At 58.0% G+C, this 133,041-nt stretch overlaps 6 protein-coding genes across 7 annotated transcripts in view; 3 read left to right on the plus strand and 3 right to left on the minus strand.

The window, feature by feature from the left end:
- Positions 1-13,758, minus strand: part of LTBP4 (latent transforming growth factor beta binding protein 4) — an 18,025-nt gene extending 4,267 nt beyond the window's left edge. The window contains exons 1-23 of the mRNA XM_040976604.1: positions 13,509-13,758; positions 10,641-10,832; positions 10,254-10,501; positions 10,063-10,165; positions 9,647-9,721; positions 9,426-9,548; positions 9,031-9,195; positions 8,395-8,544; positions 8,221-8,263; positions 7,916-7,989; positions 6,950-7,081; positions 6,747-6,872; positions 6,085-6,210; positions 5,518-5,760; positions 5,080-5,205; positions 4,865-4,984; positions 4,164-4,292; positions 3,870-3,995; positions 3,566-3,688; positions 3,345-3,476; positions 2,199-2,330; positions 1,978-2,103; positions 915-1,061 (exon numbers count right to left, since the gene is read on the minus strand). Of these exons, the coding sequence (XP_040832538.1) occupies positions 915-1,061; positions 1,978-2,103; positions 2,199-2,330; positions 3,345-3,476; positions 3,566-3,688; positions 3,870-3,995; positions 4,164-4,292; positions 4,865-4,984; positions 5,080-5,205; positions 5,518-5,760; positions 6,085-6,210; positions 6,747-6,872; positions 6,950-7,081; positions 7,916-7,989; positions 8,221-8,263; positions 8,395-8,544; positions 9,031-9,195; positions 9,426-9,548; positions 9,647-9,721; positions 10,063-10,165; positions 10,254-10,501; positions 10,641-10,832; positions 13,509-13,758 (3,211 nt within the window). The remainder of the gene's footprint in view (positions 1-914; positions 1,062-1,977; positions 2,104-2,198; positions 2,331-3,344; positions 3,477-3,565; positions 3,689-3,869; positions 3,996-4,163; positions 4,293-4,864; positions 4,985-5,079; positions 5,206-5,517; positions 5,761-6,084; positions 6,211-6,746; positions 6,873-6,949; positions 7,082-7,915; positions 7,990-8,220; positions 8,264-8,394; positions 8,545-9,030; positions 9,196-9,425; positions 9,549-9,646; positions 9,722-10,062; positions 10,166-10,253; positions 10,502-10,640; positions 10,833-13,508) is intronic.
- Positions 13,759-21,150: 7,392 nt separating this feature from the next.
- On the minus strand, positions 21,151-28,525 carry SHKBP1 (SH3KBP1 binding protein 1). Its single transcript, XM_040976294.1, has 18 exons — positions 28,397-28,525; positions 28,136-28,189; positions 27,969-28,014; positions 27,776-27,849; positions 27,470-27,528; positions 27,202-27,282; positions 26,570-26,731; positions 26,393-26,483; positions 26,103-26,293; positions 25,640-25,755; positions 25,035-25,122; positions 24,798-24,914; positions 23,364-23,534; positions 22,869-23,024; positions 22,429-22,525; positions 21,943-22,121; positions 21,643-21,760; positions 21,151-21,531 (listed from the first exon to the last, which is right to left on the minus strand). Exons 1-18 carry the CDS (start codon positions 28,480-28,482, stop codon positions 21,306-21,308), a joined length of 2,112 nt encoding a protein of 703 aa, XP_040832228.1. The 5' UTR covers positions 28,483-28,525; the 3' UTR covers positions 21,151-21,305.
- A 250-nt stretch (positions 28,526-28,775) lies between these two features.
- SPTBN4 (spectrin beta, non-erythrocytic 4) lies at positions 28,776-93,194 on the minus strand. The gene is made up of 35 exons (XM_040976605.1): positions 93,005-93,194; positions 82,243-82,394; positions 81,411-81,584; positions 77,635-77,726; positions 76,735-76,815; positions 75,022-75,137; positions 72,600-72,712; positions 72,305-72,492; positions 72,096-72,213; positions 71,699-71,857; positions 70,514-70,816; positions 69,621-69,771; positions 65,465-66,398; positions 64,241-64,378; positions 61,311-62,061; positions 59,961-60,163; positions 56,621-56,711; positions 53,427-53,573; positions 52,136-52,399; positions 41,458-41,682; positions 40,704-40,793; positions 39,590-39,868; positions 39,381-39,511; positions 38,792-38,996; positions 37,516-37,896; positions 36,375-36,619; positions 34,765-34,903; positions 34,569-34,653; positions 34,228-34,424; positions 33,168-33,814; positions 32,414-32,483; positions 31,820-32,112; positions 30,753-30,926; positions 30,551-30,593; positions 28,776-29,959 (listed from the first exon to the last, which is right to left on the minus strand). Exons 1-35 carry the CDS (start codon positions 93,177-93,179, stop codon positions 29,795-29,797), a joined length of 7,719 nt encoding a protein of 2,572 aa, XP_040832539.1. The 5' UTR covers positions 93,180-93,194; the 3' UTR covers positions 28,776-29,794.
- Positions 93,195-96,155: 2,961 nt separating this feature from the next.
- Positions 96,156-108,056, plus strand: BLVRB (biliverdin reductase B). Its single transcript, XM_040976295.1, has 5 exons — positions 96,156-96,315; positions 102,825-102,989; positions 103,153-103,242; positions 106,558-106,686; positions 107,825-108,056. Exons 1-5 carry the CDS (start codon positions 96,237-96,239, stop codon positions 107,980-107,982), a joined length of 621 nt encoding a protein of 206 aa, XP_040832229.1. The 5' UTR covers positions 96,156-96,236; the 3' UTR covers positions 107,983-108,056.
- Positions 108,057-110,295: 2,239 nt separating this feature from the next.
- On the plus strand, positions 110,296-113,245 carry SERTAD3 (SERTA domain containing 3). The gene is made up of 2 exons (XM_040976296.1): positions 110,296-110,537; positions 111,783-113,245. Exon 2 carries the CDS (start codon positions 111,792-111,794, stop codon positions 112,386-112,388), a length of 597 nt encoding a protein of 198 aa, XP_040832230.1. The 5' UTR covers positions 110,296-110,537; positions 111,783-111,791; the 3' UTR covers positions 112,389-113,245.
- Positions 113,246-121,885: 8,640 nt separating this feature from the next.
- On the plus strand, positions 121,886-124,573 carry SERTAD1 (SERTA domain containing 1). Of its 2 annotated transcripts, none has more exons than XM_040976297.1 (2): positions 121,886-122,012; positions 123,387-124,573. In XM_040976297.1, the coding sequence occupies exon 2, from the start codon at positions 123,536-123,538 to the stop codon at positions 124,253-124,255; it is 720 nt and encodes a 239-aa protein (XP_040832231.1). In that variant the 5' UTR covers positions 121,886-122,012; positions 123,387-123,535; the 3' UTR covers positions 124,256-124,573. The 2 variants fall into 2 exon arrangements, with proteins under 2 accessions (XP_040832231.1, XP_040832232.1); XM_040976298.1 differs by having other exon boundaries at positions 123,533-124,573.
- Positions 124,574-133,041: the final 8,468 nt, after the last annotated feature.

Genomic DNA, 133,041 nt, shown 5'->3' on the forward strand with positions numbered 1-133,041 from the left:
GCTCACCGTCTTTCCCTGTCACTCTGCCTTTCCAATAAACAAAGCTTTTATAAGCCTTGATTAGGGCTGTGGCATAGCAAGTTAGGCCACTGTCTTCTGCACCTGCATATCATGTGGGTACAAGTTCAAGTCTTGGCTGCTCTATTTCCAATCCAGTTCCCTGCTAATGACCCGACAAAGTACTGGGAGAATGGCTCAAGTGCTTGGGACCCTGTACCTGCGTGGGAGACTCGGAAGAGGCTCCTGGCTCCTGGCTTCAGATAGGCTCGGCTCTGGCTTTTATGGCCGTTTGGGAAGTGAACCAGTGACTGGAAGATTCTGTCTCCCCCGCCCCCCTAAAGCTCTGCTTTCCAAATAGATAAAATAAATAAATCCTATATTTTAAAAAATGTGATTATCCTACTTTCCTGCTCAAAACCCTCATGGTGCCCATGAGCAGGGCTGCCCTGGCGGCCACAGGCAACACTCTCACTGCCGCCAGCCGTGCCCCTCTCATCCCGCCAGGCGCTCTGCCTCCGGCCCTGCCCGGGCCTCTCCTGCCTCGCTGGACCCTGGCCGTGCCTGGGAACTCCGCACCCTCTGCCTTTCCTACAGGAAGCGCCCCGTCTCCCCCAGGGCTAGGCCAGGCATCGCATTCCCTCTGGCCAGTGCTTCCTCATGCCCCACTCTGGTGTCTCCAATTCGTCATTGTCTGGTGACATCTCCATTTGCCCCATCAGACTGTGAGCCCCTTGAGCACAGAGTGGCATCTCCTGGTCACCGTGGGTGCCCCAGGAAGGGCCCAGGCCAGGCTGCAGTTCTCCGGACACCCATGCTAACCCATGTGTTCTGAAGAGTTTAAAACAACAGCATTTCACTGATGGCAGCTGTCCACATCAGGAAGCCCTCAGTTAAACAGATAACGCCCGCCTTACCGGCAGCGGTCCGTGGGGGAACACAGCGTCCAGTCATGGGGTCGAACTCCTCAGGACTGTTGGGGCACACGCAGAGGAAGGAGCCTTCCACGTTCTCACATTGGGCGGATCCACACACCCCCTGCAGCGTCTCACACTCATTCACGTCTGTGAGCAGGTAACAAGCGTGGAGATAGTTACGGCTTAAGCGGTCCTGACCCCCAACACCACATGGGTGTTTTCTCTCTGACATCTTCATGTTAATGGCGGGAGGCATGTAGGTACAGACTTTACCCCTACGATGGCATCAGAGAGGCGGGCCTGGTGTGTGTGTGTGTGTGCTGGGGGAGCTGGCATTCTCCGAGTCCCTGTAGGGAGACTGGGGTTCAAGGTCTACCTAGCTGCTCTCTTTGTCTCCCGGCTCACAGGGTGATCACACATGAGGTGACACGCTGCTGTCAGGATGAAGCCACCCGATCCTAAACTCTCATCCCCACACTGCAGGCCGAATGACAGCTCCCACTGTAATACAGGAGTCGGGGTTCACGAAGTTCTGTGGTTGCCAAGCGCTGAAGTTCAGCTTTCAAATAGAATAGGAAGGGGCCGGTGTTGCAGTACAGCACAGTGAGCTAAGCTATCACCTGCCACACCAGCATCCTTGATGGTTGCTGGTTCGAGTCCTGGCTGCTCCACTTCTCATCCAGCTCCCTGCTAAAGTGCCTGGGAAAGCAGAAGAGGATGGAACAAGTGCTTGGGCCCCCTGTACCCATGTGATAGACCCAGAGGAGGCTCCTGGTTCCTGGCTTTGCACTGACCCAGCTGTGTCCGTGGCCTTGTTAGGGGAGTGAACCACCAGATGGAAGATCTCTCTCTTTCTCTTTGTGTCACTCTGACTTTGAAATAAGTCCATCAATGCTTCAGCACTAAGAGAGCTCGAATGGGGATTTGGAGATGAATTCCAACAACTCTCAAGTTCACAATGTTTTGGACACAACGAGAGGAGGAGAGAGCCTGACTCCAAGGCACCGCCCAGCACCTGGAGCGCGCACCTGTGCAATGACACCTGTCACCCTGGAGCCCGTACCCACGCAGTGGCGCCTGTCCCGCGCGCCTTCATAGCCCTGGTCGCAGAGGCACTGGAAGGAGCCCGGCAGGTTCTGGCACACGGCGTGTGCACCGCAGAAGGACCGGTTCCGGCATTCGTCCACATCTGCAAGCAGCACACGGTCAGGCCACGCAATTTTGGGTCTTGTAGCTCCCTTCTCCCTCCGCCGGCCCCTCGCGCAGGACTCGGCTGCCACGCACCCTGACATCCGCCTCCTGGTGTGGGCTGATAGCCGGGGTCACAGGCTGGGGTGCAGCGGTAGGACCCTGGGGTGTTCTCACAGCGCTGGGCTCCACAGATGGCAGGGCCGTACTCCTGGCACTCGTCCACATCTGTGGGGGAGGTGGGGAAGCGGGCAGGAGACTCTAAAGCCTGATTCGCAAGCTCCTAATGCCACTTCCGTCTTTCTGTCACCTCCTTACAGGGCACACCACGACAGCTGGCGCCTCTCCTTGTTGTATCCCAGGGCACAGAGCCTGACCCATGGCTGGTGCCCCCAGAAGACTTCCAGAATGAATCCTGTCTCTGGTCCCACGTTCATTATCCATCTTCCTTTCCTCACCCCACACTGCTTGGATTCATTTCCTACTGTTTCTCCAGGGCCCGGCGCACAGTAGGAGCTTCGTGGATTCTCGTGCTTAATGTGTAAAACCAGAGTTGGGCAAGTCACAGGCATCGCCACCAGAGAGCCAAGGGTGTATTTTGTCTCACGTGTTCCTGCAACACTGACCTCACCCCATCCACTGCAGCCCCCAGATCTGCATGGTTCCCCTGCAGAGGAGAAGGCAGGGACCGGCACTAGGGACAACCTGGAAAATCAAGACTGGGCAGAGGGCGCGTCGGAAGGTGGAGCAAAGACAAGAAGGGGCGGGGCTGTGTGCCCCCCCGGGGGCTGGAGCCTGGGAGAGGACCTGCCAGGGGAGACAGTGAGGGGGTGGGGCCTTTACAGTCAGTGCCAGCACTCAGAGAAAATTCGGAAAATTGCCTGGTGGAAATAGACGGGCCCCAGGGCAGCCAGGGCTGGGTCTCTTTGGAGAGACAGCTGGAAGGAATGAGTGGTGGGGAGGGCAAGCAAGGCGAGGGCAGACCCAAACAGCAAAAGACACATGGACCCTTGGCCTCAAGCTACTAAGGGGTCTGAGTGGCCTCCACAAGAGAGGCATGGCCTGGCTCCTGGCTGGAGTGTGTCCGGTACAGGGGAGGCATGTGGTGGCTGGTGTCCTGGACACCCCAGAGGCCTGATGGTAGGAGCGAGGGTGCAACATATGGAGATCTCCCCTTAGTCCAAGTGTGGCCCCTTCCTGAGTCCCCATGGTAGGAGCTGCGGGCGGGGAGGGGTGCCTCACCATCACAGGTACCCTCTGGGCCCGCGTGGTAGCCAGGGTCGCAGTCCCGGACACAGCGGTAGGAGCCGGGAGAGTTCTCACAGCGCTGCGAGCCGCACAAGGCCGGGCCTCGCTCGCGACATTCGTCCACGTCTGTGAGGGCAGGACGTGCGAAGCAGGTGGTCAAGTGGAGGACCACCTCCTGGGAGCAGGAGGGCGAGGGTGCGAGCGGGGTGTCTCACCGAGGCAGGAGGCGAGGTCCGGGCTGGCACGGTGTCCCGGCGGGCAGAGGCATTCGAAGGAACCATCGGTGTTGGTGCAGATGCCGCTCTGGCAAAGGTCTTCCTCGCTGCACTCGTCCACGTCTGCGGGACAGCCCATCGGACACCCAGGGGGCTCCTCCTCCCCAGACACGCCTCTCCGGGACCCCACTCACCCAGCAGGTCCCGTCCTCCCCGGGGACCGCCCACCTGGCACCCTAAGACACCTGCCTAACACCCACTAAGGTCCACCCACTCTGGGTCCAGGCCCAGCCTGGGTACAGACCAAGGCAAGAAGCTCCACGGGGTCCAGGTCGGTAGCCAGGGGCGCAGGTGCAGGTGAAGGAGCCGTCGGTGTTGAGGCACTCGCCATGAGGGAAGCAGAAGTCTCCTTCTAGACACTCGTTTATATCTAGGATGTGTGAGAGGTGTGTGAGAGGTGGAGAGTCCGGCCACCTGACTTACCCTCCAACCTGAGCCCCACTCACAAAGCCACAACCTTGCCCACAGCGCTTCCCACACGCCCCCCAGCCGCTACCCAGCTGCCCAGGAGCACAGCCTCCGGTCCCAGGTTACCCACCTGCACACGGCCCGGGCCGACCCGCCGGTGCCCGGTAGCCTGGCGCACAGCTGCAGCGGTAGGAGCCTTCAGTGTTAGTGCAGTGGCCGTGGGGACCGCACGGGGCGCCAGAACTGCATTCATCTATGTCTGTGGTAGCAGGGTTCCAGTCAAGGCCACATCACAGGATGCAGCCCCTGGGGCGGAGGGGTCATGGGGGGGAGGAGATGGAGGAAGCTCTTCCCTGATTCTGGGAATCCTGTGGGACTATCTGGGATTAGTAAGGATCAAAGCTGGTGGTCAGGGGCTGGAATTCTGCTGTGAGTCAGGAATCATGAACCCAAACAGGTCCCAGGAAAGGAATTCTAAAGAGTGGGGACAGTGAGATGCAAGCAAGAACTACAGTCAGAGTTGTTGGGGTTATGGCTGCGTTTACGATTGGGGTCAAATTCAGGGGTCACAGCTGCCATTCAAGGGTTGTAGTCTGAGGGTGCAACAAGGGTCAGATGTCACAGCCAAGGTCACATGAAACATCCATGAGTCACACCGTGTATTGTCACATTCAGAGTCAAAAGTCACAGGCTTGCAGTCTGGGCCCAGGAATCCCACAGTGTGGGCCAGGCGCTCCATCAGGTCCAGAGGTTGTGGTCTGGATAAGCCTCGGTCAGGAGGTTAGGGGCCAGGTTGTGACCAAGGTCCAGCCATGGTCTGGTCTGTCTTACCTGTGCACCTGCCACGGTGCAGCTGGTGGCCAGCAGGACAGGCCCTGCACTGGAAGGAGCCAGGTGTGTTCACACACTCCTGCCCGGGACATGCCAGGTGGTTCTCACACTCATCCACATCTGGGGAGCATCAGGGGACACGGTGGCCTTGGAGGAGAAGCCCCATGCCCCCTCCCCTGGCCCCTGCACGCTCCTCCCTCCCTCCCCAGCCTCACCTTCGCACGCAGAGCCAGCAGCGTTGGCCTGGAAGCCTGTGGGGCAGACGCACTGGAAACTGCCGTGTGTATTCTCGCATCGACCGTAGGCACAGGGCGAGGGGCTGCGGGCACACTCATCCACGTCTTAGGAAGAAGAGGGGACCCCTCGGGATGAGGAGGCGGCCCAGGTCTGCGCCCACTGCCATCACCAGCCACAGTGCCCCCAGCCCTACCCTGTCCCCTCCCTCCCTTCCCCAGTAAACACCTCCCCAGCTCTGGCGTCCTCATTCCCCTTTCTGCTCCTTATCTTCCTCCGGGTTCCCATAACACAACACTCAGTGTCAAGGCGGTGGGAGCGCAGGCTTCTTTTGAAGACTCTGGAACCCCTTAGCACCTCCCCCACACACTGTCCCCCAAGCAGATAGTGGCACATAGGTCTGGTCTTGGCACCCTCACCTTGGCAGGGGGCCCCGGGGCCACGGGAGCGGAAGCCGGCAGGGCAGGCACAGTGGTAGGATCCCGCCGTGTTGTCGCAGCGGCCCGGCCCACAGGGCGGAGGTTCCTGAGCGCACTCGTCCACATCCTCCTCGCATGCCGAGCCCCGGAAGCCAGCCGGGCACACACAGCGGAAAGAGCCAGGCAGGTTGGTGCAGGCGCCTCGGCCACACAGGCCTGGGTTCTGGGTGCATTCGTCCACATCTGTATGGGGCCAGGAGCCGGGGCAGGGGTCGGGGGAGTGGTCCTCCTCTGGTCCCTCACCTCCCCCTGGCCCAGCCTCTCACCTGTTCTCACTCTTCATTACAGCCTCCCAGAACCACACACTGTCTCATGCCCCACTGTTGACCCTCCCCTCCTCACCCTGCCTCTGCGTTCTCCATGACTCAGCCTTCCTACTCCCAGCCCAGGGCCGGACCATGTCCAGGGCCCTCTTTGGCTCCAAGAAGCCCTGTCCTCTGTCCCTGACCAGCCAGCTCCCCCTTTTGCCCATGTACCCCACCCCACATCCCCTTCCCGGCCCCTCACCCTGGCAGCCGGCTCCGTGTGGGGCCGCCTGGTATCCGGCAGGGCACACGCACAGGAAGCTGCCTGGCGTGTTCTCGCAGCGCCCACCGTCACACGGCGGCGGCACGCGGTGGCATTCGTCCACGTCTGTTGGCACAGAGTGGGCGGCTGCGACTGGAGCAGCTGGGCTAGGGAGGTGCCAACGGGACCCAGGCCAGACTGAGCGGGGCCTCGGGCAGGAAGGTGGGGCTTGGAGTGTGGGGGCGGGGCTGGAGAGAGCAGCTTAGGACCAAGGCTGGGGGGAACCGGTGGGACCCAAGCTGAGAGTGAGGGGCTGCTGGAGGACTGTCCAGGGAAGGCAGGGCAAGGGTGAGAAGGGCAGTTTTGGAAACCCAGCAAGAGCAAGGAAGGGCTAGAGATGGAAGGGGGCAGTTTGGGGCTCTGGTTTGGAAGGGATGAAATCAGAGGTTGTGATCAGAATCATTGCAGAAGACAGAAACAAGCTGGAGGCTTACTTAGCAGAGTGGGGCCAGGGTGGGGAGGCGGGACAAAGGCAGGGGTGGGGTCCCAGCCTTTTGGGGCACCTGCCAGCCCAGAGGGCAGCGGGGCACAGAGGGCTGCAATGGCGGGTGAGGACGGGGTAAGCAGATCCCAGGCCTGGGTGGGCCGTCACCATCTCTCACCCAGGCACTCAGCACCCCTGGGACCAGCTCGGAAACCGGGGCCACACACGCAGTGGAAGCTGCCCGGTGTGTTCTCACAGCGCCCGGGGGCACATGGCGGGGGCACACGGCGACATTCATCCACGTCTGAGGGCACAGAGGAGCCTGGTCACAGGGGGCAAGGAACACCCCTTCACCCCCACCACCGCCTCCATCAGGCTCACCCAAGCAGTGGGTGCCCTGGGGGCTGAGCCGGAAGCCTGGGTCGCAGGCGCAGGTGTAGCCGCTGGGCCTGGGTATGCAGCGTCCTGGGCCACAGACTTGGGGATTGCGCTGACACATTCCCAGGGCAGCACCTGGGAGAGGTGGACAGCCCGTTAGAATTTCCTCCACCGTTGAACCCCCATACAATCCTCACAGTCCCCCGAGCGTAAACGCTTCTCCATCTGACAAATGAACATCTTGTCACGTCCCCTCCGTTTGTGACATCCTTATCTGCTCCAGCCCAGAATCTTCACCTTGCAGCCTCTTCTAGAGCAATTCCGGCAATATCTCCACCAAGTCTCCCTATTGGGCCCAGTGCCATTGGTGCAGCAGGCTAAGTGCCACCTGCCACAGCAGCATCCCAGACGGACGGCACTTCGAGCCCTAGCTGCTCTATTTCCCATCCAGCTCCTTGCTAATGTGCCTGGGAAAGTAGCACAGGTTGACCCACGAGCTTGGGCCCCTGCACCCACATGGGAAAAGCTCTGGGCTCCTGGCTTCAGCCTGGCCCCGTCCTGGCTGTGGTGACTACTTAGAGTGAACCAGTGGATAGCTCTTTCTCCCATCTCTGTAAATCTGCCTTTCAAAAAAAAAGGGGGGGAGGCGGAGCGACAGCTTTGTGGTTAAAGTCCTCGCCTTGCACACGCCGGGATCCCATATGGGCACCGGTTCTAATCCCGGCAGCCCCGCTTCCCATCCAGCTCCCCACTTGTGGCCTGGGAAAGCAGTCGAGGATGGCCTAAAGCCTTGGGACCTTGCATCAGCGTGGGAGACCTGAAAGAGATCCTGGCTCCTGGTTTCGGATCAGCGCAGCTCCAGCCATTGCGGCCGTTTGGATCCTCCTCTCTGTCTCTCCTCCTCTCTGTATATCTGACTTTCCAATAAAAATAAATAAATCTTTTAAAAAAAATCTCCCCATACTGCACCTGAATCCGTTATCTCAGGACCAGTCCAGGCAGGGATGCTAGGCAAGGGCCGTTCATGGCTGGGCTGCTCAGGGCTGACACGCTCATAGCTGGGCCGCTCAGGGGCAGGATGTTCATAGCTGGGCCGCTCAGGGCTGGGCCGCTCATGGCTGGGCCGTTCATAGCTGGGCCTCTCATGGCTGGGTCGTTCATGGCTGGGCCGCTCAGGGCTGGGTCGTTCATAGCTGGGCCTCTCATGGCTGGGTCGTTCATGGCTGGGCCGCTCAGGGCTGGGTCGTTCATAGCTGGGCCTCTCATGGCTGGGCTGAGGCTCTGGCCGGAGTTCTGGACGGTAGGTGGGTAGTACCCCTAATAAGCAAAGGGTGCTGATTAGTGGGCAGCTGGACTTGGGTGTCCCCACGTGTCTCCTTTGCCTGGGAGTGGAGTGGGGAGCTCAGTCAGTGTCTGGAGTACGGCCCCCTCCCCCGGGGGGAGCTCACCTGTGGATGGCCGAGCAGTGGCAGGTGGGACACGTGGCCGGCTGACGGCCACGCGAGGGAGCTCCTGGCTCAGGGGTCTGGTGTTGTAGCGGAGGTCAGAGGCAGAGTAGTGGTAGCCAGGGCCAGCTGGGCAGATCTCCCGAAAGCCCTCTGGGAACATGAGAGGGCGGAGGGCCGGAGAGGAACACGGTGAGTGGCTAAGAGCCTCGTGGCGGGGTGGGGTGGTGACCTTATCAGAGAAGGGGACCTCCTGAAGGGTGAAGGTGGGGCCAAGATCCTCCCCCACCCCACAGTCACAGGGACCCAGGTGGGCAGCAGGGCCTGCTGTGCCTACAGCGGCCTGATCTGGAGGACAACAAACTGCAGGTTTTGTCTAGGTAGGGAGGTAAGGGGGTGAGGGGTCATATGTGGGTTAGGGTCTATGCTGAATGTAGTGGGGACTCGGGAGCTGCAGAGCTGCTCCAACCGCAGGGAAGGGGGCCTGTCTCTGGGGCGGGGGTGATCTTGGTTGACTTCTACTTGTAGGCAGGGTGGGTTCAGGCTCAGGTGAGCAGGTGTCAGAGGTGGAGGGGGGACTGGGCCAAGGTGCAGTCGGGTTTGAGGGTGATGGGCCTCGGGCTCCTGGGCCACGCTTACCAGAGCCAAAGGGTGGGCAGAGCTGGCAGTCGCGACCCCAGGCCTTGCCCACACGGCTGCAGCAGCAGATCTGTTTGGTAATGTTGCGCAGGATGGGCAGTGAGCAGCCCCCCTCGCGAAGCACGCGGAAACAGGGTCCCTTGGCCTCTGAGATCACGTGCTGGGCTGGGGGACGGGGAGGGAATTTTTCAGGGTTGAGCTGCAGGATGGGGAAGGGGGGTGCGGGGTCTGAAGGAGAGCCGAGGGACCCGACAGCGGGAGTCTGAGGGGTTCAGGGAGGCCCCGGGAAGAGGGTGGTGAGAAGCCGCGGGGGTCCTGGTGGGGGCTGGGGCGTCTGGGACGGGGCTGGGTGGGAGTCAGTCTCGGCCCTTCGCGCACGCGTGCATGCAACTCACAAATGCAGCTGCTGCGGGAGGAGTCGAGCAGGAAGCCGTCGGGGCACACGCACGTGTACCCGCCGCGCGTGTTGGCACACTCCCCGTGCTGGCAGCGCCCTCCGGTCGCGCACTCGTCCACATCTGCAAGGAGTGAGGTCACCACGGGGTCGGACCCTGGCCATTCCTGGCTGCTCGAAGCCAAGTCCTCCCTGTCCACCACCCTCCCTGTCCCAAGTCACCTTCGCAGGACCCGTTCACTCTTTCAAAGCCCGTTGGGCAAGGTCCATCTGGGGTGCCCATTCGGTGGGCGTTCCCTATGGAGAGAGGAGTCAGGTGGTCCAGGAACAGATAGGTGGAATCAGAAGGGAGTGGGTGTGGCCTACGCCCTCCGTGGGAGGAACCAGAAGATGGCTTTTAGCAGGCTTCAGAAGAGCGTGGGTGGCGCCAAGGCCAGGGTCGAGGTGAGCACAGAGGGACCCAAGTCCAAACACGAGGGGTGGGATGGTCCCAGAGCGCTATGGCCAGATTCAGACAGGAAATGAGACAACCGGGCGAGCGTGGCTAGCAACCCGGGACCAGGTTACACCTGCGTGCTGGCTCGGAGGAGAGGCAGGGTACCCTCGCTACCCGCGGCGCCCTGCAGCTCGGGGCTTACCCACGTGCTGGGAGCACGGCTGACAGTCGTGAACGCCCCAGGCCGCGCCGTCCCCTCCGCAACACACCTCCTGCGTCCGGAGCCCGGGCAGCGGCGACGCGCACTGTGTGGGCGAAAGTGCGTGAGCGCGCTGCTGCTGCTGGGAGGAGGCACGCTGCTCCGGGTCCTTCCCCGCCCGCCGCGCTTCTCACTTCGCCTCCGCGCAGCTCCCGAAAGCAGTAACCGTAGCCGGAGGCGTCCGAGTAGCCGTCCTCGCGCGGCGCGCTCTGGGCCAGCACCGTGTAGGGCGCCGCCGCCTCCGCCCTCGCCGCCGCCTCCGCCCGCGCCACGGCCTCGGCGTCCGCCTCATCCCAAGGGCCGGACACACGCTCCACTTGATGCACCACCACCGACGCCTCCTGCGGATGCTCCACGTGCACGCTCACCATGGACGCCACGCCTGGAGGGGCGGGGGGCACGGGCGCACAAAGGCATGACTACTTGGGTCTCCCACGGCTGGTACTGCCCATTGTGGGGGAGTGGCGGCAAGGGCGAGCAGCGCAAAGGGAATCGCGAGGTCTGGCTACACCCCGCCTCACCGTGCTGGTCGTCGCGGTGGTTGGCCAGTGGCATCGTGTACACGGAGCGGGTGAGGCCTGGCATGGCCGGGGCTGGAGGCCGGGCACCCGACGAGTGCAACTGGCAGAACTTGCCAGCGAAGTCGGGCGGGCAGAGGCAGCGGTCGGGCTTCACGCACACACCACCGTTGTGACAGATCAAAGGACACAGGTCTGGGGGAGCATGAATGGAGGGGCGGGGAACGAAGACTCAGAGTCTGCACACACCTGCTATGTAACACCTGCCACTAGCTCAGCACTGAGTATTGCAACTGCGCTCCGGTCTGCACCGCTCGCCCCACCTGCGGCCGCCATGCCTCAGTCCTCCGTGGTCTGCAGCCTCAACCAGCTCCAGTCCCACCATCCCGAGGCCGGCGGATCCCACCGAGTCCACTTGTCCAGGCCCCGGCCCCGCCCCTGCATCTCGGCCTTAGCACTCAGCCCTTCCCGTGCCCTTGTCTGGCGCGGGGTCCTTGGCTGTTCGCGCCCCTCCCTTCCATTGACTCCAACAATTGCGTTTTAGCTGCTCCTGGGCCCAAGTCCCCACTCCCAGTCGGCCCCCTCAGCCCCTGTACCCGCCCACACTTCCTCCCGGCCCGGCCGCCCCAGCTCCGCCCACTGGCCATGCGTTCCCTTCAGGCCCCGCTCACATCACCTCTCTCTCTCTCTCTCTCTCTCTCTCTCCATCCCCCAACCCCGCCGTGTCCCCGCCCTCCCCCCCACTCCGAGCTCGGCCTTCCCGCCCTCCGGTAGCTCGGGGAGGGGCGCGGGCGGGAGCGCGCGTCTCCTCTCCGCCCGGCGCGCCCTCGCTGGGCCACCGGCCACCTCTGGGCGGGGCGCTGCCAGCTGTGCGGCAGGGGTAAACAAAGAGTGGGGTGCGGCGGGGGGCAGGGCGGCGGCTCCGCATTCCGGACCCTCGGGGAGCCCCGGGCACGCCGAGCCTACTGGGGGGACCGGTCGTCTCCTCCGAGGGCACCTCCTCCCTGTCTCCCCTGGGGAGAGAACAGCTGGAGGCAGCTGTGCCGCGGGGAGGCGGGGAGCGGGCGACTGGGGCCACGGGGAGGCACCGCTGCCCAGTCGGAGGCCTCAGTTCAGAAGGGTTGCTCCCTCCTGACGGGTCGTCCCCAAGTCCTCGTGGCCAGTTACCTCACACACTGAGGGTCTGCGGCCCTCTAGGAAACCCCCAGTTAGAGAGGACGGAGAATAGGGAAGATGTGGACGTCCTGAGTTCAGAAGTAAGAGCCTCCACTGACTGGGGAGCCGCTCCCCTCCCCGTCACCATTTCACGGGGGAGATGCACCTCCCAGCACCTGCAAACCCCTTGGGAGGCGCAGCTCTCAAGTCCCCCTGAAGATGCACGGACTGGGCGAGCAGCGTTGAGAGAGGCAGGAGGCAGAGCTGCCTGCAAGTGGGAACTTTGTGGGGGAAACGGAGGGGCAGCGGTGCTGGGCAGGGCTTTCTCCTAGGGTGGGCATAGCATGGCCCAGGGCAACGCAAGGGAGGTCTATGGTGTGGGGTGTCCTATGAACCTTGAGGCTGGAGATGGGGTAGGGAGGGGACTCAGCCTCTGGGCTTGAGGGTCAGACCAGGACTGACCTTGAGTGAGTGGCAGGGCCTGGGTCAGGCTTAGGGGAGGGATTGAGATCCCAGGGCGAGAAGGGTCTGCAAGTGGCTGGGCAGGGCGAAACTAACCCTGCCTGGATACACTGCCCAGGCTCCAGGGGTGTTGTGCTGCCTTTTCTTGGCCGGCCTGCAGGCCCCCTGCGCAGCTCCCTGAGGGCGCCCACACCCCCCCGGGGCTGGCGGCTGCACAGGCAGGGCCCCACGCCCCCCAGTCCGGAGACCAGCGGCGAGCTCAGGACATTGGGGTCCTGCTGAGGTCAGCTCCCTCTTCGCATGCCCCTTTTTCGTGCCTCCAGGGGCTTGGCACCCGCCTGGGCACGGCGCCTGGCACGGGCGCGTTGGGGCCCGGCTGGGAGGGAGGAAGGGGAGGAGAGAAGGCGTGGCCACGGGCGGGGCTCCGGCGGGAGATGAGCTCACGCCGACCCGGGCTGGGCTGGCTGGGGGCCAGGCTGGGCGAGTTCTCGGCGCCAGGGGCCCCCTCTCCCCCACTCCGGAGGGCCCGAGAGGCGGGGGGTGCTGGACGCCGCGGACCTGCAAAGCCCTGGCCACCCCGGCCCTCTGGGACAACAGGTGGCTCGGCCTCTGCACTTCACCTGAGCACCCCCGCCCCAGCTGCTCAACTCGAGGGGTGCCGGTTGCGCACACTCCCGGCTCCCTCGCTCCCCAGGGGGCCCCTCTTTCAGGGGCCTCCACACGTGGGACCCAGGTCTGCAGGGACACCCCACCCCCACCTGTGGGCCCTCCAGAGCAGCCTCCCTTACCACAATTCTCGCGGGCAACTGCGTGCCAGACTCTTAACACCCACAAACCGAGACATCTTCCCCTGCGGCCCTGCAGCTCGTTCTCTCCAGGTCCCCAGGAAGATACCTCACTCGGGGTCCCAGAATTCAGGCCACGTTCCCCAAAGTTCTGAGATCTCCACTTTGACTAAAGCCAGGAGAGCGGGGCCCCATCCTCTCACGTGGGGACACCATGGGTCCCCAGGAGCACTTTCGGCTTGCAAATTCTGGGCTCTCAGGCACAAAACCCCAAAGCTAGAAATTTGGGGGTTCCTTTCCCTAACTAGCCCGGAGGTTCCCCAGCGAAAAGTGCACACATCTGGGCTCTCTCTCCCCACGGGAGGTGGGAGGGATTGCCTACCGCATCCCAGTGGGTCCTCCCCCCCCCACTCTAACCCACCGCACCCCACCCGGGCACCCTCCCTCGGGACCACCACCCCGCACTCACAGGCGCGGAAGCCGGGTCCCCCGGGGGCCGCCCCGCCGGGCGCGCCGCTGTCCACGCTGGTGGCGTTGCGGGGCGCGCAGGTCGGGGTACAGCGGGAGCCGGTGGGCCCATGGATGCAGCGCAGGCCGCACACGGCCGGGGTGAAACGCACGCGGAGTCGCTCTCGCGGCCGCCCCAGGCCGGGTTGCGGCCCGAGCTGCGCCAGCAGCACCAATAGCGACACCCCGAGCAGCCGCGCGCCGCCCGCCATGGCTGCAGCGCCGCGCTCCGCCGCGCCGCCGCCCCAGCCCGCCCGAGGGGCCCGGCCGCGCCCGCCCGCCCGCCCGCGGGGGAGGACGGCCGCGCCCCCGCTCGGCCCCCCCGGCCCGGCCCCGCTCCCCACCACTCCCTGCCGGGCGGCCGCGCGGGGGCGCGTGGGGCCGGGCGCCCAGCCAGAGGCGCGAAGGCTGAGCGCTGGGCTCACCGCGGGGAGGGGGCGCCCCGACGGCCCCCCACCCGCGCACCAGCAAGTCGCAGGGGAGCGGCGGAGCAGAGAACAGGTGGGGGGCGAGCGGCTTGCCCTCCTGGCGGAGCCGAATCCGTAAAGAGGGGGTGCGCTGCACTTGGGAGTTGGGGGGTGTTGCAAGCTCATCTTCCCGGCCAGGCGCGGGGAAGGAACCTCATATATACAGGGGTCGCCGTAGTGGCACACCTGGCGGAGGGAAGGGCGGGTGGGCGGTGCACCTGGGTACAGGAAGTAATACAGGAAGGGTACAGGGGTCTGGAGCCTGAGCTGCAGTGGGTGGCAGGACGTTTGAAGATGCAGCCACATCTGGCCAGCCCCCCCACACACCTGGTGGGAGGGAGTCAGTATGGATGAGAGGAAGTGATGGATTGAGGCTGTGGGCGGGGGTCCTCACATCTGGCCCCAGTCTTACATCTGGAAGACTTTAGGGTGGAGGGGACACATATGGGCGGAAGGCCAGGGCAAGCAGGGGGTTCAGAGGGTGGCTGAGACTCCTGGTGGGAGGGGGCTGTCACAAAACACAGGGGTAGCGGCAGGGTCTGGGAGGGTGGGGAGGTCTCTGCCCCCTAGCCGCCCCGCACAGCCCTGGGTGCCCGGGGCAGGCGCCAACCCGCACAATCGCTTTTGTTGTCTGAGTTGGTCAGGCTGAGTTCCACCGGGCCAGGGCTCCCCTGGGCGACTGCGGGAGCCTGGACGGCCGGACGCCTGGCTTCCCGGCCCCACCCCCGCGGGTCAGCGCCTCTGGCCTGCCTCTGGGCCTGTCCCGGGCTCACCTCGTGGGGCCGGACGCTGGGGTCCCAGGAGGTGGCCGCTGTGTCCTGAGGGAGGTTGGGCCACAATGGGGGGGGGGGGAACGGTAGGCGGCGGCTGGGGCTGGACCGTGGGAACCAGACAGCTTTATCTGGCCCGGAACACGCCCCCCCCAACTCCCGGGGCTGGGGCGGGGAGGAAGGGGCGGGCATGCTTACCGCGGGCCTGGCTGGCTGGGGTGCGCTGTGGGGGCCGCCTGCGCAGCAGCAGTGCCCGGCCGCCCGGCCCCCAGGGCCGCCGGAGCCTCAGCAGAGCTTGGGCCTCCTGGAGCCTGGGCAGGAGGGGGCAGCGGGGCAGTTGTCACGGTAGAGGAGCTGAGTCCCCATTGCTGCCTGGCCACCCAGGGCACCTGTCCAGATCTCCCAGTAGTGGCTCTGCTCTCCCTCCACCTCCCCACTTCCCAGACTGTTTTTGGAGACCAAGTTGTAAGGGTTCTTTAAGGCTTGAAAAGAAGTAAAGGCTGTGGGAGATGAGGAAGGGCGAGAGAGGAAGGGGAGAGGAAAGATTAGAGGCCCAGACAGGCAAGGAGAGGCCAGCAGAGGTGGGAGGGGGGAGGTCGGTCTGGAGAAACAGACGGAGCTGGCAGGACACAGAGAAGGCCATGGAGGCAGAGACAGAGCGAGGGGCAAGGCAGAGGAGGAGACAGGCTGGCAAGGCTGGGGTAGGGGAGGAGGGACCCCCAGGCAGGAGGGGGAGAGAGGGGTGGCGGTAAGGGTGGCCCAGCTAGGGGTTCCTGGGGGAGGGCCTGGCGAGGGGGGGGGGCATGCTTACTTACGTCAGTGGCTGCCAGCTGAGAGACACCTGTTTCTTGCTCACGCTGGGGCTGAGGCTGGGGCTGGGGCTGAGGCCAGGGCTGAGGCTGGGGCTGGGACTGGGGCTGAGGCCAGGGTTGAGGCTGGGGCTGGGGCTGGGCCCAGGAGGCCCTGGAGTCTGGCACTGCTGGTGGCCTGTGCACTTTTCAGGCCGACATCTTTGGACCCTGCAGGAAGCTTCGGGAACAGGCCAGTGGCTGAGTGGGGAAGGACACCAAAGTCTCTGTCCCCCCTCTGTAGTCAGGATGAAGGCCCAGGGTGGAATGGGGGAGAGAGCCAAGCATGCATGTTCCCCCAAAGCCCACCTCCCACCCTGGGGTTGGGGGAACACACCTCGAGTGCAGCGAGTCCTTTTAGGTGTCTGACCCGGACAGCAGCGACAGGCGACGATGCTGCAACGAATGAAAGTGGAATGAGTGGAAATCGCTCAGGTCCACCGACACCCCTGTCCTCCCGAAAGGGGAGCAGCTGCGGGGCAGGGGAACCGATTCGCGGCTCCAGGGAGCTGGAAACAGATGTGTGATTAGCGTGCCTCAGTTTGCCCATGTGTCCCCATGGGAGGCAAAGGGCCTTCAAGTCCCCAGGGTTGGTGGCCACAGAAATCCGCATTCTTACACGTCTTATAAAGTGGCTGCAACGGTAAAGTGTTAATAGAAAATGTATTTGCAAAGGCTTTGTTGTTTAAAAAATATATATATATTTTTAAAGAGCCAATTCTAAGTGCAGCTCCGCGCCCAACTCTAGGACTTGGTCCTCCCACGCGTCCCTGTCCCAGCCACCCCGGGCCTGGCCGGCAGGTGGCGCCACGTGCACAGACCTCCGCGGCCGGGGTGGACAGTCTGGGCTCGGACCGCGGGGTCCCGCGAGGTGCTGAGCTGGAGGGGCGGCCGGGAGCGGCGGCCCGGGCCCGAGCATCCCGGAGCCCGCATGCTCAGGCCCACTCGTGCCCTTGCAGGCTGAGGGCCCTGCGGCCGGCGCCTCCCTCTCTCTGGGCCGGAGGAAAGGGGTCGCTCTGCCAGGCAGCTGGGCGCGCACAGGGGTCTCGCAGCAGCTCCGGTGCAGCAGCCACCCCGGCCCCCCATCCCCCGCCGTCAGACAAGTCCATTATCCGCAGGCCGAGGGGGGACAGGGGCCGAGGACGCGCGCGCGGGCGGCCAGCGAGCGGCGCTGGAGGAGGCTGGGAGGGGCGACACTCCGAGGCGGGTACCCCCTTTCTCACGCGGGACGGGGGGCGCACGCAGAGTGGGGCGAGCCTGGGGGACCCCCGCGCCCGCTGCCGTCCCCTCCCGCCCTGCCTGCGGCTTCACCCCTGCCCGGCCCCGCCCCCGGCGCGGCTCGGGTTACTAAACGCATTCGCAGAGCCGAGTCCGCGGCCTTTGTCACGCCGCGCGGGGTGCGGGGCAGCGGGCGCCCCTCGGGGTCGTCCGGCGGGTGCGGGGGTCGGCCCTGGCCCCCCAGCCGAGCCTGGACCTCCGGCCGCGAAGTCACCCGTGCAATCCTGCCGTCCTCTCCTAGGAATCACAGCCAGTCCTGGTGGGACCAGACAGGCTTGCCGCCACACGTACACACCCACACTCGCCCCTACACGTACACACACACACACACACTCCCTCACACTCCCTCACACACACACACTCCCTCACACACACATTCTCACACCCGCCCACACATACACACTCGTCTCTACACGCACACATTTCCTCACACACACACTCACCCCTACACCTACACACACACAATTGCCCCCACACAGTCTCACATATGCCCCCCACTCTCTCTCATACACACTCGTGCCTACACGCACACAGTCCCTCACACACACACACACACACATTCTCACACCCGCCCACACATACACACTCGACACATTCACCTTGCACACACATAAATATGCACAATCCCCCACACCCACACTCCACATCTTCCTGCACACAGTCCACGTCTTCCTCCCCCTTCCAGGTCACTTTGAACTAACCCAGCTCCCCTAAACACGGGAACCCCAGGACCTCTCAGCGGCACAAGGCCCCTCCAGCTCTTCCTAATTCCCGAGAAACCTGGGGGAGCCCCATCCTAACGGGGGGATTCATCCGTCTACTCTTCCAGAAGGACTCTCAGCCTCATCTTGAGACAAATGGGGGGGATGTCCCCCTAAACAAGCCCCAGCACTGCCCGGAGCCTTCCCCATCGCCGCCACACCCCAAGGAACCCCCTCTTCTCAGAATCTCCCGACAAAGTAGGGGCTCCACCACCAACGCCAGCCACCTGGGGGAGGGGGTGGGTGGGAGACTTTTCCAACCACGGTGGAGAAGTGAGCTCGCAGAGTCCTGGTCCTCCGCGACCCCCCAGTCAGGACGGAGCAGGGGTGCGGGCGGCGGGGGGCTTACCCGGCCGGGCGGCCCGGGATGACCGTGGCCTCGACGGCGGGCCCGGCGCTGGCGGCGGCGGTGGCCGCGGCTGCGAGGAGCGGCAGCAGCAGCAGCGGCAGCAGCAGCAGCAGCGGCAGCAGCCGGGCCCGGCGCATCGTGTCCCGCGCCGAGTGGCGCTCCGGGCGGGCCGTCCGGCCAGCGGGTCCCGCGCGCGCCCCGCCCCCGCCCCGGGCCGACTCACTTTCTCCACTGTCCCCGCCGCGGGCCGCGAACTTGCCGCCAATCAGAGCCCGGCGTCCCGGGCCAATCGCGAGGCGGCAGGGGAGGGGCGAGGCGGACAGGTGCGGGGCGGGGGGCTCGCGCGGGTTGGGGTTGTAGGGGCGGGCAGGTGTGGGGTCCGGTGCTGGCTCGGCGCGCCGTCTCGGGGAGCAGAGACCCCCGGGCGTGATGGGGGTGGGGTGGGGGGAGAGGCGGAGGTGCAGGCCTCACCCCTGCACACACACAGCGCTGCGGGCATTTAGCGCCCTCGCTGGTGCAGAAGTTGGAACACCAGCCCCCCCACCCGCCGAGAATTGCACAGTCCAGTCAGCTTCCTTTCTTTAAGACCCTCCGCGGTGCGGAGGCCAAGCCGCAGTGGGCATCCATTTGTGTGGGCTCCAGGTGCCCAGCCTGCAAAGTGCCCCTCAAGCCAGCTTCCTCCCTTCCTCAGAGTCCAAACCCCTGGCCCTGGGGGTGCAGACCCCACACATGGCTCAAGGCCTGCATCCCACGTGCGACCCACGAGCCCCCGGCTGGGCTACTCCGCTTCCCACCGGCTCCCTGTTCGTGCACCTGCGAGGCCACACAAGATAGCTCAGGCCCCGAGTCCCTGCCATGCATGTGGGGGAGGCCGGGGGTAGCTCCTGGCTCCTGAGTTCCCTGGTCCAGTGCTGCATTTGGGGAGTGAACCAGCAGGTGGAAGGTGTGTGAGAGACCCTGCCTCTTTTCTCCTATAGGCCCCGCTCCTGGAGCTTCAGGCCCCGCCGCTTCTCTCCTGCTCCCCTATGAGTTGCAGGCCACACTGACCCCACGGAGAACGAGACCGCGGGCCCAGCACTCAGGATCCCCGGTTCTACCCATCCAGGCCCCATCTCTCCTAACGGTTTGGTCTCTTAAGTTTCCCACTGGGTAGCGCTGGACCCGCCCCCTGGCGACTCAGGCTCCGCCCACGCGGGGAGATCGCGGGGGGCTGGGGGACCCCCCTCGGAAGCTGAACACCCAGGCCCATCTCAGACTGCGACCAGCCGGTGCCCATCCCCCAGGCACGCTGGTCCCCCTCCCCGCAGGTGCCCAGGCTGGGCATGCAGTCCCACGCGCAGCGCACCGTCCTGCACGGAGACCTGGAAGTCGGGGTGCCCCAGGCTCCGGGGACACGCAGCCTTCTCCGGGGAGCAGCGACCCCCGCGCCGAGATGCAGGGGTGAGGGGAGACTCTGTCCCTGGGTGTGCTTTGAGGCCCTGCCTTTCTGGGGTCCCCGAAATCCCCGTGGTTCCCTCGCCCCCCTCCCGCCCCATCTCCCCTCTCCCTGTCGCCTACCCTGTGGCTGCAGCAGACGGCTGGGGGCGCTGCCCAAATGTCTCCCTCTGCCTGGGATGCGGGGCAGCGGAATGCTCGTTGCTAGGCAACAGCCTCTGGTTCACCACTGCGACTTCCGGGGGCCGGCAGCGGCTTCCCCGCCCCCCACAGTGAAGTGTCCCCGGCTACAATCCCTGCCCTCCTCTACCAACCCCGGAGCCGTCATCTTTTGGGGTCTCTCAGATCCAGATCTGAGGACGAACCTCCAGCATCCCTCCAGCGGTCCACAAGCTCGACATTCCAGAAGCTTCCCCCATTGTGTCCTACTCTCTCCCACACAGCTTTATCCTTGCTCTGCAAAACAAACTCCTGTGTCTTCTAGATGTGCAGCCACCCCAGAGCTTTCTTCTTCTTGGTTCTAGAATAAACGGCCCAGAAACAAAAACGTTCTGGATCCCTGGGGTGGCAAACTACCCCAAACCCCTCTCAGCCCTGCCTGCCCCCCAGAACCCCTCTGCTCAGAATGTGCAGGCTTGCAGTCACGGGCACCCCCGGCTTGTAGGGTTGCCCTTCCAGAGCTAGGTTCTCTGGCAATCCTGCATGTCAGCAGATCCCACTAGGGCCCCAGCAGGGCCTGCAACCTCCTGGTAGCATCTCTAAGACAGCTGGGGAAGGCACACCCTTCCCCATATCCCGTGAGTCTCAGCAGACCAGAAATCCAGGCATGTAAAACAATTGTACAGTTTCTTTGATTCTCAATCAGCAATTTCCCACATGCTTTTGCCAGAAACTTCCAGCACGTGGGTCCCTCGATAGGCAAGGCGAGAATCCTAAGAGTGTTTGCCCAGAAGCACCAGGGACTGTCCATGTTCCCCACTGTGCCCTGGGGGCTATCCGTGTCCCCCGCTGCTCTCCATGTCTCAGAACCGCTGGAGCCCTGCCCTCAGCACCCCCCCAGGTTCCTGCCGCTCCTGATCTGGCCCACTCTCCAGTCTCTTTGCTGGCTCATGGGAAAAGGGCAGGGAATCCCCTCTGTTGGATGTGACATAGCAACAGGCAAGATTTTAAGGAGAGGAAAAAAATCCCAAGATGTCAGGTTGGGGTGCAGGGCCACAGTCCCACATGGGGGTGTGTTTGCAATAATGAGATTTGGGTTCAAGTGGGCTCCTGAGTGCCTGCCTGCCATTGCCAGGCACCCCTGTGGGATGCAAAGCACCCTACTCCCTACTCTCTTTTAGGGGTCACCTGCACCCACGTGGGGCCGACCTCACCTCCCCACAGGTGAAGGCACATGACCCCCCGCCTGCCCCGGTTGCACTAGGCTGGCCAGTAAGAACTGATACTGTGATTGTCACTGCAGAGAGCTGCCTTGAGTCAGAGGGCGGAACCTGATAGGACACAGGGCATCCCAGAGGGAGCAGAACCACACCCTGGGGGAGCAGCTGAACCCCTGGATCCAGCCATGCCTGAAGCCAACTGCTGAGCCGATGCATTCCTGCTCTGTGCATAAACTGGAAGTGGAGTTTCCAGAACCCTGCATCTTCCCACCTTCCCTGGAGGTCCCCCGAAGCCTACTGAGAAAGGCAGACAAGACATTGGCAGTGAGGACTTTATTAGGGAGGTAACAGTGGCTTCCAGAAAGGGGGAAATGGGGAAGGGGGTCTAGTAACAGGATCCAGCTCTGGGAGACCCCGTCCCTGACCACAGGGCTCCGGGAGGGGCCCCCAAAGGCACGGACAGGTGGCTATATTCAAAACGAGGTCTCGTTGAGCTGCTTCTTGGGGGACGCAAGGGGCGCTCCAAGACTTGTGGAGGGCCGAGGGGCGGGGGTTGGTGGCCGGCGGGGCTCTGGCGCGCTCCGTACCAGTTCCTGGCACCGCTCCACGAAGCTGCCTGTGCCCCGTCGCCGGGCCTCGGCCTGTGGGGGACTGCCCCGGCGGCAGCTCAGGGAGGTGTTGCTGGAAGCTGAATGTAGACTGCGAGAGCAGGGAGGGCCAGAGTGAGGTGTCATGGTGGGAGGAGGCTGGGACCCCCCATCCCCACCTCTACCCCCAGGTCACCATTCCTGGTCTCCCCAGGGCAGCTACCTGGTGAGTGAGGTCCGAGGCGAGGGGCTGGGGTGAGGGCCCCGCGAGGAGGAGGCCGGCGAGGCCAGCTCACACTGCTCCAGCTGCTCCATCAGCTCTTCCTCTGTGAGGCCGCTGGCTGCAGGGCACAGATGCACGTGGGGTCAGGAGGCACAGGGCGAAAGGCAGCAGTGCCACATGTCAGAGGGTCGGGAAAGGTGACAGGACATGGAGGGGCAGGAACCGAGGACAGATGTTCTGGGAGAGGCAGTGGGAGGGCAGAGGGCAAGCAGGGGTCAGAGGGTAAGCTGGGGGGAGTACCAGGGGCCTGGCCGAGCCCGTCCATGGCAGTGGTCAGGTCCCACATGGCCAGGCTGCCGTTGGCCTGGCCCGTGAGCAGGTAGCGCCTGGGCCGTGAGCCGAGCCGCCGTGAGCCCTCACACTCCAGCACGGTGAAGGCGGTGGTGGGCGAGCCATCCACAGAGCGCACGGAGCACACCCTGGAGGCGGCAGGAGAGGGTAGGGTGGGGGGTCATACTGCCGGCACCCAGCCCTCCCTGTCCTGTCTGCCACCCCACTGCCACCACCATGGCTTCGGTCCCTGCCTCTCCACTGCCCATTCAAGACGGCCAGAGTCGCAGGGCCTCCAGCATCACCCCACCCACCCACCCACCATGTGTCCCAAACAGGCCTGGGGCCTGTCCTACACCACAGCTCCTTGCTGGTATCCGTGAAGGCACACCCATCGGCTCATCCCTCCTTCCCTCTGGGCCTCTGCCCTGGGTGCCCTCTGGCTGTGCCCCTCACCGCTGGCCCGTGGATGAGAGGCGCACGAAGAGCTGGCTGGCACTTGGTACTACTTTCTGCACAAACACCTGCTGGTCATCGCGCTCGCCGTAGGGGCCTGGGGTGGGCGAGGTGCAGGTCAGGGCCTGCTGGGGGACCTTGAGCCCCCTGGCCCAGCAGCAGACATCCTCCCAGACATTGGTCTCATCCCTGGGGTGCTGAAGCCCAGGAGTGGAAGGTTTGGGGGGCCAGGGTCCTGGGGCGGCAGCAGAGATGGGGGAAGGTGTGTGTGGCAGGTTCCCCAGGGCCAGCTGGGAGGAAGTGGAGATCACTGGAGGGCAGCAGGGGTCAGCAGGCATGGGGGTAGAGCGGGTGCAGGTTGAGGGGCGTTCAACAGGTTAGCCAGTTGGGAGGACAGGGGTTTACGGGGGTCAGTCAGGTGGGGGCAGGGCCTGAGGCACCAATGTCATTGCCGGCGCTACAGCCTCCGTGTCCGTCAGCCGCCTCCAGCGCCAGGATCTTGAAGGAGGCGAGCGGGGTGGAACCGGGCTGGGTGGAAATCATGCCTCGGAAGCGGGTCACAGACCATGTCCGCACGTGGTTGTTGTCGGCGCAGACTGAGGGGTGCGGACGATGGAGGGTCAGGGCTGGCCCAGTGGACCCTGGAAATCCCGCCCCTTCAAGGAACCCTCTGCCCCAGAACCCACAAGGCCTGGAATCCTATGAGCTCTGCCTGCTCACCACAGCTGCTGCCCACACCCTGGGCTAGAACCTCAGCGCCATCCCCAGGCGCGAGCTCCATCACGTTCTCCCACAGGTGCCTGGGGCACGGTAGGCACTCAATCCCTGCTTGCTGAATTGATGAACCTTCCCTCCACCGACTCACTGTCACTTCTGCCATGACATCACAGCTCCGCCCCACCCTCTGCCCCTCCCACACCCCGCCGCCCACCCACCAGAGATGAGGTGCTTCTCAGACAGCATGATCTTGGTCACCGGGCTGCGATGAACTGTGAAGGTCTGGAAGAGCTGGGGCCCCGAACCCACTGTCTCGGGGTGCTGCACGATCACCCGCACGCCCCCTGAGCTCGTGCCATAAGCGATCTCGATCCAGTTCCCGCTGTCACCTGGGGAGAGGTCCTGGCTTACAGAGAGGCCAAGGAGACCCCGGGGACGGGAAAGCCACATGGCCATGCACAGCAGAGGGAGGGAGGCTGGAGATGTGGAAGCCAGAGGAGGAGTGTCCAAGGCACAGCTCTGAGCACAGAGAAGGAATCGCAGAGACAGAACCAAGATGGGAGCTGGGGTGCCTGACGGACTCCCAGTTTTGCACAGTTTTCTACATACAAGTCTGAGCAGTTTGCAGAATGTGGGTGGATAATAGGAAGGTGGCAACCCTGTACGCAGTGTGCGCACACATAGGTGAGGGCCACACACAGTAGCGTGGACACAGAGCAAGCCCAGGGCAGAAGGACAGAAGCAGAGGACAACTGAGCGATGGAGCCACTCATGTGAACCCCAAAACTGGTCCACCATGACCGCTTCACAAGGACACATCTGAGTAAAAAACTGATGGGACAATCCCATGGGAACAGTGGTATGGGGAGAGGAAGAAGAAGGGGGCAAGGAATAAACATGTGAAATTACAATGGCACCTTACACAGGAGATGGGCAATGACAAGCTAGGCAGATGTGGCTATCGTTAACTTATTCCCACTGGGGGCAAAACATTGAGCCAGAACCCCTACCTCACACCATACGTTCAAGCTGATAAAAGATGGAAGCTAAAACCATAAAGGTTCTAGAAGAAAACACTACTGGGTGCAGGTATATCCTGCAGCTCGAGGGTAGGCAAGGACAGCTGCAAGGAACAGCAGGGTGGGGACTTGGCCTCATGGCTGTCACTGGCCCCCAGCTGCCTCCCACATGGGAGTGCCTGGGCTTGCTTCCCGGTTCAGGCAGTTGACTCCAACTTCCTGCTGATGCACGCCCTAGAAGGCGACAGTGATGGCTCAAGCAGCTGGGCCTCTGCTGCCCCCGGGGGAGACCCGGCTCCTGGAGCTAGGCCCCAGGTGGGCCACTCAGGACATGTCAGGGAGTGAATCAGATGAGCGCTCTCTCTTCCCACATGTACAACTACTGTGCTAAGCAAAACCCAGCACACACAATAGGCCATGGACCATGATTCCATTTACATGAAACTTTCAGAACAGTTAAGTCCACAGACAACGGGGACAGAGTGATAAGAATGTTCTGGAATTCAACAGTGGTGATGGCTGTACACACAACCTTATGAATACACAACACACACACACACAAAACCCCACTGAATGGCAACATCTGGGGTTGGTGAGGGTAAGCTGGCAGGTGAGGTAGGGGTCCCGGCTTACTGGTTTTGGGAGTGAGGTAGACGCTGAGGGCGGTGACCCCGTCTTCTGCTGGGTCACGGTAGAGCTCGCTGACCAGGAGGTCATTGTCTTTCATGCGCAAGGGGAACTTCTGCACATCTGAGTGGAGGAGGGGTGGGCAGGCTTGCTCACAGTGCCACCTCCTGCCTGTTCCCCTGCCCTGCCCTCCTCCCTGGGGCCGGGGTGGGGTAGGGCAGGGGCAGGCTGCCACTTGCTCACCCACATAGTAGATGGAGCCATTGTTACAGCCAAGGAGGAGGAAGGAGCCAGCGGCATCATAGCTGGTGATGGGCTGAACCTCCTGGACCTGTAGGGGTGAGGAGCGAACAGGGCCCCTCTGGCGTAAGCTCTCCTTCCCCCACCCATCCTATCCCCCTTGGGCGCCACCCAGCCCAGCCTCGTCCACTGCCGGGTTCTCTCTGCCCCCACGAGTCTCCAGTGTCCCCTCTGCTCTGTTGCCCAACTCGCTCTCTCTGTGCCCTGTGCCAGTCCTGACTTCTCTCTGTCCGCCCTCCTCCATCACTTCTCTCTGCTTCCCTCTGCCTGTCCCTCTCCATTTTCTCATTAGGAGGAAAACAGCACAGGACATCTCTCTTTCTTTTTGTACCTTTTCTCTTGGGGCCCTGGGCGTGAGGGACATGTGTAGGATTTGGGGTTCCTGCCTCTTGTCCTCCTACCTTGTCCCCCACCACTCTAGCTGTCGCGTCTGCTCCAGGAAGGTGACCCTGATGTTTGGGCCTTGATCACACATACACCCCTTCCCCGGGGGGGGGGGCACAGAAAGGAACACCCCCCACACCCAGAAGGGGGTGGCAGAGACAAACCTGCCAATGCTTGGTGACGGCATTCCATACCCCGATGCGCCCCGTGTGGCTCGTGGCGATGAGCTGGTTCCCCACAAAGAACAAGGCCTCCACAGGCACCCCGAGATGGAAGACTCCTGTGGGGAGCATGGAGGGCTTGGGCAGGGAGCGGGGGGAGCGGGACAGGATGAACACAGAGTCCTGTGCTGGGGCTTGGGGCTCCAACCAGCAGGTGTTCCCAGTTTCTCAGGGGCCCTCAGAGCCATTCTGCCAACTCAGAGCCTTGTGGCCAAGGAGGGGAATGGCACATGGGTGGCTGGAATTCCAGAGCCTTCCGGAGGGGGAAGAGGAGGGAGTAGGTACAGCAGCGATCCCATAGACCAGAGAATTCTCTGGAGCTTGAGAACTGTGGGAAGGAACAGGTTACAAAGCTCTGGGAGTTCCACAGGAAGAAGGTTCTGGAAAAGCTCCAGAAAAGCCATACCTATCTCAGAGCCTCCGCCTTCCACCTGCAGTGCCCACAGCAGGATCTCACTGCCCGTGGCTGCCGCCACCATCTTGTCATGCTCGCCCAGGGCACCGCCGGGTACCCGGGCTGTGAGCGCCAGGCGCTCAATGGGCCAGTCTAGGCGGGGGCTGGAAAACACCAGCTGCCATCCAGAAGCTTCCTTCAGCCTACAGGATAGGGTGGGGGTGAAGGAGACACGTCATCAACACTCACCCCAAGCCACCTGCTCTCAACGGGGCTCAGACCGCCCGTCCCTCCCACAGTACCTGTAGCAGACAAGGAATTGGGTGTAGGCTACGGCGATCCAGTTGTGGTGTCCACAGACCAGGCGAACCATTCCTGGCTCCTCTGGCTGCCCTGGGTGGGTCGGGGGGACGGCAGGGGTCAGGACAGGGGTCCACAGGACACCACTGACCACCCTGATGTCCAAGTCAGGCAGTTACCTGACGGTGAGGGAGGAGCTTTCTCATCCAGCATCCTGCCCAGCAGCCCCGCGTTGCCCAAATTTGGGGGCATCGTGTTGCTCCGTCGAACGGGGGCTGGGCGCCCTCCAACCTGCTGTGGCGCCACCAGGCTGTGCCGGTTCCTCCGTTTCACTGGGAACACTGGCAGGAGGGAAGCAGGAGCAGGTCACCATTGTGGGGAATTGCGGCTGTCTCTTGGTAGACACTTAACGGGACACATGCTGATTTCTGACAGGCAATGACAAGTCCCCTAGAGCCCCTCACAGAGAAGGCAATCAGCAACGCCTTTAGTCCCCCATTTCCCTTGGGTAGCTTGGCTTGTGGAGAGTAACATCCATAACTTCCCTTTAATACTCTCCAAGCAAAGGACCCAGCCTCCTCCCTGGACTACAACTCCCAGTGAGTACTCAGGAAAGCTTCCAAGCCCCCAAGGAGACCCTACTGGCCCACAGCAGAAAATGCCGTTTTCCCCACTTTCCTCCCAAGCAGCTCACATGGAACTACAACTCCCATCGTGTCTTTGGGCTCACAGCACAGGCACCCAGGGGCTGCAGCCTTGTGGGAAATGTAGTTTTAACCATCTCCCTCTTTTCCCCCACGGGGGTACGCACCTGGTGGGGGCAGGTAACCATTGAAGAGGACGTTCCCACAGGAAGAGCGATCCAACTCCTCCCGCAGCTGCAGGCGGCGGACTGTGACAGAAGGACTAGGACTGAAAGCGACTTTGGGGAGACTCCCTTCCGCCTCCCAACATCCCCCAGACTCAGGGCTCTTGGTCTTTGGGGGTGGAGTGGGGTGAGGGCAGGGAGAATTCAGGGACAGTAGCAGAAAGCTGGCTTTCCAGGCTGGAGGATGTAAATGAGGGGGGGTCCCCCTTACCCAAAGGAGTGAGCCCATAGAACTGGGCTTCATGCAGGAGGCTGGAGCCGTGGACACCCCTAGGCAGAGAATTGACCTGCGGTCAGGGCTGGTGCACCGGAGTGGGCAGAGAGCTGTTCTGACTGGATCACAATTATCAGTGGAATGGTGATACACATGGGCAAAATGGGTACTGAAGGCAATTCTGTAGACCTATAGTTTTTAAATTGCCAAGGGTGTGGGTGGCGCTAACAGAATGGAGCGCCAGTGTACATCTGAGGGAGCCAGATGTGGGGGACAAATAAATGCCCCCTCACCCAAGCCAACCTGGGGTCCAGCTCTTTGGTGCGCAGGAAGTTGAGAATGGGGGCGAAGACGGTGGGGTCCCTGTCGATGAAGATCTGCGAGAAAGCAGGGGCATGGGGTGGCGGATGGAGGGGGAACAGGGGCTCGGCTGCGTGGGACTGGCACCCCTCCTCCCGCCCTTCTGCCGCCCCCTCTCAGCTCTGGCCCCACTCACGGCTCCGGTCTCATCTTTCAGCGTGGAGATGCGGCCGCTCAGAAGGCTGCAGGGGAAAGGGGTCCACAGCAGGTGTCCCGGGGGGCCGCGGTAGGAGGGTGGGTGGTGGGAGTGACCCCCAAACCCCACCATCCCAGCCCTGCCCCTACCCCCGCTGTCCTCAGCACCTGGAGAAGAATGAGTCTGGGATCCAGGTCAGGGTCTGGCGAGAGGTGCTGAACCTGCACGGTCAGGGTAAAGGGACGCGGGAGATCAGGGGAGAGGCTGAGGAACGCGGGGTCCCCTTCGGTCCCCGCTTCTCCCGCCTCTCCTGGGGTGTGCGGGGCGGAGCAGCCTTGATGGACAGGGAATTCCTCCGAGGAGAGGGCGGGGCCTCCCACGCGCTCCCCGCCCCCTAGGCTGGGGTCTCCGGAATCTTCCACACTCACCTCTTGCCGCCTACATTCAGATGAATCACTTCCCCGGGTGGACCCCGACCCGGGATCCCCTCAGCTGCAGCCGCGGCCGCAGCCATGGTCCCCGGGACAAGCCCAGCCGGTCCGCACTCACTTCCGGGTAGGCACGGACGCCCCGCCTCCGCAACTTGCTCATTGGGCCGGAGACTCTGAGCGCCACCAAGGATTGGGCAGAACTCTCCGCCCATCAAAGCCCAACACTCGGCCTCCTTCAAAGAGGTGCGTCTTTCATGTCCTGGACGGGGCGGGACCCCGCGGCGCCTTTGTAGGGGAAGTCAGACCAAGTGGCCTCGTCGCTGCTAGGATTCTCCTTTTAGGAACGGCGTTGACGGGCGTGTGAGCCCACATCTGACGGTACCCCTGGATGTTCTCTGGAGCCACGCGCTCCCCCTCTCCGGCCCCCCCCACATCCACCCCTCCAGGGAGGAACCCAGAAAACGCGAAACAAACCAGCACGACCTGTGAAAGCCAAAGGGTTTATTGTAGGTACATAGTGTGCGCCCGCCACACTGTCCCACCCTTCCCGGAGCCCCGGCGGCTTCTCGCCCTTGGGGGGCGAGGGAGGCTGCCCACAGCCGGCTCCCCCTCTCCCCCAGGAAGGTGCACCAGCCAGAAGCATGCAGGGGGCGGGGGAGGGCTGTCCCTCCCCCCCTTCCCCTGGGGAAGTGGCATTTACAGCTGGAGGAGGGAAGGAGAGAGAGAGGGCGGGGGATGTCGAGCTGGGACGTCCCTTCGCGGATGCGGGGGTGGGAGGTGGACATTTTGCAAAAATAAACTAAGTCAGGAGTGAACCGCATGGCTCTGCGGCACAGGAGTGCAGGGGCTGGGGGAGGGGGTGCCTTCACTCCCCCATCCCAGCCAGAGAGGTCAAGGCAGCATTGGAAGTGAGGTAAAGGCAGGCAGGAGGGGTCCCCTCTCCACCCCCTAGCACCCTGGATGGTCCAGGGGCCCTCACCAGCGCCCCCGTGCCCATCCCTAGGACGGAGAGGGGACAGGAATGGTCGCCGCCCCCACCACTACCGCCACCCCGACTTCTTGGGGCAGGATCTACGGCAGATCGGGGCAGGGGGCTCGGCTCAGCAGGCCTCCTGCCCACCCCCAGCAAGCTCAGTTATTGCATAAAAATCACTGCGCCCCAGCACCTGGGGTGGAGGGGAAGTTGGCGAGCAGGAAGGGGCCGGTATATGGCTATGGGGGCAGTCGTCCCCTACCACTTCTTGGGGTGCGGGAGAAGGCCCCTCCTTCCCAGTGCCCATCATGGCACGTCCGCAGTGGTGGAACTGGGGGGCTCCGGCCCCTGCGGAGGAGAAAGTGTCTTTGTGCCCACAGTGCAGAGAGGACGGGCGAGGGTGTGGCCCCCCGGCTAGGCTGTCACTTCCTGCGCCCACTGGCCCTGCGCTCCCGCTCCCCGCCCTCCCGCTTGGGGTTGCCCTCATCCGTGGACGACGTGGTAGGCAGCGTCTGGCTCCAGCGGGCAATCTCCGCGTGCTCTGCCACAGAGTTGGCTACGGCCTCCAACCAGCCATTCATCTCCTCCTGTGGGAAGGAAGGGGGCGTGGAGTCGGAACCTCCAAAATGTGCCACCCTGTGCACCTGTTCTAGGAAGTCAGAGAGGAGGCTGCCACACAGCCACATGGCACCTCCCATGCCAGGCTCTGTCCTAGACATTCCTGTGTGCTGATGTGTGGAAACCCATGCCACAACCACATGCTACAGCAGATGGAGTTATGGGTGCCCATGGAGCACTGCTGGGTGTTGGCTGCCAACGCCTGCCTCTTCTCCCTCTCCACAAGCCCCGGGCTCCCCCACCTCTGCCATCCTGCACATGGTAGCCAAACAGATCTTTCTTCTATGTTGCCATCACCCTCCCTTGGCCCCAAACGCCGCCCTGACTTCCTCATGTCTCTGGGACAAAACCCAACCTTCTCCAAGTGGGAGACCAGCTTCCTTCCACCCCATCCTCAGCTAAGCCTTGGTGTCCCTCCCCTCACCAGGAGGCCAGCCCTGGTCAGCGCCTCCAGGCAGCACTCCTAGACCCACCACCCCCATTCCTTCCTACAGCCTCGTCCCTTGGAGCCAGGAGTTGGCCAACCAGCTGGTCAGCACAGGGATGGGACCAGATCTCACCTCATCTTTAGCTTGCAGCAAAAACTCGCTGCCGTCCTGGGTCCTGCAGGAGAGGGACACAGGACTTGGGGGATCTGGGTGAGAGGCCCAGCCCACCTGCCCCCATTCCCTGCCTCCCCCCCCCGCCACCAAGTCCTCCAAGAGCCAGCCGGTTGAGAGAGAGGGAGGCTGGGGCTGTGACGGGGCGGGGAAGGGGGCTCACTGGAGCTTGAAGACGTGCTTTTTCTTCTTATAGTCACTAGCCACCTCGCTGGTGGCCTTGTGCAGGCTGAGCAGGGGCTCTCCGCCGTGGGTGCCCCCCGAGGCTGGCCCTTTGGAGTCTTTGTAGAAGCCCAGTTCCCCTTTGCTGAGCACGCAGTACAGGCTCACCCACGACCTGGGGTGACGAGAGGAGGCTCAAGGGAGACCCGCAGCCCTCTTCCTGGGGGGGCTCTAGGGCCTTTGCCACTGCAGCCGGACTGAGCTGAGAATGGTGTGGAGGCCTTCCCCAGGCTGGCGTCTGCTGTGGTCACACTTCCCCAGGCTGGACTTCCCAAGGCAAGACAGCCGCAGTCTCCACCACCAACCTGTGCTCCTCACCTGCCCCTCACCTGCCCCTCACGTGGTCTGCTTCCAGCCCAAGGGGAGGAAAGCCCCACTGCATGCAAAGCCCACCAGGTGCTCCTGTTTATGCCCACCTTGCCTGAGGCACAAGAGAAAGGAACTGCCCCAGACCTCCACCTTTCCACCTGGCCTCTAGGGCCTGTGCCCTACCCCATGCCCCTTTGCGGGCTGGCCACACCTCGTTGGCCGCACCTCCCAGTGGGACCTGTGGTGGAACAACAGAGAACTGGAAACCTGTGAGACCCCTCACCCTTCCACTTAGCCCTCCAGACATGGGCTAAATCCTCATCAGAGCCTCCTGCAACTGCAAATTTGAGGGCAGACCTACCCCAGTCAATGGCTTCTCTGGGCTCCACTTCACTCGCCACTGGACACCTCTAGACATCCCTGTACTTTGCTGTTTAGCGGCAGTCAACCTTCGCTGGCTCTAAGTTTGGGTCCTAATTTATTCACCTTCTTAACAGTATCAGTTCCCCATCTAAGCTCCACCACTCAGCATCAACCTTGGGCCTGGTCCCTCCTGGCCATGGCTTGGCATCCTTGATGTTGAGCTCCGCCCCTCCTCCGACTCCACCCCTTTCCTCATGCCCTCCCACCCCACACCTCTTCCTGCACTGCACACCCAGAGCCTGGGACCTGCTTCCAGAGTCCCTTCAACTCGCTCACCGGTTCGAAGACTTGCGATTGGCGTCAAGCTCGCGTTTGCGCAACAGGAAGCCCTCGTGCTGCACCGTGTGCGTGGGCGGCGGCGGCGGTGCGGGGGCAGAGCCGCCCTGGGCCGGGGCGGAGCGCGAGCGCCGGCTGCCCCCACCCTCGCCCCCATCTCGGGGCCTCGGCCGCCGGCGAGGCTTGGGCCGGTCCCGTGCCCGTGGCCGGTCGGGCCGAGGTGTCCGCTCAGGTGGCTCCAGGCCATTGGGCAGGCGACCAGGGGGAAGCTCGCGTGGCTGAGGCAGCGACGGCTGTATGAGAGGAGGGCGAAGGGGAATGCTGCCCACGAGGGGGATCTGGGGGCGCCCCCCTGGGCCTGGGGTCCCCTCTGCTTGCTGTCTTGGAGGTCAGTGTGAAAAGATCTTGAGGTGCGGGAATTCTTACGGCCCCTATGAGTTTTGGGAGTGCATCTGTGAGGCGGGGTGGGGCAAGGAGGAGGTAGCAGGGGACCCAGGGCTTGACCCTCCAGGCTGTTGCTGAGATCCTGACTTCTACCTGCTCTGAGGAAGAGGGGGGTTCCCTAAACTCCTGCTCAGGTGAGGCTCCACTTACCCCAGCGGGGAGCCCTGGGCCAGCTTCCTTCTCCTGTAACTGCTCCACGATGTCAGCCAGGGTGGCCTTCCTGGGGAAGAGGGAAAAGAGACACCCGGTGGAAGTGGAGGAGGCACTTCCTCCCCACCCCACCTGGGGGGGGTCTGAGATGTCGAGGGTCCCCGCGCAGGGACTTCCAGCCCTATGGATCCTGGGGACACACAGATGCCTTTCTCGCAGGACCAGGGACTCCACCCGCCCTAACCAATTCTAGGTTACTACCAAAGGGGACTAGTGTGTGTCCCCTCCTGGACTGTGAGCCCCTTGAAGGCAGGGTCCCAGTGTACACACACACACACTGGTTACCGAGTGGGTGTACCCAGACTATGCCAGCAACAACAAGGAAAATTAACTTATAGTAAGCAGGACAGGAAGTCACTGACTGCTGACCCAGTGTCCCCGTTTCAGGGACGGTGTGTGTTCTCAAAGACCAGGCCCCAGGTTGCATTCCCCCAAAGCCCAGTGGCGCTCCCCCCAAGCCTCGGTTGTCCTCTTGCGGTTGGGTGTGACAACAGCTCCTCCCACCAGGCTGCTGGCAGTGTGAGAAAGGGACCCAGTGCCGAAACCGAAGCAAGGGCCTTCTCAACTCAGTGATAACAGATGCTGTCGGCCTCAGTGGATACCTCCTCCTGAACCCCCTCCTGGACCTGTGTCCGCCCTGCGTCCCCCGCCCCAGCTCTCTGCATTCCACCCCCACCAGTCCCTGCGGCCTCACCCCCTGGCCAGGTCGCCCCTGTTGGGCGTCTCCTGCTCGCTGGACTCCTGTCGTTCCAGCCTTCGCTCCCTTCGCTCGCGCCGCCGCTCCATCTGCTCGTAGCGGCCCAGGGTGAGGCTGTGTGCCGCCTCGTGCTCCGTCGACTCCTGCCGCTCGGGTCGCCGCCTCCGGGCCGCTTCCTCCGAGGGCTCCACCGACTCCTGGCGCTCGGGCCTCCGCCGCCTGGGCAGCTCCTCGGCGCGCTCAGCGGATTCCTGACGCTCGGATCGCGGTGATGGCCGGGCCTGCTCGGTCGCCGCCACTACCGCCGTGGGGGTCGCGGGAGTCCTGGGGGTCTCAGGCGTGTCCTCAGGCGTGGCCGGCGGACCCGTGGCCTCTGCCCTGCCCGGGACCTCGGGCAGCCGGTCAATGCGCGGCTGGAGGCGCTCGGGCTTGAGCTCCTGGCGCACATAACCCACCCGGGTCCGCACCTCTGCTGACAGCGTGTCCGAGGCCCGGCGGGCCAGGGGCTCCAAGCCCTTTTCGTAGCCCGCGGGCCGCAGCAGGGGCGCCGCCTTGGCCGCCAATTCCGTGGGGTCCCCGAAGAACTTGCGCCCCAGCAGCGGCGTGGGAGGCTGCTTACTCTGCTCTGCTTTGAGTTTCTCGATCTGGTGGGGAGAGGGGGGAGCCAAAGGGAGGGAAGCAGCTGAGGCCAGGCCTGTAAGGCGGCTCCACGGAGACCCCTGCTACCCTCCCACAGACACCAATGCTAAGCCACCTCTTGCTCTCTTCCTGACCCCCACTCCCTCCATCCCCTGGGCCCCAGCCACATGGTCTCTCATTCTCCCAGATGCCCCCCAATCACCAGGAAACACATGTTCTAGTGCCTTCCCCCAGTTCCTATACTGTCCCCAGCCCATCCCATTGTCAAACACCCCCTTCCCTTCTCCAGCCATCATGGCTGACCCATCTCTTCCCCCTGTCCCTGGGTGTCCAGCCAGGGTCTGCCTGGGCCCTCACCCACCACAGCCCCTCCCCCAAGCTGTGGGTCTGCTTGGGCAGGGCAGGCACCGGTGCTGACCGTGGTGAGGCGCCGCAGGGAGCTGAATCTCTCCTCCCAGGCGGCAGCCGCCTTGCGGAAGGCCTCGTGCCTGCGGATGAGCTGCTCCACCTCGTCCACACTGCTGCCCAGCTCCCGGCTCTGCAGCAGTGGCTCCTGGGCCGTCAACCAGGCATCCGCAACCACTGCCTCCTGGGCAAACTGGTGCACTTCCAGCACTGGGGGTGGGGATGGTAGAAGATACAGGGGGTGAGGGCTCTCTTCTCCCCCAACCCAGGCCTGCCCATGTGGGCCTTGTCCACATCAGCCCCTTCTGTAATTGCTTCTGAGGGGTCCACCTGTGCCAGGGGTCCCCCACTCACTCTGCTGTAGCCACTCCCAGTGGCGGTCCCACTTGTCCAACACCTCCTCCTTCCTGGCTCCCAGCTTGTCCAGCTGTGCCTGGATCTGTGCGAGGTGGGGGTGGGGGTGGGAGGGGCATCAGGAGTGGCTCCCAGGGCAGAGTGCCTGTGGGGGGGGCGGTTGGAGGTGGCGAGGGGACCCCCGGCCCCTCCCCACCTCGTCAGCCATGGCACTCTTGTTAAGCAGCAGGGAGCGTCCCAACTCCTGGCAGGCGGACAGCTCGGGCCCCCGTGCCTCCAACTCCGTCTTCAGGCCCTGGTGGTAGTTCATGAGCACCTCCACGGACGACACGTCCCTACAGTGGGTAGACGGGGGGGGGAGGGGGTCTGAGCTCAGGCAGCCTCCCTCCACCCACCAGCCCTAGGGACATCCTACAAATAAATAATGAGGGTGCCAAGTACCTCAGGAATCCCAGAATTTTTCAACTTTGCAAGATGCCAGCATCCAGCACTCCAGTGACTCTAACCTTCCAGGATTTCAAGGTCAATGTTTTAGGCTTTCTAATTAACAAGGCTTCTTAAGGTTCTACTGGCCAACAGCTCCCTACCAAGTGTGCCCAATGTGCAGGTTCCTGAGCCCTGGACACGAGACTAGCCTGTTAGAGACAGGCTGACGGGTAAGGTGCACTAGTATGCCAGGGTTTTACGTTAAGAATGCCCTTATTTTAATAACTGTTGCCATGTAGGAAGCACCACCTTTTAACTACCATGGGCTAATGATAACGGGTTGGTGTGACATGAACTTCTCCACTTGTCTACTGCGTTAACACGGGTCTAAGAAGAGTTGAAGTTACGTGCGTAGCTTGCATCATACAGCACCTGGACAGGGCCACGCTAAGGTATTGTGTGTCCAGAGCAAGTGCCAGATGCCAGAACATTCTGTAGTTAGCAGTTTCAGCTCCAGAAGACCTCCTGGGTGCATACGTCCTCCTGGCAGTCCCACCCAGCAGGCCCACCTGGCAGTGAGCATCTCTGGGGCTCTGTGCTAAGAGATGTGTCACTATGTCACCCAGAGCATGTACAATGCCATGCTCTCAGATGGCCCTGCCAGCTGTCCCCTCACCCCACTTCACTCTGTTCCACACAAATTCTCTCTTCCATAACATGGCGACGTGTGTGTGTGTGTGTGTGTGTGTGTGTGTACGCATGCCGCACCCTAGGGCAGGGCCCGGGTCTTGCCCACCACATGGCATGCCCAGCCCTCCATGAATACCTTCTGAGTGAGTGAATGGAGCTCAGGCACCACAGTCACACAAACACCACCACCTGTCCACCCTCTCTGGGTCCTCTTCCTGGCCATGTGGCCAGACTGAATGTCCAGCCTGCGTGGCGGGGGGAGGGGGGGGAGGGTGGCACACAGCCAACAGCAGACATGTGCAGGCACTGTACCTAATGCCTTTCTGCTGTCCCTTTGGTCCAGCAAAGGATTCCAAGGGCGGAGTGCTGCAGGGTCCTGGGTCTTCTACCTGACACTCACATGGAACCATGTGGGAAAAGCCATGGAGACACCTGATGCGTGAAGCCTCATACCCAGCCTGTGATCCCACAGACAGGGCAGCAGTGGGTAGCGGGTAGAGAAGGCAGGGGCATCCCTGTACTCCGAGCACCACCAGGGCTAGACTTGACATAGAGTCTGAACACAATGGAACCATCTAGAAGATGGCATTCGGAAGTGCTCCTTGGGTGTTGGCATGCTGGAAGTCACTAGAGAGGGGGAGGCTGCCCGATGCAGTGGGAATCCCAGGGGGTGGCAGGGACCAGGGGTACCTGGGCTTGTCGGCCGCCCCAATCTGGCCAGCGATGCCATCCATCCAGGAGAGCAGGTTGCGGGCCTGGCTGTGGAAGCGCAGGGCGTCGGCAGTGGAGCTGACGTGCAGGCGGGCATCCTCACAGGCGGCCAGCAGTTCCTTCCACCCCTGCAGCACCTCCTGCTCCCGGCTGGCAATGGCCTCGGCATGCTCCCCTGCATACACCGTCCGCAGCTGGGCGGCCCCCTCCTGCAGCTGCCGAACCTGTGGGCACAGTGGGTCGGCACGAGGTCTCTACCCCCACAGGGGACCCCATGGATCTGTCTGCACCTGCAGTCCCTCCCGCCCCTCACCCATCTATCTGCTCTCTGACCTCTATATCTAGCGGTAAGTTTCCTACAACCCTGGGGCTGGGAGGCCCCCTTTCGATCGTGGCTGCCAGCTGCTTCTTCAGGTGACCCCAACCCTATCAGAGCTGCCCAAGTCCATTGGGAAAGCCCCTTCTGTTGTAATCACCCCATTGCACACTCATCATTGCCCCGTTTGCCTCACAGCTACCATGTGATGGCTGTCAGATGTTCAGACTGAATCCTAAGTTTTATGAAATAATTGTCCAGAGGGTCTGCAATTGGCCTAGCGGTTGAGACCCCCGTGTCCCATGCTGCAGGGCCTGAGTCTGATACTCTGTGAATAAAGACGAAGGGAGGGGACAGTGGGATGGCTCAAGTATCTGGGCTCCTGCTACCTACATGAAAGATCTACACTGGGCTCCCAGCCCCCAGCTCCCAGCTCTGGCCCCAACCTGGCTGGCCAGGGCATCGCGAGAGTGACCTGGCAGTTAGCTCTCAAATAAATGAATGAATTTTAAAATCTTCGCGGTTACCAGTTTCCTTTGACTCGACTACTGGAGGGTTCCCAGGTTTGGTAGCTGCTTCTCCACCTGACTCCTCAGGCCTTATAATCCCCACTGCTGCTGACCCCATAACTGATTTCTGCCCCTCCCCTTCTGTACCCCGGCCTCCCACAAGTTTCCTTCAGGAAACCCCCCTACGCTGTAGCACAGGCCAGCCATCTATTCCCCCTGCCACTCAGCAGGCCTTTAGCCTGTTCTGCCTGCCCCTCCCTCCACCCCGCTGCCCACATCCCCCATGCTGCCCCACCTGGGACACGAGGAGCTGCAGGTCATGCTCAAAGGCTCTCAGTGAACGCTGCATGGAGCTGGCGCTGGGCCTGGGCTCCGGCGGCGCGGTCAGACGGGGCAGCCGCCTCCTTTTCTCCTCAATTTGGCCCTGCAGCTCCCGGGCGTCACTGAAGAACTTGTGCAGCTCCCGCGAGGCAGCCAGCAGCTGGGCACGGGTGCCCATGAGCTCCAGCAGCTCGGCCCAGGCCTCGTTCAGCCCATCCTTCCACTCGGCCATGGTGGCCGCCGCTGTGTGGCCGCACTCAATCAGCTCGTCCACCATCTGGTTCACAGCCGCCAGCCGCTCCCGCCCTGCTGTGCCCGTCTCATTGGCAAACTCTGAGAATTTCTCCTGCAGCACCTGCCATCAGGGAGAGGGCGGGTAAGGGGCGGGATCACAGCCAAGTGTTGCAAAGGTAGCGCACAGCCCAGCCTCCTTTCAGGCCCCCCACCACGCCCCCCTTCTTGTGGTGGGTACAAATCATTACAATGATAAAGACAGGGGTTAAGCAGGCAAGCTGCCAGCTGAGATGCCCACATCCCTCATGAATGTCCCTATGCTGGAGTCCTGGTTCTCTTCCCGATGCCAGTCTCCTGCTAATGTGCACTCAGGGAAGCAGCAGTGGCGGATGGGGTCCCTGCCACCCAGGTGGGCATGGCCTGCATTGGTCTCCCAGTCCCAGCTGTTAAGGGCATTTGAATGGGAGCTGTCTGTCTCTACCTTTTGAGAGAATAAAACCTCGACCTGAGCCGGTAGCCCAGTGGCCAAAATCCTTGCCTTGTACATGCCAGGATCCTATATCGTGCCAGTTTATGTCCCGGCAGCTCCACTTCCCATCCAGCTCCCTGCTTGTGGCCTGGGAAAGCAGTCAAGGACGGCCCAAAGCCTTGGACCCTGCACCCACGTGTGAGACCTGGAAGGAGCTCCTGGCTTTGGATCAGCTCAGCTCCGGCCATTGTGGCCACTTAGGGAGTGAACCATTGGAGGGAAGATCTTTCTGTATGTCTCTCCCTCTCTCTGTAAATTTGGCTTTCCAATAAAAATAAATGATTTTTTTAAAAGAAAGAATAAAACCTCACACATATTGAGTGTATTTGCTGCAGCGACAATGGTAAGGATAAGAACAGTCTGAAGCTGCCATCATCATCATCATCACCATCCTCATGCTGGGGCTGGGGGGTACAGGCCCAGAGGACTGGAGCATTCCCCACCCTGGCCCACTGGTGTTGTCACCGCTGAGGCTCTCTCTACTCACCGAGACATGCTCGAAGTCCTGGCCCAGTTCAGGCGAGCCAGCCACCACCTCCTTCTCTGCGATCCAGTGTTCGAGTTCGTCCACTTGGCGACTGAGCTGGTACAGCCAGTACTGCTGCTCCAGGCCACCCCTGCGCTCCTCACCCAGCTCCTTGAGGGCCACGTACAGGCGGTCCACCTGTGACTGCCGCCGGCTGATCTGCTCGCTGACCAAGTGGACAGGGAGGGACCGCCAGGCATGGAGCCCTCTGAGACTCCTGGGACACAGCTGTGACCCCCGCCTTCAATTCTGGGGTGGGGGGGCTGCCCTCTCAGATTCCCCCTCCCCTCACATCTCAGTGCCCACAGCGGGAGCATCTCACCCCCATCCCAGCCATGCCCAGCCTCTACCTGTCCTTCACAGCAGCTGCCAGCCTACTTTTGCAGACCTGCCTTACCTCCTCTTGAATCTCTCAGCTCACTGGGAACCCTGCCCTGGGCTCCTCTCAGACCGCACCCCTGGACCAGGCTTTGGAGAAGCTGCCCTCACCCCCCTCCCACCCTCCCCGTCGTCACTTCCATCCTCCCGGGTGTCGCTCGGCCCCGCCCACCTGTCAGGGTGCCCCATCTCCAGTAGCGCCCTGCACTGACGCGACAGCTGCGCGATGCTTTCCTCGTAGTTCTCCACTCCCTGCTCCAGCTGCAGGTGCTTCTTCAGCAGCTGCAAAGTGCTCTGCTCATCCTGGGGACACACGGCGCCTGTGTTGAGGCGGCAGTGGCGCCCCCAGGCCCCGCCCCTGCCCCCCCAGCCCGGGCGCACCTTGCCCTTGTCCTCACTCATCATGAGCAGCTCCTGTTCGCCCAGCCACGCCTCCACCTCGGCCACGTCGAAGTAGTACTGCTCCACCTGGAAGGCGGCGTCCAGCACTTGCTGCCGCCGCTCCGCCGCCTCCCGCAAGCCGGTCCAGGCGCTCTGCAACTGCTCCAGGCCCCTGCGCACGGCCTCGGCGTCGGGGCTGCGCAGCGATGACAGCGCGCCCGCGCGCTCCAGCACCTCCTCCAGTCGCGGCCCGTGGGCTTGGATCTCCCGCCGCAGGCCCTGGAGGGCGGGGGGTGGGGAAGAATAGAGAGGGACGTTCCTCGTGTTCCTAGCTCTGGGAGGGGGAGGGAAGCTAACCTTGACAGCACCCCCTGTTCGCTAGGCAGGGACCCTGGAAGCATCATGTGAGCAGTGGTTCCCCAGAGCCCCTGCCTTGCTGGCGGGCGAGCAGTCTGGCCTCAAAGGCAGAGCCAAGCAATGTATGGGGGAGGGGAGACTCCCTAGGTGCGCCTCTGCACTCCTGCTCCACCACCGCAGGTGGAACGCATCCAGGAGAAACAAACAAACAAACAAACCACCCTGAGTCTGATGGCACATTATTTCCCAACAACACAGGGCAGCAACTGCCCTGTATTGGCAGATGGCACTGACCCGGTATCAAGTACAAATCATCTGGAGACCATGTCTCCTGCCTGGGTGCAGCCTGTACCCCGATACCATGCCATTTTGTCTAAGGGACTTGAGAACCTGCAGATTTGGGCTTCCATGGGGGTCCTGTGTAATAAAGGGGCATGGCTTCGGGTGCACAGACGTGCACACACGAGACCCACATCATGATTGTCTTCAGTTGCTGGGGAGGACAGAGACTCGAATCTGCCAGAGGATTTTAGTGTCTGCAGGAGAGGTCTGACCTAGGGACAAGGCTATCAGAGAGGAACGTGACTCTGCCACACACACAACTCAGAGATGCCCAGTGCACACAGAGGGACCTGGATGCCTGGGCACCTGCTGTGGGCCCTTCCATTCCTCTTTTGTGACTCACGCACCCTGAGCTCTTTTCTATCATCTGTGCTCCAGTGTGTCCTGGCTCACTCCTTCACCTGGTCCAGCTTACCTGGTTCTTTTTGATGTGCTGCTGGACAGCCTGCAAACCGCTGCCTCGTTCTGTCTGCATGGCCAGTGGCAGCCGCTCCTGAACCCAGGCCTGGGGAAGCGACACAGGGAGCGGGTCACAGGACATGGAGGGTGTGTGAGGATGTACCCCAGGAGCCCTGCAGCCCAGAACCCAAGGCCTTCATCCCCATGGAGCCCGCTCACATCTCACATTTCCCGCCTGCCCTCCCCACCTGCTCTGTCTGCCTCTCCACATTCATACCAAGCTCACACCTTATTCTGAGCACCTGCAGTCCTGGCTTACAGGAGTTTCCGTGCCCCTTTGGTTCTCAGCTGGCTCACTCCCCACTTTATTTCCTGTCCTGTCTCGGATGCTCCCTCCTCTCCGGAAGCTTTGGTCAGCTGCCTTCTCCCAGCTTCCATGGAATTTCCTTCCATCATCGCCCTAGCCACCCAGAGGGCAAGCAAGCGTCTCCTTCTCTGCATTCTGAACCCTTTGTGAGCAGCAGTGGGGGTCAGCCCTGGTCACCCAAACACGGGGCTGGGTCCACAAGGACCAATGAGTGAGTAAAGGAATGAATAAGCAGATCAGGAAGTGAGAGAGGGAGGACACCCACAGATGAGTAAAGACGGGAGGAAGTAATGAAAACCCAGTGTGAAGTCCACTGGACCTAGAGGACCACAGGGGTGGGAGGGTCTCAGTCCTCTGGAGGCCCCGCCCCTTGCCCGGTCCCTCCTTCGCCCCCGCCTCTCACCAGCTCGTCGTCCAGGTCGTGCGCCACCTGATGCAGCTCCTTGGAGGCGAGCAGCAGGCGGCGGCGCTCCTGCAGCGGCTCGAGCAAGCGCACCAGGCGCTCGCCCACCGCGTTCTGCCGCTCGCCCACCAGCTCCTTGCTCGCCGGCTCCAGCGGCAGCGCCGCCGTCTGTGCTTGCAGCTCTCCCACCTCGCGGTACCACTCCTCCACCTGCGACTCCATCGACTGTAGATGGACAAGGGACAGGGTCAGCCGGGCCTCTCCGCGCTGCGCATGTCTCTGCATCCGCCTGGCTTGATGCCTCGTGGAAATGCTGCAGCCCACCTGCGCGGCTGACCGCTGCCTGGGCTCCTGGCTCTGCGACTCCCGCGGGCGGGCCTGGGTTTCCAGTGAGCCTTTCCAGACACCCAACACACACACACACACACACACACACACACACACACACACACACACACACACAGCCATAGTGATCTGGGTGACAGGCTGCAGCAGCAGATGAAATGGCCAAAACAGAGCCGGCAAATACACAGAAAGTCCATGCCTTTCACAGATGTCGACCCTGTCTCCAAGGACCAGATAGGTCACTGAGTGAGTGACCACTGCCAACTGGCTGGCCAGCTTAACCGGATCCCTTCCTTACTCCTTGGATGGAAAACAACTCCAGATGGCTTCTGGGGGTGCAGAAAGGCACTAGAAGGAACCATTAGAGGGTTTTTTGTTTTTAATCACCTTGGGAGGGAGGAAATACAAAACCACGGTGACAAAGAGGCGTGCACCTGACCCAGTGGGGGGAAGGAAAATGCTTCCACATCCACTCAAGTCCTGTGCGTGCTGCAAGATAGAAGGTGAGATGATAGATTGTACACCCAAGTGTTAGAGTAAGGAACCAGGCTCCCCTAGAAGATCCTGCCTCCTTTATCTCCACAGTGTGCACTCTCCCTCTCTCTCTCTCTCACACACACACATTTATTTGAAAGGCAGAGAGAGAGATTCTCCATTCAGATGCTTGTTCATGCCCCAGATGATTCCCATGGCTGGAAGAGGGGTGAGGGCTGGGCCTGTTTGAAGCCAGGAACCTAGAACTCTCTTCTGGCTAACCTTGACTGTTCCCAGGCCCATCAGAAGGGACTGGATCAGAGGTGGAGCAGTGGACTATAATCTGTACTGTTATTGGGTGTCTGTGTCTCAGGCAGTAGCTTAACTCACTGCATCACCATCTCTGCCCCACGAGCAACACTCTTGTGCATTTTTTAAAAAATGGATTCCTGCTTCCAGAGGATGAGCACCGGGAGGAGCAGTTGCGTATAGTTCACTGCTGTTACTCCCCAGTGTCTAGGACAGTGCCTGGCTCAACCATAGGTCTTGCATGAGGCCTTGTCCAACACATGCACGAATCACTTTCATAGCCCAGGACACAAATTGGGTCTCAGGCACGTGGGCAGGCAGAAGGCAGAGGAAGAAATCAGCGTGAAGATGCTCGGTCCCACCAATGGGCGGGAAATGCAGATTAACATGAGATGCCCTTTCCAGTTATCTAATTGGCTGAAAGGGAAGAGACTGAAATGACGTGGCCGGTGGATGGGCACACTCGGCCAGTGCCAGTCGTGGCGTAGATTGGCAGAGCTCTTTTGGAAAGGCGGTGAGCCAGGTCCTTCTCTTGAGTGCAAAAGTGTGCCGAAGCCTGGCCTGGCACCTGCCTTTCCACTTCCAGGAACATGCGTCAAGGAACCCTGGCATGCAGTCATGAGAACTGGTCCAAGGAATTCCACTGTCACAGAGTTTATAGGGGAGCAGAACTGGGAACAACTTGCGATACTGGCATCCCATATCAGAGTGCTGGTTTGAGACCCAGTTGCTCCACTTTCAATCCAGCTTCTTACCACTGTGCCTGGGATGGCAACTCTTGGGTCTCTACCACCCATGTGGGACACCTGGAGGGAGAGCTAGGCTCCTGGCTTTGGCCTGGTCCGGCCTGAGCTTTTGCAGCCATTTAAAAGTGTATGAGCAGGGCCCAGCGGCGTGGCCTAGTGGCTAAAGTCCTCGCCTTGAACGCGCCGGGATCCCATATGGGCACAGGTTCTAATCCTGGCAGCTCCACTTCCCATCCAGCTCCCTGCTTGTGGCCTGGGAAAGCAGTCGAGGATGGCCCAGAGCTTTGGGACTCTGCACCCATGTGGGATATCCGGAAGAAGTTTCTGGATCCCGGCTTTGGATCAGCACAGCACCGACCGCTGCGCTCACTTGGGGAGTGAATCATCGGACAGAAGATCTTCTTCTCTGTCTCTCCTCCTCTCTGTATATCTGACAATAATAAATAAATAAATCTTTTTTTTTAAAAAAAATAGGTGTATGAGCAGATGGAAGATTTTTTCCCCCTCTGTCAGTTTCCCTTTCAGATAAATAAATAAATCCTTTTGAACAAAGTGAAGTCAACCCCTGCTACCATGGAATACCTGCTAAGAGTTACTGCTAAAAGGGACCAGCATGCTAGCCTTGACATACGAAACGTACTCACAGTGGACGGTTTTTTGCACATGCATGAAAATTCCCTGGAGTAAACAAAGAAACTAAGCACAGTCAGTATCTTCTTGGGGGATGAGAACTGAGAGGATGGAAACCAGGGGAGGCTGCAGAAGATTTTCATGCAGAATTTTTTACATCTTTTTTTTGTGTGTGTGTGAGATTCGAACCATGAAAATTCATTTGGAAACTTAAACATGAGAAATAGGAAACAAACGTTTCCAGGGGACCCTGTGAACCCACAGGATGAGGTCTAGTAGGCTGTGTGCCAGATCCTCCTGGAGGCTCCTGAGAGGTGGGCTGAAGGCAGACTGGGTTAGGAAGACCTTGTACTAAAGGAATATATTTACATATTTCTTGTATGATTCCTAACAGATGGAAGGAACTCTAGGGAAGAAAACAAAGTCACAATAAAATTAAGTGATACCAGATTCAGGCAGGCCAAAACCCCAGACCCTCATTGGGACTTTGGTTCCCAAGTCCTGCAGCAGAGTTGCTGGTTTTGCCTGCCCAACCTCTGTCCTTTCCTTCCCAACACCTAAAACCCCCTGCTTCAGGTCTCAGCTTCTTGGAGGAACTAAAGAAATCAAACCCCAGGGGTGGTCATCTGACCCAACCCTAGCCAATCAGAGCAGTGAAATCATTCCGGCTGCCATTGGGGTCAGAGATGCTCATGCTACCAACATGGGCCAATGAGAACTCCTTGGGCTTTCCCAAGAGACTGCAACACAAAAGACTAATAATAACAACTGTGATTCGGGCCTGGCCAATGAGATCACTGACTCTCTCTTGGCCACAAGGATTGGATCCAAGGAGGACATGTGACAAAGGCAAGTCAATGAAAATGCTTCCCACTTTTACTTGGAACGTGTACAACAGTCCTCCTGGGCTTCATACTTAGTGCTGGGATGTGGACCTGGGACAACGTGATCCACAGCTGCCACCACAAAGGGGAGACTCGCCAACCATGGGGCCAACACCAACCAGGGTGGGGTTCAGGCACAAGGATGGGAAGTTTCTTGAGGCTGGTGTTGGCTCAGCTGTTAAGAGGCCCATGTTCCATATCAGCACGCTCAGCTCTGCTTCTGATCTGGTTTCCTGCTGATGTGCTGGGGAGACAGCATGTGCTGGTTCAAGAACTTGAGCCTCTGCCACTTATTTTGGGAGACCTAGATGTTTGGTCTGGCCTACTCTTGGCTGTCGCCAAGGAAGTGAACCAGCAGATGGAAGATTCCTCTCTTTCTAGCTCTGTCTCCCCTTTCCTTTTCAAAGAGATTCCTGAAGATGTAACAGAGTAACCCAGCCATCCTTGAAGCTATATACCACATGGAGTTTTCAGAGCTGTGTGCCAACAAAGTCCTTTTCAGCTCAAGTGGCTTTGGGCTGGAGTTCTTGAATTTTCTTCAAGAGACACAGAGAGAAGATTGAACACTCCCACTCCCTGGTTCTCTCCCCAAATGCCCATGACAGCTGGGTGGAGCTCAAAATTCACCATACATCCAGGCAGCAAGGGCCAACTCACTTGAGTCATCAGTACTGAAAGCCAGTATCCATGTCAGGTGCTTGTATATGGGACACACATGTCTTATATGATGTCTGGACTGCGGGGTTGTCTGCCCTTAAGCTGGAGTCCTCAGGGGCCATACCTCAGGGAGTCCTGATGGATGAGGGAAAACTAATCATTGTGCATCAAAAACCATGTAAGATGAAAATTTAAAAAGGCACAATGGCAAGCTACAGAAGAAAGGGGGGCAGCACCACGACACAGTGGGTTAAGTCACTGCATTGCCAGCATCCCATTTGGACACTGGTTTCAAGTCCCAGCTGCTCCACTTCCAATCTAACTCCCTACTATTACATCTGGGAAAAATTGTGGAAAATGGCCCAACCACTTGGGCCCCTGAACCCACGTGGGAGTCTCAAAGCCGGTTCCTGTCTCCTGGCTTTGCTCTGGTCTAGCCCTGACCATTGGGAGCCCTTTGGAGAGTGAATCAGGAGGTGGAAGATCTCTGTCTCTGTCACCCTGTCTTTCAAATAGATAAAATAAAAATGTGGGGAAAAAAAATCCACAGTTACCCAGAACTTCCTTTAGAGCCTTCTGCTTACAAAATCATGGTGCTGATGTGCAGGTTAGAATTCCAGGACTTTCCAAGATTGTCTGAAACATGCTACACATGGCAGCTCCACACACCAACTCCGCTCACAGAACACCACGTGCACTGGGCACCCACTTACTGCCTGCAAACAGGGGCAGAGAGTATAGAGGCAGAACCCGTCAGTGGGTCCCCAAAAAAGCTGCCCAAACCTGCTTTCACACTGAGGGATGTAGGAAATGTTGCAGTGCACGGGGACAGAGATGGCAGCCGCAATGCTGGGCGCTCCAGTGGAGGTCCAGAGACAGTCCTGGCATTCCTCGGCAGAAGGTTGCCTAACATCACTGTCATGCCACCCTGGGGAGTATTATGCAACTGTTTAAGAGGAGGAGGCACTTCTGGGTACCCACCTAGGTCACATGCGATGGGACAAGAAAGCAGATGCAGCCTGTTCTGTGAATGTGGACGAGGAAGGTTCCATCGCTGGAGGTGTGTGCTCTGTGTGTGTGTGTGTGTGTGTGTCTTTGTGTGACAAGAAGGAGGATATACTTTACTTTCCACTCCTCATCCTCCTGCCAGAACTCCACACAGCGCAGCCATGACGGGTCACACATTCCGTGTGGTAGGATCCCAGCTGCATGGGAACCATGTGTTGTGTGACTCCGATCACAAGATCCACCTGGGACAGGCAAATCCACGGATACATGAAGCAGAGAGGCAGAGGAAGGAATGGGAACAACGCTAACGGGTATAGACAGGGCTATGTTTGGGCTGATGGGAATACTCTGGAATATGCTAACAGCCACTGACCTGTACACAGCAGAGATGTGTGTTTTAGGATACATGAATTTTAACTAAAACATTTAAACAGATACCAAAGGTCCAAGATGACACAGAAGGTGCTTCTTCTCAAATAGTGTTGGGGGAAAGCTATGCCTCCCTCCCACCTCGCACCCTGCGCCAACCTAGAGCCACATGGCTGTCTTTCCACTGCCCAGCAGGAGTACTGGGGCTCAGCAAGGCAAGGTGCAGCCACTGCCTGCCAGGACTCGAACCCAGGACCACAGCAAGCACACAACCAAGTTCTCAGCCTCTCCACCTCTCTGGATTGGGGGCGGACGAGGAAGCTCAGAGATGGTGCAGTCACTTGCCCTCTGTCACTCAATAATGGAAAACAATTCAATGTCTGGCTTCCCCTGGCTGCGCTGTGCTGTGTACAGAACTGAGGAACAGAAAGAAGGGTGGAGGAGCAGCCTTGTGCAGGAGGTGGGCATGGTGAGGGGTCCCCTGGGGCCTGAGCCCCACAGCTGCAGAGCTCCTAGCACACTACCCGCTCCCCTGGCAATCCCCATCAGATGCCAGGGTCCAGCTCCAGCCTTCCACACCAGCTGGCTGGGCCGCTGAGGGATGGACTGCAGGGGCCTCGCCTCTACCATCTGGCCCCTCGGCCCACGAGGACAATTTGCAAGACCCTGAGACAGGACTGGGGCGCACGGCCTGGATCTGGAGAGTTGGGAGGTGTGCTGAGGCAGCTGGAGCAGGGACGGGGGAAGGACACATATGGAGAATTCAGAGATGGGAGTGAACAAGCAGCACAGAGGGAGGCAATGATGGAAGAAGGGCCAAAGGAGAAAGATGGGGGAGAGGGAGCAAGAGGAAGAGAACAATAAGACACAGAGGCGGGAGAGGACTGAGAGTCCTTGAGAGAGAGGAGAGAGAGTTGGGGAGGGTGGATGGCTCACAGCAGTTCCCCCAGCGACCCAGAGCCCAGAATCCCAGGCAGCCCCGAAGGATGGCAGAACCATGGGTGGTCCCCTCCTGTCTTGCACAGACAGCCATCAGAGACCCAGCTGGCCTGCAGCTGGGGCCGTGGCCAGGGAGCTGCTCCCTGCCTTGAGCTCCCTCTGCTGGGGAAAGGACTCAGGACGCCAGAGCTGAGACCTGCCCCGAGGCACATGGGGCAGAGGGTTCGCTGTGTGATTCCAAGCGAGCTCTTTGCCCTCTCCATGGCTCGGCCTAGCCCTCAGACAGCAGGGGGGGGTCCTGGTCTGCTGGGCTGGGTGAAATGCCCAAAGGCAAGGAAGATGCAATTCTGCATGCCGGTTGACGCATGGAGGTGCCCATTGAGACGGAAATATCCAAGAAGCCATATGGAGGTCCCAGCTCGGCAGTTCCCTGAGAACCACATGGTGGGTCACTTCCTGCTGTCACATTGGGGGAAAAAAAAAATGCCTGAAGCCTGTGGCAGCTGAGTGTTAGTGAGGAGGGGGGCAACAGGAACCCAGGTTTCACCACGCAGAAAGCACCAAGCTGTGCCAGGCCTCGGGCAGACTGTCACGTGACAGCCATCGATTGCTCCGACACATTACTTGTGCTTGTTTTCAAAAACCTTTCTTTATTTGTTTTAATTTTATTTGACTGAGAAGTGTGGGTGTGAGGGAGAGGGAAAAGGAGAGAGTGAGAAAGAGAGAGCGCGAACATGTACTTGCTGTTTCATTCCCCAAAATCCTGTCTATGATAGCCAGGCCAGGAGCCCAGAACACAATCCAGGTCTCCCATGTGAACAGTAGGGAGCACGTGAGCCATCGGCTGCTGCCTCCCCAGGATAAGCACTAGCAGGAAGCTGGCTGGGGAGTGTAGAATCTGGGACCCATCCCAGGCGCTCCTAAGTCCTAGGCAATGACTTAGCCCTGGTGCCAAACACTGGCTCCATGTCCATGACCGACACAGCAACCCCAAACTCCATGTTTGGACAGCAACGTGGGCCTAAAATGTGCACGTCCCATATTAACAGTGGCTAGGTTGGATTTTCAGCTCCAGCTTTGTTCTCCAGCCTCCTGCTCTTGCAAACCATGGGAGTTAGCAGGTGACGGCTAAAGTGGTTCTCACCACCCACATGGGAGCCATGGATGGAGTTCCCAACTCCCAGCTTTGGGCATTTGAACAACGAAGCAGCAGGTGGCAAGATGCTCTCTGCTTTTTCTCACTACCTGTCAAATAAGTAAAAGAAAGCACAAGGATGGCAGGAAGGTGGCGGAGTGCTTCAAAGGCTACGCCAATGGAAGGAAGCAGGTAACAGCTGAGCTTCACTTCTGAACACAGTGACAATGTAGCTAAGGTTGGAGAGAATCAAAAGCAAAGACTTGCCACTGTGGCACAGTGAGTAAGGCTGCTACCTGTAGAACCAGCATCCCATACAGGCATTGATACAACTTCTGGCTGCTCTGCTTCCAATCCAGCTCCCTGCAAATGTGCGTGGAAAAGCAGCTGAAGATGGCTCAGGTGCTTGGGGCCCTGCTATCTGGGAGAGCCGGGTGGAGTTTTAGGCTCCCAGATTCAGCCTGGCCCAACCTCAATCACTGGGGTCATTTTCACAGTGGAAATGTACAAATGACAGAAAGCCGTTGAAACATTTCTCCACCTTTCTCTCTCTCTCTCTTTCCCTCTCTATAACTCTGCCTTTCAACTTCAACACAAACAAAAAGCAAAAATGAAACAAATACTGTGCCGGATACCTGTCTTTGTCCCTGCTGATCCACAGCCCAGCCTCCTCTGCTCTGAGCCCTGGGAAGGGAGAGTGGAGGAGGCGGCTCCCCCGACTCCTGGCCTCCAGGGAGACTTGGGCTCGGGCCTAGTTACACGGTTTGTGGAGCTCAGCAGGAATGCAGCGCCCTGTGCAGCTGCTGTTTGGGAGTTGAAGACAGCGGCAGCCAAGCGTTCATCCCTTCTGGGAAGCCAGCCCTGGCTGCACTTGGGGTGGGGGTGGGGGCAGGAGATGGCGGGGAGCCTAGGGGTGGGGGTGGAAAGTGAGGCCATGGCACTATTTCCCAGCTGTCCTGGCCGACAGGAGGTCCCAGCTCCATCTGGTCAGGCTCTCCTTCCAAGCCACAATCGCTTCTCCTTTCCTGTCCCCTGAGCTGGGGGAGGCAGATGCTCCCAGCTGCCAGCGCCCCCTCATCACCCACCCACCTCCCCACTGGCTGCAGCCTCCCCCCACCCCCTACCCTGGCCTGGGCACACCTTTTCCCAGCTGTCGTCTCCTTCTGCCTCGTGCTGATCTCACAGATTCCCCCCTCTGGGGAGCTCATCCACACTCAATGCCCCTTGCCAGGCCTGCCCCCAGGAGGGCAGAGGCGCAGGGAGACCCTGAGCATGTGCCTGGACACCCCCAACCACTCTGCTCTGCGTGGCTTTCCCAGGCATTCTTATGCTCCATCCACTGCCTGTCTGCCACGTGGGGTCAGGCCCCTCAACAGTGACGGACTTCTTAGGAAACCAGCAGGAGGGCTGTTCCCTGCTGTGGGCTGGGAGCAGCAGGGCAGGTGGGTAGACAGGAGCTGAAGCTGGTACTGGATGGCCATCTGGTGGCTGTGTGACCCTGGGCTCCTTTCTGTGCTGATTCTCCCTGAGAGCGCCCCCTCCTGGCAGGGCCCGTGGCAGGCAGCAGTATTTCTCAGAATGTGGTCTGGCACCTGCAGAGTGACAGCTTCTTCACCATCTTCATCCTCACTCCCTCCCAGTGGGCGGAAAGGGGTTTCACAGCCCACTGGGCACAAGGCTTGGGCACAGGGTCTACAGCGGCAGATGCTTTGAGAAGGGCGCTCCCTTCTGCTTAGCCACTTCTGGCTTGAGGAGGCCACTCCTCCTCAAGGAGGCCACCTGAGTTCATATATGATGGACAGAACACTGTTACTTTAAAACAAATCAACAGGGTCCGGTGTGATCGCCTGTTGGCTAAAGTCCTCGCCTTGAACGCACCGGGATCCCATATGGGCACTGGTTCTAATCCCAGAAGCTCCACTTCCCATCCAGCTCCCTGCGTGTGGCCTGGGAAAGCAGTCGAGGACGGCCCAAAGCCTTGGGACCCTGCACCCATATGGGAGACCTGGAAGAGAATCTGGGCTCCTGGCTTCAGATCGGCACAGCTCCGGCCACTGGGGAGTGAATGAGCAAACGGAAGATCTTCCTGTCTGTCTTTCCTCCTCTCTGTATATCTCTGACTTTGCAATAAAAATAAATTAATTTAAAAAAACAAAACAAATCAACAGGAACTTGTGCTGTGGCATCACGTGTTAAACTGACACATGTGACAACACAGGCATCCCAGATGGATGCTGATTGGTGCCCAGAGTCCCAGCTGCTCCACTTCTGATCCAACTCCATGGGAGAGCAGCAGAGGATGGCCCAAGTCCTTGGGACCTGCATCCATGTGGGAGACAAGGAAGAAGCTGCAGGCTCCTGGCTTCAGTCTGGCCCAGCCCCAGCTGTTGTGGTACCGTAGGAAATGAACGAGCTGATGAAAGATCTCTCTCTCTCTACCTCTCTGTAACTCTGACCTTCCAATTTAAAAAAAAAATTTTTTTAAACAAAGTAAAACCACTCAATAACTCACACACTTCCTGGTCTTCGTTTTTCAGATGGCAGACATGGGGAGGCCTAACCCATGCTAACAAATTTCTATGACTTTCACTACAGTATGGGGTCTTGGGGACAGAGCCGCTGGGCTCAATCTAGGTGTGGGGACAGCCCTGGCCTCACTGCCCTCTGACGCACACTTAAATAGATACACATGATATAGGGGGTCGGGGAGGAGTATATTTTCCCTGTCAGCTGCCAGACTCTTCTTGGTGTCACCACTGGCACAGACAATGATGGGCAGTCAGCAGGCCAAAATGGGAGCCCAGGCACTGTCACTCGCTATCCTGGGCAAGGCACTTACCCAGCCTGCATTCCCCTTTGGTTGGTTCACGTAGGCCCACTGTGAACTGAGGGAAATAGCGGAGGGCCCCTCGCTTCAGAGGCAGACGCCCTTGCCCAGGTGTGCCCTTGATGCCAGAACAGGGCGGGCCTGGTGGCAAGAGCACCCATCTCCCAGCACTGCAGGGAAGAGCCAATGAAGGCAGGTCCCAGAGACAGGCTTGGAGAACAGCCAGTGAGGGGCAGAGCCTTTCCCCACCTGTGGGCCTTGGTGCTCCCATCTGGAAAATGGGTACCCATCTGAAGCACCTCCGCAGCATCTGACCCTGATCCTAGGTAGCCCTGTTGTGCCAGCCAGACCTTACCTGCAGCTTCTTGAGCTGGCTGTTGACGGTGGCCAAGTCTCCGCCGGGGTCCACATCCTGCAGTTGGCTCTCCATGTGCAGGAGCTTCCTGTCCAGCTCGGCGAAGCTCTGCACCAGCTGGTCTGCCTTGCTGGCCTCAAACAGCTGGCGGGCCTTGGCCTGGGTGGTGCTCTCCAGCTCGGCCCAGCACTGGCGGATCTCACCCAGCTTCTTCCGCACCGAGGCTGCCAGCTCCGGCTTCTCTTGCATCAGTTGCTGGCCCTCCTGGGCCCCCAGGAAGGTGCATGGTGGCAGATAAGAGTCAAGAGAGTCAAGGGCAGATGGTGGAGGGAGACAGGGAAACACAGGACACATGTGGTGGGGAAGGGGGTGGCAATGGAACACAGGGAAATGAAGGAGAGACAGACGGAGGGAGGTGGAAGCACATCGGGAGATGGAAATATGAGAAGCCGATGCCAAGATAGGCCGCGGCAGAATAGAGAGACAGGAGAAAGAGAGTCAGAGATGGGCGGGTGCGATGGACACAGAGGCACAGTCACAAGGCCAGACAGTGGACCATGGGGGGGAGGGGGGAAGGCAGAGGTGGGAGAGAGAATGAATTCACATCAAATCAAAAGCAATTAGACTAGACTTTTTGCCACACACTGGCATTGGGGCTCCGCAGCTCATCAAAGTTTCTCCACTGGAATAGGTAGAGTGGGGATAATCTAGGGCTGCAAGTCTAGGAGCTTAGCCAGAGGAGATAGGGCAAGTTCTGGCCCTCCTCTAAGATTGAAGCCAAGCTCTGTGGTGGGCCAGACCTACACACACTGGGTTGCCCATTAACATCACTAGTGCCACTACCACAGTGACCACAATTCCCAGGTCACTTGTCCATGTCAAAGCCCGAGGATGCAGCTACATTCATAGCTTCTTTCATGTTTGGGAAGAGTGTCCTGAGGCTCTGAGAGGCTCAGCCATTGCCTGAGACTCTGCAGCTCGGCCCAGGCCCATGCATAATTAGAACCTGGAGCTGGGAGAACCTGAAGTGGACTTGAACCCTGGGTGTCCATAGGCTGCCCCTGGGCCTTTCTCCACATGCTGAGGGTGGGAGCTACAGGATGGCATGAAACTCTTCACCAACAGGAGGTTGTGAGAGCCCATCAATACAGACGCTGGCCATTCTACAGATAGGTACACCGAGACCCCAAGAGGTCCCATGGACCCCTCAATGCCAGAGAACTGGGAACGCACACAGAGTTGATCTGAACTGGTTCAGGGTAGCAGCAGAGGGGACCCCAGGCAGTCTCACCCTCTCGATCTTCTCCAGCCACTCCTTATTCTGGGCCAGCTCGGCCATGAAGGCCTGGTGCCGGAGCCATCGCTTGTGCAGCTTGTGGCTGTCCTCCCGCGTGCCATCGCGCGCCATCAGCATCTTCTTGTGGATCCAGCCATCCAGCTGTGCAGGGCAGGCGAGGGGAGACGGGTCAGTTAAGCTCGTCTCTCTGACAGGACACGACCCCCGTGTGTCCTTCCCAGCCAAGGTGGGAGGATCAAGGGCTGCAAAAACCTGGGTAGGTCCAAGCCTTTGGCACTTCTGTCCGGAGGACGGGCCTCCTCAATCTCCCACAGGCCCCTCACGGGGGGCTCCCGTGCTGGTTGGCCTCTACTCACCCTAGGCCAAATCAAGCCCCCAAACAGGCCGTCTAACCTAACTGAGCAAACTCTCAATTCAGCCACAGCCACAAGCTGCAGCGACACTCAGACCTCTTAATTCAGTCTTAGCCCCCCACTCCCTCACTGCCTTGTAGGTACCAGGGCAGCAAACACAGCCCCAGCTGCCTCCCCCTCCATATGGCCAAATCAACACCCCAAACAACCTCCCCACTAGGGTCAGGTCTAGCTCCCTCCACAGTGGGCCTCCAGTCCAGATCCAGCACCCCTCATGTGCACGTGAGGCCCCCCAAACCCAGCCCTAAGGCTCTATGACCACAGACCACCCCCTCAATCCCCTAAATGTAAGTTACAGTAATGCCATCTGGATCCCTGCACCAGCCCACCCCAAAATCCAGAACCGCACAGCACAACACGGATTAGATAATCCTTCCAAGCAGCACCCCCCCCAACTTAAGCCAAATCTAGTCATCCCCACCCCCCCACACACCAAAACCAAACATCCAAAGGCAGCCACCAAAAGCGGCCCCTCCCTGCCCTGGGCAGGACCAACTACACCGCAGCTTCTTGGGCCACGTCTCCCTGTCCCCCAGGATTAGCGAGCTCTATGCCCCAAGCCACAACCTCTTCACTCTCCAGCAAACCTAGCACCTGGGAAACCAAGCTCCTCCTTTCTCCCCGCCCTCCCCTCTCCAGTCACAAGATCCTCTCCTCCCTCCTGCAGGGGAAAAGAGAGGAAAAAAAAAAAACAACCAAAAAAACACACCGCACTCAGGCTCACCGGCTCAGAAGTCCCGGGAGACAAACGCAGCCACAGCCAAGGACAAATCCTGAGCTGGCCAAACCCCACCCCAGACCCCCGCGGGCTCCCCGCAGCCCCGCAGCCCCGCAGCCCCGCAGCCCCGCAGCCCCGCAGCCCTGGGCGTTTCTTCCCTCCTTCCCTCGCTACAGCCGAGTCCCGTGCGGAACCCCCCTACCCCCCCCCCCCGACTCATTTTACAAGTCCCAGTCCGGAAGGGAAAACCCCATGGCAACCACAGCCCCGGGGAGGAGGGGGCTCCCCAGTCCCCAAAGAGAAAACACGTAGAAAAAGTCTTCCCAAAGTCCGAGTCTCCATGCCTAGAGCAAATCCGATCCCTTCCTCGCTCAAGCCGAAGCCCCCCCAAAAGTGTCTCACCCCCATCATCATCAGCGGACGCTGCAAAATCCCAAGGACGAACCCCACTATCACCGCCACCAAAAGGAGAATCCGGCAACTCCAGGGTAGATGCCTGCTCTCCCGCTGCCCGAAGAGCCCCCCGGGGAGGCTGAGACGCCCCTTCGCGATCTCCCACGGCCAGTTCTGGCTACCCCAAAAGTGACCCTAGATAAGGGGTCCCTCGGCCGCTCCCGCCCCTGGGCGCGGCCCTACCGCCCGGCCCGCACCAGCACCGCGGACAGCTCCCGACGCCCGCACCCCTCCTCCAGGCCGGGGGTCCCGGCCCGCCCCCGCCCCTCCCTCCCGCGGCTGCGGCGGCGAGCACGCGCCCGAGCCCCCTCCCCCACCCAGGCCAACGGGGGGCGCGCGCCCGCCCGCTCCCCCTGCCCCGGGCGCCCCCCGAGACCTGGGGCGGCGTCGGCGTTGGCGGGGCGTCCCTGCGGAGCGCGGGCGGGCACTCGCCCCTCCACTGCGACGCCGGCTCCGGCTGCGGCTCCGGCGGGCGCGCGCCCCCTGCCTCGCCCCCGCGCCGCGGCAGCGCGCCCGCCCGCGCGCGCCCCCTGCCTGCCTCCATGCCCGCCTCCCTGGCGGGGGGCCCCTCCACGGGCTGGGGCTCCAGGAGGAATCACCGCCTTCCCCAAAGCTTCGGGTGGGAGCTCTTTGGGGCCATCTCGGAAGCCTGCTGCTTGGTCCAGAGCAACCTCACCGGCTGTGCTAGGGGGACCTGGCTGTTGAGCTCCCCAGCCGTGTGGGGGTGCGGAGGGGGCCTCCTGGACCGTCTCCAGTGGGAACAGGCTTGCGTCTCTGGTTGCCATATGTGGGTTGAAGATACTGGGGCGGGGGTTGGGGGGAGAGGAAGCATCCCTTACAAGGCTTCAGTCAGAAGCATCTGAACAGCGGGGAGGGGGCGCAGGACTTCGCACCTCGCTTTGGTGGGAGTGGGGGATGGAGGCCCTTGTCCCTGTGGAGAGAGGCAGATCACTTTTCCTGCGTAAGGGGACAGGCAGGGCTTGGCTTTTGAATCTCAGCAGTCGGAGGAGACTTGGGCAGAGGTCGACAGGAAAGCAGGGGCTAGTCCTGGGGCGCTTGGTGTGGGGGAGCTGGAACCTCAGTGATGCGGGCAGCGTCCAGGACAGCTCGTGTGTCACACCGGGGAAAGGAGGAGCTAGGCAGCCAGGCTCCCCAGCCTCCTCTAACAGGGAAGGGACCCGGGCCGTCGCCCCTGGCATGGGGCACGCGTGGACGCAGAGGGGCTTGGCTGGGAGGGGACACCGCTTGCCTCACGTCCATCTCTGGCCAGGGGAGCGCTCTGGGCCTCTGGTCCACCCTCGCCCCCATGTTCCCCGAGCTCAGCGCTTCGCCCCAAATCTCCAGCGAGAAACGTGAGCTCAGCGCTCGTCCCCGCGGGACCCGGACGCATGCACGCGCGCCGTTGCCAGGGCCGTCCAGGTCCCTCCCCGGGGCCAGCGTGGGCGCGGAGCCGCGGCGCATGCGCGCTGAGACCGGGCCCCGCGCACCCCCTAGCGGCGCGGCGCGCGCATCGCCGGGCGACCCACTTCGACGGGGCGTCCCCGCCCCCACCCTGCCTGCTTTTGGGGGAGACTCGCCGGCCCCAGTGCGGTTGGCGGGCCTACCTCGTGGCAGTCTCGGAGGAAGTGCTGCAGAACGAGTTGGTCGTGAAGTCTCTGCATCCAATGCTGGGCCCGAAGTTGGTTTTCTTGGCTCCTGGGGATGTGGGGAGATGAGCGCCGCGGGGAGGCCCCTTGCAGGGGACCTGACTGTGAGGGTACCCGGACTGGGTGGGGGGTCCCCGGGCACATACTAAGGAGCTAGGAGGGGATGGGACCAAGGCGAGGGCAGCAGGTAGGTAGTCTGGGAGAGTAGGAAGGAGGAGCAAGGTGGTAGTGTCCAGGGAGAGAGAGAGGCGGGTACAGAGAGACAGAACCGAAAAGAGACACACGCTGGAGTGAGCAACCTCACAGGGAATGAGAAAGAGAGGCAGAGAGGAGACAGAGAAACAGAGATCCATGGGGGGGGCAGAGAGAGAGAGAAGAAAGAGACAAGGAGGGAGCCCAGCAGAATGGCCCAGAAGCCAGGAGAGCGGGGAGAAGCTGCAGGGAGGATGAAGGAAGTGATGGAGTCAGGGCGGGGACAGACTGGGGGGTTGGGGAGGACAGGCAGAGGGGACGCAGGATACCAGCAGCAAACACATAGTTAAGGCAGCATGGGCCGGGGGGCGACAGTGGGAGAGGCAGCACTGGGGAAGGGGGTGCGGCTGTGACTGGGAGGGTCAGACGCTGGGCCTGAGGGACACAGGTCCAGCCATCCTGCCCAGGAAGCCCATGGTTTCTCTCTCCCCAGGAAAGGGTGGGGGGAGAGACAGCGAGCTGTCTTCCACACGCCTAGAACCTACACACTGCGCCGACCCTTACTTACTGCCCTACAGCCCTCCTCCTCCCACTCTCCCCACCCAGGACATCCACAGTGGACTCCTGGTTGGGCCTCGAACAAGCCACTCCCACCACAGGGCCTCAGCACTGGCTGGTCCAACTGGAATGCTGTATTCCGTATGTCACTCCCTGCATGAAGCCCCCTCTGACGGGTTACCCCCCACCCCACTGCCGGGGTCTTCAGTTCAGAACACCACACTGAGCATGCTTCAACTGATCCTGTGCGTGCTCCCTGCACCCACCCTGGGAGGGTGGGTTATCTGTTGGGTTCCTAGCTGCATCCCTGATGTCTCGGAAAGGGGGCTGCTATGCAGTAGGTGCCTCATACGGTTCTGTCATACACATGAAAAGACATGCAGAGAGAATGAGAGAGAAACCAGAAGTGAGAAAGATAGAATACATACAAGAAAGATGGGACTTGTGGAATGGAGACGAAAGAAAATCAGAGTGTGCGAGAGGATCAGGAGACACAGACAGACGGATGAACGGAGGCGAAGGGACAGAGTGTGCAACAGGGAGTTCTAGAGAGAACAGAGGCAGAGCTAGACAGGAGGAGCAAGGCCCAGGATGGGCAGGCTCAGGCCTAGGCAGCAGGAGACACACAAGGAACAGGGCAGAAGGCAGCCGCCAGCCCCGTGCCCACGGCTGGCACCTGCCGCACTGTCTGACACCTGTCCTGGGGGGAGGCGAAGGAAGCCCCTGAGGAACACAGCAGGTTCAGACCCCACTGTGGCCTCGGGGGTCTCTCCCCCTCTCTGGGCCTCCTGTGTGAAATGCAGGGTTGTTGTGATGTCCTGTTTTATTAGATTTACTTATTTACTTGAAAAGGCAGAGTTGGAGAGAGAGAGATTTTCTGTCTGCTGGTCACTCGCCAAATGGCCACAGCTACAGGGGCTGGGCCAGGCAGAGCCAGCAGGCAGGAGCTTCTTCTGGGCCTAAGGACTTGGACCATTCTCTGCTGCTTTCCCAGGTGCCTTAACAGGAAACTGCATCAGACTAAAGCAGCAAGAACTGATGCCCATGTGGGATGCCGTTGGTTTTACCTGCTACACAATGCCCTGAAATGCAGGTCTTAACATGAGCACCTGCACACACTGGACCAGGTTCCTGGAAAGGTGAGGTGTGTATGTGGTGGATGGATGTGGGGATCTGCTGTGTACCTCAGGTTTAAAGGATGGAATTGGGCCTGGGCCTGACTCTGTGTGACTCTGTGTGACGCCATCATCCTGCCCCCTAGGGAAACATCTGGATGATAGGACCTTGGGGTGGGGTGCAGGACTGGGCCATATCACTCCCTTGCTGTGCCCCCACTTGGCCAAGCACAGGCCTGGGGGTGAGGCAGGGTCTCCTTCTAGGTTCCCATCGTCTTCTGACCTTCTCTCATCCCAGCCTAGACCACTGTGCCTGTCTCCCCACTCCCAGTCCACTCTGGACCTCCCTGCTGGGCAAGGTGTGAGGTCTGCTGGTGGCAATGTGATGGCTGCTGTATGCACTGGCTCCATCTGCACACAGCTGGAGCGCAGCGTGTGCTTGGCTGACTGAAGAATACATGAACAGGGATCGGCATCCCGCAGGAGCGCTGGTCTGTGTCCAGGCTCCCCTGCTTCTAATCCAGCTCCCTGCTAATGCACCAGGGACAATAGTAGAAGATGGCCCAAGTGCCTAGGTCTCTGCACCCACATGGGAGATCTGGAAGAAGCTCCAGGCTCCTGGCTTTGGTCTACCCCCTGCTCTGGCCATCCTTGAGAATGAATCAGCAGATGCAAGATCTGTGTGTGTCTCTCTCTCTGTAACTCATTCAAATAAAGAACACATGACTAAACCATCGATGGGACATGCCCTTAATAGCTGAGAAGCAATGTGTGAGAGGGGGAATGTCCCTTAGCTTCCTCCTGCTCCTTCCACAGCGCCTGGAACATGGTGGGCACTCAGGGCAGGGCCCAGCCTGGGGAGGGGGTCTAGGTGACAAGTCTGCATCCTCAGGACCTGAGCAGACTCATTCCAGGTAAACGCAGGCCTGAGGCTAAGGTCTCGGGGTGGAGCCAGGAGGCCAGCTGTGTCCCCATCAGGGAACAGGAGGACAAGAAGGAGGGTACTAGATCCAGTACCAGCCAGAGTTGTATCAGAGAACAGCAGGAGGCTGGGGCAGAGGAAGCTGGGTCACCAGACAAAGAGTGACAGAGATGGAGCAAGGCAGCAGAGGGGCACGAAACATGCACATGCAGACGCAGACACACACTCTGGGTGGCTCTTCAAAAACTGGGAGGCTGGGCTGGCAGGGTGCTAATTCTAAGTAAGTGACAAGCCAGAGTGTCAGGTGACACAAGCTGGCACAGGACGGCGGGGAAGGTCCAGTCTATGGGTCCTGGAGCAGCAGGACACAGGGAGGCAAGGGTCCAGCCACCCACACTAAGGGTAGGCTCAAGACACAAAGAGCAAGGCCTCTGGCCTCTTCCACCCCTCCCCTAGGCTAAAGCCCACCCCAGCCCCAGCCCACATCCTTGGGGGGCCTGAGGGAACCTACTTCTCCAGCAGCCGGGTCACAGCCTCCTGGGCCTGCTCCCCGTAGGCATTGCCCTGCCTCAGCAAGCCCTCCGCGGCCTGCACCGCCACCTGCATCTTCTGCTGGTTCAGCTCCATCGTGGTGAGGAAATCCCGGTGCCGTTTCAGTGCCTCTTCCACAGCTTCCACCGTGCCTGGGAGCTCCACCCGAGACAGGGCCATCTCCTGGGGAGCAGGAGGAGGGGGTACAAAGGTCAGCCCCCTCCCTGCCACCCTGCCATCTCCCTCCCAGGACCCAGCTGAGCAAACAGAGTTGGGCCTGGTCCTGCTATAGGCCCTTCGCTTGTGCTGTTCTCTGCCTGGCCATTTGCCACCTCTTTTCCACGCGCTGTTCCTCCCCCTGCTCTATGGTTTCCCGCAGCACACACCTGCCCCTCTGTGTGTGCACCTGCTTGGTTCCCATCTGACCCCAACACCTGCACCCCAGTACCAGGCCTGGGGTGCAGGTGGCATTCTATGTCTCTCTTCCCCAGGTATGCCCAGTCCCAGGGGGGTGCCCCACATGGGGGGGGGGTCCCTCCATCAGTATCTGCTGAAGTTGATTCATACTAAATGGGGGGGGGGGGATAGGCCCCAAGGAGGTTCTTCCTCCCTGCCTGTTTTCTCATGAGTGAGACAACTGGGTCACAAAGGGTGTCCCTGGGCCTTGTCAGCCCCATCTGTGGTCAGGAGTTGGGGCTTCTGCTTGTCTCCGCCCCAGATAATCCCAGTCCTGATCAAGTTCCTTCTCGATGACCAGCACAGGTGGTCACTTGTGAGACGATGATCCTCATCCACTGGCACCCACTCATGGGTCATCTACAACTGAGTGTCCTGTGTGGCCAAGACCAGGCACGCTTGGCCCCCTCCCGGGATGACCTCCCAAGCTGCCTGGCCACTCTCAGGTAACTGCCCTCTAAGGAGACCCACAAACTAGGGTCCCTGAGAAGGAAGACCCGTGGCGCTGCGCCGAGAACCTGTCACCATGAGCGGACGCAGGCTTCCTAACCTCCAGGGCCACCTCCACAATCAGTCCTTCCTCCCAGCCCCAGTCAACGTCATCCTCTTCTTTCCTCCCAGATAATCTCAACCCCCAGGGAGCCCTCAGAAGAGTCTCCCAGACATCACAATCCCACAGTGCTGCGCGCACTCCCCCGCGCGCGCGCGCACACACACATACAATCCACAAACCCAGAGCCCCATATCCTCTGTCATTCCCACCCACCCCAGATCAGCCAGGAAGTGAGTGCTCCCGGCAGGCCGGCCCCGCCCTCCCCGCTCCCCACCCAGCTCTGGGGCCCGCGTCCCGCAAACACGTGCTGAGAGCTGGCACCTGGTTGCAGAGTACAGCGAGCGCCTGGCGGAGGTCGCGCAGGAAGAGCTGGTAGACGTGCGCCTGTACCAGCGCCTCGCGGCGCTCCTCCCACAGACCCAGCAGCTTGTGCCAGCCCACTTCGAGGTGCGGCAGCCACTCGTCGAGCGCCAGGCCGGGGCCCAGCTCTGCGCCGTCGTTGGCCAGCAGCGCTTCGCTGGCCGCCACGATGCGCGCGTAGTCCTCCTCGCGTCGGTCTATCTCCTCCTTGAGCGCCGCATGGCGCGCCAGCAGCGCGTCTGCCTCCTCCAGGCTGCCCGGCAGCGGCCCCTCGCTGCCGCCCGCCGTCTCCTGGGCGCGCACCAGCCAGTCCAAAAAGGCATCCAGGTCGTGGAGGAAGCGCTGCAGACGCCCGGCTGCCGCCACCGCCTCACCGCACGCTTGGGCAGCGCCGGCCAGGGCGCCCCAGTCGGCGCTCAGCTCCTCGGCTCCCTGGTGCAGCCGCGCCGCCTGCGTCGGGAACCGCGCCGCCAGCAGAGCTGCCTCTTCCAGGAGGGCCGCCTGGCGCGGCTCGAGCGCTTGCAGTGCGGCCTCCAAGCCGCTCAGTCGCCATTGCAAGGCCCCGCCAGCGCGGGGTGCGCTCTCCACAGCTCGCCGCTTCTCGCGCACCTGGGAGCGCACCTCGGCCACTTCCAGCACATGATTCTCAACTAGCAACACCGCGCTCATCTCCTCTTTGCGCTGTTCCACCAGCTCCACGATACGGTTCCACCTGCCGGGGTGGGGGAGGAACAGAAGGCGACTTGAAGCTCCAACACGAGTTTCCCGTGGGCATGGAGGGCCTGGCCACCCAGGATGCAAACCTGGGCATGCAGTCTCTGGGTCACTTGCTCTCACTGAGCCCTCCTCATTCCTGCCTGTGCAAAATGCGGCCCCACCCTGGCACAGCCACTTAAGAGTGTCTGCCTAGTTGACAAGTGACAAAAGTGAGGCGCCGTTGTTTTCACAGCGACGCTGGTCCCTACCTTCTCTCCCTCTGCCACTGAATACAACAGACTGTACAATCCACTGTGAATTCCCCGAAACACACCCCAAGTGGCTACAACAGCCAGAGCTGAGCTCTGCAGCTACTTCCAGTGTTCCATGCAGTGTTCCCAAGGCTTTGGGGCATCCTCCACTGCTTTCCCAGGTCACAAGCAGGGAGCTGGATGGGAAGTGGAGCAGCCAGGACACAAACTGGCACCAGCATGGTGTGTTGACACTGCATGGCAAAGGATTAAGCTGCTGCATCACTATGTGGACCCCTCCCCACCGTCTCTGAGTTTGACAGAAGTCACCAGAAGGTTTCCATTTCCTTTTGAGGAGACCGATGTATTTGAAAGGGACACAGAGAAATCTTCCCTTTACTGATATCACTACCATTAATATGTTGCAGAAGCCAGGAGCCCAGAACTCCTTCCGGGTCTCCCACGTGGATGACAGGGACCTGAGTACCCAGGGCCTCTCCCACTGCCTTTCCCAGCACGTTAGCGGGGTGCTGATCCGAGGCAGCACAACTAGGCCCTCCAGGCTGAGAAGGTGGCTTCACCTGTGGCCCCACGATGCCGGCCACCACCGAGATTTTGGGGCTGTGGGTCCCGGGACGCTGCCACGCAGCGTGAGGAGCACAGTCCTCGGAGTCAGACACACCCAACTCAAAGTGTTCTAACTTGCTTTGTGACTTTGGGTCAGGACCTTTCACTCCTCTCCCAGTTCGTCAACTCTAGCTCGGGGATAATTTTTAACCCAGAGCATTGCCAGAAAGACTGCATGTATTTGAGGAGGAGCCCGGCTCTGGATGCAGACAGAACTGGGGTTGACTCCACTCAGGAGATGGCAAGCCTTTGCAGTTCCCTATGGGAATCACACCTGCACTCTGAGAATTGCTGGTGGTGACCTGGGGGAAAGATGCTTGTGTGTTACCATTGTCAGTACCTTTCAAGTACCTTGGGAGAAGGGGGTAGGGGTGGGGTGGAGATAAAAGCAGGTAATACAAAGGGCTTCAAAGAATCCCCAGCTCAGGGCCAGCACTGTGTGTGGTGTTACAATTTAAGCCACTGTCTGTGGTGCTGGTGACCTGTATGGGTGGCTGGTTTGAGACCCGATTGATCCAGCTTCCTTCTAAGATGCCTGAGAAAGCAGCAGAAGATGGCCTAATTCCTTGGACCCCTACACTCATGTAGGGGGTCCCAAAGAAAGCTCCTAGCTCCTGGCTTCAGCCCTGCCCAGCACTGGCTGTTGCAGCCACCTGGGAGTGAAGCAGCAGATGGAACATCATCTCCATCCCTTTTGTTCTTCTCTCTCTTTGTAACTCTTATCTTTCAAATGAACAAATAAAAACAGTTTTTAAAAATTCCTGGAAGAGGTCCAGCATGGTAGCCTAGTGACTGAAGTCCTCGCCTTGCATGTGCTGGGATCCTACATGGGCACCGTTTAGCATTCTGGCTACTCCTCTTCCTATCCAGCTCCCTGCTTGTAGTCTGGGAAGGCAGTCGAGGACAGCCCAAATCCTTGGAACCCTGAACCTGCACGAGAGACCTGGACGAAGCTCCTGGCATTGGATCAGCTCAGCTCTGGTCATTGTGGCCACTTGGGGAGTGAATTTACAGATGGAAGATCTTTCTCTCTCTCATCTCTGACTTTCCAATAAAAATAAATAAATCTTTATAAATAAAAGGTTTTTTTAAAAAAAAAATCCTGAAGGATAATAGATCCAGAACAAGCCAAAGAAGCAAGATGCAAACAATGCACACCACACAACCAGCACTGAGTATTGCCACGACTCAGCTGACGCATCATCTCAGCAGGTGGAAATCACGCCTCCCCCACCTGGCTGTCCGCAGGTGAGTGGATGTGGGAGGAAGGGATGGGAAGACAAGAGGAAGGTCTCCCAGCCCCAGCCACCCCCCTACCTGCTGTTAAGGTGGTCCTGGCAGGAGCGCACCTCCTCTGAGCTGGGGTGGCCGCCTTCCACCAGTTCCTGCACCGTGTGGTTCACATCCAGGACGCGGCCCATCAGACTGTTCATCTCCTGGTCCAGGCTCTCAAACCTGCCAGACAAGGATGGAGGGAATCAGGGGCCCAGCCCTGACTGCCCCTCGGCATCCAGGAAACTGTCTCCGCAGCTGCAGCCTTGAACTCTGTGGCCTTCCCTTTCATATTCTTCTGCCTGCTGCTTCTCACCCCCGTCTAGGGCCTTAGCCTTCCCCTCACACATGCCCACAGCCCCATTGGGCTCATGACCCTAAACTTCCAAACCTGACCCCAGCCTACAGACTCTGTCGGGGCGCCTCACACCACTGTGACCATCCGCCTGCAATGCCTCCTGCCCTGCAGCAGCCCCAGCTCAGGCGTTTGGACTTTGCTTTGGACAACTGCCCCCACAGCTTGCCTGTTCTTACCTGGACTCTGCTCTGGCCTGGTCCTGTCCCACCTGGGCTCCCAGCCTCCCAACCCCCTCCACACAGCAGCCCCAGGGATCAAGCTGGTGGGATCCTCCTTGGCTTAAAACACGTGGGTAATGGTGGGTGCAGTAAGGACTGGGAGTAGGCCTGTTTCCAGGAGTTCTGAGTCAAGCTTTCAGATGGAGTGGACTGAGTAGAGGAGACACAGGGCACCCCTGAGGAAGGCTGCTGAGGGATGACAGACAACGTCCGTTCGTTTGCTCAGCTCCTTATCCCAGAAGCCAGCGGGCAAGTTTGTTATGCAAGTGCCATGGTGCAGCAGGTACTGTCGTAGGGTGAGAGGAGAGTAAGAGGCAAGGACTTGGACTATTCTGTCAGCCAGGGAAATGGTATTTGCATGGGCCAGGAGGTGTCTCAAGGGGGGATCAGCACTAGGGTGGACCTGCAGGAGCTCAGGTGCCCATTCCTGGCTGGATGAGGACACGCCTCCTAGCAATAAGGCTCCTGGCACTGCCAGGCTGGTGCCATGGGTGTGATTGCTAGTCCCTCATTTCCTGTCCACCAGGGGCCTGTGAGGTGGGGCCTATAAGTGGCCCCGTTACAGAGGGGCAAAGAGAGCTGCTGACTGGCTGGGCCAGCTGGACAGGTGCCACAAAGGCCGGTGAAGGAACGACAGGGGGAATTGTTGGGCCAATGAAGATGCATGAGGATCCCTGAGGGGCGCGCGCTCACCGGTGCTGCACCACCTCCACGTCATCGAGGGAATCGGGCACGCGCATGGCGAGCAGCCATTGCTCCTTCTCGCCGATCCACAGTTCACACGCGTGCACCTCGCCAAACATGCGGTAGACGGCGAGCGCGTCCCGCAGCCACTGGCGCCGCAGCGCGGCCACCTCTGTCACCTCGGCGAACAGCTGCTCCGCCTCTACCACGCGCACCTGTAGCGCCACCACCAGCGGCCCAGCCCCGCTGGCGCCTCCCAGTGTCGCCAACTGGCGCCGCAGGCCGCCCACGGACCCGCGATGCGCCTCCACCTCCCCGGTGAGCGCGCGGTGCTGGCGCGCCAGGCGGCGGCTGGACGCTTCGTCGTGGCCAAAGTCGCCGGCGGCTGCGAGGCGGTACGCGTCGCGAAGCCAGTCCAGGAGCCCATCGAGATCAGCGCCGAACTGGTGCAGCGCCCGCGCCTCCTGCAGCCTCCGCTCGCGCCGGGCCGCCGCCTCCTCCAGCCGCTGCCAGCGACGCCGTGCGCTCGCCGCGCGCTCCGCCAGGCCGGCTAAGTGCACCATCTCTGCGCCTGGGCCCACTGTCCCGCCGGCGGCAGCCAGCTCCTCGCCGCGCCTCAGTGCCTGCTGCAGCAACACCCGGCGCCCGCCCAGCTCGCCCTGCAGGATCTTGTGCTGCGCCAGCAGGCGCGCGGTGCTGGACAGGTCGTGCGCGCCGCCCGCGGGACCCGCAGCGCCCGCCCCGCCGCTCACTGCCTCCAGCAGGCGCTCCTTGTCGCGCGCCCAGCTCTCGGCCTCCTCCAGCTCCTGCAGCAGCGCCCACAGGCTCCGCGAGGCCTCCAGCTCCGCGCGCCGCTGCGCCGCCTGCTCTTGCAGCTCTGCCAGACAGCCGTGCACGTGGTTCACACGGTTGCAGATGACCTGCGGGTCGCAGGGCTGGTATCCTGGCCCAAGAAACAGAGAATCCCCAGGTTGGGCGCTGGCCAGCGAGCGCCCAAGAGACAGGGTGCAGGCTGCCTCTGCTGACCTTGATTTGACTTCATCAGGTGCCCAGGTTAGGCATCCCCTCCTCCACACAGCCTTCCCTGACACTCCAAGGCTGCAGCAGGTCCTGGGACCCCTGTCAGGTTCCTCTGCCTCTCCCTTCCCAATCCTGCCTACTCGGGGCTGTCACTGCCTACTCCGCCCCACGCCCAGGGCCCAGGTCTGTCCTCACCACACCACACCCCTACCGCTGCCCAGCCCTGGGGGAAGCCCAGAGCTGCAGCCTGAATGCGGTAACACAGCTGGCTGACTGACAGGTGTCTTTGGAGCATCTCAGTCTGTCTACTCGAAAGTCAATTGAGTCTGCATCAGGACTGATTGGGCCAAATGTCACGTCTCTGCTCTTGATCGTGTTTTAGAGCCCTCACCCTGGACCCCGCACCTCCCATCCTCTGACGCTTGTTAACCGCACAGCTGATCTGAATCTCCTTCTCTCTCATGAAATATTCTATCTTCCTTCTGGATCTCGGGTTTGTGACCAGAGAGCCATGAAATTAAAGTGATGGGTCACAGCCAGCGTTTCTGGGGTGGAATGGAATGGAAGGATTGGAAAAGAGCAGAATGCCCCGCCTGAGGCGAAGAGAAGTGTTGCCTTGGAAACCTTCATGCCTGGGTGTCTGCCTGTGACTGTGAACTCTGGGCCACGAGGGAAGTGTGAGGCACTGCCCGGGGAGGGAGGAGGGAGCTCGGTAACTCAGGCCACTCACTGATGTCCAATGCGCACAACCCTGACTGGGTGACAGTCTCAACCATTCACTGATGTCAGCTCTGGTGCCCACACCCTGACCAGCTACAGTCACAACCACATCGGCTCCTGGGTGTCCAGTCCCTTGCTCTGATGCTGTTTCATTTTATCCTCACACTCATCCTGGGCCCCAGTGTCCTTAGGAGCCTTGTTTCACAGATAAAGAGACTGAGGCTTGGAGAGAGGAGGGGCTGCTCATCAAGGGTCAGCTAAGAAATGGCAGATGGGTCTGGTGCGGTTCTGTAGCAGCTGAAGTCCTCGCCTTGCACGCACCAGGATCCCATATGGGTACCGGTTCTAATCCCGGCAGGCCCCACTTCCCATTCAGCTCCATGTTTGTGGCATGAGAAGGCACTCGAGGTTGGCACCTGCATGGGAGACCTGGAAGAGATTTCATCCAGGCTCCTGGCTTTGGATTGGCTCAGCTCTGGCCATTGAAGCCACTTAGGGAGTGAATCATTGGATGGAAGATCTTTCTCTGTCTCTCCTCCTCCTCTCTGTGTATCTGACTTTCCAATGAAAATAAACAAATCTTAAAAAAAAAAGAAAGAAAAAACAAGTGGTAGATCTAGGAGAGGCCTTTGGCATGGGGGTTCAGATGTGGGTGGGACACTTCCATTGTATCCTAGAATGCCTGGACTGCAGTCCTGGCTCTGTTCTCCATTCTAACTTCCTGAGACTGATATGTCCCTGATTGGGGGAGGAGGGGAGGGCAGCAGGTGAGGGTTCCAGTGAATAGGTCCCTGCTTATGGCTTAAGAAAGCAGCAGCAGATGGCCCAAGTCCTTGGGTCCCTGCATCTACGTGGGAGACCTGGAAGAAGTTCCAAGCTCCTGGCTTCTTTCTGGCCATTGTTGTCACCCTCAGAAGTGAACCAGCAGATGGAGGATCTCTCTCTGTCTCTTTCTCTCTCTGTAAATCTGTCTTTCCGATTATATCTATATATCTATATATCTATATCTATATGTATATATCCAGCCCACCTCGGGGAAAGAAGTGGGTTCCAGCAGCTGTCTAGGGTTTGCAGTGGACCACAGGCAGTCGAGTCAAGGTGGGCATGTCCACATCAGAGTTTGAAAGGAAACTGACAGCCCTTGGAGGGCAAGAAACTCCTACATGGCACTGCCAGGCAGCAGGGTGCCTCTGTGTCTAATGGGGTTCCAGGGCTCCTGAGGTGTAAGCAGACAGATAACTGGAGAGAAGCAGAGCTGCCTGAGAAGCCTTTGGCCTAGGCCACACCGTCAGCATGCACAGGTCACACCCTCAACACACACAGCCAGTTGTGGGGATCTGACCAATGTAAAGCCATATCACAGCCATGCTATAAGTAGAAGCAGAAGGAACAATACCACTGCGTAATCATTCCTGGATGCTGGTCATGATCAGGCCGCCACGTGGACCCCAGCAATGGGCACATGCACCCTGCACCTAGACAGGATGGTCAAGGAGCTCACTCACCTCGCTAACCTTGTGGTCTTGACTGTCCGGTCCTCAGCCAAATGCACCATAGAACAATTACCCAGCAAACATCCAGCTCTCGAACAAACCTCATGCTCCTTGCCGTGTGACAAGAGCCACAAGAACCACATGGCCTGGAGACCACAGAGAGCTTCCAGGAGACAACGTGCTAGCCTTGCCTTTGCCCATCAGCATCCATGCCCTGCTTTCAGTGTGGGTACCCTCTCTGCCGCTTTCTCAGACCTCATCTAGGGAAGGGCAGACTGATCCCACTCTTGGTCTTGGGGTGGGTATGTCACATAGATAGGGCCAATCAGATCACTTGCAGGCAGGCCCTGGGGTTCTGATGACTGGCTGAGTGTTGAGCCAATGAAAGCTTTCTTTGGACCTTCCAGGGAACTACTGGGGGAAAGGAGCCTGCCCACTGCTGGGATGCAGCAGGGCCTGCAAGATCCCAGATTTACACCACCAAGTGGGGGGGACTGCCTGACAGTGATACGCACCCACAAAAACCAGAGGTAGAAAGAAATGGAGTCTTAGAAATACCCTGATTGAGGCCTGGCTCCAGCCATGCCCGTTCTCCCTGGACATGGCCTTTTTCTTCATAAGCAAAACAGATTGTGTTTCTGTTGCGTGGTACTGAACAGGCCCTGTCTACACGTGACTTTGTGCAGCCTTTCATGAGACGGGGCCACACAACACGGGTTCCGTTAAAGTGAGTTGCCACTGCATAGTTTCCAAGGAGGAAAGATCTGAGGGATCCAGCTCCCCACTTAGGACACTAACCCCTCTTCCCATGACTCCCCTGATGGAGCATCACCCTGGGCTCTGCTTAGATGCCACTACCCCAGAACAGGGAGCTCACCCCTTCCTTCCTGCCCCAGTTAGCATGGGTCCCGAGGGTCTCCGGCCCAACTCACCCTGCAGCTGGGAGAAACGCAGGGCAGCAGCGTTGAGGGCCTCCACCCGCTCACTCTGGGCGGCGATATCCCCCTCCAGCAGCCCGTGTTTCTGCAGCAGGTCCTCCGCCTCTACCAGGTGCTGCCCACACTCCCGGGACAGCAGCTGAGCCTGCAGGGGTGCAGGAAGCACAGAGAGCACTGACCCTCAGGCCACCCACCTCTCCCCTGCTGCTGGCTGCTCTGTGCTGTTGCTCTAGCTGTCTGGGCTTCCTGAGCTCTACCCTCCCCTCCCTCTTCAGCCCTGCATCTCTGAGCTCTGTCTCTGTCACAGTACCACCCTCCCTCTACTTTCCCTTCTTCCTCCCTCCCTCCACCTCTCCACCTCTCTCCCTTTCTTGTGGACATCTCTCTGTCTCCACCCTCTGCCTGCAACTGTACTCCCATCTCCACCTCTGTGCGCCTGATTCTGCTTCCATCTTTCCTATCTCCGTCTCTGTATTTTTCAGCCTGTGGCAGGCCTCCCTCTTTTGCAGAGTGACCTCACTGTCCCCTGCATCTTTGCAGCACAGAGATTTCCTCTGGAAGTCTTTGAGTCGCCTTTCTAGACTCTCTCTCTCTCTCTCTCTCTCTCTCTCTCTCTCTCTCTTATCTCTCTCTCCCCTCTCTTCCTTCTCTCTGATTTCTCCTGCTTTCTCTCAAATTATCACTGTCTTCCTCTGGCTTAATCTGTCCCTGCCCCAGGCTCTTATGCTATTTCAGTCTTTCCCTGTTTATTTGTCTTGCTCTTAGTTTCTCTGGCTTCCTCTGTATTCTGTTCTGTTCATCCCCCTCTTTGTCCACATACATGACTGTTGACTCCTTCCCTGTCCTCCCAGGACTCAGCCCAAGCATCAGACCCAGCAAAGTCCCACCTGCATCTCCTCCATCCAATCCACCATGTACACCATCTCCTGGAAGACTTTCTGCAGGGCTAGGTTCTGTTCAAGCCGTGTCCGCCGAGCACCCACCAGCCCTGTCAGCAGGGCCCACTGGCGCAGGACGCTGTCACGCTGGGCTGCCACCCTCCGGGCATCATAGTAGCCTTCAGCTGCCAGTGCCTGGGCCAGCTCTGCCACACCCTGAACCCGCTCCTCGTAGGCAGCAATATCTGCTTCGATGGCTTCATGTTTCTTCATGGCTGCCTCCACGGCTGGCAGCTCATACCCAAAGTTGTCCTGGAGAGATGTAGGCCACACACACTCACTCACACACTCACTAAGGCTGTCTTGGAAGTCCACTTGTTACCTTGACCCTGCATGATTGTGAAAAACTCTCCCTTTAACCTGCAAACCAACCAGCTTGGTTACCCCCCTTCTCTGTTACCCTGGAGACAAGCTCCACCCATCCTCCAGTTACCCAAGCAACAGTCCCACTTATACTTGCTACCATGGAGATAAGCCCATCCTCCCCAGTTGCTGTGGAGATAGTCTCACCTCTCCAGGTACCCTGGAGCCCACTTCAATCCTCCCTTGTTATCCTGGAGACCATCTGTAGCTTCCTATTGCTTGGGAGATCAGCCCAATCCCCTCTTTGTCACCCTGGAGGCCAGTCCTACCCATACCTGTTACCCTGGAGACCAGCCTTACCTTCCCTTGGTACTCTAGAGACCAGCCTAGCTCTCTCATGCTAGTTCAGAGATCAGTCTCAACCTGTTTTACCACCCATCCAAACCTAAGTTTCAGACCCAGGAAATTGGTGCTATCCTCCCATTGTCCCAAAGATTACCGCATTCTGTAACTCACGAGACCAATTCTATCCTGCTGAGTTACCCTGGATACAAAATACAACATTCCTATCACCTAAGAGCTCCCTGTTTCTCTACAGTTACCATGGAGACCAGTCTCAATGGCTCATTACCGGAAAGAGCAGGCCCACTCCCCTCATCCAGCCATCACTTCGGAGACCAGTTCTCTGTTTACAGCCTCACTTGTCAGTTAGGAGACTCATCCAACTCCTCTCTATTGCTCAGGATATCAACCCCCCCTCTCAAACCCTTGGGACATCAGCCTTGCCCTCCTTATTCCCTTTCCCCCGGAGCCAAGCCCTATGCCTTGTACCTGGGATACCAGGCGCTGGTTCTCATTCAGCCAGCTCTCTCTCATGGCCACTTTGTGGTCAAATCTTTGAGCCAGTAGTTCCAGCTTCTCCTGCCGGATCAGCTCGGCCCGTAGTGCAGCCTCTCGCTCATGTTCTGCTTTTTCTAGCTGGCCCCAGGCCTGGGGGAAACATGAGGAGGCAGTTAGATTCCAACAACTCTCTGCAGGTTCATATCCCTGGCTTCCCTGAAGCCACTCATAGCGTAAATGACACCATTTTGCAAAACAGAGAAGATTAAGCTTTTCTTTGTGATACCTTGCTGCTAGAAAGCTGTACTCACAATGTCTACAAACTGAATGTTTCTTTTGAGCAGTATACATCCTGAATAACTCTACCAAGCAGCCCTGCCTAGCTCACCTTGTCGATGTCCCAGATGCCACAGCCCTCCCGAGGTACAAACAGGCGACGGTTGCAGGCTCGGAGCTTACTCTGGATGCTGAAGAGTAGCACCTCCAAGTTCCCCTTCTCTTGAAACCTGCAGTTGGAGCGTGAGTGTGAGTGGGGAGGCTGGCCTCCCAACTACCACCTTTCACCCACCTCCCTCCTCTTCCTGAGGTGGGCCTCACTTGGCTGGCTTTTCCAGTGTGCAGTAAGCCGTGAATGCCTGAAGCTGCTGCTGCACCCCGCTCAGCGAGTTGGCAAACTTCTGGTTGCTGATGAGGCCCACAGTGCGGTGGATCCAGGCCAGCAGTTCGGCTGCCAGCTCTTCGTAGCGCTCAATGATCTTTCCAACCTCCAACACCTGGTCCAGGACCTGGACCAACAGGAGAAATATGGGGTCAGTCCCCATCCCAACTACACCCTTCAGCAGGAGTCCCAGGCTCCTGGCAACACACCCATTCCATCCATGGCTCCTCGTACCTTCCCGATCCGCTTCCCCTCCACAGCCAGTGCCTTCATCTTGGAGAAGTAGTGGTAGAAGGAGACCACATAGGTGATGATGGATTTCTCATCTGGAGCTTCCATGTTCACATCTGGAGGGAGAAAGGGCAGGCAGGGAGCAGGATGGTGGGCACACAGATGGAAGGGCCAAATGCATGGGGCCGAGGGTGGGAGAACCCCCTCCTCTGGCTGTGTGACCTCAGTAGATCACCTCTGTGCTCCTCAGTTTGGCATCTGTTTAGTCCCATGGGACTAAATGGTGGGTGATGGATATGAGTTATAGAGGGATTGTCTGTCAGGGCCTTTGCACACTCTGGCCTCACCACCTGCAATACTGTTTATTCCTTTACTCCCATGCATCCTTCATGACTCCTCAGACAGGCCTTCCTGCTCATCCTGGCAAGGGCTGACCTCCTCTTGTTTCTTCCGTGACATCTCAACAGTTCCTTCCCAGAATAAATAATCACACCATGAGATTAAATATCCACTGATAGGGCCCGGTGGCATGGCCTAGCAGCTAAAATTCCTCTCCTTGAACGCGCCGGGATCCCATATGGGAGCCAGTTCTAATCCCCGCAGCTCCACTTCCCATCCAGCTCCCTGCTTGTGGCCTGGGAAAGCAGTCGAGGACGGCCCAAAGCTTTGGGACCCTGCACTCATGTGGGAGACCTGGAAGAAGTTCTTGGCTCCTGGCTTTGGATCGGCATAGCATTGGCCGTTGCGCTCACTTGGGGAGTGAATCATCTAACGCAAGATCTTCCTCTCTGTCTCTCCTCCTCTCTGTATATCTGACTTTCCAATAAATAAATAAATCTTTTTTAAAAATCCACTGATATAAGTCATTAAGCTAGAGTTTGGGCTATAGTAGGACAAAAATCATGCCTGTCTGTTTTTTTTTTTTAACATGCATTTATTCTGATTGGAAAGTCAGATATACAAAGAGGAAGAGAGACAAAGAGAAAGATCTTCCGTCTATTGGTTCACTCCCCAGGTAGCTGCAACAGCTGGAGCTAAGCTAATCCAATCCAAAGCCAGGAGCCTCTTCTGGATTTCCCATTTGTGTACAGAGTCCCAGGGCTTGGTGTTGTCCTTGACTGCTTTCCCAGGCCACAAGCAGGGAGTTGGACAGGAAGTGGAACAGCTGGGACAGGAACCAGTGCTCATGTGGGATCCCAGCAGATGCAAGGCAAGAACTTTAGCCACTAGACTACCATGCCAGGTTCTTTTTTTCTTTTTTAACCACTATCTCTGCCATACCTATCACATAGTAGGAGCACAACCTACAGATGATGGATGAGCTTGGAAGCCAGCATGAGGGCTCTGGAGAAACTGCTCACCCTCTTACTACTTTACTTCTTTGAAAGATGGGCATAGGTCCCCTGAACCTCAGCTCCTCCCCGATAGAAGTTAGGATAGGAGCTGGTGCAGCAGCACATCTGGCTAAACCACCGCCTACAAAGCTGGCATCCCATCTGGGTGCTGGTTGAAGTCCTGGCTGCCCCACTTCTGATCAAGCCTCCTGCTGATGAGCCTGAGAAAGCAGTGGCAGATGATCTTGAGTACCTGAGCCCCTGCTACCCATGTCGGGGACTGGCAAGAAGCGCCTAGTTCCCAGCTGTGGCTATTGTGGCCATTTGGAGAGTGAACCGGAGAACAAAAGACCTTGGTTATTTTCTCCTTCTCTCTCCCTCGGTAACCTTGATCTTCAAATAAACAAATAAATCTTAAAACAAAACAAAACAAAAAACCAGTAAGGATAAACATGAGTCCTGCCTCCCAGAAGCACTGCAAATATTCGGGAGAATAGACTGCCATGGAGGAAGGACTCAGCGGACTCTGATACCATTTTAATTTACCTACCAAATGCACAACATTCTACATGGACCTTCCTCCTCACTATTTCATGAAACTGCCACCCGTGAATATCTACCATGTGCCAGGCACATAGTAGGAGCAGGGACGATTGTCCAGCCCACAATCCTGAGATTCAAAAGTACGCCTGAGCAAAGGGCCTCACTTCCCTAAGGGCTTCGTTCTCAGCCCTTTAAAAGCAGGACCGACCAACTCTACCCAACTGGCTCCAGCATGTGGATGAAAGGGGACTGTTTTGACAGAGTCCCCGGCCATATGCTTGGCACAAGCGGATGCTCAGCAAAACGAAATATCTGCCACCTCAGAGAGGGGAGACTGGCATTGAACATGATTATGGGCTATGGACAAGAATCAGGGTGGGGATGTGAGGGACAGGGCTGGGCATGGAGTGCAAGCAGGAAATGAGTTAAGGATGGAGACAGGGCTGTGGATGGGTACAGGCTGGAGACAGGCGTGTTAACAATGGTGTTGGCTCTGGGGTTGAGGATCCCCCAGGAGGAAGTCAGGACTGGGGCCATGCCGGGCTCACCTTCAGGGTCCAGCAGCCGGGCCAGCCCCAGGTGCTGCTCAGCTGTGCGGAAGGCCCTCTGCAGGTTGTAGTTGGCATTGGACTTGGTGAGTTTGCTGAAGTCCACGAGATCGGGCCTGAGCAGGGGCACAGAGCGGGCAGGCAGCAGGCAGGCTCCAGAGCCCGGGGCCAAAGCCAACAACGAGATGCCTTTATCTGAACCCCACTCAGGGCGAGGTCAGGAGGGGTACAGACCAACTAAGAGGGGTGGAGTGCTGCAGCGGGTGCCGTGGGAGGTGGTGGGGTGAGTCTGAGAGCCTTGGCCATGCCTCTGTGGTTCCTGGGTGTGTACACATGCCTTTGGCCCTGGATGTGTGTGAGCTGGTCTGTGTGCACAGTGTGGGGCTGGGTTAGCTCATGGCTGGTTAGAAGTGTGGGGCCTGGATCCAGCCCACCTGGGCTTGAGCCTCAGCATAGCTATTTCCTGCTAATACATCTCTCAGTGCCTTGGTTTTGTGATGGGGTGCAGCCATTGATGGCTTGCGCCTGCTTGCCAGGTTGACAGCAGACAGGGCACGGAAACTCCTTTCCAATGTCCTCTTGTACCATTCAAGTTAATTGAAGGTGCAAAATCAGCTTTGGAGGCTGCATGCACACTCCCTGCCCCTCTTGCCTTCTGTACCCCTTCCCCAGCACTCTGTGTGGCCCTGCCTCTCCCCATTCAGAACAACTGACAACTCAGAAATTGCCCTGGAGGCTGCTCGCACCTGGCCCCTCCTGCCTCCTATCATACTAGGATAGGTTAATTAACTACAGAAAAAATTTGGGCTCTGAAAACTCCCTCCCTGTGTCCTGTACATGAAAACTTGGTACTGTGAGGCTCTCAATCTGACTGGAGGACGAGAGTTTAAAAAGTTCTGACTTTGGCGGCTGGGTGCAGTGGCTCCCGGAGGGTAGTGGGAGCTGCTATCACCAAGCTTGGGCAATAAAGACCTTCTTCCTAACATCCTACACTTAGGTCCAGTGCGCTCTCTCTTGCAAATGGAGATATCCACAACAGCTTCCTGTGCAGGTCAGCGGACTCGGTGGGAGCAGCTCGCAACGCCTGGTCCTCGGGAGGCAATCGGGGACATTGCTGTCACTTAAGCAACTCTGCGGACGGATTCCTGTGTGCTGGGGCAGGTGGGTCCAGGCTTCCCCACGAGCATGTGAGACAGGAGTCATAAGTGAGTGTGCGTCCACAACAGACAGCACTGGGATCTGGCTTCTGTGCCCCCTACACACACACACACATCAGGGCACAACCCTCCCGACTGCTGTGACTCAGTTACCCACACTGTCATGGTGTGGGCATAGTGTGTTGGGTGCAAGTACTAGGCCCCGATGGATGGATGTGAAGGGAGCTGTGCACACCCAAAGTGGATAGTCTCCAGGTTGGAGGAGGGGGGCAGAGCGTGGAGCAGCAGGTGCAGCCTGTGGATGTGCCTGGTTCTGTGTGTGTGCACATGTTGGGGAGGGAACATGAACATCCAGGTGTTCAGAGCAGATGTGGCCTGGATGGAAGTGTGTGTCTAAGTGAGACGAGCATGAGTGTAAAAGGAGATGGACACATACATACATGTGTAGGCCAAGAAGGGGTGGGTTCTGTGTGGTCTACACACATACGTGTACAAGCGTGTGGCTGTGGGGTGCTGGGCAGGAGGTGGGGCAGGGCTGTCCCAGGCCAGGGGGTACCTGTGCCGGTGAATGAGAGCATTGAATGCCAAGCCGTCCCGCCAGCTGGTGGTGAAATTCTGGATGTTTACCTCCGGGTAACTGGAATTGCAGAGGGGAGAGACAGGGAGAGAGGAGGAAGGGAGGAGAGGGGCGGGGCAGAGAAGGATGGATGGACAGAGAGAAAAACAGAGAAAGGTAGGTAGGTGGACCGGGAGAGCCAGGGCGATGAAGAGAGAGAGAGAGAAGCAAGAAGAGAGGAAGAGAGGCAAAGGCAAGGAGGATGGCGAGACAGAGATGGAGCAAGGAAAGCAGGAGGGAGGAGAGAGACAAGGGAAGGCAGACACAGCAATGCCGACAGATGCCTGCAGAAATAGCCAGAGGCATCCACGGCCAGCCACAGCTGCGCCACAGAGCGGCCGCCCTCTCCCCTCCCTCCGGCACCATGGGGCTGCTCTCCAGAGGGCCCTGGAGTTTCAGATCATGTCCCCCTTGGCAGGACAGACAGCTGAGGGTCCATTAGGACAGGGGTCCCACCACAGCCAAGCCACAATGTTCCAGTCCAATGTGCCAGAGCCCTGGTTGTGTGCCCTCATTGAGTGAGTGGCAATCGAGCTTGGCCTTGGGGCTGAGGGGTCCAGCCAGGTGCCCATGAAAGCTCTCGGGACTCAGGATGAGATGGGGTGAGGGGGTGAAGTGGAGGAAGCAGACCCTGATGTTGGCATGCAGGGGCTCTCAGGGCCCTGACTTGGAGCCTCACCACCTCTGGCAGGTTAGGAGCTTGTTTGTCAAGTTCATTGGCCTTGGGTATGATTTGGTGCCTGAGGATGTTGAGTTGCTCTGCAGCAGAAACCCAAAGGTGTGTGTGTGTGTGTTGGAGGTGGGACGTGAGGCCCAGCTGCCAGCAAGGAGGGGCCCTACCCTGCTGTCTTCATCTGACACCACAAGAGCAGGGCATCCTTGGCCGAGCGCGTCTCTCTGTTGTCCTCCGTCTCAATTTTGATCACTTGAATCTGGGAAGGGACAGAACAAAAAGAACCAAAGACTGCATAGGCCTGGAAAGCTTCATTCAGGCTGGGAGGCCTCCCATTGCCACCCTATTCCAGGGAGTGTGGCAGCTGACAGAGGTCGGGCTGAGGCAGCTGTGGGTGCAGAAGCGTGGAGTTCAGAAGTGTGAGGGCACATTCCGGACGAGACCAGGACATCCGCATAACAGGGTCTTGGGCCTCGTTTCCCAGGGAATTTTCCCAGGGACGAGGCTGTGTGAGAGCTAACTCCTGTTACACCCTGCCCAGGGCAGGGCAGTCACCTGTAACCCTCAGTCTGTTCCCCATAGAACCCTTGGGGACTCCCCTTCAGCCATGTGCTCCTCTCCCCAACACTGCACGGGCTCCTGGGGCTGCCCTGCGAATAAAGGCAAAAGGCCTCACCGTCCCTCCCCCACACCAGACACCTGTGAGCCTCTTCACTCATCCTGAGTGTCCTCCCACCTCCACTGCCTCCCACAGAGGCTGCTCCCTCTGCATAGAGCACAGCTTCCCCAGCACTCTGTGTGACCCTGCCTCTCCCCATCAGTCCGTACTCGAACATCAGCTGCTCAGGGAGGCCTCAGCCAACTCCAGGTACACCCACTCCGCAGCCCTCATCTGTGGACTAGCTGGGTTTCCTGCCCAACCTCCGACCACCACCACCACCACCGTGGCAACACTCTGGGATCCTGGGGAAGCTTCTGTTCACTGCTACATCCCAGAGCCCAAAGTGGGCTCCATGGCCTCAGCTGGGCCTTGCACACATGGCTCCTGGACACAGGATTGGAGTGTGGGTAGCTGAGCTCCAGGGAGAGAACCGAGACCCTTGCCAGGAAGTCGCAAAAGGCAGGGCAGGGCTCCAGACACCTGCAGCCATCCTCACAGCCTCTCATTCCCTGAGCTCACACTTGTCCTCATCCCCAGAAGCCAGCAGATTCCCAGATCAAAAACCACCACTTCATAGACTGGCCTCTGTATCCCCACCAAATCTGCCCCTGTGGCTTGGCCTGTCTCAGGGCAGCTCTGTCACTCGTGCTGAGTCTCCTCCTGGACAGCTCCTCTCCCAGGGCCTGGCCACACTACTTCCTGAGGGTCTGCCCTTCCTGGCCTCTACTTACCTGCCCACAGGCCCCACCCTACTCCAATCACAGTCTTCCCTGGACTCTTGGCCCCTAGTTTTGGTGACCACCTCCACTCCAGGTGCCTCTTTCTTTCTTTCTTTCTTTCTTTCTTTCTTTCTTTCTTTCTTTCTTTCTTTCTTTCTTTCTCTCTCTCTCTCTCTTTTACAATTTATTATTTTTATTTGCAAGGCTGAGTTAAAAAGAGAGAGAGAGAAAGAGAGAGAGAAAATTTTCCATGCACTGGCTCACTCCCCAAACAGCTGCAATGGCCAGAGCTGGATCAGTCTGATGCTGGAAATCAGGAACTTCTTTCAGATCTCCCACACGGGTGTAGGAGCCCAAACTCTTAGGCCATCCTCTGCTGCTTTCCCAGGTCATAAATAGGGAGCCAGATTAGAAGTGGAGCAGCCAGGACTCGAACCAGTGCACATATGGGATGCTGGCATCACAGGTGGTGGCTTTGCCCCACTACCTCATGGTGTCAGCCCCCAGTAAAGGATAGATGACAATGCAGCAGAAAAAGGGATATAAAGTATCAGGTTAGTGGTGGGGAGCTTTCAGATGGTGGTAGTCAGAAACAGGGCTTTCTGAGACTGAGAAGCTGGTGACTAAAGGACGTGCAAGGAGGAAGACATCAAACACTGTATGAGTCGGGGCACGGCAGGCACAGGAGTGGGGACACGGCAGGCATGGGGACACGGCAGGAGTGGAGGCACAGCAGGAGTGAGGACACAGCAGGAGTGGGGACAAGGTAGGCATGGGGGCACAGCAGGAGTGAGGACACAGCAGGAGTGGGGGCACAGCAGGAGTGGGGACATGGCAGGCATGGGGGCACAGCAGGCATGGGGGCACAGCAGGAGTGGGGACACAGCAGGCATGGGGCACAGCAGGAGTGGGGACACAGCAGGCATGGGGCACAGCAGGAGTGGGGACACAGCAGGCATGGGGCACAACAGGAGTGGGGACACAGCAGGAGTGGGGACACAGCGGGAGTGGGGACACAGCAGGCGTGGGGGCACGGTAAGTGTGGGAGCACAGCAGGAGTGGGGACACAGCAGGCATGGGGACATGGCAAGCATGGGGGCATAGCAAGCGTGGGGTGCGGGCAGCAGGAGTGGGTATACAGCAAGCATGGGGACATAGCAGGCATGGGTAAACAGCAGGCATGGGGGCACGGCAGGCATGGGGACACGGCAAGCATGGGGGCACGGCAGGAATGCAGACATGGCAGGCATGGGGGCACTGCATGCATGCAGGCATAGTAGACACGGGGGCATTGCAGGTATGGGGGCATGGCAGGAGTAGGGACACTGCAGGTATGGGAGCAGTGCAGGCACGGGGGCACAGCAGGCATAAGGGCACTGCAGGTGTGGGGGCTACAGCAGCCATGGGGGCACTGCAGGCATAGGGGCACAGCAGTGCCAGTGCCTGACAGGGGGGTACACTTGGCACTGCACTCACTGAAGGGGCTAAGGGACAGATGGTAGGGGCAGAGGGGAAAGGCAGGGGGTCCTGGAAGGGCCTCAGCTGGCATTAGGAATTGGAATTCTATTCTGAGACAGGCAGATGGGAGTTTCATCAAGGAGAGGTACATAATCAGATTTAGAAAGAGCCCCCTGGGCCAGCACCATGGCATCTGAGGCTAAGCTTCTGCATGTGGCACCAGCATTCCATATGGGCAGCGATTCAAAGTCCTGGCTGTTCCACTTCTGATGGCTTGGAAAAGCAATGGAGAATGGCCACATCCCTGGGCCCCTACACCCATATAGGAGACCCAGAGGAAGCTCCTGGCTTTGGACTGGTGCAGCTCTAGCCATCTGGGGAGTGAACCAGTATACAGAAGGTTCTTTTTCTCTACCTTTCTCTGGAAACAGCCTTGAAATAACAATAACAGAGAGTTCAAGTACAAGGTACCCTGCTTCTAATCCAGGTCCCATGTAGCGTATCACAGGAGGAGACAGTTGATGGCTGAAGTGCTTACGCCCTGATCACCCTGGGGGAGACCTGGATGGAGTTCCATTATTACAAAGTCAGATATACAGAGAGGAGGAGAGACAGACAGGAAGATCTTCTGTCTGATGGTTCACTCCCCAAGTGAGCGCCACGGCTGGTGCTGAGCCAATCCAGAGCCAGGAGCCAGGAACATCCTCCAGGTCTCCCACATGAGTGCAGGATCCCAAGGCTTTGGGCCATCCTGGACTACTTTCCCAGGCCACAACCAGGGAGCTGGATGGGAAATGGAGCTGCGGGGATTAGAACTGGCACCTATATGGGATCCCGGCGCGTTCAAGGCAAGGACTTTAGTCATTAGGCTACCACGCTGGGCCCTCCACCTTCCTTCAAGTAAAAGAAAAAAAAAAGAAACCTTTTTTTGAAAAAAGAAAGAAAGAAAGAAAGAAAGCTAAATCTATTTTTAAAACACTTTTTTCAATGAGTGAAGAGATGGGAACACCTCCCTAGGTGCCACTGGTGGGTGGCCTGGGCAGGGATCCCGGGGCAAGGGGCTCACTTGGTGGGTGACCTGAGCAGGGGACCCCCGAGGACTCACCTGGAAGCGCAGGATGATGGTCCACACCAGCCCCAGCGTCAGCCGGTGGTTTCCGTCCACGATGTCGTGTGACCCCACGTTCTCCAGGTGCACACGCTGTTCCTTCAGGAATTGCAGCGCCTTGTCCACATTCTCCAGCGAGTGGATCCGCATACGACCACGCGTAGGTCTGGGCTAGGGTAGCAAGGGCGTCGGGCGGGCGGTGCAGCTCTGCCCCGCTCACAGTCTTAATCCCTGGGGTTGTCCGACGGGATTGTCCCCCGGGTAATCAGACGGGGTTGCCCCGCCCCCGTGGTCTGTCCTGGATCTCGCACCTCGCATCGTCAGAGACGCGAGGTCCTGTCCCTATAGCCAGAGCCCTCTCTAGAGGCACACAGGTCTTAAGTTCCCCCTTCCCTTCCACTGCAACCCCATCCCAAACCTCAAGCCACACCCCTCCTCAGGAAGCCCCGCCTCTTCCATCCTCTCCCAGCTCCAGGACACCAATATTCGCTCCTGGTTCTGGGGGCCTGAGCCCCGTGCCTCCCTTCCCGCCCCCTTGAAGTCACACCCAACCCAATCCAGCCCCATCCCAGGTCCCGTCCCTAATGTATTCCTCTATCCGGGTTAGTAGCTTTTGTCCCTGTTCAAGGCCATGCAGCTCACGACTCCTTGAGCTCCAAGCGGCCCCACTTCAGGTGAGAAATCCTGTCCAACCCGCGTGGCATGCAACACCGCCTGGGTCCCCACAGTCCATTCGCGGACTCCGACGCAGAACTCTGTCCTTGCTCCCCAGCTGGGCCCCTTGCTAGCTGAGACCCCAGGCCCAGGCTCCCTTAATTCAGCCCCTCACCAGCTGCTCGCCAGACAGCACTTCCAGGAGCCGCGTGAGCACGAAGCCGTCTCGGAGGTCTGCGTAGAGGTCCCCGATGTGGCAGCCCACGCGGGCGAGATGGGAGTTCACCCACTTGGTGAAAGTCTTTTTCTGCACCGCCTCCCGCTCATCTGGAAGATGGGCCTGGGTCAGACCCTGGCTCCCGGGCAGCCCCAGGCCTCTTGGGGTTTTTCTGCAGCCCCAGCCCCAGGACCACTTCCACAGGGACGCGCTTCTCACTAGGAGCCTTCCCTGCCTTTGGCTGCCCATCTAGTGGCCCTCCCTGCCTCCCCAAGGTTCCCTGTCCTTCAGAGTTTCATAACAAGCCGTGCTGGGGCCCCGGGGTCATCACACATTCACTCGTTTATCACTGTCTAGATGTGCACTCTTCCTAGTTGTTGGGGGCATTGAGGAGCCCACCAGCAGATGGAAGATCTGTCACCTTGTCTTGGTGTAGTGGGGGGCTCAGATGACACACGAGTGATTTCTGGGGAGCCATGGAAGGTTTGGGGGGGAGCTGCGAGTTCTGCTTCAGGGGTGTCTCTGGCTGCTGTACATCCTGTGGATCAGACAGGGTGAAGAGGGCAGATGGCAGACCAGGGAGGAGATGGCAGGGACCGGGAGAGAGAGGAGGCGGCTACATTAGGGCAGAAGCTGTAGGGACAGGAGGAGTGATTTAGAGATGAAAAGTAAGATTGTCTGGGAGCAGGTTGGGGGGGCGATGAAGAGGAAGTAGGGACACACTGGGCCAAATGGAACCTGAAGGCCAGGGTCATTGTTCCTGCATCCCTCCCCTGGAGCAGCAGCCCTGGGCAGACACATGGCCCTCCCACCCAGCTCCCTGGTGCAGGGAGGAAGCACCTGACAGTTTTACCCATGGCAGGGCATGGCAGAACACCAGTTACCTCTGCCTCCCATGCTGAAAGAAAATTGCTGGAGACTTTTCTCATTCCCTTGCTGTCTCTTTTTCCCCCTTTAAATAATAGTCTTAATATTACTTATAATTCATACACCTAACATTCACCCTTTGAAAGCGTAAATTCAGGGGCAGGTGGTGGCACGGCTTGGGATGCCCCCATCCTACACCAGGTGCCTGGTCCAAGTCCTTGCTCCTCTGCTTCCGATCCAGCTTCCAGTTAATACGCATCCCCCGAAGGCAGCGGTGATGGCTTGAGTCCTTGAATCCCTGCCACCCACACGGGGCGACCAAAGTGTAGTCCGGGGCTCCTGGCTTTGGCCTGACCCCACCCTTGCTGCTGTGGATATTTGAGGAGTGAACCAGGGGACCTGCCTTTCACTCGATCTTGATCTCTCCCTCTCTGTCTTAAGTGTGAATTCAGGGTTTGTAAGCATACCTACAGAGTTGCTCAGCCATCGCGACATAGAATGCTAGAACACTCTTGTCACCCCAGAAAGAAATGCCTTTTGCAGTCAGCACCCCCTCCTTTTCCCCAGGGCTGTGCGACCACTAATCTACTTCTGGTTGGTATAGACTGATCTGTCCTGGACATTTGGCATTCACAGGATCACACATACCATGGCCACTCGTGTGGTTGACTTCTCCTATTCAACAAGCTGTCCTGGGTCACCTGTGTCACCTAGGTATCAGCGTTTCATTTAGTAACATGACAAACTAGGCCCCTGAGTAGCTACACTGCAGTTGTCCACTTTTTTTGCGGCTTTGGGGTTTTCCCAATTTCCAGCTATTTTGAATAACGCTCCAATGAATATCTGTGTGCAAATTTTCCCCTGGTTTCCAGTTAACTTGAGGATCCAGTAGTCTCCCCAGTTATCCATGGAGGTTATGTTCAAAGACTCCCCAGTGCATTTTGAAGCTGTGGCTAGCCCCCAGCCATACATGCACAGTACCGCGCTCTTCCCTACGCATGCACGCCTATCACAGCGTTGACTGATGAATTCAGCAGAGACCACCACCACCAAGAGCAACATAGCACAACAGTAACCACATACATCGTGATCAAGACACAGTGTCAGAAATCCATGTCCCACAAGAATGCTTTGGTTCAGGGGCAGGCACTGTGATGCAGTAGGTAGCCGCCTCTGCCTGTGGCACTGGCATTCCACAAAGGGGCTGGTTCCTGTCCTGGCTGCTCCAGCTCTGCTTGTGGCCTGGGAGTACAGCAGAGGACGGCCCAAGACTTGGGAGATCTGGAAGAAGCTCCTGACTCCCGGCTTTGGATCAGCTCAACTCAGGCTGTTATGGCCATCTGGGGAGCGAGTCAGAAGACAGAAGATCTCTCTATGTCTCTCCTTCTGTCTGTGCAATTCGGTCTTTCAAGTAAAAATAAAACTTTTGGGCCTGGTGCAATAGTGTAGTGGTTAAAGTCCTCGCCTTGCATGCCTGCCAGGATCCCATACGGGCGCCGGTTCTAATCCTGGCGGCCCTGCTTTCCATCCATCTCCCTGCTTGTGGCCTGGGAAAGAAGTCCAGGACGGCCCAAAGCCTTGGGACCCTGCACCCGCGTGGGAGACCTGGAAGAGCTCCTGGCTTCCAGCGGTCACTTGGGGAGTGAACCATCAGACAGAAGATCTTCCTCTCTGTCTCTCCTCCTCTCCGTATATCCGCCTTTCAATAAAAATAAATAAATCTTTAAAAAAAATAAATAACTTTCAAAAGAAGAATGCCTTGTTTCAACATCTTGTCCCAGCCTCCTTCTAGTAATGCAGACCCTGGGAGGCCGTGATGAGCAGCTGTGTTCCTGCTATTCACATGGCATTCCTGGTTTCCAGCTTCAGCCCTGCCTATAAGTGCACAGTTATTATAGCATATGACCAAAAAAAAAAATCAGTATCCTCTTTCATTCTCTCTCTCTTTCTCTGCCTTTTTTTTTAAAGCAATATGCTATCATAAATGATACATACACTGTTATTGGAAACTGAGGACTTATTTACAGAATTTTCCATTTAATATGTTCTGACCATAGTTGACTAAAAGCAACTGAGACTGAGGAAAGTGAAGCCAAGTGCCAAGAGGGAGCGCTTGCTGGGGCCGGGGCACCTCTGCGCTCGGCTCCCGTGGCAGCTGCCAGACGCTCTCGCACAGCAGCCGTGCCACTCCCATTTCACAGTCCCACCCACGGTGCACAGAGGCTCATCTTCCAAAGCTCTGTCAGCACTCACTACGGTTCCCTCGTGGGTGTGACATGTGGCTCGCTGTGGCTGTGACGTGCGCTCGCCTAATGGCCGTGACATTAAGCAAATTTTCATGTACCTACTAGTTATTTGTGAATCGTTCTCCTTCTGATTTATTTTAAAGGTGTATTTTTACATTTTTTTATTATCATTTGAAATTGTTACAGAGAAAAGTAGAGACAGAGAGAGAGAGATTTTTCCATCTGTTGATTCATCTCCCAGTGACCGGAGCTGGGGTGATCTGAAGCTAGGAACCCAGAACTTCTTCTGGGTCTTCCACATGGGTGTTGGAACCCAAGCACTTGGACCATCTTTTGCTGCTTTCCCACATGTATTAGTAGGAAATTAGTGTTAGAAATGGAGCAGCCAGGACTCGAACCAGTGCCCACATGGGATGCTGGTACCATAGTCAGTGGCTTGACCTGTAGTGCCACAGTGCTGGCTAGTATATGTACTATTTTTACAACTTCATAGGCATCTATAAAAAATTTCATAATTAAACAGTTTTTAAAAAATGTATCTGATTGAAAGGCATAATTACAAGGAGAGAAGGACACACACACTTACAAACACACACACACACACAGACACAGATCTTCTGTCTGCTGGTTCATTTCCCAAATGGCAACCATAGCCAGGGCTGAACCAGGCTGAAGCCCAGAGCCCGGAGCTTCCTTTGAGTCCCCTATGAGGGAGCAGGGGTGCAAGAATCTAGGCCATTCTCTGCTGCTTTCCCAGGTGCTTTAGCATCAAACTGGATTAGAAGTGGAACATCCAGGACAGGAAATACACCTGTATGGGATACCAGCATTGCAGATAGAGGCTTATCTGCTTCACTACCATGCTGGCCCCCATTAAGTTTTTTAAGAGCCTTTATCTGCGCGAATTTCAAAACTTACCACACAAAAAATAAACTTCTAGCTCAAATTTTCCACACACTTTTTAAAGTGTTATTGTAGGGTCTGGCATGGTAGCCCAGCAGCTAAAGTTCTCACCTTGCATGCACCAGGATTCCGTATGGGCACTGGTTAGTGTCCCAACAGCCTGCTTCCCATTCGGCTCTGTGCTTATGGCCTAGGAAAGCAGTGGAGAGTGGCTCAAAGCCTTGGGATACTGCACCCACATGGGAGACCTGGAAGAAGCTCCTGGCTCTTGGCTTCGGATCGGCTCAGCTCTGGCCATTGCAGCCACTTGGGGAGTGGACCAGTAGAAAGAAGATCCTCCTCTCTGTCTCTCCTCTCTATATATCTGACTATCCAATAAAAATAAATAAATCATTTTTAAAAATAAAGTGTTATTGTAATTAATAGTTACACTTTTCAAGATTTATTTATCTTTTTAAAGATTTATTTGTTTTTATTGTGAAGTCAGATATATACAGAGAGGAGGAAAGACAGAGAGGAAGATCTGTCCGATGATTCACTCCCCAAGTGACCATAACAGTCGGTGCTGAGCCAATCCAAAGCCAGAAGCCAGGAGCCTCTTCCAGGTCTCCCACACAGGTGCAGGGTCTCAAGGCTTTGGATCATCTTCGACTGCTTTCCTAGGCCACAAGCAGGGAGCTGGATAGGAAGCAGGGCCGATGAGATTAGAACTGATGCCCATATGGGATCCTGGCGCAGACAAGGCGAGGACCTTAGCCACTAGGCTACCATGCTGAGCCCACAAATAAGTAAATCTAAAACAAAAACTAAACAAGCAAACAGTTCATTGAAAGGCCTGATTGCAACTGTAGACAGACAAGCCACAGAGTGGCAGAGAATACTGACAACGCATCCATCTGACAACATCACCAGGGAAAGGTTGATAAATTAGCAAGAAAATGGACAAAGGACTTGAAGGGTATTTCACCACAGGGTCTTCAAATGGCTAGTTATCTGAAAACAGACTCCACCTGATGGGTCGAGAAGGTTCCAGGGGTCCCTTGGAGAAAGGCAAAATGGAGCCACACTGGGATGTACACCTGCTGGAGGACTGCAGGGACACAGCTGCTCCACAGCCGGCGTGGGTGGGGGCCAGCAGGGACCTGCTGGGACACTGCTGGTGGGGACACAACCTGGCAGCAGTTGCTATAAAGCCTGACAGACTCCTCCTCCAGGACCCAACCATTTCTCTTCCAGAAACACATGCTCACGCCCACCAGGAACTAGGGGTGGGCACATGGGTAATGGCTAAAATGCTTCATAAGAGACTCATGTCCCATATGGGGGTGCTGGGCTCACGTCCTCGCTCCCAACTCTAACTTCCTGCTAGTGCCCAGCCTGAAAGGCAACAGTGACAGCTCAGATACCTTGGGCCCCCTGTCACACACATGAGAGACTCGGGTTGAGCTCTAGGCTCACGATTATGGGCCTGGTTTATCCCTAGCTGCTGTGAGCCTCTGGAAGATGAAAGATTGGATGAAAAAAAACAAAAGGAAAAACAAGGGGAAAAAAAGTTGAGTGCCACCAGTTGCAATTGTTCTAAACTCAAACTCAACCCAGCTGCACGTGGCTCGGCGGGTAGTTGGATGAACTCTGGCACATGTACACTGTGGAGCAGGGAACAGCCACCGGAAGTAACAAGCTGCAAGACAGAGAAGACAAGCAGGGACCTCACAGATGCAGAGCTGAGTGAGATCAGAGATAAAACATGCCTCATGATCCCACGTACACCAAGTTCAGACACCAGTAAGAGGAGCCCCGTGATGCTACAATGCACAGCAGCGTCCACCCTTGGCAGTCCCAGGCAGGGAGCCTGGGGGCCTCTCTGGGGCTACCACTTACTGGGGTTTTTATTTTTATTATTCACATGTACCACTTGTTTGATTCTGCTGCTTGGCCCGGGTTTTGTCCTCTGATGTAATTGGTCAATGGCAGAACTAGTGGAAACTCACAATGTATTGACCATTTCATATGCATTATAAACACATACACACAAACACACACACACTTACAACACACATTTTCTCAAAATCACCCACCTGGAAAGGTCCACGTGAGAAATGTGTTGAAGAAAGACTAAAGGTGAAGCACGGAAATTAAAGGGGCATGCATGCTTGGCCCTAATGTGGGTTACAATGCCCACGTTCTGAAAGCTGCCTAACAGTTAAAGCCGCTGCCTGCAATATGGTATCCCACGTGAGCACTATACATGTCCTGGCTGCTCCACTTCTGGTCCAGTTTTCGCAGCAGAGAGCATGGGAAAGCAGGAGAAGATGGCCCAAGTACCTGGGCCCCTGTTATCCATGTGGGAGATCCGGATGAAGCACCTGGCTCCAGCCTAGCCAAGCCCTAGCCATTGCAGCCCTTTGAGAGGTGATACAGCATATGGAAGACCCCTCCTTTCTCAATATAAAACTCTGATTTTCAAACAAACAAATAAATGTTAAGAAGAAAAGAAAAAGACAGTCCTGGCAGCGTAGCCTAGTGGCTAAAGTCTTCACCCTGAACATGCCAGGATCAACACATCTCAGGGGGAGCTGATGCCATTAGCAACGTGTGGTGAGGGGCCTTCAAATCTTTGTTCTCTTGGCTGCTGCTGTGAGCCTTTGGCTGGAGGGGCTCAATCGTGTTTGTACTAACACTGTAAAACATGCTTTCAAACTACTTACGGGGTTGTTCTGCCAACGGTTGTAGTGGAAATTTACATTTAAAGTTTTTTTGTTTCTGATCTTTGTTTTTTCCCTCTGTGATATATTTTGTCCTCTAACTGACAAGTTTGTAGAATGAGAAACGTAGTAGGGGTGTATTACTGATTCATATGTGCTGCCCGCTGAGGAACTCCTGGCTGCAAGGTCAGAATGGATAACGCCCGGCTTTAAGGTGAAACCATCTGCAGAATTAGCTTTGGAAATATCCACTTGTCCATGACGTACAAAGTCTGTGTGAAAGCTTGTGAAGTTTTCTGTATAAAGCGGACAGCTTTCTTGCATTGTCCATTACGATCATGAAATTATAGTGACCCATCTTTTCTCTTTATCTCTTTATCTTTAAAACGCCAACTCCACACATCTTTTGTGAGCTCCAGACTCAGCTGGAGCTGGTCTCTGGCATCTAGGAATCCCTCTAGACTGATAAGATAGCTCCTTGGGGATCCCACAGGCCCCGGACTTCCCCATCCCAGCCCTCCGCCTGTGTTGCCGCAGCAGCCCATGACCTGTCTGGGTCATCTATGTCTGGTTGGTTCTGCCTCTCCCACAGGATCAGGCCCCAGGATGCATGGCTGGCTCTGAAACGCTGTCCCTCGTGTTGGCCAGCACAGAGAGCCCTCTGGGAATTTTGTGGATGCTTTAGAATTCTCAGCCAACACGCTTTAGCGAAGTCAAGACTCTGAGTCCACAGGGACAGTTGGGAGTCTGGTTCAGTAAACGTTCGTCTCGGGTTCAAGCCTACAGCGACGATCTGGCGACTGACAGCTGAAGCTGCTTCACATTCTGTGGCAAACATCCTTTTTTTAAAGATTTACTTAATATTGGGCCTTGCACGATAGCCTAGTGTCTAAAGTCCTCACTTTGCACACTCTGGGATCCCATATGGGTGCTGGTTCTAATCCCAGTGGCCCTGCTTCCCATCTAGCTCCCTGTTTGTGGCCTTGGGACCCTGCACCTGCGTGGGAGACCCAGAAGAGGTTCTGGGTTTCTAGCTTCGGATTGGCTCAGCTCCAGAGGTTGTGGGCACCTAGGGAGTGAATCAGCGGACAAAAGATCTTCGACTCTCTCTCTCCTCCTCTCTGTATATCTGAATTTCCAATAAAAATAGAAATAAACCTCTAAAAAATAAAGGTTTACTTATTTTTATTGGAAAGGCAGATATACAAAGAGAAAGAGATACAGAGAGAAAGATCTTCCATCCACTGATTCACTCCTCAAATAACTTCAATGGCTGCAGCTGAACCAATCCAAAGCCAAGAGCCAGGAGTTTCTTCGAGGTCTCCCATGCGGGTACAGGATCCCAAGGCTTTGGGCCGTCCTCAACTGCTTTCCTAGGCCACAAGCAGGGAGCTGGATGGGAAGTGGAGCAGTCAGGACATAACTGGCACCCATATGGAATCCTGATGCATGCAAGGCGAGGATTTTACCACTAGGCTACTACACTGGGCCCATGTCTTCATGTAAATTGGGAAATTCCAGATGACAGCAGAGCTGGTAACTTTGGGTCCACACGTGCCCCGTGGCTAGAGCTGCTCACTGGCACGGTATGCTGCAGGTACCCACAGCCCCCTGTCTACTCACCCAGCTGTCCCCTGCTTCAATGTGACACTCTTGCTCGACCTCTTACAAAGGTCGACAACCTCACTGCCACTTGGCTTTATAATCTATAGATTCAGTCAAGGATCAAATATATTAGAAAATGAGCTGGCACTGTAGCATAGTAGGTAAAGTTGCTTCCTGTAGGTCCCAGTGTAGTAGCCCAGGAGCTACATCCTCGCTTTGAATACGCCGGGATCCCATATGGCTGCTGGTTTATGTCCCAAAAGCTCCACTTCCCATCCAGCTCCCTGCTTGGGACCTAGAAAAGCAGAGGAGGATGGCTCAAAGCCTTGGGCCCCTGCACCCATGTGGGAGACTTGGAAGAAGCTCCTACTTCCTGGCTTTGGATCGGCACAGCTCCAGCCATTGCAGCCACATGGGGAGTGAATCAATGGATGGAAAATTTTCCTCTCTTGGGGGCCCAGTAGCATGGCCTAGTGGCTAAAGTCCTCGCCTTGAACATGCCGGGATCCCATATGGGCGCTGGTTCTAATCCCTGTAGCTCCACTTCCCATCCAGCTCCCTGCTTGTGGCCTGGGAAAGCAGTCAAGGACGGCCCAAAGCCTTGGGACTCTGCACTCATGTGGGAGACCTGGAAGAAATTCCTGGCTCCTGGCTTCGGATTGGCATAGCACTGGCTGTTGCGCTCACTTGGAGAGTGAATCAGAGGATGGAAGATCTCTCTCTTTCTGTTCCTACTCTCTGTAACTGTGATGTTGGGGGTGGCATTGCAGTCTAGTGAGTAAAGTTGCCGCCTGAGACGCCAACTTCTCACTTGGGCACTGCTTAGAGTCCCAGCTGCTCCACTTTCAATCGAGTTCTTTGACAATGATACCCAGGAAAACAGCAGAAGACGGCCCAGGTCCTTAAGCCCCTGCCAGCAGAGACTCAGAGTAGGATCCTGGCTCCTGGCTTCAGATTGGCCCAGGTATAATCACTGTGGCCTTTGTGGGCGTAAACAAGTCTGAAAATTTGCTTTATTTTGAAAGACGACAAGGATCACCTATCTGCTGGTTGACTCACCAAATGCCTGCAACAGCTGAGATTGGGCCAGGCTGAAGCCAAGAGCCAGGAGTCAGAACTTGAATCCAGGGCCAGCTATGCAGCACATGGGGAAAGCCGATCATTGCATGATGCTGGCATCCCACATGGGTGCCAATTGTACTCTTGGCTGCTCCATTTCTAATCCGACTCGCTGTTGATGGCCTGGGAAAAGCAGCAGCAGATGACCCAGTGCTTGGGCTCCTATGACTCATGTGGGAGACACAGAAGTTCCTGGCTCCCGGCTTGGGCCTTGCCCTCCTAGCTCCAGCCATTATGGCCATTTGGAGAGTGAACCAACAGACGGAAGATTCTCTCCAATTCTGAGTTCCAAATTAAAAAATAATAATAATAAAAAAATGAGCCCTTTGATGTAGGGATATGCATGTCCCAACAGGCATTTCAACCTCTGAGCCAAACTCCCATTACGTGTGTTTCACATTGTAAGGGCTTAGGATGACGAAGTTACACTTCTCCAAGGGTTTTGTGCTAATGATTAAACAGCTCTGATTTTCCAAAGCCCTGTAAACACTAAGTCATAGGTTCACCGGCCTACCCAACCGATGCTGTGTAACTGCGCATGCTCAGGCCTTCACTGGTGTCACTCTAAGACAACAGGACGGGTGACCAACCAGCCCAGCTGGCCTGGGGCCCCAGGGCTTTAGAGCCAAATCCTAGAAGTTACACACACTCTTCCTTCACGTTCTCAGAACCCATGTTTCTAATGTGAACATCTATAGCAACAGGATTACAAAGCCCCAGGCACCTATGAAGACTGGACTTCAGGTTTCCAAGGACCTACGCTCCTGGGGCAAATGAGAAAAAACTAGGATTTTCAAGTCTGACGTTTCCAAAGGGTTGTGTTTCTAAAAGTCTCAGGTTCAAAGAATCTCTGAGCATGACAGCCAGGATCCTAGAGGCCAATGGTTCCACTTTTGGGAATCCTAAAGGGGTGGGACTTGGAAATCCCATGTTTCTGGGAGAGTTATGTTTCTGAGGTTCCCAGACTGTGCTGCCCCATATGGCAGCCACGACCCGCAAGTGGCTCCTTAGATTTAAAGGGCTTAAAACGAAATGAAATGGAGAACGGTCCCTCGGGCAGCACCGACCACGTTTAAGTACTCACTAGCCACACACACTTGTATAGGAGCTACTACTGAACAGCACAGAACCAGGAGGCGCCCATTAACGTCTCCGGGCAGCTCGGTCCACAGAGCCAACACCCAGAGTCTAACCCTGTCCCCTCCCTTCCTCCCTCAAGGCCACCAAGAGCTCCAGTGCTGAGATGCATGGAGCCCACCCCTCCTCTCCGGCTACCTGCCAAAGCCTTGATCCGGGAGCACTCAAAGAGCGAGGCGGCTGTGGTGGAGGCTGCAGGCGGCTCCCGCTCCCAGCCCCGCTCCGGGCTGTCCCAGCGGGTGGCTGGGTTGTTGTTGTTGTTGGAGGCAGGCAGCCCCTCCATGTTGTCCACTTCCCCTGGCACCTGCGCCATGGGGAAAGGTGAGGCCTGGGGGGAGGGAAGAGGTGGAGGTTAGGGCCTGGACTCTGAGGAGCCTGGCTATACGTCCTGGCCCCTCAGCAGCCTCAGTTTCCCCATCTTTACAATGGACATAATAACAAATGATTGCCACGCCCACCTTGACCACTTCACGGGGCCATGGTGCAACATCCGGCTTAGCGCCTGGCACAGGGCAGGGTTCAGTTGACTATCGTTGTAACAGTTATTAGGACAACAATCACATTGCTATCCGCAGAGTTCTACCCTGCAGTCACAGCTATTACGAGCGCTTGTTGGCCACTTGCACTATGCTTAGTGTCACATATGCATCCTCTGACTTAATCCCTGCAGCTTTCATTCCTGAATGACGGGCTATTTTATGAGGCCCATTTGACAGGCCAGGAAACTGAGGCACTCCTTTCATGTCCTCCCCCAACATCCCCATCCCCAAACCGTTCAGGTGAAAAAGGTGTGTCCTTGGAAAGTAGAGCTGTGTTACACTCCTTGACCCTGGGTTTGGCATGTGACTTGCTTTAGTCAACAGAATTAAGTAGAAATGCTGGTTTGCTTGTTCTAAGCCTAGCATTCAAGGGCTCCCTCATGTTTCCGCTTGCATGAGAAAAAATATGTCAGGGCCAGATTAGATCCAAAGCCCCGGTCATTCCAGCCAGGGTCAGCCAGCGATGCCCCTATTGTAGCTGCTATTGTGAACAAGCTCACAGAAACCAGCAGAACTTCCAGCAAAGTCCAAGCCCGAGTAGAGAGCTCAGCCTCAAATGCTTAGTAATGGGTTCAGCCCGCACTTTCCGGGTGGTTTGTTACACGGCGCGATTGTGGCAATCGCTAACTGGCAGATTCCATCTGACCTCAACAGCTAGGCCCTGGAACACTGCTAAGCTGCAAATACCACAGGCACAGCAGTGCCAGCCCCTCCTCTCCACCTGGACCCCAGAGCTGAACCTAAGACTAACAAAGGTGGGGTGCCTGGGAGTCAGGTGCCAGCTTCTCCAAGCACTCAAGCAATTGTCCATCTACAAGATACAGAGAAAGCATTTGGGGACCTGGGTCAGCGTCGTGGAGACCATCCCTTGGAAGCAGGCCTGGCTAAAGCCACTGTTTTTTCCTTTCTTCTCTGGAAAGGTGTGTAAGTAGGCATATGGCTGCCTACCAGCTGTGTGACCTTGGCCAGGTCACTTCCCCTCTCTGGGTAATGATCCCAGCACCCCCCTTGCTAGGAGAGTTTGAAGACCACACAAGTTAAGAACCCAGGGAACCTTAGCAACGTGGTATTTGGCCCACAGCAAAGCACTCAATAGTCATCCCTGGTGTCACCCACATTATAGTAAATCAGCAAGCCTGTTCTGGACTCCAATGGAAACCGAGTTCAAGTCCTGCCTTATCCCTGTTCCCTTCAGAATCAAGTAGCACTCAACTGGGGTCCTGGGTCCTCAGCTGTCTTCCTCACTAAAGGTGGTGCCAACTGTTTGCCCCCATGCAGGATACCTGGGCATGGGCGGGCACTTAGCAGCCGAGCCATTAACACATGAACGGAGAAGGAATAAGGTGAAGGGCAGGTGGGAAGGGATGTCGGGGGCAACACTGGCCTACGGTGCTCAGTGTGGGGCTGTGGGTGGGAACCGACCCTTCCACAGCTGCTGCCCAGCCGGTGAGCCCAGGGAGCAAGCCGGGAAGGACAAGGCCTGGGGCAGGACCCAAGCGCAGCGATGGTTCAGCCCTCGACCCCCAACCCCCACCTCCGCTCTGGCCAGGGCGACTCCGGGGCGCGCGGGGTTTCGGGAAGGGAAAGGATGCTCAGGCAGGTGGGGGGACGCCGCTCACCTGGGCCCCGCCGCCGCTGCTCGCCGCGCCCGACAGCCCCTCTTGTGGGCATCCGAGGCCCGGCACGGCCCGGCCCGGCTCGCTCGGCCCCGCCGGCCCCGCCGCACGGCCGGATCCGCATGCGCCGCCGCCGCCGCCGCCGCCGCGCCTCCCCGCACCGCCCCGCTCGCGCCCGCGCGTCCCCGGGCCTCCCTGGCGTCCCCGGGCCCGGAGCTGTCCCCCCACGGGCCGCGGCGCGTGGTGCGCAGCGGCAGCAGGAGCAGCAGCAGCAGCAGCAGCAGCGCCGGCGTCACGGCCACACGCTCCCCGCCACCGCCGCCCACGCGCCCCGCACCCCCTCGGCGGACGGGCGGCCGTGTCACGCACCGTGTCACACGGCGGTGCGGGGTCCGCCGCCCCCGCGGCGTCGCCCCCTTTTTCCACGCTCGTAGTCTTGGGGAGCCCGGGGAGGACGTGGAAGAGGAGGAGGAGAAGGAGAGCCAGGCGGCCACGGCCACGCGCACAGCCACCACGCAGGCAAACGCGGTGGCGGCGCCAGCCAGCCGGGGAGGGGGTGTCACAGCCTCGGATAACGCACCCCTCTCCCCGACCCGCGCCCACCCCACCTCACACAGGCGGACATCCATGATGCCACCTCAGGTCAGGGAGGAGTGCGGCACGTGAGCCCTCCACACACACACACGGCCATAAGGTGGCTCCCGGTCAGGCGTCCCCCTCTGCGGGGACTAAGGGTCACTTGGGGTCACACAGGTACGCAGACACACGCGGTGTCACGCTTTGTCACACGCAGGCACGGGCAGGCCCTGAGGTGGGAGCCGAGCCAGGCGGCCATCGGCCAGCGCGGGCCGAGGGGCGGCAGGGCGGGGAGGCTGGGGGCGTGGCCCGCCGCGCTCGTCCCGCCCCCTGGGCTGGGGAGCGCTAGTGGCCCCGTCGAGGGGCGTGGCCTCGGCGGTGCCGCCTCTGCGTCTCATTGGCGATCTTTGCTGCTCTGTCCAGTCACGTTCCTCCCAGCCTGGGGCGGAGCGCCACAGGACCCGCCTCCCCTAGCCTGAGCGGTGGTGGGCGTGGTCACGGGGAGGCGGGGCTCTCGCGGTTGGCTCCTCCCCGTGTTTCCTGCTTAAAGGAGGACTGAGCCCGCCGTCTCCGAGCCTGTGGGTTCCCGCGCGTCCCTAAAGAACTCGAGGAGCCCTCGCACGCCCGCTACCTTGCAGCATGGCCGTCAAGAAGATCGCGATCTTCGGCGCCACCGGCAACACCGGGCTCACCACCCTGGCGCAGGCGGTGCAAGCAGGCATGAGCCGGGGCGGGCGGGCAGGGGACATTAGGAAAAAGGAGGGCTGGGTGGAGCCCAGCCGAAAGAGGACGGCTGGGGGGCCATCCTTGCCCCCAACCAGGCGTGCGGAGCGCATGGGAGGGAGGAGTGGTGCAGGCAGCGCAGGGGGCTGAGGGGACAGAATTGGGGGCGGGGGGGAGGGGAGGCTAGGAACTCCAATTCCCTCTGTGGACAAGGCAAAAGAATGGACGGTGGGAGCTTGGGAGACTCCAGGAGCCCTGTGGGTCAGTCCAGGCTGCTACCAACTGTGGGGGTGCTGCCTGGGGTGCTGCAGGTGTGCAGGGGGTGGGATGTGGAGGCAGTGGTTCTTGGTACCTCGGTGGAGACTTTCCTGAGCTGGCTGTCCACCTGCAGCCCAGCACTGCTACGTCTTCACCTCCAAATCCTGGATGGCTGCCTCCTATGCGTGTAGGGGTAGAACCCAGTAGGTATCACCCCACTCGGCAGATGAGAAAGCTGAGGCCCAGGGAAGTGCCTTCCCCAATTGCCCAGTTCTGGTAAGTGGCAGCGCTGGTATGGCAGCCCAGCTGGTGCACGGAAGCAGCAGTTCTTGGCTTGAGCACTGCCAAGAGTTGGAAACTGAAAAAGGTTGGGAAGGTAACGTAGCAGAAGTACAACCCCACACTCTAGTTGTGGGAAAGCCAGCAGGGGCTGAAAACTCAATTTCTTCCCAGATCACAACGGGGGGAGGGGGTTGCAGGAAAAAGGAATGCCAATCCATGCCAATCCCCAGCGCCCTCTGCTCACTTCATTACTCTCCCCCCTACTGTTCAGAAGTTACCAGTGGGCTCTGGACTTTTCTGATAGAGGGGCCCCACCCTGCTTCCCTGGCTGAGTCTGAGTGATATTCACTATCTGAGTGCCCTAACAGGGTGGAGGCCGCCAGGGTCCTGCTCCCCTGCGCACACACACCCAACACAAACGCTCCCTGCAGGGACTTGGCCTGTGAGGCCCCCATCTCCCTCCTGGGGGAGGGGAAGAGCTCTGTTTGGAACCCGCCTTCCGCACAGATTTGCCGCTCAGCACTTCTGGAGGCTGGAGGAGGAAGGACGGAGTAGTAGAGAGAAGTTGAGAAGTGCTGAGTCATGGTGCCTTTTGCCCCATTCCCGCATTCCTCAGCTTGGCCCTGCACCCCTCCACTCCCTCTGCTGGTGGGGGCCGGAACTGCACCTAGTGTCCCCCAGTGGGATGAGTCCAACAGAGGGGCACTACCCTTCAATGGAACAGCTGAGCCAAACCCAAGGTTTATGTCCCTTGGTGAACTGACAAGAACCAAGAATTCTGATGGGCAGGGACCTACAGCAAACAGCCAGCTGCCTGCCTTTAGGAAGGTGTCCGCCCGTGTGGACAGGGGCCTGGTTGCTCCATGCACACGTATCTGAGGCGTGGGGATGTTAATACTACTGGCCCCGGGGCTCCTGTGGTGTGTCAATCAGATCATAAACAGGAAGTGCAGAGTTGGTGCCCCTCCTGCAGGCTCTGGGTCAGAGTCAGGTAAAAAAAAAATCAACCTTCTCTTCTACTTATGGAGCTTATGTGTGATTTGGACTCAGCTACCTAAAAACTGCCTCAATTTTTCCCATTGTCAAAATGGGTGTGATAATAACAGGAGTGGTATTCCAGTCCGGTGATTCTCAGACTGAGTCACATGAGCGGCTGGTTTTGTGAAACTTTCATTGCAATGATGTGTGTATGATTTTGTGTGTGCTGGGTTAAGCTGTAAAACCTGTTTTGTATTGAGGATTAAGACGCAAGAATCTTAAAGGAGACAAAGACCTCTGGGGGTGGGGGAAACTATATAATAGGCATGTGTATATATTTATATATTTCTGTGTATAAAAATAGTTATATACAGTTATGTGTATTGTATGTTATACGTACATGCACAGAAATATGAAGAATCCAAACATATGTGGATAGTTGGCAAAATTAAAACAATGAAAATGTAAGTAAGCAAGGCTTTTGTATGAAGACTGGAAACACCCCACAATTATGTTGCCCTTTGAGGATGTAAAACTTCTGGAGGGGTCCCTGTTGTGGCACAGTGAGTTAAGCCTTTGTGTGTGACGCTGGCATCCCGTACCAGAGTGCTGGTTCAAGTTCTGACTGCTCTGCTTCCAGTCTAGCTCCCTGCTAATGCCCTGGGAAGGCAGCAGCCGATAAGGCCTGAGTACTTGAACCCCTGCCACCTGTGCAGAACATCAGACTGTCGCTGCAGGATCCTGGCTTGGGCTCAGCCCAGTTCTGGCTGTTTGGGTTCTGAACTGGTAGTAAATGGAAGATCTCTCTCTCTCTCTCTCTTCTTTTTTTTTTTTTTTTAAGATTTATTTATTTATTACAAAGTCAGATATACAGAGAGGAGGAGAAACAGAGAGGAAGATCTTCCGTCCGATGATTCACTCCCCAAGTGACCGCAACGGCCGGTGCTGTGTCAATCCAGAGCCAGGAGCCAGGAACTTCCTCCAGGTCTCCCACGCAGGTGCAGGGTCCCAAAGCTTTGGGCCGTCCTCGACTGCTTTCCCAGGCCACAAGCAGGGAGCTGGATGGGCAGTGGAGCTGCAGGGATTAGAACCGGCGCCCATATGGGATCCCAAGGTGTTCAAGGTGAGGACTTTAGCCGCTAGGCCACGCCACCGGGCCCAAGATCTCTCTCCTATTCTGCTTTTCAACCAAATAAATAAGTAAGTGGTATAATAAGCTAAGCCTCCACCTGCAGCACCAGTATCCCATTCCCACATTCAATAGGGGTGCCAATTTGAATCCTGGCCACTCCACTTCTGATCCATCTCTGTGCTAATACATCTGCAAAAACAGCTGAGGGTGGCTCAGATGCTTGGACCGCTGCAATCATGTGGGAGACCCGGAAGAAGCTCCTGGCTTCCGATAGGCGCAGCTTTGGCCATTGTGACCATCTGGGGAGTAACCATGGAAGATCTGCTTCTCTCTCTCTCTCCCTCTCTCCCCCCCCTCCCCCGTAACTCTGCTATTCAAATAAGAAAACAATAAATCTTTACATATTTTTTTTAAAGTGTATTGCAGGAAAAAAAAAAAAGTGAGCCTAGAAGTCACATGCCCTTCTATTTTTTTGGCCAACCCTTCCCCTAGTCCTGGCGGCCACCCATCAACTTCCTGTTTGTGTGGTTTCTGTCTGTTTTGGATGGGACTATGGAAGTAACCATGTGACTGGCTGCTATGAGTTAGCAAAATACAAGTGTTCTAAAAATTCCAGCATGTCGCAACATGTATCTGAACGGCATCTCACATGTTGTAACATGTATTCAAACAGCATCTCTTCTTAGGATATTTCTTCTTACCAAGTCTGCCACGTTGTATGTGTCTATTGCTTGCTGTGTGAGGGTATGTTTCCGTTCCTGGGGAACAGGGTGGGAAGGTGAGGGCTGGCAGCTGGGTCACAGGTTAGCTGTGGAGGAGTAAGGCTGCTGTTGGCATTGCTGTGAGGGTTCCAGGCCCGTAGCCTGACGCTCAGGCTCCAGATCGGTGTGGTGTGGACAGCTCGAAAGAGATGTGCATACAGACCTGCGGGTAGAACAGGGATTCTTATCTTTGAGCACAACAGAGGGCATATGGGCAACAGGGAGTAGTGGCAAGCATGCAAGCCAAATTCAATGATAAGAATACACCTGAGAGATGAAGTGGGCATCTGGGTAAGCAACCAGGAGCACAGTGTGTGCTCAGATGGGGCGCATGAGGGAATAGGGTCCAGTTCTTTCATTTCCCTCCTGGTTCTCTCTCTTCTGGGCATCGGATTTTCAGAGTGTGCGCATTGGGTGAAATGCCTCCTAGTGTTAGCAGGCTGGGTGGGCCACTCAGCACCTTCGTAAGGGAAAACCTAGGAAAGATTTATAGCTCAATGTTAGGGGACACAGTAGGATTCCTGCACAGAGTAGGGCTCCTGGCACTGGGGCTCCTTGCTTGGGGGAATGCCAGCGGCCACCTCTAAAGTTGCTGGGGCTTGGGTAGGACGTCATCCCGGAGGATGCCAACCTGTCTCCTTTGTTTTCCTTGCACCCATCTCTCACACACAGAGGCTCGTTTGTAACTTCCCATCCAACGACTTGTCTTCTTAATAGCATGATTCAGAAGGTCTTTTTGTAGCCCAGATACAGGTCCTTTGTCAGAGATCTGGCTTACCAAAATGTCCTGCCTCTCTGTGGCTTGTGTTTTTACTCTCCTAGTTGGGTCCCCTGACGCACGGAGGTTTTACATTTTGGTGACATTCAGTTTGTCTGTTCTTTATCATTGCTTGTGCTTCCGGTGTCAGGATGAAGACACCATTGCCTCATGTGAAGTCACTATGATATAAGCTTGTATTTTCTTCTTAAAAATTAAATCTCACATTTTTTCTAAAAATTTGTCTTATTTATTTGAAAGACAAAGTGACAGGGAGATACAGAGAAACAGAGATCTTCCATCCACTCCCCAAACATCTCAACAGCCGGAGCTGGGCTAGGCCAAAGGCAGGAGGCAGGAACTTCATCCAGGTCTCCCCTGGGGGTGGCAGGGGACGAAGCATTTGGTTCATCCTCCACTGCTTCCCCAGGGAGCTGGACTGCAAGCAGAGAAGCCAGAACTCAAACAGATGCTCTAATAGAGGATGTGGGATGCTGGTGTCGCAGGCAGAGGCTTAACCCACCAGACTCCAGGCCTTAGTGTCAGGTTGCAAATAAAGACCCAAAAACCCAGAGAGGTTGAGTGAACTGCCAGGGTCTCGTAGCCAGGTAGTGATAGGCCTGGGGCTCTAACCCAGGCTGCACTAAGTGACTTGAGGTGGGTAAGGGACTTGGCAGCTGGCTTGTAATGAATGTTTTGTAAAAATTAGGGGGGTTTTAAAATTTTATTATCTTCTAAAAGATGTTATTTATTTATATGAAAGAATTATAGAGGGAGACCCAGCGTGGTAGCCTAGTGGCTAAAGTCCTTGCCTTTTATACATGTCAGGATCCCATTTGGGCACCAGTTCTAATCCCTGCAGCTCCACTTCCCATCCAGCTCCCTGCTTGTGTCCTGGGAAAGCAGTCAAGGACGGCCCAAAGCCTTGGGACCCTGCACCCATGTGGGAGACCCATAAGAGGCTCTGGGCTCCTGGCTTCAGATTGGTTCAACTCCAGTTGTCATGACCACTTGGAGAGTGATCCAATGGATGGAAGATCTTCCTCTCTGTCTCTCCTCCTTTCTGTATATTTGACTTTCTAATTTAAAAAAAGATAAATCTTTTTTAAAAATGAATCATATTAGAGAGATTTCCCATGGGCTAGTTCACACCCTGGATGGCTGCAACCGCCAGCATTGGGCCAGGCTCAAGCCAGGAGCTTCTTCCGGGCTCCCATGTGGATGGCAGCAGCTCTTCCCACACCACTTAGCAGGGAGCTGGAAAAGAAGTGGAGCAGCTAGGACAAGCTCTGCGTCTTAACCTGCTGTGTTGAGATTAGGTGTTGCCATGTCTCATTGTCGTCAGCTCCATTGCCGCACATTGGAAAATCCCCCATCCTTGGTGTGTCTTTTTTTCTTTGAAATAGTTGGTAACAAATATCAACGAGAACTGGAAGGTGGAAGAATTTTTTCCTTTCCCTTGATCCTTTCCCAAGCACCGACTTAGTATCATTCAGCACCTTTTGCCACACAGGATGGTTCCCTTCTTTTTGCCATAAATGTTCTGATAGTTCATGATCAGCCCAGTGGGGGCCCTCTGATGTCCATGTGACCCACCATGCCGCAGGCACTGCCCCCCCCCACCGGTGGCTGCACGGGACCTCGCAGCCTCAGCTGGTCCTCTGACCCTGCCCACCACCCGTAAAGCAAGGATTGTGACAACCTGGCACTCAGGCTGGCTGCAAGGACCAAGTAGCCCAGGCTGAGCACAGCAGCGGCTGCCAGAGTGCAAGGTCAGCGTGCTGGCAGGTACTGTCCCTTCCCGTGACTTCCAGCTGCCTTTTCAATGTGTCTCCCCTGGGGTGAGGGGCAGTAGGGGAGGGAAAAATGAAACAATGAAACAACAACCGGTAAACACAGTTGCTGCTGTTTAAAACGATGGGCGACACTGTTTTCCTTGTGAACTCTAAAATATGTGTGCGCATGGGGAAGGAAGACTTTCTGAATTGCCTACAGAGGCAACACATGGAGGTGACGTTAAAAATCTTTACTGATGCAGAAGGCAGGCCAGGGGGCAGCGTGCGGGACCAAACCCAGTGCTAGACAATCTTCAGGCAACTCATCTCCTCCTCTGTGCCTCAGTTTCCTCAAAGACCACCGATAGGGTTGAGGGGGCATAGGGAAGCACGGCAGGTATTAACCCTGCAAGTGCTGGTTGATGGTGTCTCTTTGTGCCTTGTCCTGTTCATTCAACAGACGTGCTCGAAGATCACCGAGCTGGCACAGAGCACCTAAGGGACCCGGAGCCCCCCTGCGAGCCCGTTGACTCCCTCCTCCCTACTCTTCTTTACCTGCAGGTTATGAAGTCACAGTGCTGGTGCGTGACTCCTCCAGACTTCCCAAGGATGGGCCCAAGCCGGCCCACGTGGTGGTGGGTGACGTCCTGCAGGCTGCCGACGTGGACAAGACCGTGGCCGGGCAGGATGCTGTCATCGTGCTGCTGGGCACCCGCAACGACCTCAGTACTGAGCCCCCCCTCTGCCCACGGCCCCCCCACCCTCCGCCTCGGCCTGCGGTGCCGCCCCCACCCCCGGCCCCACCTCTGCCACCCCTGCCGCCACCTCCGCCACCTCCACCACCTCCGCCACCGCCCACCAGTGACAGCCACTCTCTGTCCCCTCTAAGGTCCCACTACCATGATGTCCGAGGGCACCCGGAACATTGTGGCAGCCATGAAGGCCCACGGCGTGGACAAGGTCGTGGCCTGCACATCGGGTGGGTGGTGGGGTCATGGAGGTGGGACTGAATGACTGGGTGGAAATAAGACAGGCATCCCAGGGCCCTGTGACATGGTGGCACTGAAGCCTTCCAAAGTCACCGGGCACTTGTCCAAACTTACTGGATGGCGCTGAGGATGCGATGGTGACCAGTACAACCCTGTGAGAGAGGTGGTAGCAGGGCCGCAGGCAAATTGATCTCCCCGATAATTAGGACTGCGGTTGGGGTACAAGAAGCCTAGGAGGCCTGCAGGAGCTCCCTGTCCCCCAGTCTGAAGGAAGCGAAGGAAGACCCTGGCAGGGCAGAGGCCAGAGCAGTGGGTATGTGCCAGGTCCCCATCCTCAGAACTTCCAGCTGTAGGCAGAGGGACATGGAACCAAGAGCTGCCCTGAGCAACCCCAAGGGAAGGCTCCAGAGTGGCCAGCTGGTGCAGCTCATGCTAAGAGCCTGTAGTGAGCACCTACTGTATGCTGGGTGGGATCTGAACACCCTGGGGATAAAGGCCACTTTTTAGCCTCCCAAAACTCCTGGCAAGGGAGAGGAGGGGCTCGTACTCCCACACATTAGCTGCACAGGTAGCACTGGCTGGTTTTGTCTCCTTGCTGTGGGCCAGGGCCGGGCGATGCCCCCTGGCTGCCAGTCTCCACCTTGTACAGGCCCTGATGAAGCCTTAATCTCCTGTATTCCAGGATTTGTTGCTTTATTGTTAGCATTTTAAAAATTATTTCCATTTAGTTAAAGGAGACAGATAGGGACAAAATGCCAGCTGCTGGTTCACTCCCCACGTGTCCTCAACAGCAAAGATGGGGCCACACCCAAGCCAGGAGGCTGGAACGCCATCCAGGGCACAGGACTCCAAGTCCATTGCCTGCTGCCTGCCAGCGTGCACATTAACGGGAGGCTCAAGTCAGAACCCAAGTCAGCACTGAAAAACTGACACCTCTGTGGTGACTTAGCCACTGCACTAAACACCTGCACCTCCTTTCCATTTTCTTCAAAGATTTATTTTATCTTGTAATTGGAAAAGCAGATATACAGAGAGAAGGAGATACAGAGATAAACATCTCCCATCTGCTGGTTTACTCTCCAAATGGCTGCAAAAGCCAGAGCTGAGCTGATGCGAAACCAAGAGCCAGGAACTTCTTCCAGGTCTCCCACATGGGTGCAGGGTCCCAAGGCTTTGGGTTGTCCTCAAATTCCTCCCCAGGCCACAAGCAGGGAGCTGGATGAGAAGTGGAGCAGCCGGGATACAAACCCAAACCGACATGAGATTCTGGCAGATGCAAGGCAAGGATTTAGCCACTAGGCTATGGCACCAGGCCCTCCCTTCAATATTTAACTTTTATTTAGACATGTTTATGAACTTGAGTTAAAAGGACACCATTTCTTCCCCCACCCCTTTCTGCACACACTTTTCCCCTTACTTCCTCTGTGATTTAGATCCATTATGGCTTCAGCATCTATTTCTTTAGGATAATTTCTCTACTTTTAATTACGAAGAGTTTCAAGCCGAATCCCCAGGCCAGCATGGTGAGCACCTGTGTTCCTGCCACGTGGGACATTCACTGCGTAAACTTCATTAGTGTTACCAGATCCTGTTTGCAAGTCTACATTTTGGGGTGCTTTCCTAAGCCATTTAAAATGGGGGGAAGACCCAGGCACACCTTGACCAGCTCCTGAGAAAAGAGCTTTTGTTTCTGGAAACTTCATGCTGGTGTCACAGCTGAGAAACTGAACATTCACCCAGAAGAGTCTAACACCCCCTCTGTGTTCAAGTTTCAAGGGAAAGGATTAGCAGGTTATTGTTCTCTAAGCAGCTTGGCATCATTAGGACTTGGGAGGATTGGCTGGTAGAGGTGCCCAAGAGGATTAAAAGGAATGCCAGGGGATCGGGTGTGGCACAGCAGGCTAAGCTGCTGTTAGCGGCATGAGTAAGCTATAGGAGCTCCTGTTCAAGTCCCATCCAACTCCCTCCCTGCTAATTCCTGGAAAGGTGCTGGAAACTGGCCCAAGTGCCCACCCATGTGGGAGACTTGGCTGGGAGTTCTAGGCCAGCCCCAGACATTTGGGAAGTAGTGAACGGAAGATTCTTTTTCTGTCATGCTGCCTTTCAAATAGATAACTCTTAAAACATACACAACACACAGGGGGAGTATTATGATACAGTGACTTCAGCCACCACTTAAGACACCTGCTGAAGGTCAAGTACGAGAACCTTCACTTCAGATCACTGAGGAAGTGACTTGTGCTCCTGAGCAACCTGGCCGGAGTTGAGAGTTCCTGGCTTCCACCTGCTCCAGTCCTAGTTATCGCAGGCATTTGAGGAATGAACTGGAGGAGGAAAGATCTCTCTGTGTCTCTGCCTTTCCAATAAATAGATCTTTAAAAACAATTTTAAAAAGGAAGCTCAGGGTAAGACCCGGACTGGATTTAAGGTTCCGAAAGGGAGGCTGTGTGAGTGTAGGACGGGCCATGGCCATGCAGCCTTGTGCCAGGGCGTCACACACTGAGCCACACTGCTCTCCTCTGCAAAGAGGGATGCTGATCCCTAGGACCCGGCAATGGATTGGATTTTACTCTGTGCCGCTGGCAGGGATTCCAACAATTTCTGTCACCCCGGGTTACCCAAAGGAGGGCACCTGTCCCATGGTACATTAGCCTGGCTCTGGGGGCAGGTGAGTGTTCTTGTATTCTAGCTTTGCTAAGGCTAAATGATTCCTTCAACAGATGTTAAGCATGCACCTGCAGTGTTCTAGGCCTTTCTGGAGGTGGAGCTGTGAGCACTTTAGACAAGGTCCCTGCCCTATGGGGTTAAAGGAAAGGGCTAGGAAGCAAAAACCCCCAGGTGATCTCATGATGTGAGGCTGGAGAAGGGCACTGTGCTGGGCTGGCAGGACATGGGAGTCATGGAGGCCTCACTGAAAGATGACCTTCCAGCAAAGTCTGCAGGGAAAGAAGGGAGCCCTGGGGGTGGGAGGGAACTGTATCACAGGCATAGGGGTCAGCCACTGCTGAGGCTGTGTGGCTGGGAACAGGTGGCAGGGAATGGGTGGGGGTAAGTGATTCTGGGGAGCAGGTGGGGCACCCTGAGTGTAAAGAAATCTCAATGTGAGCAGATTTAGGGCTTTGCAGGCTCCCAATGGCTGCGCAGGGAGTGGGGCCATGGGGACCAAGCAGGAGGTTGCAGTGGACAGGACCAGAGACGGGGTATTCCTGTATTCTGCTGCCAGTTCCTCCAGGAGGAAGCTAGGCTAACTGTGGTGGATTTTGCAGTGGGAGCCCAGACTGACCCTGCCCTGTGTGCCCCCACAGCCTTCCTGCTGTGGGATCCAGCCAAGGTGCCTGCCAGACTGCAGGACGTGACAGATGACCACAGCCGGATGCACAAGGTGCTGCAGGAGTCTGGCCTCAAGTACGTGGCTGTGATGCCACCACACATAGGTGAGTCGGGGCTGGGACATGGCCACGTGGCTCTGTTGCCAGCAGCCTGCTATGCCCCTGCCCTCTGCTGGGCCTATGGGGCTTCCCCCAACCCTTCTGTCCTTGCTTTGTGGGGGTCTCCTCCTCACACTTTGATCGTCTTGAGAACTATCAGCCATCTTTGGGATGCTCCCATGGGGCTGGTGTGGTAGTCAGTCAGTGGCTGTGTGCGCTCTGGTGGTGCCAGGACTTGAACCCAGGCCCTCAGATGTTGGATTGCAAACTTCCTTACCAGCATCTGAACCGTGAAGCCAAACGCCCTCCCCAGCAGAATGTATTTGTTCATTGGATAGCTGACTTGTTTTTGTTTGGGTTTTTTTTTTTTCTTTGCTGAATCATCTGAGGGTGAGTTGTCAACACTGTCACACTTTATTCCCAAGTGCTGCAGCAGGCATCTCCCATGAAGAGATACTTGCAAAATCCTCCTACAGGTACCGCCCCACCTGCCTCTGCCCACAGGTAAAGTTTGGTCTGTGATGGCAGATCTCACTCAGCTGGCAGGTCACCTCTTAACGGGGACTATCTCACGTACCCCACCTCCTGTGTTCTCATAGCTGCGGCCTGTGCATCCTTCCCGCACAGGCTGTCCCTGCAGGGGTGGCTGGGGGTGGGAGCCCTGGGTGTCGGGGGGCCACTAGTGAATATCCTTTATTTAACCACCACAGCTCAGTCCCCCAGGGGTCTTCTTGGCAACCATGTACTGTCTGTCTACTTTGTACAAACAGCAACTCATTAGTTGGAGGCAGAGGGTGAACCCAGAACAAATCTAGCCTCTGCCCTTCTGGGAGGTGACCAAGATGTGACTTTCTCGCTCCATGGCTTGGTTTGCCCATTGGTTAAGCAGGGTTCATCTCGGGTCCTAGCCTGGCCTCTGCTCTTTTTTTCTCCATCCTACACGCCTTCTTGCTTTAGTCTCTTTTGCCTTTTGCTGACCAATGTCGGTGTCCTGAGAGTGGGGGCCTCTTCCCCCGCTGTGGCCCTTGCCGTGGGCTCGGCACCTGCTGGATGAAGGAAGCCATGGTACAGATAGGCACGCGCAGTGCCAGGCCAACAGTAGCGGGCTTGTGCTTCACCCGGTCCCTTTGCCTTTCCCTCCCAGGCGATCAGCCTCTCACAGGGGCCTATTCGGTGACCGTGGACGGACGAGGGCCCTCGAGGGTCATCTCCAAACACGACCTGGGCCACTTCCTGCTGCGCTGCCTCACCACGGATGAGTACGATGGGCACACTGCTTACCCCTCCCACCAGTACGACTAGGACTCCAGGAGGGTTGCATGCTGGGAAATGAGGCACCCAGGACCGGAGCAATAAACCTTGAGCCAACAGCATGAGATGCGTGTCGAGGACTTGGTTCTTTTTCTACCCGCCCCCCCCCCCCATGGCCTTCCGTGTCAGTGTCTGCCTGTGTGTGCAGTATCCTGGGTGTTGATTCACCTGCTCAGTAGGGATCCACCATTGGGTTGAGGAGGTCCCGGAGGGTGGCCTGGGTTCATGGACCTTATGGTCCAGCTTGAGCAGCAGAAAGGCCTTTGGCAGGAGACGGGACATCCAACCGGAAATGCAGAGTTAGTAATTCCCAGAGAGAAGGTTCTAGAACCTGTTGGCCTTTCCCGGCAGAACCAATAACTGGAGCCAAGCCCAGGAGACCAGAAAGCGCTGGGCTGCTTAGAGGAACTAACTCCTGCCCCTCCAGCTTCTGCTGTGTGAGTGTGAGGAGAGATTCGTGTTTTCTAAAGCCGTATATGGGAGAAGTGGGTTGGAGGTGGGAACGGGCCTGGGACCAAGGTGTATGTGTGGAGTGGAATGTCTTGGGGCAGGAGAAAAAGGCCTTGGGAGAATGGCTCCGGAGCCTGAGGGGGCGTCCCTGGTGAGGGAGAGGCATCCAGCAGGCTGCCCAGATTGTGGGCGGTGCAGAGATGGGGCCCTGGACGGGGGCAGGTACCTTCTCTGGCATCCACGGTTCTTTTACTTTGTTCTTCGGGGATGTCTTTCCCAGTTCTGGTGAGTCAGCTCCTGGTTCCCTTTTCTGTGAACTATTACAATACCTCCACCACCACCACCCTGTGCCCTCTGTGAAGAGTTTACCGCTGCAAACAGCAGGATGGTTTGGCTGACACATTCCAACTGGCCAGAACCGGTCTGAGGGGGCTTCAGCCTCCTCCCCTCTCCCTCCATAATGAGTGAGAACTTGTGGGGGTGGGGCAGCCCTGGGTCCTTATCTGCCATCTGTCACCAGGGACCTGCTAAGGATAGAGACTTCCACCACAGCAAGCACTACGTGGCCAAGATCACCCCAGCTCCTGTTCTCAGGGGGCCCACCGTGGGGGAGATGCAGACTGGGGGTAGCGGGGGAACTGTGGGCCACAAGTGGTCGCAGGAGCTGTGAAGGAGGGCTCCTGAGAGGAGAGAACTTTCCAGATGAGCTCTGATGAGAGGCACACATTCAGCATGAAGACCCAAGCCCGCACGAGCAGGGGTTCAAGCCCCAGCTGCTGCTCTTCTGACTCAGCTCCCTGCTCCTGCACATGCCAAAGTGGAGGAGGGGTCCCAAGTGCTCCCACACCCACGGGGGGAGGGGAGACCCAGACGGCTTTAGCTGAGCTCCAGTCCTCCACCGTGTGGCCATCTGGAGAGTGAACCATCGGGTAGAAGATCTCTGCCTCCCCTTCTCCCTCTCTCTATAATACTGCCTTTCACATCAATCAATAAAATGTTTTAAAGCCAAAAACGTTTCACTCTCAAGGTTGAGTGCTTGCTTGCCGTGTACCTGACACTGCTGTAAGCACCTAATGGGGGAGAGGAAGGCAGGAAAGGGAAACGGACTCCGTGTATATAGGTGAGCAAGCCCGGGTGAAGCGATTTCAGACAAACTGGAAGTGAATCAGAGTGGGGGAGCTGAAGAGCGCAGCGGCAGAGTGCTTCCCTGGGACGGTAGCGAGCCAGGCACAGTTTACAGCAGCAGAAAGGCCCTCGAGAAAGAGGACGGAACCGGCGAGGCCGCCAGAGGACGTGCTGGAAAGTCCTGCACAGGACTGAGGCCCCAGGGTGAATGGGAGGGGCGGGCCTGCGGTCGCCTAGGCAACACAAGCCGCTCGAAATGATTGGCTGCTGCCCTTGAGCTGTACTCCGGTGATCAGAAACGCTCTCTTAGCTTCGGAGGCGGGGCCTGGGAAGGGGCGGGACCTCGGATTACCGGGAAGGCGGAGCCTCGGAGAGAGGGGCAGCCTCTGAACCGCGAGGGGCGGGGCCTTAGAGGCGGAAACGCCGAGCTTCGGGAAGGCGGGGACTCGGAGGGGGGCGCGGCTTCTGAACCCTGAGGGGCGGGGCCTCGTAAATGAAATATCAGAGTGTCCAGAAGGCTGGGTATCGGAAAGGGGCGGAGCCTCAGAAGGAAATTCAGAGCGCCAGGAAGGCGGGGACTCGGAAGGGGGCGTGGCCTCGGAGGCAGGATCTCGCAGCGCCTGGGAGGCGGGCCCTACGTGTCGTGGCCCCGCCCTCTCTGGACTCCACGCTTGGCCCCGCCCCGTCGGGAGTCTGACTCCTTTAAATGGTCGCGGACGCGCCCGAGCGGCAGGCGGCTGGACGAGCTCCGGGAGTCCGGAGATCCACTGTGTGCAGCCAATCGGCGCTCCGCGGCGGGCGGCCAGGACTCCAGCCAATCGGCGCTTGCAGCTTCGCTCCGGCCCGAGGCCGGCCGGAGAGGCCCAGGGCGGGGGTGGGGGGCGGCAGACGAGCCAGACCCCTCCGCCAGCGCTGAGGGTCGCAGCGCCGCAGGCGTCCCGGGACGTGATCGTGGCGAGCTGGCAGCCGAGGTGAGCCGTGGCCCGCCTTCCTCGGGGGAGGAGCGCAGATGAAGGGTTCGGAGGGTCTAGCGCCCGGAGTTGGGAGATCCAAGGCGGGAGGCGAGACTGAACGGGAGGGAGTTTGAACCTGAGAAATGGGGGGTGTCGGGAGAAGCGAGAGGACCAGGGCCAGAAACTTTGATGAGAAGGGGGGAGCCTGGAAATCTGAGGATGAGGACGAACTCTCGTTCGCGGACGAGCTTATTTGGGGACTCTGGCTTTTCTGCCGTCTTGGACTCCCGAGACGCGGCGGCGGGGAGAGAGGGTGTTGTGGAGGGTCGGGTGTTTGGCTCTCGGGACTAGAAGTTCGCAAAGTGAGAGGAGAAAAGTTGGGGGTGTGCCCCACCAGGAGGGTGTCCCGTCTTAACCCCTCCCCCACACACCCCAGCCCGGCCCGGCTGCTTCGGGGCGCGGTCTTTGGGGGCGTCTCTGGAAGAATCCGGGGGTCTCCTGGGGTGCAACAAGCCCGGAGAAAGCCGAGCCCGGGGTGGGGGAGGGGACCCGGCCGGCGCCCGGCAGCTGGACGTCCGGGTTCCCTGCCCCCACCCCGCCCGGCGCCTCTGCGCATGCCCGCGAGCATAGCCCTCTGGGAATTGTAGTCCCGCCCGACGTCGGAGAGGGTACTTAGGCGTCCGTCGGCCCGTGTTTCCCAGAAGCCCTTGGGCCAGATGGAGGCGTTCCTGCCTGGTGAACAGCGCCCCGCGGGAAGGGGCGGGGCCTGTGGAGCGCCGAGGTCTGGTTGGCTGGGACCCCCTGGGGGCGGGGCTTAGCTGAGTTTCGGGGCAGTTTTCCTCTTTGGCGAGCAGTTGGGGAAGCCCGAGTCTCCAGTCTGGTCGGTGGAGTGGGAAATGAGAAAGGCTCGTTCCCTCTCTCTGGTGAGCGTGCGGGGAGGGCTAAGGAAGAGGGCATGGACAGAAGGAGCCTGTCTTTAGAGGAACCGTCAGGACACAGAGTTGTGTAAGAATGGTCCCTGAGATTGAGAGGGATTTCAGTTAGGACCCTTAAGCTGCAGATGGGGAATTCCAGGAACTCTAGAACGTGCGTTCACAGGCAAGTACATGGGATGCGACCCAGCTGTGCCCAAGTCCTTAGTCCCTCACCTGCTTAGCCTGAGATACTGAGATGGTCTCTCAGATTCTGATGGGTCAAGTTCGCCAACGACTGCATCTGAGCTGGTCCTAGCGCGGTTAACCTGCCCTTCCCTCTCTTCCCCAGAGAACCATCATGGTGGGCGGCTTGAAGAGGAAACACTCAGATCTGGAAGAGGAGGAGGAGACGTGGGCCTGGGGTCCAGCGGGCCTGCGGAGCTACCAGCAAGCCCTGCTGCGCATCTCCCTGGACAAGGTTCAGCGCGGCCTGGGCCCCCGCGCGCCCAGCCTCCGCAGGCATGTCCTCATCCACAACACGCTGCAGCAGCTGCAAGCCTCCCTGCGCCTGGCCCCGGCGCCCGCCGTGCCCCCAGAGCCGCTCTTCCTGGGCGAGGACGATTTCTCTCTGTCGGCCACCATCGGCTCCATCCTCAGGGAGCTAGAGACCTCCATGGATGAGTCAGAGCCTGTGCAGAACACAGGGGCACCCCCCGGCGGCCTGCAAGATCCAGTGCTGCCTCCACCCGACCCTGTCTTCCTGGAAGCGCTGAGCTCCAGGTACCTGGGCGACGCCACCAACCTGGACGACCTGTTTCTGGACATTGACACGTCAGCAGTGGAGAAGGAGCCCGCGCCTGCCCCCACGGAGCCCCCTCACAACCTCTTCTGCACACCAGGCTCCTGGGAGTGGAATGAACTGGACCACATCATGGAGATCATCCTAGGGTCCTAAGATTTGGCCTGGGGCTCCGGCCGCCATCAGCCGGGGTGCAGCTCAGCTCTCGGGCTTGTGTGTTCTCACAGGGGCTCCCAGCAGGGACTGGGGGCCCCCTGCCTCCCGTATCAGGGTTCCACAAACAGTCCTGCATGTGTGTGTGTGTCTGGTTGCCACAGCCTTCTATGAAGGTACATCTTTCTGCGTTAATTTATCTATTCCAAATGCCTTAACGAGACTTTTCTGGGAGTCAGATTTCCCACCAAACACATTTTTTCGGCCTTTGCCTCCACTCTTGGCTTCCCTTAGGATCACTGGGGCCTCAGGACAGTTAAAGCTGGGCCAGTGAAGGGAAGGACAGAGGGGACCTGCTGCCAGGTTGCCATGGAAACCCAAGGCTATGCCTCTGGCCCCTCCAGGGAATGGGAGGAGCTGGCCTCCTCCCCCAGCCAAGGCAGAACCCCACGTCCCTGGCAGCACCCAATGCCAGCAGCTTCTCATTCATTCATAACCAGGCCGGACCACGTGCAATAGGGTAGAAAGGAAACTGCTCCATGCCGCGTTATTTAAATAAAAACAGGCAGGGTTTGTGGTGGGTGTTTTCGTTTTTTGGGGTTTGTTTTTTTTTTTTTTGGATTGTAATTTTTAAAAAAATAAACTAAATGTATTTTGGAAAAAAATGGGTTGTGTTTTGTGAATGTTGCTGGGGCAGCCAAAGGGACTGGTGCTATTCCCCAGACACCTGCCAACGCTGGGGTAGTGATGCCACTGCGTGAGGGGGGGCTTCCTAAAGTTTGTGGAAACTGCACGCTTTTTAAAAGGGGGACTTTTCTGTTGAAGAAAGAGTACTCTCGGGCCCGTGGCTCACTGTCCAGCTGTCCACAGTAATTAGCTGTGTATCAACATGGGTTAAAGCAAGGAGCCAGCAGGTGTCTCCTGTGCAGGGAGATGGCAGCTCCGCCACCTGAACTAGCACCTGCTGCCACACAGGTGTCTGCAGTTCCAGGAAGCTGAGAGTTGACCCCACCAACTCCTGTGGAGGGCATGGGCTTCTCCAGGAATAGCCTAAATATATATACATACACACATAAATAACTTGAAAAGCCAAAAATTAGCAAAGAGAGGCAGCTCGTCCAATTGCTGGTTAACTAGATGGCTGTTAATGGCCAGCATTGAGCCAGGCCAAGCCAGGAGCTACAAGCTGCTTTTAGGTCTCCCACATGAGTGGCAGGAGCCCAAACAACCCATTTTACACTGCCTTTCCCAGGCTATGGGCAGGGAGTTGGATCAAAAGTGAGAAGCCAGGGGCCCTGCGCAGTGACATAATGGCTAAAGTCCTAAAGTTGCATACACTGGGATCCCATAGTGGCGCGGGTTCTAATCCTGGAGTCCCTGCTTCACGTGCAGCTCTGCTTGTGGTCTAAGACAGCAGTCGAAAACAGTTCAAAGCCCCTGTGTGGGAGACCTGGAAGGAGCTCCTGGCTCCTGGCTTTGCATCAGCGCGGCACTGGCCATTATAGTCACTTGGGGAGTGAATCATCAGAAGATCTTCCCCCTCTGTCTCTTCTCTCTGTGTAACTGAATTTGCAATAAAAATAAATATTTTTTTAAAAAGTGAGCCAAGATGGGAACCAAATCAATCAACATCCATACGAGATGCTGATCATGCAGGCAATGGCTTTATTTTGTTAAAATTTTATGTATTTATTTTAATAATCTTAGTTGATTAGGGTACAAAGGGTCAAGGGCTACAGGAAAGTGGGTAATACCATTGTTTCCACACTAATATCATTTTTTTTTTCCCCTGTATGGGGTCAGGGGAGAAACAAAGGGAAAAACCCCACCCAGCCTCGCACCCATCCCAGGCAGGCAAAGGCTTTAGGTGCTATGACAACACAATGCTGCACAGGTTTTGATTTTGTTGTAAAGATTTATCTTTACTGAAAAGGCAGATTTACAGAGAGACAGATTTTACATCCACTGGTTTACTTCCCAGATCACAACAGCTACAGCTGCACGAATCAGGAGCCAGGAGCTTCTTCCAGGTCTCCCATGCAGGTACAGGGTCCCAAGGACTTGGGCCGTCCTCGACTGCTTTGCCAGACCACGAGCAGGGAGCTGGATGGGAAGTGGAGCAGCCTGGACATGAACTGGCACCCATGTAGGATGCTGGTGCTTGCAGGTGGAGAACCAGCCTGTTAAGCCACTGTGCTGGCCCCCACAGCATTGTTCTAACCACTTTATTTGAATTAAGTCCTTTATTCACCACAATTCATACAGAAGGAAGTACAGCTGTCACACATTGTAGCCAGAAACCTTGACATTCAGAGAGATCACGTTCCTGACCCAGAATCACACGGCGAGGAAAAGCAACGACAGGACGCCAAGCTGCAAGTCCACTGGACTGCATGGCCTTGGGCTTCCTATGGCACTTGGTATAGATGTGCAAGCCACAGGGGAGGGCAAATGGAGTCTGTGTCCCAGAATGTCACACCCTGGTACCTAGTAGTCAGCACTTTTTTTTTTTTCTTTTTGGTCTGAGGAAGAAAATGCCCAGAGAGCCCAGTATTAAAAGCAGACTTGGAGCAGGTGGCATAGCACATTATGCTAATGCTTGGGACTCCACATTCCATATCAGAGTGATGCTTAAGAGTTTTGGTTTCTGGGCCCAGCACGGTAGCCTAGAGACTAAAGTCCTCACCTTGCATATGACAGGATCCCATATGAGCACCAGTTCATTTTTTTCTTTTTAGATTTATTTATTTTTATTGGAAACTCATATATACAGAGAGGGAGAGAGACAGAGAGGAAGATCTTTTGTCCAATGATTCACTCCCCAAGCGGCCGTAACAGCCAGAACTGAGCCAATACAAAGCCAGGAGCCTTTTCCAGGTCTCCCACACAGGGGTGCAGGGTTCCAAGGCTTTGGGTCTTCTTTGATTGCTTTCCCAGAGCACAAGCAGGGAGCTAGATTGGAAGCAGGGCTGCTGGGATTAGAACCAGCGCCACTGTGGGATCCCGGTACGTTCAAGGTGAGGACTTTAGCCACTGGGCCACCACATCAAGCCCAGTGGGCACCATTTCTAAGCCCGATATTCGGTTTGGGCACTGCTGGCACAGGCTGGGAGGGAAAGGCAAGTGTTTGTGTGCCCCACCACTGTGTCTGCACAGACCTGGGAGGAAATGAAGGCAGTGGGCCTCCACAGCCTTGGTGACCTTTCTGGAAGGCTTGTAAGAAGGAATCACAGGTGGGTAGAGTCCACAGGCAGAAAAAGGACAGGTTATTTACATGTTTGTTTCAAGCTGGATCTCTTACCCTGAGGCAGACATCATATCTGAAGTCAGAAAATGGACGGTTGGGCCCAGCTCAGTGACTCAGTGGCTAAACCCTCCCCTTGCAAGAGCCGGGATCTCACACGGGTGTTGGTCAGTGTCCCAGTTGTTCCACTTCCCATCCAGCTCCCTTCTTGTGGCCTGGGAAAGCAGTCAAGGACGGTCCAAAGCCTAGGGACTTAGCACCATGTGGGTGACCCAGAAGAGGCTCCCGGCTTCTGGCTTTGGATAAGCTGAATTCCAGCCATTGTAGCCACTTGGGGAGTGAATCAGGGAATGGAAGATCTTTTTCTCTGTCTTTCCTTCTCTCTGTATCTGATCTTCCTTTCCAATAAAAATAAACAATTCTTAAGAAGAAAAGAAAAAGAAAGTGGACAGGTCACCTGCCCAGGCAGGTGCAAATCCAAAGCGACAGAAGAAGGTGCTGGCCACAGGGGCTCACGCCAGCTCACCAGGTGCAGTCTGTGCTGGGAATGCATCACATTCCTCCTTGTGGTGCCATGAGCTGAGTCAGTATTGGCCATGGAGACATGGGTCATGGGTTCAAGTCCCAGCTACCCCACTTTGGAACCAGTTCCCTGCTAATGTGCCTGGGAAAGCAAAGAATTGTGGCCCAAGTGTTTGGGCCTTATCCCCCACGTGGAGACCCAGATGGAGTTCCTAGCTTCTGGCTTGGACCTGGCGCCAGCCCTGGCTGTGGCAGTCATTTGGGAGAATGAACCAGCTGGTGGAAGATCTCTGTTAGCACCATTCTGCCTTTGAAATACATCAATCTGGGCCCAGCGCGATGACCTAGCAGTTAAAGTCCTTGCCTTGAATGGGCTGGCATCCCACATGAGCCGGTTCTAATCCTGACAGCTCCACTTCCCATTCAGCTCCCTACTTGTCGCCTGGGAAAGCAGTCCAGGACCCAAAGCCTGGGACCCTGCACCCACATGGGAGACCCGGAAGAAGTTCCTGGCTCCTGGCTTTGGATCGGCATAACACCAACTGTTGCAGTTACTTGGGGAGTGAATCATCGGACAAAAGATCTTCCTGTCTGTCTCTCCTCCTCTCTGTATATGTGAGTTTCCAATAAAAATAAAATAAATCATAAAAAAAGAAATACATCAATCTGAAAAACAAAAAAATCCGGTGACTTCTCATCACACTCAGAATAAAGTCCTAACCCCACTATGGCCCGAGGAACTCCTGACCACTTCCTGGGGCCATCTCCCATTCTACTCCAGTCATGACAGCCTCTGACACCAGGCTCACTTCCACTTCAGGGCCTTCATACTTGCTGCTGAACCTGCCCAAACATGCCCTCCTTGGAGGGCCTTTCCTGTCCTCTCAACTCCTCCTGGCCAGGTGCTGCTCTGATCCCTTGGGTTCCTGCCACCCACGTGGGAGACCCAGATGTAGTTTCATGCTTCTGGCTTTGGCCTGGTCCAGTCCTGGTCACTGCATCCATTTTGGGAAGTGAACCAAGAGTTGCAAGTGCTCTCTCTCTCTCTCTTGCTCTTTATCTCGCCTCTCTCTGTAAATCTGCCTTTCAAATAAAGAAGTAAAAAAAAAATTAAGATTTTATTTCTTTTTATTGGAAAGGCAGATTTACAGAAAGAACCAGAGGCAGAGAGAAAGATCTGCCATTCCCTGGTTTACTCCCCAAATGGCCGCAATGGCCAGATATGAGTTGATCCAAAGCCAGGAGCTTCTTCTGAGTCTCCCATGTGAATGCAGGGTCCCAAGGCTTTGGGCCATCCTCGACTGCTTTCCCAGGCCACAAGCAGGGAGCTGGATGGGAAGTGGAGCAGCCAGGACATGAACCAGCGACGATATGGGATCCCCTCGCACATTCAAGGCTACTAGGCTACTGCACAGGGCCCACGTAAAATCTTTTTTAAAAAAGATGTGGGCCCGGCGCGGTGGCGCAAGTGGTTAAAGGTCCTCGCCTTGCACGCCCGGGATCCCATATGGGCGCCGGTTCTAATCCCGGCAGCCCCGCTTCCCTTCCAGCTCCCTGCCTGTGGCCCGGGAAAGCAGTCGAGGACAGCCCAAAGCTTTGGGACCCTGCACCCGCGTGGGAGACCCGGAAGAGGCTCCTGGCTTCGGATCGGCATAGTATCGGCCCGTTGCGCTCACTTGGGGAGTGAATCATCGGATGGAAGATCTTCCTCTCTGTCTCTCCTCTCTGTATATCCGCCTTTCCAATGAAAAAAATAATAAAAAATAAATCTTTAAAAAAAAAAAAAGATGTGCAACAATGAGTTCAATTTCCTGTGTGCTGTGGGTCTGAAACTCTCCCCTAGTTAGGTCTGCACATAACATCAACAGTTGCTGAGGAAGATGGAAACAAAGTGAAACAAACAGGGAAAATGTAGCATCTGCCAGGTGCACATAGAGACAGGTGCTACAAAGAACTCCGGGAAGTGAAATGGAGTCACTGGTCTGGATGGGGCGGCCAGGGGAGATCTCACAGGCCGGGAGGGGGGCGGTCCAGATGCTAAGGTAGAGGCGGTGAGGACACTGCCTCCCGCCGGGGTACAGTCCAAGCAGCACCAGCAGCCAGTGGAAGGGCTCCATGGTTGCAGCCAGGAGAACAAGGGCGGGAGGTCAGAGGCAAGGGAGAGTTCTTCAGCCGGGCCTGTGGCTAAACCTGCAGTGACTGGGCGGGTGTTCAGGAGTGGGGCCTCTTGGCCTCTCTCTCCAGCCCTCTGCCCTCAAGGGATCCAGCAAAGGAGACCACAGGGAGGCCAGGACCAGGGACCAGGGACCAGGGTGGGAACAGCCCCGCTTTTTGGATGAACTCAATGAAGTTCGCAGAGTCCAACTCCTTCCCCTTTTCCTCGCACCTGCAAGAAGCGCTGGCCACAGAAGGGGAAAAAGGCGGGCCCTGCCGCGGGCCAGAGTCCCCGGGGACAAAGTCCACGTTCGCGGTCCGCGCGGCGGAGGGGCCTCGGCCGCGGGTGGGCGTGTCCGGCGCGCAGGGTCCCGCCTGCCCACGGGCTGCCCAAGGCCCGGAGCCGGCCGGGCGCCTGCTGCGTCCCCAGGGGCCGGGCGGGGCGGCCGCTCTCCGCCCCCTTCCTCCTCCTCCTCCCGGGCCTGCGGGGCTGGCTGCCTTCGATTCTGGTTTCGTTTCCAAGGCCTGGCCTCCGGCCTCCTCCCTTCCCCCCACGCCCAGCCTGCGTCTGGCAGGCTGCTCCGGCGCGTCCTTGGTGCTGGGCCCCTGGCGTTTCTTCCTCCGGGGAAGGCTCTCTCGGTTTGCCCACTCGGCCGGGTTTTCTTCCAGGCACTCCAAGCCCAGCAGGATACTCTGCAGCAGTCAGATTCTTGGGTTTGGCCAAGACCCGACCCAGTGCCTTCCTCGCCCTCCTCTCGGGCTGGCACCTCAGGGCCCCTGCGCTTCGTCCCTTTCGTTCAGGACTCCACGCAGAAGTCACAGCTGCCCAGGCCGCTCCGGGGCCTCCCTTCCCTTGCCTCTAGGCGCCCGCACTTGTCACCCCGCGGTTCTCAGGTGCTCGGCAGGCAGGTTTCCTCCCAGCAGGGGTCTGTAATGTAATTTTTCCTGCGCTGCCTTGGGCGCCCCCCGGGGCCGTGTGTGTACGTGCCCACGAAGTGCGAGCTCCCTGCTCCGTGCCGGCTTCTGTCTTGGCATGTCTTTTCATCCTCCACTTCCTCCCCGGCCATTGTCCACCGTAGTGGCCACCCCGCAGCAGGTGTGCAGTACACGTTTGTCAATCAACCCTCCCTAGGAGATCTTCCAGGTGGAAGCTGGGGGAGGCCATTTGGCAAAAACTCAGACTCCTCAGGCCATAAACAAGGGGGAGGGGGAGGCTTGCAGACCGGGCCTAGCAGGAGGCTTATGCTAATGAACATCTTATCTAATTTGTATTATTTTATACATTTTTTTTAGATTTATTTATTTATTGGAAAGTCAGATATACAGAGAGGAGGAGAGACAGAGAGGAAGATCTTCTGTCCGGTGATTCACTCCCCAAGTGAGCCCAACAGCCGATGCTATGCTATGACGATCCAAAGCCAGGAGCCAGGAACTTCTGGGTCTCCCATGCGGGTGCAGGGTCCCAAGGCTTTGGGCCATCCTCGACTGCTTTCCCAGGCCACAAGCAGGGAGCTGGATGGGAAGTGGAGCTGCCGGGATTAGAACCGGCGCCCATATGGGATCCCGGGGTGTTCAAGGCAAGGACTTTAGCCGCTAGGCCATGCCGCTGGGCCACGCCGCTGGGCCCAATTTGTATTCTTTTTTAAAAAATCAAGCAAGGCGGGCCGGCGTTCTGCGTCCTGAACCTCTGTGAATCTGCCGATTCGTTTCTGCTAACATAGACTGTGGAAGGTGCCTGGGATGGCTCAAGTGCCTTGGTTACTTCAGTCCTGGGTCCAGCCCTATTCTGGGCACAGGGGGAGTGAATGCAAAATGGGAGCCCTTCCCCTCCCCCCCCCCCCGCACGTGGAAAATGTAAGGACTTATTCCAATATGCCACCCTGGACCCTGCGTCATTTCTCCTTCCTCACAGCTCACGGAATTCGCGCCAATCCAGCCATCCACCAATCAGATGTAACCTGGCATTCCACCTGAGAATCCCACCCCCAATCTCCCAGCCCCTTCCCCAAACCCGCCCACTTGCCAATCATCCCCAGGCACCAATGCAGGCACCAATCCCCTGGGGCCTTGACCTCAATCCCTCCGAATCCCCGCCCCCCCACCTGGCAGACCAAAAGGCCCCCAGGTGCGGTTCTCTCTCTCTCTCTCCCTCCCTCTCCCTTCCTCTTGGTCTCTTCTTCCTTGCTCTCACCCTCCCCCCCTTTCCCCTTCCCCTTTTCCTGCCCCGCTGGAATAAACTTCCCAAGATATGTCGTTACGTCTGGTGTTTTCAGCTCACGGTAAAGAACCAGGTTGCGAGAATTAGCTGCACGTAAAGTATTGTAATATCGTATGACCTAGAACTAGAATTCGCACCTCTTCTTTTTAAATAACTAACAGAAAAGATGGGGACAAATGCTCTCTGGACACCTAGCTTTCCAACTAAAATTAAAATGAATACAAGAGGCAGATGATGGAGACAGGCTTGAAGAGCTCAATCCAGGTCTGGGGTGGGGGGGTGGCGCCTCCTGGAAAAAGCCAGAATCGAATCCAAGCTCTCCCGGCAGGCCTCTCAACCAGCATCTTTTACATTTGCATATTTATGTATTTGTTTGAAAGGCAGTATTACAGAGAGAGGGAAAAACCTTCCATTTGCTGATTCTCTCCAAGAATTATCACAGCAGCTGAGGCTGAGCCAGACCAAAGCCAGGAGTCTGGAACTTTCTCCGGGTCTCCCATGTGAGTGCAGGGGCCCAAGCACTACTGCCTTTCCTGGCCTATTAGCAAGAAGCTGGATCAGAAACAGAACAGCCAAGACTCAAAGTGGCCCTCCTGTGGGATGCTGGCGTTTCAGGTGGTGGCTTCTAACCTGTCCTGCCACAACACCAGTCCCAAATAAATATTTTAAAAACTTCGTATTATCATCCAACTTCAGTCCAATATTTCAGATTTCTCCAGTGGCCCAAGAATATCTTTTTTAGAGATGTGTCCATTTGAAAGGCAGAATCGACAGAAACGGAAAGAAGAGACAAAGCAATCTTCCATCCTCCTTCATGGTTGCAACAGCCAAAGCCTGGAGCTTGCTGTTTTCCCAGGTATATTATTACGCTAGATCCGAAGTGGAGCAGCTGGGATTCAAACCAGCCCACCTGTAGGATGAAGGCATTGCCGGTGGACGCTTACTCCGTTACACCACAACACCAGCCCCTCATTTTTTTTTTTCAAGATAGCCTTTCAGCAGATCTTCAAGTTCTCTCACACACAGAGAAGTCCGTGGAGAGTGAAGATTTGAACCCAGGTCTACCTGGCTTCCGGTATAGGGACCTTTGTTAGGGCTGGCTGCCTCGACAGCGCTATTTGGCAGGTGCACGGAGTTGCGTGTTAGAGAGTGGAATCTGTACTTAGCTGTTGCCCAAACCCCGCACCCCAAAACCCCTGTCCCTCTCGCAGCCCGCGGGGCATGCGTCCTCCCGCCGGGCCCGCCCCTTTCCCGGCTCCGCCCACCGCCGCCACAGACCAATCCCCGGGGCGGAGGCGGGGCGGCCACGCGAGTGGGCGGTCCCAAGGGGTAGTCAGGAGCCGGGAGTCGTGAGCCCGAGTCAGAACTGCGTCCCTCGGCCTCGGGTGCCGGCTGCCGGAGGCCGGCGAGTCCGCGATGCTGCCGCCGCCGCTTCCTGATTGGCTGAGGCGAGTTACCCCTTCCTCCTGATTGGCGGCGAGTGAGCTGGGTATGTAAATGAAGCTGCCTGGGGAGGGAAGGGGGGGAGGACTCGTCCCCCGGTGGTCGGGCTCCGTAGCGGAGTTCGAGCCCCGGGTCCGGCAGATGCGTGACCAGAGGAAACGTCCGCGGTTCGAGGCACCCCGGGGCCTTGACGTGCCGCCCTTCCCCGGCCGGGCCGGTGAATCACGCCGCGCAGCCCGCGAAGGGGGCGGAGGCGCCGGCTCCCTGGCTCCGGCTGCGTGACTCACCCGCCCCCGCCGCTCCGGGAGGAGCCGCCTCCTCTGCCTTCCGGAAGCAGAGCGGAGGCCCGGGAGGGTAGCGCGGCCGGCCGGGGGGGTCCCGGCGTGCCCAGCCCCGGGCGACGGGCAGGGATCGAAGCGGGGACTCGGGCCGGGGTCAGGGAGGCCAGAGTAGAGGTGGAGGGGGAGGAGGAAGAGCCCGCCGGGGCTCCGCTAGGGGGCGCCGGAGCCCTGGGGGCGGAGTCGGGGGTGGGGGCTGAATTCCTGCGGTTCCGGACTCCGGGGCTCGTTGGGGAAAAGGGGGGAAGACCCAGTGTGGGGGTAGTGCGGTGATGGGGGTCCCCTCACGGCCTTGCCAGCCTCGAGCCCGGCCACCCGACCTCCGTACTCGTCCTTATCCCACAAAAGTAGGCTGGACCGGGAGCCCTCGAAGCCCAGCACCTCAGGCCTTGGTTACCCCGCAACACCGACCCCTAGGAGCCTGTCCCATCTCTTCAGCAAACTGCTGCTGAGAGGGCCGGCTTCCTTCCGCGTCCACTGGCCCCGCTTCCCTGACCACCGTCACTGACCAGGCCTGGGAACCGGTGCCCGCCCCTCTCACCCACCCAGCAGCCATCTGGGGATCCCTCCAGCGGCCCCCTCTCCTCCTCACTCACACCCCTTCAGATCTAACCACTGCACACCAGTCCGGGCTGGCCGTGTGTGTCCACTGCCTTCTGCCCGTGCCCCACCCCCCACCTGATCTCCAACCTTGTCAACACGGTCCCTTTCCAGTCCTCCAGGCTCACTCCACCTCTGGGTCTGTCTCCCCGCTTCCCTCAGTCTTCCCTGCCTTGGGTGACCCTCAGCAAGCTGGGGGTGGGAAGGGAGCTACCCTTTTCCTCCCCTCTGCATCTTCCGCCCCTGGCTAACCATGTTCCTGTATTTGTTGTTGTTTGCTTAGGGACACTCAAGTACTAGACTTAAGTTCCACAGCCACTTCTGTAGGTTAATATATATGTTATATATATGTGTAATATGGTTATCATATTGACCCTGATTTGTGGAAGAATAATAATGATATTAATTCATTATTAAGATTCCCAAGTGCTAGATGCTATTCTAAGTTTTTTTTTTTTAATCCCTCTCATATCTCATTTTAGCCTTCACGACAAGTTCCGAGGGCCACGCTGTTGACGTCCGCATCTTAAAACGTCCCCTAGGAAAGCTGCACCTGCGAGTGGGTCCCAGGCAGGGAGTGCAGGTCACCTTTGCCCTCCCTAACTGAGTGCCTCACCCCTCCCCACAGACGATGCTGAGCAAGGGACTCAAACGCAAGTGGGAGGAGGAGGAGGAGGAGAAGGAAGCCCTGGAAGTGGACGCCTGGTGGCTGGATCCTGGCCACCCTGCCGTGGCCCAGACGCCCCCGGCTGCCACGGCCTCCAGCTCCCTGTTTGACCTCTCTGTGCTCAAGCTGCACCACAGTCTGCGGCAGAGTGAGCCAGACCTGCGGCACCTGGTGCTGGTGGTGAACACGCTACGGCGGATCCAGGCATCCATGGCACCTGCCGCCACCGCCCTGCCGCCTGTGCCCAGCCCGCCAGTGGCCCCCAGTGTGCCGGACAGCCTGCTGGCCAGCTCAGACGCCGCCCTCTCTGCCTCCATGGCCAGTCTCCTGGAAGACCTCAGCCACATTGAGGGACTGAGTCAGGCCCCACCACCCCTGGCGGATGAAGGGCCACCAGGACGCCCCCTGGCGGGAGCCCCACCCAACCTGGGCGCCTTGGACCTCCTGGGCCCCGCCAGCGGCTGTCTGCTGGACGATGAATTCGAGGGCTTGTTTGAGGACATCGACACTTCCATGTATGACAGTGAACTCTGGGCGCCAGCCTCAGAGGACCTCAAACCAGGACCTGAGGGTGGCCCGGGCAAGGAGGACACTCCGGAACTGGATGAGGCTGAGCTGGACTACCTCATGGACGTGCTGGTTGGCACACAGGCCCTGGAGCGGTCGCCGGGGCCTGGCCGCTGACCCCAAAGCCTGGACTGCTTGGCTGGAGTTTGAACTGCGCCTGGTGTCTGGGCTGGCTTTCTTTGGCAAAACGCAGCTGGCTTCCCTGGGCTGCTTGGTAAAGGGCACTGGGCACCTGTCCTCTTGGCTCAGGGCTGGTGGGGGCAGCCTGCCTGGGAGAGACCCCCCGGCCATGGAGTGGCAGGGTCTGGTGGCTGGAACGCGACCCGGCCAGACCCTACACTGGACTGAATCCTTGAGGATAGCAGCCCGGGCTGTTCTCTTCTTCTTTCTTTTGTTTTTTGTTTTTGACATTAAAACCAATCCCGGGAAATTCTACTTGGTGTAGTTTCTTGCTTCTGGGCTAAGGATTTGAGGTCCTAACTGTAGGTATGGATGGAGTGTGGCTATATATCCAGAACAGAACTATATATCCTGGCAGGTACTAACTTTGTCCCAAAACAACCCCACAAACCCGGTGTTCCGATCTCTTATTCCCATTTTACTGTTGGGACCACTGAGGTTGCAGGAGGAGGTAGGCTTCAGAGATGAATGTAGCTGCGTTATCCACCTGAGAAAGCTGACTCCCCAGATCTGGAAACAAACTCTTATGCTCCCCATATATGGCGAGTCAGGCAATCAGAAAGACACACAAAACTGGAGGTTGGCCTGAGCTCCAAGGACCCTCAGGGGCCAGCCCTGTTGGGACAACAGGGACAGAACTGAAGGGACAGGACGGGCGAGGTTTCAGCCATAAAATCCACTCCTTGGGCCAAGGCTGGAGCAGTGAGCAGGCTGGCAGGCCAGGCCGCGGGGAGGGGCTGCGCTTCCGGCAGAAATCCGGGGCGTGGGGAAGGGAAGAGTAGCCTGCAAAGCTGGGGTCACCTGCCCGGGGCGTCGGGGGCGCAGGCGCTGGGGCCGGCCGGAGCGCCGGGTGTCTGCGGCCGCCCCCGCCGTCCAGCCGCATTCCTGGCCGCGCTGGGAGGGGCCGCACACTCACAGGCCTGGCACGGGCGCCGGCTGCGTCCTTCCCGGCGGCCGTGGGGGCAGGGCGGCCCGGGTGGCGACAGGGAGGGAAGGGGCGGTGCTGCCCGGCCGGGCCACCGTGGGCGGGCGGCGCGCGGAGGGGCGCGCGGAGCGGCCCAGCAGGGGATTGCCTGGGCGCAGGGACCCCACTCCAGCCCCCCTAACACCACACACACTCACACACACCCCATATCGAGGGTCGGGACCCCCGTATCGGGAGCCGTGCAGAAGGTGGGGCTGGAGAGCGCAGTGGAGAGATGGAGGCGGGTAGCTTCGCGCCGGCCCTTCGGGCCCGGGAAGGGGCGGGCGGAGCGGGGCTTCCTGGAGGAGCGGAGGAAGTTTTGCCCATTTCTGGAAGTGAATGAGGCGGGCCCGGGAGGGAGAGGCGGGGATGGAAATGGCCTGCGGGAGCCGGTGCCCGGGCCCAAGGACTTCCAGGCATCCCAGCGACTCCAGCCCCGCGGGGCGACTGGGCTCAGACTCGGCTTCGCCCCGCACGGATCCCCCCGACACACTGGAGCCGAGGCTGCGCTCGGCGGCTCCCCCTGGTGCCCAGCCCGAGGCTCTGCAACGTCCCAGCCTTGGGCAGGCTCCCACCGCCGGCTGTGTCCAACGCGGGCTCTCTCCCGGAGAGGCCCCCAGCGGGGACTGGGCCATGCCCTCTGCTTACAACGAACACACCAAGGCCCTGTTCCTGACGTCTCCAGGTGCTGGGCAGCGGGGGTTGCTCCACGACACATGGGTTGCTTACCCGTGTGGCAGTCATCTTTCCATTTCCTCCTCTGCCAGAGTGGTCCTCAGTGTCCCCCCACCTCTTCCCCAGGGCCTCTGGGTACAGTAGCACAGATTGTGCAGTGCACATAGGCTCTGTCCTGAAGAGCTGCTCATACGAGTCGCGGGTACCATAGGCAGCAGCTGTGAGAACAGGGCACTGGGGCATGTCCCTGTTGCGGTAGGGGTGCAGGCTAGGTTGGGCCCCTGTCTCATTTCCCCCACCCCCCACTCCCAATGCCCTTGGGCTTACTGCCGGTTCCAGCCTGGCTCTCCTGTCGGAGGCACCTGGAGATGACTGAGCATGTTCAGGCCCCAGCCCTGAAGCCACGGGAGCCAGAGCAGCCAGGCAGCCTGCAGATTCCAGGGCCCACACAAGTACAGGCTGACCTGCTGGCCCTGGCACCGCTGCTACTTGTCACAGAACCACAACGCTTGTGACAGAGCTGGCTCTATTGTCCAGGCCAAACACACACACATACACACCTGGCAGAGCCGGGCGCTACTGTCTGACTCTCCTTACTATCTTGCTTCCTTCCCTCATCATGCAGAGATCTGTGGGTACCCACTGACTTTGGATATGAAGAAACTGCCCACCTCTCTCCCGGCACCCTGGGGAGCCTCTTGGGCTCAGAACCCTGCACACTCTGAGACCCACCTCAGCTCTGTCCCAGAGTTACACTGAGCCAGCATTGGTACCTACTGTCATCGCCCCGGGGTGCCGTTGTGGATGGCTGTGGATGCTACCGCCGTGCCATGGAAGCAGTGAGCTGCTGGAAGGAGTCCGTGTCCCCCAGCCATGGACTTAGCCTCTTGGGACCTCCGAGGTCTGCTCTGTGAACTGCAAGAGTCACAATGTTGGGGGAGGGGTGGCCATGGAGAGCCACATGGGGAGGCACCCTAGAGGGGTAAGATGGCGTGAAGGTGATGGGTCTTGAGGTGGGCTCAAGGACCGGACCATGGGCAGGCCAGACTCTAGGTTTGCCTGAAGAGGCTGTGAAGCCACCGAGTAAAAGGCCCCTTCTGACTTTCAGGTGGCCATGGCAAGGAAGAAGTGACAGGAGGCTAGGGACCCTGGGATGGGGAAAAATGGAGAGACAAACCACTCGGGGGCAGAATGGCCAGGCCCTGATGCCAGAGGGACACGGGATGAAGCCCAGGGCTCTACCCAGAGGACTGAGGGCTATGGCCTAGACCCTTGGTCGGGATGGACTCAGGCCTGAGAGAGACACGCTGAAGGAAAGCCCCACAGCTATTGGGTCCCCCTCCCACGCTGGCACTGCTGCTTCATGGGTGGGGCCCCAGGAATGAGGCAGGGGAGTCATATTAACTTGGCTGGACTGGGCAGGCCCAGGCTCCCACCCGCCCGTGCTGCAAGCAGGGCCCCAAGAGGGTGGTCCCCATAGGAGCAGCCGTCACCTCCTCCCCCTACCACCACCCCAGCCCTGCAGGATGTCCTGTGTTTACGGAGGTGGCCTTGGCCGGAACCAGGACACCGGTGCCACCCCCACAAACTCAGCTTCCTGTGACAACCCCCCCCTCGGGAATGGGGGGTGGTGGAGGAAAGGCAGAGAGGATGAGACACGCTGGGGCACACGGCAAGCGCTCACAGTGCAAACGGGTCTCCAGCCAGCTAGGGAAAGGATGCGATGGCAGCCATATGTACAGGAAAATAGATGGCCCCCCATCACCCTGACTGTGGGCCCACCCGAGACCCAGGCCTCTGAGCTTCACTTTGCCTACCTTTTGCCTCATATTCTTTATAATCCTCTCAGTTGCTTACGGGTGCAACCTAACTTCATCCCTCTCCTGGACACCCTGGGGGCCCTCGGTACCAAATCCCTACCTACCTCATGACCCAGCTGACTGCGTCTCCTCATGGCTGCTGCCACGACCTGGAAGGTGCTCCTGTTTGTTCCCTACCCATGGCGTTGCCCTGACTTCAAATTCACCTTTACGGGCCTGGATCGCAAATATTGCCTCCTCCAGGAAGCCCTCCCTGACCTTTCTTTCAAGACTGTGGCTACCCCTATCATAACCCTCACTCTGCTGGCGTGGCTCTTCCCGGGTGTCCCTGCACCATCCAGCGTGAGGCTGGGTGCTGCACCAGGTGCTGCTGAGTGTGCTGGAGTGGAGTTGAGGCCTGAGGCTCCCCTCTGGTGGCCTGGAGCCTCCCTTTGACTCCCTGTCCCTCCACCTTCCTGTTGGACTTCAGATATCACTTCCTACAGAGATGTGTCATGGAGCTGGTCCCCAGGAAGGAACCTTCTGCTTGCCGGGGCTCGGTCTTCCATGCTGGTGGACTTGACTGCAGGAATGCCTCGTGACTGGGGTGGAGGCTGTAGTGAGTACAGGGAGGTGGTCTCTGCTTTACAGTTCCTTTTCCCCCTCTCGGGTGCAGGGCGCTGCCTGGCTTCCGGCCCCGCCCTTGCTCTTGGTGGCTGCCAGGCCTGGAAGGCGTTTCCCAGAGTTCAGCACATTCCTGCCTTGCCTGGTGCCTGGGAGTGGGCAGGGGGCATTTGGGAGAGCAAGGGGGGAGACTCCCCCTGGCATTCCGGGCTCCTGCCCTCTTGCTCCTGGTCACCCCCATGCTCACCGAAGTAGGCCCCAGCCCCTCCACAGGAGAGTTGGGGGTAAGTCCCCAGAGCCACCCTTCCATTCATCCCTAAGCTGGTGTGAGGGCTCCGGCCAGGCTGAGGACCCAGCATCCATGTCCACAGCTGGACAATGGGACAGAAGCTGCTGACACAGGCTTTGGGGGTAATCCCCCAGCCCCACCCCAGCTCCGGCCCCAGGCCCTGGCTCAGAGAGTCGCCAGCATTCAAGACAGCAACTGGGTGGGTTCCGAGGGCATGTGGGGGTACCTGTGCTCCCTGTGCCGTCCCCCGGGCTCTGGTGAGTCAGGGCAGGCTGGGGGCTGGGGGTAAGGCAGGTGGTCTTGGGGACTCGGGTAGGTGCAGGCTGAGTTGGGCCCCTGTTGATCATTTGCTTTTGGGGTGGGGGTGAGTAACTTCTCCTTTGCTGTGGAATAGCAGGGGATGGAGGATGAGGAGGGTAGATCTTTTGGGTGGGCCACCAGCTGTACCACCCTGCAGACCCCCAGCCTCTTTCAGCTGGACTCAGAGCATAAGGAAGATTCACCTTGCTCCAACACCCAGATGTCAGAGAATCGGATCCCCCTACGCCCAGCCTCACCAACAAGGGATCAAAATCCCTCCGTCCCCCAGTCAGAATGGCCGGTGGCTTGGTTTGCATGGTAACGCAGGCCAGCATGTGACCCAACAAGGGGAAACGCTGTGTACTTTCGGCCTCTTGTAACTCACTGAATTGTCTTCGCAGCTCCATGAGGCTCAGGCAATCCCACTGCTCCCATTTTAGAGATGGATAAACTGAGACCCGGAAGGCACTTGTTTCACCCCAGGTCACGCAGGAAGGAGTAGCTGGGCTGGCCTTGGAACCCACATTGGCAGGGAGAAGGAGAGAAAAGAGTTTATCTTGGGGGAAGCCCACAATGCCAGGGCTATGCTGGGATCTGGCAATTCAGACAGGATAGGGGTGGGATGAGTGGAGGGGCTGTCTCCAAGGCAGGGCAGGGGGCGGTGGGTGGGGTAGTGGCCACGAGAAACCCCTGGAGGAGGACGTGGGGTGGAGGTCTCAACCCAGGCTGGACAGAGGCGGTCATCTTGCAGTCCCCACGCCCTTGCGGATGGGAGAAGGGGATGTTTGTTTCCCCACCACCCACCCTCCGGTGACATCATCCCTCGGCAGCCAATGGCTGGGGTCTCCCCTCCTCCCCCTCCCCATTCCTTTTCCCCCCCAGTCTAGGGGCCAGGCTGAGCAGACGGACCAGGGAGCACTTTGGAGGTGTCTGGAGGCCCCAGCGGTAAGGGATTAGCCCCCTGGCTCTCTCTGGTCAGGATGGGGAGCCCTGCAACTGAGACCCAGGGTCCTGAAAGGTTCTGGGGTGGAGGGCAGGGTGGGAGTGCCTGGGGCTCAGGAGGCGGGGTGGTGGGGGATGTGGAAGGTACAGATTTGGGGAGACAGTCACTCTTTCTGGCAATGCTGCCTGGGACATGATATGATATTTTTTGGGCCTCCACTTGACTGTCTCTAAAATGGGCTGATAGAGGGCACCCTGTTGGGCTGGCTTGAGAGTAAATGAGCGACTGCTTAAACATTGCTGGTGCAGGAGACTTGCACGGAACCAGCTTTCTGGGATCTGGATGAGGCTGCTGTTAGGGGGAGTGAGGACTGTGGGGTGGGGGAGTGTTGAACCTCCCGGTAGAAGGCTGGTGCCTGACACATGTTTTGTGTCTTTGGCTGAGGGGAATGTGGGAGTTGCACCTTCCCTTTTGCTGCCAGAGTCCAGTTGGTGTCAATTTAGTGCTGGACTGCCTATGCTGGGGACGCTCTGGGTACCTGCTGTTAGCTCACACCCATCACTCTTGTAGGCTCCATTAAAAAATTTTTTTTTTGTTGTTTTTATTGGAAAGTCAAATATACAGAGAGGAGGAGATACAGAGAGGAAGATCTTCCTTCCATTGATTTACTGCCCAAGTGGCCACAATGGCTAGTGCTGTACCAATCCAAAGCCAGGAGTCAGGAGCTTCTTCTGAGTCTCCCATGTGGGCACAAGGTCCCAAGGCTCTGGGCCATCCTCAACTGCTTTCCCAGGCCACAAGCAGAGAGCTGGATGGGAAGCGGGATTGCCAGGATTAGAACCAGTGCCCATATGGGATCCTGGTGTGTGCAAGGCGAGAACTTTAGCTGCTAGGTTGCCGCACCTAGCCTTCGTTGGTTTTATTTTACAGAGTGAGGCCCCCAGGAGTGAAGGACCTTAGCCAAGAACTCACACCTGGCTGGAACAGGGAGTAACTGAGGCGGCCGGGGGCTACTGCCTTATACCTGCTCCTCTGAGACCTCCCCATCAACATCCCACTGTCTAGGTGTCACAGCTCACGGGCACTGGCTCCCTGGTGGTTAGGGAAGTTGAGGTTCGGCAGCCAAAGCGGGAAGGGTCTGAGTCACTTCTTGGATGGGTGGCACAGGTGCACCTGTTGCTCCAACCCTTCCCGCCTCCCCTCCCCCCCTCCCCAGGGAGCACTTGTTCCCAGGCAGGGAGGGATCTTAGCTCAAGTAACTGTTCAAGAGACAGGGGACTCAGGAACGTCCAACAGGTTCCAGGGCAGGGGCTGACCGTGCCTTCGCACAGGTTGGAGCAGACGGGGTGAGGGGTGGGGTGTAGGGTGGGGGGTGCCTGGGAGCATCCTTTGACCTCTTCCTGCTGCTTGGCGGGATGGGCAGCGCTGGGAACAGGGAGTGCTGTTGGGGGGAGGTTTCCTTCCGAAGCTGCCCCTCCTCCTCCCCAGGAGCCAGGAACGTGGCTCAGGAAGGGCACAGTTGGGCTAAATATAACCTGGGCTGGGCTGTTGTCCTGGGCAGGGACAAGGAAGGAGGGCGCTGGCTTGTCAACCCCCTCTCCGCCCTGCCACCCCGTCCCTGCCCTGCTGGACTTCCTGTGCCAAGCTCTGGGTGTGACCAGCAAGGGCCCCAGGCTGTATCACATGATGGTTAGGAGACTGAGACTTCGCTTGTCAACCCAGGGTTAGCATCTGTCCCCCCCACTGTAGGTAGCCCCGTCTCTGAACTCTCATTTATTTTCCCAACAAATGGAGGCCCCTAGATGCCAGTCTGCCAGGCCTAGCCACCTACAAGGGCCCTCTTGGCACCTTTGCTGGTGGCCTCCCAGCCCAGCCCAGCTGTGTCGGGGTTTGGGGTCATCTTTGTGTCAGAGCTACCAAGGGCAGGTGAAGGTACCCTTTGCTAGCTGAAGAACCCTGGATGAGTCACTTGTCCCTCTCTGAGCCTTGATCTCCAGCCCTGAAATGGCGCCCGTGTGCCAGGGTGAGGTTGATGGGTACCCGTGCCAGGCTCAGACATGGGAGTCGGCCCTCCTTGGAGGCACTGGGGGGTCTTGGAGGAAGGAGACAGAGACCAGGACTCCTAGAAATGCCCAGAGGAGCCGAGCAATGCTGGGGAAAGAGGGGGCCTGTGTGTTCCCTGTCCTGGCCTATAGCAGGCTCTGAAGGGCCATTGTGGGGCTGCGGGTGGGTGGGCAGGGGGTGGGATGTGAAGGCCATTGTGTGAGGGAATGCGCCGCGTGAGGCCTGACCTTTGCCGGTGCAGGAGGGGGTGGCGGCTTGGCATGCCAGGTGGGGGCCGGGGACAGCCCAGAGTCGGGGCAGGGGGCCATGTCTACGTTCATCACCCCAGAAGGGCCTGGCAGGGGGGCAGTGTGCACAGCCCTGGCTCTGCTTGCTCCTTGCCACAGCCACATAAAATCTTTGGGTCTCTGGGGCCAAGGGGTGGGGAGTTGTGGCAGTGGTGGCTGGAGCAAATCGTACCATCTCTGTACCCACGCATCATCATCATCATCACTGTCAAGGGCTGGAGCTTCTGATGCAGCCATTTGTTACCTGGGCAGGTGCAGGGTTTTATTGTCACAGTGGCTCAGTGACAGCCCTGACTGCACAGGCCATTCTGAAGTCCATGTGCCATCCATGCCCCATGGTGGGGGTGGTGTGGGGGGAGCAGGAGGGTGGCGTTGGACACAAGGTGGGGTTCCTAGTTCCTAGGAAGCTCTTGAGAAGAAGGAATGGAAGGACAGGTGCTCAGAGTCTGGCACCTCATGCCCGTGTCCTCACCACAGCCCCGTGAGGCAGACAGGCGCCCTTCATCTGTCCACCTCGAGACCAAGGTGGAGAGGGGATATGCCCACCTGGCTGTGAGGGAGTGAGTAGTTAGCATCGTTCTATAGTGAACTTGCCTCATGACATTGTCCTAGAGCCCCGGACCCAGGAGGCACACAGAGCCAGAAGGAGTGAGCCCCAGGTGAGTGTCCTTGGCCAGCACAACGCCCCATCCCTCTCTGCTCTCCCTGGCTTGGAGCCTGGAGACCAGCCTTAAATTCTCCACCCTGTCTCTCCCTGACAGACAGCAAGACCCCAGAG

This window comes from Ochotona curzoniae, unplaced genomic scaffold (genome assembly GCF_017591425.1).
Source record: "Ochotona curzoniae isolate NIBS_2020 unplaced genomic scaffold, NIBS_Ocur_1.0 contig_2699, whole genome shotgun sequence".
Lineage (NCBI taxonomy): Eukaryota > Metazoa > Chordata > Mammalia > Lagomorpha > Ochotonidae > Ochotona > Ochotona curzoniae.

What these genes read in the sequence shown, in the direction of transcription:
- SERTAD1 (XM_040976297.1), top strand. Translation starts at nt 123,536, where the DNA reads ATGCTGAGCAAGGGACTCAAACGCAAGTGGGAGGAGGAGGAGGAGGAG.
- SHKBP1 (XM_040976294.1), bottom strand. Translation starts at nt 28,482, where the DNA reads ATGGCTGCGGCCGCGGCTGCAGCTGAGGGGATCCCGGGTCGGGGTCCA. An exon ending in CTACCTCACTCCCAAAACCA is followed by an intron (nt 23,535 to 24,797) that starts GTAAGCCGGGAC and finishes ACCTCTCCCCAG; the next exon opens with GTGACAGCGGGAACTGGATC. An exon ending in CGGGCTCGGCCAGGCCCCTG is followed by an intron (nt 21,761 to 21,942) that starts GTACTCCCCCCA and finishes TGTGCCCTGCAG; the next exon opens with CCAGCGGCCTCACAGAGGAA.
- BLVRB (XM_040976295.1), top strand. Translation starts at nt 96,237, where the DNA reads ATGGCCGTCAAGAAGATCGCGATCTTCGGCGCCACCGGCAACACCGGG. An exon ending in GGCGCAGGCGGTGCAAGCAG is followed by an intron (nt 96,316 to 102,824) that starts GCATGAGCCGGG and finishes CTTTACCTGCAG; the next exon opens with GTTATGAAGTCACAGTGCTG. An exon ending in GGTCGTGGCCTGCACATCGG is followed by an intron (nt 103,243 to 106,557) that starts GTGGGTGGTGGG and finishes GTGCCCCCACAG; the next exon opens with CCTTCCTGCTGTGGGATCCA.
- SERTAD3 (XM_040976296.1), top strand. Translation starts at nt 111,792, where the DNA reads ATGGTGGGCGGCTTGAAGAGGAAACACTCAGATCTGGAAGAGGAGGAG.
- SPTBN4 (XM_040976605.1), bottom strand. Translation starts at nt 93,179, where the DNA reads ATGGCGCAGGTGCCAGGGGAAGTGGACAACATGGAGGGGCTGCCTGCC. An exon ending in ATTGGATGGAGGAGATGCAG is followed by an intron (nt 69,772 to 70,513) that starts GTGGGACTTTGC and finishes GCACCCCTGCAG; the next exon opens with GCTCAGCTGCTGTCCCGGGA. An exon ending in TCCTCCGAGACTGCCACGAG is followed by an intron (nt 53,574 to 56,620) that starts GTAGGCCCGCCA and finishes TGCCCTGCACAG; the next exon opens with CTGGATGGCTGGATCCACAA.